Below are 144,179 nucleotides of genomic sequence, written 5' to 3'. Positions count from 1 at the left end.
GTTGTAGTGTTCTTCTCTGTGGCCCCTGGCTTGTCCAGGGCGACACATTCCCCCTTAGTTAAATGCAGACCGTCCTCGGGCTGCCCGTCCAACACCGGTTTTATTTTCACCAACTGGAAAATATTAAAAAAGGTAAGACGGTAACAGACTTACAAGTAAAATAATATCTTCCCACATCGGGAGGTACTCTTACTTAAAACGTTGCGGTAACGGTTACGGCTTCCGCTCTCACCCACCCAAGCAACCTGGCCCTGATGCTGCCCCTAAGCAAACAGGCAGCACCCCTTGACCCAAATCCTACACAAGTTGCCCGAGCGGGTTCTGTCCTTTCCAGGGGACCCACGTCCATGGGGAGCCCCTGGAACCCCCAGAGGATTGCCACCGGTTCCAGTGGTGGCTGGGCCCCAGCCTGCTCCACTGCGGGCCCTTCCTCCAATCTGCCTCTCCGGAGGCGGCAACGGTAGAAGCTGTAACAACAAACATTATTTACAGGCCACAAGTTTGTGGTTGCCTTGCAAGCTCTCAGGCATGTTCATAGAAGTTTCTATGTAAAAATGGTGGAGGGGGTCCCAACGGGGACCAGTTGCCGGCTACGACCGGTTCCAAATCACGGTAGTGAATCGGGTGACTTCATCGGTTTCATTCATTTATCATTCAATTTTAAACTTTTCAAACTTTTAACAGTGGTGGTCCCAACGGGGATGGTGACAACGGCACTCCGCTGCCCTTACTCCGACTCTTCAGTGTCTGCTGGGGGAGAGGGTGCGGCGGACACCCGGGCTTCATTGCTGCCCCTCAGCTTGGCGTCCAACGCAAACCACCCCCTCTCCCCGCAGTGCCGGGTGTACTGCACCAGATCTCCCGGCATCAGGTTACGGCCTGGGTGCTCTTCTGGCAGGTGAGCATTAACATCCCGCCGGGCTATAAAGACTTCGGCCTCCAGGCCCGGTTCATAAATTAAACCATAGCCCCGGCGGACATCATACCGCCTCACCTGCCCCTCATACAGCGGGCCCCGGACACGGATGGTTGCCTGACAGAGGTTCTCTTTCTCCCGGATTGCACGGGCTACCAACTCCGCCTTCTTCCTTTCCCTCTCCTCGATTTCTGGGCCCAACGGTACCGGCTCCCTATCCCAATATGGCGCTGCTGCGAGCTCCGGCGCACGGGTCGGGCCCCGCGAGACCTTTTGGACACTGCCCACTGCTGGTGATCTGGGCGGAAGGTCCCGCGGTGACTTGGCCTTGGACGCCGCCTTGCAGCGGCAACCCGGCGCAACCTCAGCTGAGGTGTGGGGGATGGGCACAGGGGCTTTCCTCTGCTAGGCCTTCGGCACGGAGCGGGCTGTCGGCTCCGGCTCAGGGAATCTCTCAGGGGGTGCCTCCGGTTCAGGCTTCGGGGCTTTCCACGGGAGCACCTCCGGTCGGCTACGGGCTCCGGCTACAGATCGGTCCGCCTGGGCAGACATGCTGGGTATCGCTACCGGTTGCAGGGGTAGCGGGCCTAGTGGTGGGGTCACGGCAGCTGGGACGGGTGGCGAGGGAGGTAGCAGGGCGAGGGGGTTCAGACCGGGTCCCGCAGCCACGATGACCGACCCACTAGGGGTACCGGGGCGTGGGTCACTCACCCTCCCTTCCGCAACTTCCTCCTCGCGTCTCCGCACGGTCGCTATGACCTCTGCATTTCGGTCTCCCACTCCTCCAGGAGGAGCTGCATCTTGACCTGCAGCCGTTGTTGGAGCTGCGCGGTCCGGATCTCCACCCACACCGCGGTTCCAGGCGCGGGGGCTACGGTGCTTCGGGATGGCATGTACATCTTGCTGGCGGCCTCTCCCAGGAACAAGATGGCCGCAGAGTCCTGGCGTCCCTGCTTTTATAGCCGCGGCTACATGCGACCAGCCGCCATTTCGTCCCCCTTAGTCTCTTTCCGGCCCCTCCTCTATCGGGGCGGAGTTTAGGCCTTCGCGCCTCCACTACTCGAGGAGACGCTCGAGCGGGAATTCTTCGCACCCAAGATGGCGGCTTTTCAAATTTTCTGGCCGGAAACCTCCGGCGGTAACAAGGCGCACCTCTACCAGACGGCAGAGCTGTAAGATCCTGTTCGTGACACCAAGTTGTCGTGGGCGGAGGAGGGGACGCTGCGCTCTCCCACTGCTCGGGTCCGGCTGCTGCTGCTGCTGCTGCTCGGTGGCTCGAGCGATGGGCCGGATCCCGGGGACTCGAGCGGCGCTCCTCGCCCGTAAGTGAAAGGGGGGTTGGTTTGGTTTTAGGGATATTGTCCGTGACGCCACCCACGGTTGTGGTGATTTTGGTGACACCACCACTGCTCTGGACGGGGATCCCGGGAGCGGTGACAGGGAGCAGCTTTGTTGTTAATTCTCCCCTCCGTGGGTAGGGGGTTGGTTGTCCCGGGGCCCAGTGATGGGGTAGGGATGGATGACAGGCGGCTTGCGGGGCCTGATGAGGTGCAGGGACGCGGGGGCAGCGCTGTGCCGCACGGCACGGTGGTACTCACTCAGCCCAATGATGAGGACACAGTTCACGGTAAAACAAGCGGCTGGATGGACGGGTCCCTCGGACGGCTGCAGTGTTGTTGCTCCCGGCAGGTTAGCGGTGACTGTGTTTTCCCTGCACCTACGCTGTCTGTACGTTTCCAATGGGTTCCCACCGGTAACTCGCTCCCCGACTTGGATATGGGCCGGAGGAGTCCCTTTTGCCCGCAGGCGCTAGCCCTGAGAAACGGTTGCCTTGGCGGTGGTGGTGTCTCCCTCGGTTGGTTGGACTGTTGCCTTCTGTCGGGACTTGACTGTTTGGAAACCCAGGAGGTCCCATTCACTAACGGATTCGGCAAATTCACGGCGACTCCTAGCCTTGCCGGGGTCCGAAAAGCCCCTGCCACTGGTGCTGGCTTCTCTTTGCGTACCGGTTCGGTACCGTCGGGCCGCCACCCGTCCACGGTCCTTACAGTAGACTCCAATCGGCCACTCCTGCAGACGGTCACCATCGTCTGCCAACCTTGCTGTCTCGCCCGGGCCACACACCCGGACGCTGTCAGTCAGTTGCTCTGTTACTGCACTTTCCTCCTTCCACTGTCACTGTCAAAACTGATCTGTGCTCTGCACTCAAGCTCTGCCTGAGCTAAACTGACTACAGTTTCCTGCCTCCAGGACTGTGCACTCCTCGGTGGGCGGGGCCAACCACCTGGCCCACCCCCTGGTGTGGACATCAGCCCCTGGAGGAAGGCAACAAGGGTTTTGTGTTTGACCTTGATGTGCCTGCTGGGAGTGTGGGGTGTTGTAGTGTTCTTCTCTGTGGCGCTTGGCTTGTCCAGGGCGACACATATTATGCTCACAATCACTTATAGGTAGTACATGGTGAGGGAAAGTCCACCAAAGCGAATGCTTAGACAACCTCTGGACCCTTATACAGTTTATGGACTTGAGTCAAACTCTTCCACATATAGCATTATAAAAATCACATATCACTTAGAGTGCGCAAAGAGCAATTTCCTGATCGGTTGTGTCTTTCCGGTCATGGAGAACCTCTAGAGGCACCGGTCAGAATAACAGGGAGTGGCTGTGTAACTCCAATGTGGATCGGCCTGGCAATAACACTAGGACCTACATAGGAACAGATGGAAAAACTGTAGAGAAGAAAAAAAATACAAAGTTAAGTGTAAAAGTGTCTTCTGGTTACTGCTAGATCTGTTGAAGTGCTTGCTGAGCACGAAACGGCCGTCATCTGCTGTTCCGGACGTCTGTTTGTTCCCTCCCCCCATGAAATTGATGTAACCTGTTGCTGGTTGGAGCCCAGGCCGCGCTGTATAGCGTAAAAAACATCTTTATAATACTCACCTAAGGGGCGGTCTGGTCCGATGGGTGTCGCTGCTCTCTGGTCTGGCGCCTCCTCTCTGCGGCCATCGCTGTCCTCATCCTTCTATTCAGCCCAGTATGGATGATGCGTCCTACGTCATGCACAAAGCCGGCATTGTGCTCCTGCACAGGCGCACTGGGATCTGTTCTGCTGAGGGCAGAGCAAAGATCTGTAATGCGCAGGAGCAAGGAAAGGGTAAAGATCACCCGCATATGTGCACTACAATACACTGATCTGCGCTCAGTGCGCATGTGCAGGACCGCAATGCTGGCCGGTGTGGATGACGTAGGACACATCATGCACACAGGCCTCGGAAAAAGGAGAACAGCCATCGCAGCAGAGAGGAGGCGCCGGACTGGAGAGCAGTGACACCCATCGGACCGGAGAGCAGCGACACCCATCAGACTGGAGAGCAGCGACACCCATAAGACCAGAGAGAGGAGGCCCCGGACTAGAGAGCAGCGACACCCATCAAACCGGAGAGCAGCGACACCCATCAGACTGGAGAGCAGTGACCCCCATCAGACCGGAGAGCAGCGACACCCATCAGACCGGAGAGCAGCGACATCCATCGGACCAGAGAGCAGCGACACCCATCAGACCGGAGAGCAGCGACACCCATCAGACTGGAGAGCAGCGACACCCATCAGACCGGAGAGCAGCGACACCCATCAGACTGGGGAGCAGCGACACCCATCGGACCGGAGAGCAGCGACACCCATCGGACCAGAGAGCAGCGACACCCATCGGACCAGAGAGCAGCGACACCCATCAGACCGGAGAGCAGCGACACCCATCAGACCGGAGAGCAGCGGCACCCATCAGACCGGAGAGCAGCCACACCCATCGGACCAGAGAGCAGCCACACCCATCGGACCAGAGAGCAGCCACACCCATCGGACCAGAGAGCAGCGACACCCATCAGACCGGAGAGCAGCGACACCCATCAGACCGGAGAGCAGCGACACCCATCAGACTGGAGAGCAGCGGCACCCATCAGACCGGAGAGCAGCCACAGCCATCGGACCGGAGAGCAGCGACACCCATCAGACTGGAGAGCAGCGACACCCATCAGACTGGAGAACAGCAACACCCATCAGACTGGAGAGCAGCGACACCCATCAGACCGGAGAGCAGCGACACCCATGGGACCGGAGAGCAGCGACACCCATCAGACCGGAGAGCAGCGACACCCATCGGACCAGAGAGCAGCGACACCCATCAGACCGGAGAGCAGCGACACCCATCAGACCGGAGAGCAGCGACACCCATCGGACCAGAGAGCAGCGACACCCATCGGACCAGAGAGCAGCGACACCCATCAGACCGGAGAGCAGCGGCACCCATCAGACCGGAGAGCAGCCACACCCATCGGACCAGAGAGCAGCGACATCCATCGGACCAGAGAGCAGCGACACCCATCAGACCGGAGAGCAGCCACACCCATCGGACCAGAGAGCAGCGACACCCATCGGACCGGAGAGCAGCGACACCCATCAGACTGGGGAGCAGCGACAACCATCAGACCGGAGAGCAGTGACACCCATCGGACCGGAGAGCAGCGGCACCCATCAGACCGGAGAGCAGCCACAGCCATCGGACCGGAGAGCAGCGACACCCATCAGACTGGAGAGCAGCGACACCCATCAGACTGGAGAACAGCAACACCCATCAGACTGGAGAGCAGCGACACCCATCAGACTGGAGAGCAGCGACACCCATGGGACCGGAGAGCAGCGACACCCATCAGACCGGAGAGCAGCGACACCCATCGGACCAGAGAGCAGCGACACCCATCAGACCGGAGAGCAGCGACACCCATCAGACCGGAGAGCAGCGACACCCATCGGACCAGAGAGCAGCGACACCCATCGGACCAGAGAGCAGCGACACCCATCAGACCGGAGAGCAGCGGCACCCATCAGACCGGAGAGCAGCCACACCCATCGGACCAGAGAGCAGCGACACCCATCGGACCAGAGAGCAGCGACACCCATCAGACCGGAGAGCAGCCACACCCATCGGACCAGAGAGCAGCGACACCCATCGGACCGGAGAGCAGCGACACCCATCAGACTGGGGAGCAGCGACAACCATCAGACCGGAGAGCAGTGACACCCATCGGACCGGAGAGCAGCGACACCCATCAGACTGGAGAGCAGCGACACCTATCAGACCGGAGAGCAGCGACACCCATCGGACCGGAGAGCAGCGACACCCATCAGACTGGGGAGCAGCGACAACCATCAGACCGGAGAGCAGCGACACCCATCGGACCGGAGAGCAGCGACACCCATCAGACTGGAGAGCAGCGACACCCATCGGACCGGAGAGCAGTGACACCCATCAGACTGGGGAGCAGTGACACCCATCAGACCGGAGAGCAGCGACACCCATCGGACCGGAGAGCAGCGACACCCATCAGACTGGAGAGCAGCGACACCCATCAGACTGGAGAGCAGCGACACCCATCAGACCAGAGAGCAGCGACACCCATGGGACCGGAGAGCAGCGACACCCATCAGACCCGAGAGCAGCGACACCCATCGGACCAGAGAGCAGCGACACCCATCAGACCGGAGAGCAGCGACACCCATCAGACCGGAGAGCAGCGACACCCATCGGACCAGAGAGCAGCGACACCCATCAGACCAGAGAGCAGCGACACCCATCAGACCGGAGAGCAGCGGCACCCATCAGACCGGAGAGCAGCCACACCCATCGGACCAGAGAGCAGCCACACCCATCGGACCAGAGAGCAGCCACACCCATCGGACCAGAGAGCAGCGACACCCATCAGACCGGAGAGCAGCGACACCCATCAGACCGGAGAGCAGCGACACCCATCAGACTGGAGAGCAGCGACACCCATCGGACCAGAGAGCAGCGACACCCATCGGACCAGAGAGCAGCGACACCCATCGGACCGGAGAGCAGCGACACCCATCGGACCGGAGAGCAGCGACACCCATCGGACCGGAGAGCAGCGACACCCATCGGACCAGAGAGCAGCGACACCCATCGGACCAGAGAGCAGCGACACCCATCGGACCGGAGAGCAGCCACACCCATCGGACCGGAGAGCAGCGACACCCATCGGACCAGAGAGCAGCGACACCCATCGGACCAGAGAGCAGCGACACCCATCGGACCAGACCGCCCCCTAAGTTAGTATAATAAAAGTGTTTTTGACATTCTACACAGCGGGGTCTTATATACAGTATTCTGGAATGCTGGACATAGGGGATCACTGGTGGTGGCTGCATGTTATAGTCGCCACATCTTGTGACAGGTTCCCTTTAAGTAATGTGTCTTTCAGTTTATTCTGCAGCCATTAAGCTTACAGTCTCACATATTTGCGTCTCTTGTGCTAAAAAAAACCCTTATGTTAACTTTTACTTTCCACAACGGTTCTTTAAGGGGAAATTTGTAAACGTGAAAAATGTGTCAATGGAAAATCATAAATGTCCACTCGCTGTGTATGTAATTATGAATGTGTGTCGCCCTGGGCAAGCCAGGGGACACAGGTCACACACCACCACACCCTACATCCCAGTTAGGAACACCACAGCTAACCAAAAATCCTTGTTGCCTTCCTCCAGAGGCTGATGATTCACACCAGGGGGTGGGCCAGGCGGTTGGCTCTGCCCACCGAGGAGTTCACAGCTCTGGAGGCGGGAGAAACCAGGCAGTTCAGTTTAGGAGGGAGAAGTGGAAGGAGTCAGCTCAGGGAGGAGCAGGAGTGAGGAGCTAAGTAGAGGAGTTAAGAAAGTGAAAGTTGAAGGAAGTAAAGTGGTGACAGAAAGAAAGCCTGAAGTAGTCCAGCTGTGTGCAGGACAGGTCAGCAAGGTCAGCAACGGCGGTGACTGTCTGGAGGGGGGACCGTGTGGAAGTTCCTGGAAGGACCGTGGACGGGTAGTGGCCCGGCGGTCTGGAGCAGTGGACCGAAGGACAGTCAGCACCAGGGCAGGGGCCTCTCGGACCCTGGCAAGGCTAGGAGTCGCCATAATTTGCCAAATCCGTCAGTGAAGGGGACTTAGATCCCCCAACAACCAAGTCCCGATTGAAGGCAACAGCCCAACCAGTGTAGGAGAGACACCGCCACCGCCAGGGCACCAGTCTCTCAGGGCCAGCGCCTGCGGGCAAAGAGTAGAGCTCCTCCGGCCCAGCTTGAAGCCGGGGAGCGGGTTACCGGTGGGAACCCATCGCAACCAACAAGTAAACAAAGGTGCAAGGAAGAGGGACATCACAGTCACCTACTGGGAGAGCAAGTGCAGCCGTCCGTAGGACCGTCTTACCAGCCGTTTGGTTTACCGTAAAAACTGTGTCAACGTCTCAGGCTGAGTGAGTACCACAGTGCCGCAAGGCACAGCGCTGCCCCCGCGTCCCTGCGCCCACCAGGCCCTGCACCTCACATCTCATCACCGGGCCCCGGGATCACCAACCCCTACCCACGGAGGGGCAACACAACACCTGGCTGCTCCGCATCACCATCCCCGGGATCCCCATACTGAGCAGCGGTGGTGCAATCACCACAACCGTGGGTGGCGTCACGGACAATAATCATCCCCACACCCAACAAACCCCCCTTTCACTCACGGGCGAGGAGTGCCGCTCGAGAACCCCCGGGATCCGGCCCACAGCTCGAGCCACCACTGAGCAGCAGCCGCCGGACCCGAGCAGAAGGGGTGAGCGTAGTGTGCTGACACCCTCCTCCCCGCCCGCGACAAATGAATTTCACTCTACCGGTGGCTATAAGTGCCCTAAGTGAGTCGTGAGAATTCAATATTGCTGTTTTGCATTTTGAATGTGTTTTACTTTTTAGACCTAATAATAAGCAGTATAAGGCCCTCCACACAGATCGCATGTGATGCAGGAGGATTTATGGATTGTGCTGAGAATTTACCATTTATTTCATCTTACGCCCTACAAGGTGTGAAATCTGCAATGACGAAAAGCAAGACGTCTCCACGAGAATGAGCGGGTTGGGAATCTGCAAATCTGCAGCCAGCTCTGATTTCAGATCTGATGACGCTAACGCTAAAAATGGATACCCAGAATTACATGTCATCCATTGTACATGTGCCGCCCCCGTGCCAGCAGCCGGGCTGCTCGGGTCCGGATCCGCAGTGTGGCTCGAGGGATTCTACCGGACCCGGGGGTCGCGCGGACACTTCAAATAAAAGGCGATGTATTTGTACGGGATGTGCCGTAAACTGTCTTTGACGCCACCCACGGTGTGTGGTGAGATGTGGCACCACCGCTGCTGTTGTGGGGCCCCCGGGGGTGATGGGATGGCAGCTGGATGTTGACCCCTCCCTGGGTAGGGATGGAAGCCCCGGGTCCCAGTGTCTCTATGCCGAGGATGGTGACTGCAGGGGCCGGCGCGCCCGGTCAGACCGGAGGATGTTAGTTTACTCACGATTAAATGAATCACACCAGTCCAATGGTAAATCAAGGTGCTGGTGGCCGGCCGCCGCGGTCGGGTGTATTCCGGTCCCACACCCGGGCTGATGGTCTGTGTCACTTTCCTCTGCACTCTGTGTTTTTGTGTTGTGGACTTCCCGGTGTGAAACATGGGAGTCCGCTCCCGGTCCTTTGGTTGGGAGCTGTGCCCGCTGACGCTTGCCCGTTGGATCTACTGGGCCCTGGCGGATGCCCTATCCCCCGCGGTGGGCTTTTGTCTGCTTTTGGGACTTTGGTTGGGACAGGACCTATAATCCTGCCCTCAATTGGTTAATTAGCTAGGCCGTTGGTTCCGGTCCTGGCTTCAGGGTCCAAGTACCCCCTCAGTGCACGGTTTCCGGGTCGGTTCTCCGGTGTCGGTACCGGCCGGCTCCAACCCTGTCCCAGTCCACCTCGGATCTCCGGCAGCCATCTTCCCGTCTCCTGCTAGATACGGACCACCATCTGCCACCTAGCCAGTACGCCGGGGCTCCAAACCTGACACCTTTCCTTTCTGAACCTGAGCTTAACCTCCTCTCCTCCTGAACTTCAGACTTAACTTAGGGTACTTTCACACCTCCGGTTTTTCTTCTGCGGCACAATCCGGCACTTTGCAGGAAAATCGCAACCGTTTTTTTTTTGCTGCCGGTTGCGATTTTCCTGCATAGACTTTAATTAGTGCCGCATTGTGCCGCATGGCCTTGCGTTCCATCCGGTTTTTGCCGCATGCGGCAGATTTAGCCGATGCGGCGGCCGGATGGAACGTTGCCTGGCACGTTTTTTCGTGCGGCAAAAAAAACCGCATCGCGCCGCATTCGGCCGATGCGGCGCATCTCTCAATGCATGCCTATGGCGGCCGGATGCGGCGCGATGCGGCAAATACCGCATTCGGCCGCCGCATGCGGTTTTTGCCACTGCGCATGCTCAGTAGCATGCCGCAAGCGGCAAAAACCGGGCGGGCCGCATGGGAAAAACTTATGCAAAGGATGCGGTGTTTGCACAGCCGGATTGAGCCGCAGGGCTCAAGCCGGATGTTTGAAAGTAGCCTAAGACTACTGCTTTTCCCACCCAGGGTTCTCCAGACCCCTAGGTGGGTGCTCTCCATCCGCCTGGTCCCACCCACTGGTGTGCCTTTCCTACCCTGGGGGGGGTGACTAGGATTTCAGGTCAGCTGTATGTGACCCTGTGTAGGATGGTGTTATGCGGGGGCCTATTTGTGTGACTACCTGGTTTTGCCAGGGCGTCACATTCCCCCTTGGTTAAATACAGACCGTCCGCGGGCTGTCCCACCACCAGCATTTATTTTTAGCAACTGAAATGCAAAAAGGAAAGGGATAGCAAGTATAACATTTCAACAAGTAAAAAACATTTTTCTTCCCTTTACGAGAGGCACAATTCTTAAACGTTGCAAATGGAACGGGCCACCTTCTCATTGCCCCCACCCAAAACAACCTGTTCCCTGGTGCCACGGCTAACACTGGTGCGCATCCCTTTTCCCAAGTCCAGGAACGGGTCCGGTTGTCGCCCACATGGACCGGGTAAAAAGTTCCTTACCCGGCAGTCCTTATCACGGGCCCCAAGTCCGGGGACCCCTAGCCTGGAGGTTTGTCACCGGTTGCGGTGTTGACTGGGCCTCGGCCTACTCTACCGCAGGCCCTTCCTCCAATCAGCCTCTGCAGAGACTGTGGTGAGCAACAAGAAGGTGGTTGATTTAAAACATTTAAATACCGCTGATGGGGCAGCCTCCTCCTGCAGCGTTCCCACAAGACCACCGCTTTAGCAGCCCAGGCACCAGTGCCACCTTCACTCACGGTGCTTCACTGTCCAAAGACCCCTCCTTCCTGCTGCCGACGATGTGGGTACAGCCGCTCCTCTGGTCATGGCTCCATCCTCCACTAGGGGCTCCGACCCCTGATGGCATCTTCACTTCAACAAGCAGGGGGAAGATGTTCAACAAGAATAGAGCTCCAACTGACAACTTTTTCAACTGCCCTGCCACCCTCCACCTGCTGTGCAGATGGCCTCCTCCAGGAACATGAGGACATTCAACAAGGGTGACCGGGTTTTAAACAGTCAACTTTTAACTTTTAAACTTTCATTGGTAGACTTACGGGTTCTGGTCTCTTTAAGTCCAGGCACCTCCGGGGCACGCACTGGCAAAGTGCCCGGGCACACCACAGTGCCGGCAAACTGTAATGATCACACTCCCAACGGAAGACGGGGCCTCATCCTCGGAGGTGGACTCCGCTTCCATTTCGTACACCTCCAATGCATGGTATGTCCAGAGGGGATAACTTACTGATCATGGGGGGTCTGATCACGGGGGGTCTGATCACAGGGGGTCTGATCACGGGGGTCTGATCACTGGGGGTCTGATCAATGGGGGTCTGATCATTGGGACCCTCAATGACTCAAATGGGGCTCTGGAGCCGTCTAGAATAGAGCCGAGATGAGCATGAGCTGTAATCTTTCTCAGTAGTCCCATAGACTATCAATGGAAATGTCACGCTAGGCATGGGGAAGTACTAAGCGCATGGCAAAAGGGAAGTGAAACACCTGTGTCTAGGGTAGAGGGAGATGGTGACCCCTGACCAAACCTACTGCTCATTCCTGAGGTCCCTCACCACCCTAAATAGGTTCTGCACCTAACCGTCGAGCCGGATACCTGACCCTAGGTGTCCCTAGTGCTGGGTTCTAAATAGGGAATGGATGGGATGAGCTCTTCATCAACCCAACTAAACAACTATAGACGACACAAGGGGGACACATGGGGGGAAAAGCATGAACTACTTATTTACAGATGACACAGGCAGGAGTTCAGCAACAATACCACAGAGGAGAGCAAGCCACCTGCTTGCAACCTCAGTTTGAAGAAACTGAAAATATCACCAGCACTAGTCCAAGGAAGGAAGGAACACCAAGGGAATACTGACAATCAACAGCTGGGTGGAAGGCGAGTTCCTGCTGGGTCCAAAAGGGAAAGACATTAATCCAGCAGGAAAGCTCCTATACCAATGAATACTGACAGCAGGAAGAATGGAGAGTCAGGAGCATTCTGCGCAGCTAAACGCTGTGACCTTCTATAGCCAGAAACCACAAGACTGTCTGTCACCCGAGACAGGAACGTGGCTCGAGCGGGCTCATCTGTGCTCCAATCAGAGCTCATTTCTGAATCCCAGGATTAATACCCTCAGCAATCAGTAAGTTATCCCCCTGTCTAATATAGAGGCAATACCCCTTTAACACCAGGAGCTGTTACTACAGGAGTCATGGTGTACGGAGTTAACAAACAACCCAGTTCTTCTAACCCTACTTTGTTTAAAGAACAAGGAAAGAAAACATGTTTTTCTGGGAACCTGATCTGTGCTGGATTGGGCAGCGCCGTGTTACTGGGCAGACTGGTGCTGTATACCGGACCAGCCTCAGGAGGGGGGCTCGGCCCGGCAGCAGGGGGGATCACAGCTGGGAAGGTTTATGCAGCGCTCGCTCATTCTGTTCCTAGAAATGACTGTACTTAGAAAGTAAAGACTGAAGCAAGCAGCACAGAACATTGGGAGGGTCATGGTCCGGGCGCGGGAGCGCTTATCACACTATTAATATTCGGTTACTGATTTTTCTATTGACTCATGTAAATGATGAAGAGAGTCAACATGAACGTTACTGCTTGTATCACAGTGGAGGGTAATCCTTCCCCATACATGTACAGGCTGTCGTGTGCAGCAAATGCCATACTGCACAGATGCAGTTACAGAAGCACCCGGGGCATACCGCCTATAGCAGACCAGGCCATGGTGGGGCCCCTGAGTCACGGGGGCTGGTGCCAAAAAAGATAGTACCCCATCCGGCACCACAGTTTGCGACTGTATCGGCATCAACAGGATGCAGGTGCCTTTGAATGTAACGGTGGAACATGGAACCGCCGGCTCCCTGCTCCACCATTCAGCCTGAACACATGAGTCGCAGCACAGCAGTAATGATGACATCACCAGGTGGTCACCAGTGTCTTCTGTCCTTGTGATATTTGTGACGTTTCTGGGGTATGAGTTCCACATTTACTCATGAAGCTCCATATATTAACTGTATTATTTGCTTTCTGTTGGTACAGAAAGGGTTAATGTGATTTTCCCTCCTAGTAGCTCCTGATTAATTCCCCCCTCACGAAGCAGATTTGTGAGCACTCCCATTTCCTTTAAATAGTCACATGATCCATGACCTGATGCCGGAAATAAAAAAATCATTTTGTTCTGTTCACGTTTGGGGGTGAAGCCTTTTGGAGCTGATGTAGCTTTTGCTGCAGTTGATCTGCTATTTTGAGCCATGTTGCCTGCAGCCTTGGTGCCTGACTGCAGCTGTGTAGTTTTGTTAACATCCTTTTGTCTTTGCCCCCTGTCTGTCTACCTACCCTTATGTTTTATTATTTCAGTGGTGAGACTAGTGCTCTTTCCAGCCTTCTCACTAGCCAGAGTGAGTTTAGGGCAAGCGAGAGCCTAGGTACGTGATCAGTGATGGGGTGAAAAACCTGTATAGTGGCATTAGGGGGTGCAGGGATCAGCCGTAGGTGAGTGCATGGGCTGACCCCACTCCCATCTCTCTAGCACCAGTGCCCACATTTGTATTATGTCCATGGTGTACTATGTTTGTGGCGGCACTCGTTGTGGGTTCTCTTACATCAGGCGTAACATAGGTTGTACCTGCTGCACGGAGTCTCAGGCTGCACAAACCACAGCAGCACATCTGTGGAATGGGCAAAGTGAGTATTTTACATTTTTTAATGTCAGTAGTAGTGGGTGGCTGTAGGTATACAGTGGGTTGAGGACAAGATGCTATGTGAGGGGACTTTTATGCCATCATACTGTGTACTGTGTGCAGGCCATCTGACTGAGTGAGGACCATCATACTGAGTGGGGGCCATCATACTGAGTGGGGGCCATCATACTGAGTGGGGGCCATCATACTGAGTGGGGGCCATCATAGTGAGTGGGGACCATCATACTGAGTGGGGGCCATCATACTGAGTGGGGGCCATCTTACTGAGTGGGGGCCATCATACTGAGTGGGGGCCATCTTACTGAGTGGGGGCCATCATACTGAGTGGGGGCCATCTTACTGAGTGGGGGCCATCATACTGAGTGGGGGCCATCATAGTGAGTGGAGATCATCATACTGTGTGCGGGCCATCATACTGTGTGCGGGCCATAATACTGAGTGGGGGACCATCATACTGAGAGGGGGCCATCATACTGAGTGGGGGACATCATACTGTGTGCGGGCCATCATACTGAGTGGGCGCGATCATACTGAGTGAGGGCCATCTTACTGAGTGGGGGCCATCATACTGTGTGGGGGCCATCTTACTGAGTGGGGGCCATCATACTGAGTGGGGGCCATCATACTGAGTGGGGGCCATCATAGTGAGTGGGGGCCATCATACTGTGTGGGGGCCATCATAGTGAGTGGGGGCCATCATACTGTGTGGGGGCCATCATAGTGAGTGGGGGCCATCATACTGTGTACAGGTCATCATACTGAGTGGGGGCCATCATACTGAGTGGGGGCCATCTTACTGAGTGGGGGCCATACTGAGTGGGGGCCATCATAGTGAGTGGGGGCCATCATACTGTGTACAGGTCATCATACTGAGTGGGGGCCATCATACTGTGTACAGGTCATCATACTGAGTGGGGGCCATCATACTGAGTGGGGGCCATCATACTGAGTGGGGGCCATCTTACTGAGTGGGGGCCATACTGAGTGGGGGCCATCATAGTGAGTGGGGGCCATCATACTGTGTACAGGTCATCATACTGAGTGGGGGCCATCATACTGTGTACAGGTCATCATACTGAGTGGGGGCCATCATACTGAGTGGGGGCCATCTTACTGAGTGGGGGCCATCTTACTGAGTGAGGGCCATCTTACTGAGTGGGGGCCATCATACTGTGTGGGGGCCATCATACTGAGTGGGGGCCATCATACTGAGTGGGGGCCATCTTACTGAGTGGGGGCCATCATACTGAGTGGGGGTCATCATAGTGAGTGGGGGCCATCATACTGAGTGGGGGCCATCATAGTGAGTGGGGGCCATCATACTGTGTGGGGGCCATCATAGTGAGTGGGGGTCATCATAGTGAGTGGGGGCCATCATACTGTGTGGGGGCCATCATAGTGAGTGGGGGCCATCATACTGAGTGGGGGCCATCATAGTGAGTGGGGGCCATCATAGTGAGTGGGGGCCATCATACTGTGTGGGGGCCATCATAGTGAGTGGGGGTCATCATAGTGAGTGGGGGCCATACTGTGTGGGGGCCATCATAGTGAGTGGGGGCCATCATACTGTGTGGGGGCCATCATAGTGAGTGGGGGCCATCATACTGTGTGGGGGCCATCATAGTGAGTGGGGGCCATCATACTGTGTGGGGGCCATCATAGTGAGTGGGGGCCATACTGTGTGGGGGCCATCATAGTGAGTGGGGGCCATCATACTGTGTACAGGTCATCATACTGAGTGGCACTCATAATACTATGTATGGGAGGCTGTGGGTGTCATGATACTGTGTGGGGACATCATACTCTGCAGTGTGTACATTAAGGGCATCATCTGTGGAGGTATTTTTCTGTGATGGGGTCACTGTGGCAGCATCATAATGTATTAGGGGAGCTGTGGCGGGACTTACTATAAATACAATGCCCTTCATCTGTGGTGGTACCTTACTATGTGTATGGGGGGCAGCTTTGGAGAATCAATCTATAAGGGTATTATAGTAGTAGGTGAGAACACCAAGGGGCTTCAGTAGGGGCATTACTATGTACGTTCCACAATACATGTCACCCCACCTACTCTACAAAGTATCTCATGGTAGTGATGGGGGGTCGTCAACTTGGCCGACCCAGGCACAACTTCAAAATGCGATTTCTCACTGCATCGATTTGGGCTTTTCTTTTATAGGTCTACACAGTCATTTTAATGGTTTGGTAAAAGTTTGTGACAGATTCCCTTGGAAGGGTCAGCACAGAATGACTGTGCAAACCACGTACAGGCACTTGGTGCATCATGGAGGGGCCAATCATTTAGCTGCACCTTCCCACCTGCTTGTTTTCTCTATGAAACCAGAGCTGTCAATCAAAGGAGAGAGGAAGGGGGGAGAGATATAGGTAACACAAGAAAATGGGAAATTGCACTTAAATGCTAGGCCACGGTGCACTGAGTGCCTCCGCTTGGTTTGAACAGTCATTCTGTGCTGACAGAGCCCCGGTAAAATCAGCCAATGGAATCTTCCAATTTCCGGATAATCGGCTACCCACCTAACGTGTTTGGTGAACGTCCTGACTGTCTCTGATGGCGTTGGAGAAGATAAAGATAGGGCTGATTAAATTCAGACACCCAAATCCTTTTGTCTTCCTGAAGATTAGCCACCACTAGAGCCATATAACGTGACTTACTCCCTTCTCTCCATTGAAAACGCACAAACACCGGACCTTCAGTGCTAGGGAGAAACTTGGAAAACAAAAACGGGCCAGCAGCACTCCGTAGTTTTCAGGTTTTTGATGTTTTTTTGGTCTGGTTCCTATTACACGGGTCACTGCCGTCTCCATCTCATTAGCCTAAGAGCTCTTTCACACATTCGTGCAATTTGGTTCAATGACAGATGGCAAAGCACAGACTGGCCGGTGCTCTCCCGACCTGAGCTGCATATATTTGTATAGAGCCGCCGTGCTCAGGTCACGAGAGCCACGGCCAGTCTGTGCATGGCATCCGACATTGGAATTAATTGGACAAACCTGTGATAGAGCCATAGACCGGTGTTAATTAATGCTGAATCCTACCTGCCCTATAAATCTGTAGGTTTTCAGCCTGGGAGATGCATGTTTGATAAATATTTGGTTTAGGGCCCCACCAGACATAGGGGTGCCTTGTCGTGGCTGCTGGGCACAGATGACTTGGCCAACGTGAGTGCTATTTACCTTCTTTTTTATAACTATATTCCACAGAGCAGTAATATAGACCACATTCCATATATTCAATATTTGCACACATCTTAGCGCTTACAGAGGAGAAATGTGGCCGTGGTAATAAGTGGACACGTATCGGTCTTGTCCATCCTAAAGATGAACAAATTGCTAAAACATTGATATTTATCAGTAATAATAAAATGGTGGTAAAACAAGGTGTGGTTTATAGTCTGTGTTATTATTATACACTGTTACATTGTTGTGCAATGGACTTTGAATTGCTGTTTAGCATTGATGGGAGCGGATTTACAGCGTACATCCTTTTCACGAGACACCTATCCCGAGGTGACCTTTTCCATTATATACTGGTGACCCAGATTTGCTGCAGGAAATAAAATGTGAGCTTCATTAACTTTAATATTTGAGCAAATTCAAACACATTAATTAAAACAGAGATTACAATCTAAATGCTTCAGTTTGCATTACACACTGATCATTGATTTGTATGTAACCACCATATTTTCTATGCAAAAGACTGCAAAAGTGGAAAACCCCTTTTAAGTCCATGGTTCCCCCAGGAAGAATAAAAGCCTATACTCACCTCTGCGGCCGGCATCGTTCCAGCAGTGCTACAGTTCACGCTCCCGAGACTCATGTGACGTTGTGACATCACACGAGCCCCGCATCCAATCAGCACCGGCTTCTGTCTCCCCACCAATATTAGCAATCAACAGGAAGTGAGCACAGACGCAGCGCTCACTTCCTGTTGATTAACTCGTTTGGTCCAAAGGTGGGGAGACAGAAGTCGGGGCTCATTGGACACGGGGCTCGTGTGATGTCACAACGTCCCATGAGTCTCGGGAGCGTGAACTGTGGTACTGCTGGAACCATATAAATATATAAAAAAGACTGACCCGCACATCCAACAGGTGTGAACAGGTGCCAGCTGAAAACACAATATAACCTGAAAAATACGTACAGCTGCAGCCTAAAATGCTAACATTGAATAAGTGAACTCTGGCATTGCATTACTGCTATAGGAATATTTGGAAAAAAGAGATATTTAGTTATGTATTGGCCAATGCAGGTGAGCCCAGTAACCAACAACAAGGTGATCTCTTATATATCAGGACCCTAACTTGAAATGTCTCTATCTGGATTAAAAACCTACATGTCTGGGCAGAAAGGATCCAGGTATAAAGGAGGATGGACACAGCCTGGGTATACTGCGGAGTGCTCAGTCCTATAGCAGTAATGCAATACCAGAGTTCCCTTATTCATTGCTAGCATTTTAGAGTGCAGCTGTATGTATTTTGTAGTTATTATTATTATTTATTATTATAGCGCCATTTATTCCATGGCGCTTTACAGTGAAAGAGGGTATACCTACAACAATCATTAACTGTACAAGACAGACTGGTATAGGAGGAGAGAGGACCCTGCCCGCGAGGGCTCACAGTCTACAGGAGGAGAGAGGACCCTGCCCGCGAGGGCTCACAGTCTACAGGAGGAGAAAGGATCCTGCCCCCGAGGGCTCACAGTCTACAGGAGGAGAGAGGAGCCTGCTCCCGAGGGCTCACAGTCTACAGGAGGAGAGAGGAGCCTGCCCGCGAGGGCTCACAGTCTACAGGAGGAGAGAGGTCCCTGCCCACGAGGGTTCACTGTGTACAGGAGGAGAGAGGACCCTGCTCCCGAGGGCTCACAGTCTACAGGAGGAGAGAGGACCCTGCCCGCGAGGGCTCACAGTCTACAGGGAATGGGTGATGGTACAATAGGTGAGGACAGAGCTGGTTGAGCAGTGGTCTACTGGACTGAGGGCTATTGTAGGTTGTAGGCTTGTTGGAAGAGGTAGAGCGCTCCAGAGTATGGGGGAGGCACGGGAGAAATCTTGTACGCAATTGTGGGAAGAGGAGATGAGAGAGGAGTAGAGAAGGAGATCTTGTGAGGATCTGAGGTTGCGTGCAGGTAGGTACCGGGAGACTAGGTCACAGATGTAGGGAGGAGACAGGTTGTGCATGGCTTTGTATGTCATGGTTAATGTTTTGAACTGGAGTCGTTGGGCGATGGGAAGCTAGTGAAGGGACTGGCAGAGCGGAGAGGCTGGGGAATAGCGAGGGGAGAGGTGGATTAAGCGGGCTGCAGAGTTTAGGATAGATTGGAGGGGTGCAAGAGTGTTGGAAGGGAGGCCAGAGAGCAGGAGGTTGCAGTAGTCGAGGCGGGAGATGATGAGGGCATACACTAATGTTTTTGCTGATTCTTGGTTAAGGAAAGCACAGAGTTATATTGTGTTTTCAGCTGGCACCTGTTCACACTTGTTGGATGTGCGGGTCAGTCTTTTTGATACATTTGTAGTGCATTTCTTTCTGACTGAGCACTCCGCCCTATAATCAGGCTATATGCTGGATCCTTTCTCCCCAGACATTTAGGTTTTTAACCCAGATGGAGGAATTTTAAGTTAGGGTCCCGGTATATAGAGATTACCTTGTCGTGGTTATTAGGCTCACATGCATTGGCTAATACATAAGCTAAGTATCACTTTTTTCAAATATGCCTATAGCAGTAATGCAATACCAGAGTCCCCTTATACATTGCTAGCATTCTAGAGTGCAGCTGTATGTGTTTTTGCAGAGGTGAGTATAGACTTTTTTATTGTACCTGGGTGAAACACGTGGAATCAGAAGAGGTTGTCCTAGTAGTGGATATCTCCTTTACTATCCTCTGGACGCTGCTTCACAGGAGAGGATATGACTGCTCGGTGACATCAGTGGATAATATAATATCTGCAGTGTAATGTGGATTCAATGTTGTCAATCACACTAAACAGGATTCCAGCTAAGTTGATAACACATTGAAAGGCATTATTTATGAATGGTATGTCAGGAAAACCTCCCGTATATGTTTAATGACATTCCTGACCCTCAGAATCGTGACCCTCAGATCCGTGACCCTCAGATCCGTGACCCTCAGATCCGTGACCCTCAGATCCGTGACCCATTGACTTCCATGTTAAAAAAATGTATCCATTTAATGAATTAAACTTTTTTTTTTTTCATGTTCATCATAAGTTTTTGATACATTCTTAAATCAGAGGCCATACAATAATGTATAGTTTTCTTTACACAGGAAAATACTCTCTAAAGTTGAGATCCCACGATAAGTTTTTGGAGAGTTTTTCTGCTGAGTATTTTCTCTGCACAAAAAATGCAGCGTCCTAAAGTTCCAGCAAAGTGGATGGATTTATAGACCTCTCCTGCCCCTGCGCTGCTTTTTTACTCAGTGTAAACACTGACCTGCGCTGCGGGTTTCAAATCCTCAACATGGTAATTGCTCTTGTGGGAACGCTGAGTTTTATGTGCAGATTTTCCCCCATAGACTTGCCTTATGCGGGCGTCACACGGTGCGATAAATCGGGCTATAGCGGGGTCACGTGATCGGGGTCACGTCGTAAGTGACGCACATCCGGCATCGTCTGATATATCGTAGCGTGTGACAGCTACGAGCGACGGTGAACGAGCAAAAATACTCACCTTATCGTTGCTTGTTGACACGTCGCTCATTTTCAAAAAGTCATCTTCTGCGCGCTGGATGTTCATCGTTCCCGGGACAGCACACATCGATCTGTGTGACACCCTGGGAATGATGAACTGCAGCTTACCTGCGTCCCGCGGCTCCCGCCGGCAATGTGGAAGGAAGGAGGTGGGCGGGATGTTACGTCCCGCTCATCTCCGCCCTTCCGCTTCTATTGGCCGGCCACTGTGTGACGTCACTGTGACGCCAAATGTCCCTCCCCCTTCCGGAAGAGGATGTTCGTTGCCCACAGCGAGGTCGTCCAGGAGGTAAGTATGTGTGACAGGGGTTAATGACTTTGTGCGCCACGGGCAACTAATTGCCCGTGACGCACAAACAACGGGGGCGGGTACGATCGCTCGTGCGATCGCACGATAGATCGTCCCGTGTGACGCCCGCATTAGGCCCCCTTCATACATCCATATGACAACCATTTTCAAACATACCGGAGACACAGACATACACAGACCCATGAACACATCACTATTTTCTCATGGATGTGTGTCTGTGTGGAGCACACGCGTCACTGTGTGCTCCACATGGCGACATGTCTGTTTTTTCTCCAGCAGCACTGATGTCACACAGACCATGCAATAATATGATCCATGTGACATATACCAGAGAAAATCACATGTCTGTGAAATAAAATGATTTCTATAGTCACCTGTCTCCAGCGCTGCTGTCATTTGCTTCCAGGTCCTGCTCATTATGCTCATGAATATTCACTGCACCGTGGATCCAGAAGCAGCAGCAATGGAGACAGCAGCGCCGGGGACAGGTGAGTATCACAGATAGCACATGAGAGCACACACACACATACGCACCCACACCACAGGCTGCGAGAAATATACGTTTTTATCACGGATGTGTGAAGGAGGCTTTAGACGCAGAAAATCCTCAGGCAAAAAACACTTGTGCGTTTTTAGTGCCTTTCTGTTCTTTTTTCATTGTCTTTTTGTCGTTTCATTGCATTTTTATCATGCTTTTGACACAGGTTTTTGTCTCTGTCGCGGGCGGAGGAGGGGACACTGCGCTCTCCCACTGCTCGGGTCCGGCTGCCGCTGCTGCTGCGGCTGCTGCTCGGTGGTGGCTCGAGCGGTGGGCTGGATCCCGGGGACTCGAGCGGCACTCCTCGCCCGTGAGTGAAAAGGGGATGATTGGTTGTGGGGGTTTTGATTATGGATATTGTCCGTGACGCCACCCACGGTTGTGGTGATTTTGGTGACACCACCGCTGCTCTAGACGGGGATCCCGGGAGCGGTGACTGGGAGCAGCTTTGTTGTTATTTCTCCCCTCCGTGGGTAGGGGGTTGGTTGTCCCGGGGCCGGTGATGGGGTAGGGCTGGATGGCAGGCGGGTTGCGGGGCCTGGTGAGGTGCAGGGTCGCAGGGGCAGCGCTGTGCCGTACGGCACGGGGGTACTCACTCAGCTAATGATGAGGACACAGTTCTCGGTAAAACACACGGCTGGATGGACGGGTCCCCCAGACAGCTGCGGTTGTTTCTTCCCCGTAGGTTAGTGATGACAGTCTCTCCCTGCACCTATGTTCTATGTTGATTCCGATGGGTTCCCATCGGTAACCCGCTCCCCGACTTGGATGTGGGCCGGAGGAGCCCCTTTTGCCCGCAGGCTCTGGCCCTGAGAAACGGTTGCCCTTGGCGGTGGCGGTGTCTCCCCTTCACGGTTGGACGGTTGCCTTCTGTCGGGACTTGACTGTTTGGAAACCCAGGAGGTCCCCTTCACTAACGGATTCGGCAAATTCACGGTGACTCCTAGCCTTGCCGGGGTCCGAAAAGCCCCTGCCAATGGTGCTGGCTTCTCCTTGTGTACCGGTCCGGTACCGCCAGGCCACCTCCCGTCCACGGTCCTTACGGCAAACTTCGATAGGCCACTCCTGCAGACGGTCACCACCGTCTGCCAACCTTGCGGCTCCGTCCGGGCCACACACCCGGACTCACTTCAGTCTGCTCTCTTGCCACTTCACTACTGCTCACTTTCCCTCCTTCCACTTTCACTGTCAAAACTAAAACTGCTGCTTTTCCCTCCTCCAGGACTGTGAACTCCTTGGTGGGTGGAGACCAACCGCCTGGCTCCACCCCCTGGTGTGGACATCAGCCCCTGGGGGAGGCAATAAGGGTTTTGTGTCTGGCTTAGATGTGCCTAACCGGGGTGTAGGGTGTGGTGGTGTAGTTACCTGTGGCCCCTGGCTTGTCCAGGGCGCCACATCTCTTTTTAGTGTCATGTTTTAAATAAAGCTGCTTTGTTTTTGATACTTCCTGGTATTTGAGTTTGACAAAACTTTATTGACACAGTCATGTCATGTTCGGATTCTGTGTTTTCTACCTGCTGATTTTCCGCTTTTCATGCAGTTCTATGGGGAACATCTGCACATAAAACTCAGCGTAGTGACAGGAAGAATGACCACATTGCGCATTCGATACTCGCACCGCAGGGCAGTTCACACTGGGTAAAAAGAAGCGCAGAGCACCGGAGATTTCTATAAATCCATCCACTTTACTGGAAATCAACCGCTGTGTATTGCCCAGCATCAAAAACTCACCCAAAGCTTATTGTGGGAGTGTAAGGTAAGAATGTACGGCGGGCCGCACATCCGATCACCGACATACGCTATAATCAGTGGGGCTGGCTCCTGCATTGCCAGGACACCCGCAGCATTGTTCTGCTCCTGCCGCCGCCATCTGTCCCTGCTCCACCGCACTCCCCCACCCTGTAAACTACAACCGGATTATAAGATGCACCCCCACCCCTCATTTTCCTACCAAATTTTTGGGAGGAAAAGTGTTTCTTATAATCCAAAAAGTGCGGAAATTACATTAGATGTGGAAAATCTGCAGGTACAAAATGCAAATGCTTTTTTAGCGCATTTCTGCTGTGGAAACGCACTAAAGCCGCATGACTGTGTCAATAAAATTAGGTCAAAGCCAAATACCAGGAATCATCAAAAGTAAATCCACTTTATTTAAAGAATAACACCAAAAAGAAGCATCAACAACCCGATAAAACACATGTAAAGCATACAAGTAGCCTGCTTATATCACTGCTCCATTCTTGTAGGGCGCTGGGTGTTGGATGGTCGCCTCCGCACGTCTTATGCCTTTGTACAAAATAGATTTGTTGATGATCTTTAAATAGGAGATGAATCTCAGTTACAGTAAAGTGGCCGTGCCGAAATATTCCTGGCGGAGAAGTCACCATTACCCAGTAGTAACCAGAGATCGCACAGTCCTCTGTATGAGAAGTCTGAAATCCACCGGTGACGCCGACGCGCTGCATTGTGCACACCGGAACGTCAACCTTTGTATCGCTCGCAGATGTTTGTGCGCAGTCTCTTCAGGACTTGGATGAATCATAGTTAAAATACTCCTCTTCATTTTATTATTGGAGCTCTTGAACAGTATGTGTAATGGGCTTTTCAGCATTTTTGCTTATTTTTTCTCTTTTTTTACAACCAGTTCCATCAACTTGTGTGCAAAGCAGTAATCAAAGCAAAAGGTACTTTGAAGAACCTAGAATATAAGACATATTTTCAGTTGTTTCACACTTTTTTGCTAAGTATTTCATTCCACATGTGTTAATTCATAGTTTTGATGCCTTCAATGTGAATCTACAATTTTCAGAGTCATGAAAATAAAGAAAACTCTTTGAATGAGAAGGTGTGTCCAAACTTTTGGTCTGTACTGTACTTGAGAACTTTGTTTCACCACTAACAAAAAAAAATATAAAAGGTTTACATGTTTGGTATCACTCTACGATTTGGGCTTATAGGTAAATACGTGTCTGGAAACCACATGTATTTAACTTGCTGGATATATAATATTTTCATGGAATTACAAATAAAGACTGACAAGCTTTGAAGGATATGCTGGTCCTCTTTACTTTTTTGCTAAAAAAAAAAATTATGCCTCTTGGTAGAATGATAACAAAAAAAATTAAAAAAACACCAGATCAGGAAGATGTTAATTAGTTTACAAAAAAAGCCTATCCATGTCCTCATACAACAACGTCAATGGAAAAACAAAATGTAACTGCTCCCATAATAAAGCGATGCAAAAATGACTCTTACTGAACACATGGAACTATCCAACCCCAACTATCTATAAAAAAATAAATGAAAATTAATAAATTCATCCCTTCAAATGCCACTGAAAATTACACATCATCCCTTAAAAACATAAGCCCTTATACAGGTATATTGACGGAAAAAATAAAAAGTTCTGGCTGTTGTAATGTGCAAATAAAAAATAGGCTGGAGCTTAAAGGGAACCTGTCACCAGATTTATCCCCTATAAGCTGCGGCCACCCCCAGTGGACTCTTATATAAAGCGTTCTAACATGCTGTATATAAGACCCTGGGCCGCTGTGTAGAACGTAAACATCACTTTATAATATCACCTAACGGGCGGTGCGGTGCAGACTGGTCGGATGGGTGTCTGCGTTCTCTGGTGCCGGCGCCTCCTCTTTCGGCCATCTTTGTTCTCTTTCTTCTGAAGCCTGGGTGCATGACACGTCCTACGTCATACACACTAGCCGGTATTGAGGTCCTGCGCAGGCGCACTACAATACTTTGATCTGCCCTGCTCAGGTCAGTTCAAAGTGCACCTGCACAGGACCTCAATGCCGACTCTTGTGCATGATGTAGGACGCATTATGCATCCAAGCTTCAGAAGAAGGAAGACAAAGATGGACGAAACAGGAAGCGCTGGCACCGGAGAACAGAGACACCCATCCGACCAGTTTGCACCGCACCGCCCCTTAGGTAATATTATAAAGTGATTTTTATGTTCTACACAGCGGTCTGGGCTCTTATATTTAGCATGCTAGAATGCTGTATATAAAGAGCTCACTGGTGGTGGCCGCAGCTTATAGTCACCAAATCTGGTGACAGGTTTTGTTTAAGGCTGAAAAGGCATAAGATTAGGAAGCTAAAGCTTAAAATGAGCAAGAAAACAACAGAATATGACTTTAATTAAACTCTTCATATCTGCATCTGTCAATGAAATGACATCATTTTTTTAAGAAATACAGAATATTGTGGTCTAAAAGACCTATTGTTTGTAATCACAGCCATTAATCACACATCCAGTAATCCAGCATAGAGTTCAATGACTTCACCTGAGGTGACATTATTGAATTCAATGAGTTAACCAGAGGTCACATCTGGGGCACCCTGGGAACCCCAGCTGTGACCTCAGGTTAAATCATTGAACTCAATGCCGCATTTGATGTTTTGATACAGTTTCATTGCATTTTGTTGGGCCAGGAGATGCAGATTTGGTACAGAGATGTCTTCACCCAAATACTCAATGTGCACACATTGCCTAATCCAGTATTCCGGCATTGAGTTCAATTACATCACCTGAGGTGAGGTCGCTGAGTTAAATGAGTTCACCTCAGGGCAGTTCACCTAAGGTTAAAATAAAGGCCTTTTCTGTGTGTTTTGTGTTTATTTTTTTTTACTTACAGGATTAGTGATGGGGGTCTAGTAGACCCTTCCCCATTGCTAACCTCGGGCTTGATGACCGCTATGATTTTTTTACATATTACAGCTGTCATTAACCACTTATATTACCCGACTGAAACTAGGACAATTGGGATGAACCTAGTAAAGGTCCATAATTATCACATTTACTAGATGCAATAATTCCAGGGCGGCTACAGGCTGCTATTTTTAAGCTGAGGAGGGCCCAATTACCATGGGCCTCCCCAGCCTGAGAATACTAGCCCCCAGCTGTCGGCTTTATTTTGGCTGGGTATCAAAATGGGGGGGGGGACTGCACACAGTTTTTTTAAAACTATTTACTTAAATAATTAAAAAAGTCACATGGGGTCCCTCGTATTTTGATACACAGCCAAGATAACGTGCACAGTTGGGGGCTGCAGCCTGTAGCCATCTGCTTTATCTGCGCTAGATATCAATATTTGGAGCACCCAATGCCATTTTTTCAATTATTCATTTTTTTTTCTACTCCACAATCAATCACAGATGCTGGCATGCTGGCAGTCTGACTGCAACCAATCACAGACGCTGTTATATAGGGTGAATGGGGGAAGCAGTGAATATGCATGAGAGTTAATTATTGGACCTGGAAGCAGTGTGACAGCCGCATGGGAGACAAGGTAAGTACAGTTAGGTCCAGAAATATTTGGACAGTGACACAATTTTCGCGAGTTGGGCTCTGCATGCCACCATATTGGATTTGAAATGAAACCTCTACAACAGAATTCAAGTGCAGATTGTAACGTTTAATTTGAAGGTTTGAACAAAAATATCTGATAGAAATTGTAGGAATTGTCACATTTCTTTACAAACACTCCACATTTTAGGAGGTCAAAAGTAATTGGACAAATAAACCAAACCCAAAAAAAAAAATTTTTATTTTCAATATTTTGTTGCGAATCCTTTGGAGGCAATCACTGCCTTAAGTCTGGAACCCATGGACATCACCAAACGCTGGGTTTCCTCCTTCTTAATGCTTTGCCAGGCCTTTACAGCCGCAGCCTCCAGGTCTTGCTTGTTTGTGGGTCTTTCCGTCTTAAGTCTGGATTTGAGCAAGTGAAATGCATGCTCAATTGGGTTAAGATCTGGTGATTGACTTGGCCATTGCAGAATGTTCCACTTTTTTGCACTCATGAACTCCTGGGTAGCTTTGGCTGTATGCTTGGGGTCATTGTCCATCTGTACTATGAAGCGCCGTCCGATCAACTTTGCGGCATTTGGCTGAATCTGGGCTGAAAGTATATCCCGGTACACTTCAGAATTCATCTGGCTACTCTTGTCTGCTGTTATATCATCAATAAACACAAGTGACCCAGTGCCATTGAAAGCCATGCATGCCCATGCCATCACGTTGCCTCCACCATGTTTTACAGAGGATGTGGTGTGCCTTGGATCATGTGCCATTCCCTTTCTTCTCCAAACTTTTTTCTTCCCATCATTCTGGTACAGGTTGATCTTGGTCTCATCTGTCCATAGAATACTTTTCCAGAACTGAGCTGGCTTCATGAGGTGTTTTTCAGCAAATGTAACTCTGGCCTGTCTATTTTTGGAATTGATGAATGGTTTGCATCTAGATGTGAACCCTTTGTATTTACTTTCATGGAGTCTTCTCTTTACTGTTGACTTAGAGACAGATACACCTACTTCACTGAGAGTGTTCTGGACTTCAGTTGATGTTGTGAACGGGTTCTTCTTCATCAAAGAAAGTATGCGGCGATCATCCACCACTGTTGTCATCCGTGGACGCCCAGGCCTTTTTGAGTTCCCAAGCTCACCAGTCAATTCCTTTTTTCTCAGAATGTACCCGACTGTTGATTTTGCTACTCCAAGCATGTCTGCTATCTCTCTGATGGATTTTTTCTTTTTTTTCAGCCTCAGGATGTTCTGCTTCACCTCAATTGAGAATTGCTTAGACCGCATGTTGTCTGGTCACAGCAACAGCTTCCAAATGCAAAACCACACACCTGTAATCAACCCCAGACCTTTTAACTACTTCATTGATTACAGGTTAACGAGGGAAATGCCTTCAGAGTTAATTGCAGCCCTTAGAGTCCCTTGTACAATTACTTTTGGTCCCTTGAAAAAGAGGAGGCTATGCATTACAGAGCTATGATTCCTAAACCCTTTCTCCGATTTGGATGTGAAAACTCTCATATTGCAGCTGGGAGTGTGCACTTTCAGCCCATATTATATATATATAATTGTATTTCTGAACATGTTTTTCTAAACAGCTAAAATAACAAAACTTGTGTCACTGTCCAAATATTTCTGGACCTAACTGTATATCTGTCTTGTTCTAATCCCCATTTTGCTTCCTTTTAACTTTCTTGTTAATTTTTATGCGGGTGGCCAAACCTGAACAGTAACATGGACTTGTGCCGCCCCCGTACCAGCAGTCGCCGCTGCTCTGATCCGGACCTCCTAAGTGGGTGGCTCAAGGGTCTCCGGACCCGAGGGTCTCGCGGACACGCCGAATAAAAGGGGGGGGGCGTAGATGTACGGGCTAGACTGTATTAAGTTCGTGACGCCACCCACGGTGTGTGGTGAGGTGGGACACCACCGCTGCTGTTATGGGGCACCCGGGGGAGATGTAGTGGCAGCTGTATGTTAACCCCTCCGTGGGTAGGGATGGTTGCTCCGGGGCCCAGTGTCTTTGTGCAGGGTATAGCAACAACAGGGGAGCGTTTTGGTTACTCACAGTAAATGAACCACACGAGTTGCATTCAGGTCCCCCACTCAGGCTGGTGATCTCTGTCCTTTTCTTCTGCACTGACTTTGTGTATGGTGGACTGCCTGGTCTGGAACTCAGAAGTCTGCTCCCGGCTGGATGTGGCCTAAGGAGCCGTGCCCGCAGATGCTGGCCCGTGGGATCTATGGGCCCTGGCGATGACCTCCTATCCCTATCCCTATCGGTGGGCTGTTGTCTTCTATGAGGGACTTTGGGTGGGACAGGACCTCTAGTCCTGGCCTCAATCGGTTAATTAACCAGGCCACTGGTTTCCGGTCCTGGCTTCAGGGTCCGAGTACCTCCCTTTGTGCTCCGGTTTCCGGGTCGGTTCCCGTGTCGGTACCGGCGGGCTACAACCCTGTCCCGGTCCACCTCGGTGCTGCTGAGCCGTCTTCCCGTCTCCTGCTGACGGAGACCACCGTCTGCCTGCTAGCCAAGGCACCAGGGCTCCTACCCTGGCACCGTTCAACTTGAACTTCCTCTGCTGGAGCTACCCTTAGCCCCAGCCCACACTCCTCTCAACTTGAACTACTCAACTCAACTAACTAACCACTGTTTTCCCGCCCCGGGATGTCTAAACCCCTGTGTGGGCGTGTCCAATCGCCTGGTCCCGCCCACTGGTGTGTCTATCTTTCCCTAAGGGGAGGTGACTCGGGTTTCAGGTCGGCTGTGTGTTTCCTAAGTGAGGGAAGGGTGTTATGCAGGGGCCTATCTTTGACTACCTGGTTTTGCCAGGGCATCACATGTGCATCAAGAAAGGTGAGTGCCACAATCAATGCCTCAAAAAATGAAATTTTTAGTTAGAAAAGGGGTACGGTAATAATCAATGCAGGTGCGTATAACCCTCCGAGAAAACAATGCTGGATAAATAGTGCAGTTTTGGAAGAAGTGCTAAAAAGGGCACTATAAGAGGAGGTAAAAGATGATATTTGACGATTACTGTGCCGGGTATTAATAGCACGATTGCTGGATATGCAGACGATTAATAGCACTGAATAGGAAAAGGAAGTACAATGTACAGAACCCAAAAAGGTAAGTAATAACAAAAATAACGACACAGTGATTATATGTGCAAAACTTGATGGTACTCAGTACAAAAGAATATTGGAGAGGCAATATATTGCCAAGTATAATGGCTCAGTGGCCATATGAAAAAAAATTGCAATTACAAAGTGAGACAATGAAGATAAATACTGATAGATTGAAAAAGAAAAAAAGACATTGGGAGCAGGAATAAGAGACATAGTTTCTGTATGTAAAGCAGTATGGACTGGCAAATAAAGCACGATGGCTCGATGGTGCAAACATAGTGATGCATATTGCCAGATTATAAACCAGAAAGAAGAGTATAGTAAGAGAGTAAAAAAAGGCAAAAGTGGCTCTGAGAATACAAGGGAGGTCAAATGACCAATTGTAACCAAAGTTGTACACCAAGATGTGAAGGTACCATAGTATAAAAGAGGGCGGTTCACTACCGAAGTAATGAGGACACCCCGACGCACGTTTCACGTTTAGCTTCTTCAAATTGTAGTGGCGTCTGCTCCCATTCTTTGTAAGCTGTCTTACATAGGAGTGCGTATTCTATGTAGTCTTTCTTGGTACATCTAATCATAAGCAGTAGCAAACTTTATACATAAGCCAATAGTTTGACTGTTCGCCCAAAAAATCTTCCAGGTTTGTTTAAATCTGAATCAGCAGTACTGCATTCATAAGGGTAGAGCTGATATTATAATATACATATTTTATTATTGCAGAATTTCCTAGAATATTGCACGTGTTCACCTGTATATGTTTGCCATGTTTCCATTGTTATTGTAATGGCATTCAAATGACTTTCTTGCAGTAATTGGATTAATATGAGATTATTATCTTTTCACTCCTTGCTCACGCCTTGTCAGCCAAGACTACACACCAGTGCAATGAATGAGAATAGACAAGCTGGAACAACTATGTATAAAATATAGGAGCATTTCCTCCTAACAACTGGGTGTGACGACTTGCACAACAAAGCTGGCAGAAGAAATGCCCGGCACTTATAGGTGTATTCTGACCCTGCGTCCTGTGAATTGTATAATAGAGAAACAAAGGAGTATTTATCATCCTAGTAGGCAAAGCAGCAGTTTACACAGTGTCATCGAGAGGGGAACGAAACAATAAAAGGAAAGCGAACCTGTGACTACAGTCATCCACAGAGCTGGTCTCGTAAAATGGCAAAGTGCTTGTAAAAGCAAGCAACCGTGCAACTTACATCTTATTAAAAAGCCGATCTGTTATCAAGCATGGAGGAATTCTTCATTCTGTAGATTACTGCTCGTTACCTGCCACCTGTGCAGTCGATCAGACAAGGCCCCCTTCACATCCGGGTCTCCGGTACATGTGACTTCCTTTTTCACTCATACTGGAGACACAAACACATGTAGACCCATTATAATCAATGGGTCTGTGCACACATCCGTGTTTTGACATGCACCACACGGCGACATGTCTATTTCCTGCCTGCAGCACGGGTGTCACACGGACCGCACACTGATCAGATCCATGTGACATCAATGTGACCCGTACCGGAGGAAACACAGGTGACATAAAAATAAAGAATTGTTATACTTACCTGTCTCCGGCGCTGCTGTCTCTGCCTCTGATGTTACTTCTTGGCCGCTCATTATATATTCACTGCACTCACCGTGGACCCAGAAGTAATAGCAGCACCGGAGACAGGTAAGTATACCAGCTCATGCTGTCTGTGTGCTACACACATACACACCTTTTTGCACGAACTTGTGAAGAAGGCCTAAGACTGTTTTCCTAGTCAAGGAATGCAGTGCCTGCATATTCTTTGCTTTAAAGCCTGCATGCACTGTTCTGAAGATGGCCGAATCGCTGGATCTGTTGAGCTTCAGTGCTCCTGGATTCCTCTGTTGCTGCGGAGGGAAGTTGCTTCTGTTTGCGGAATCTTAGAGTGCCCAGTTAAGACCAGTGGTACGACCATGCAACTGGTTCAAACTGTAAATCTTCGCCACTGTTAAAGGGGTTATCCGGCTTCTTTTGACTTTTTTTCATTATTACACTATTGGGCTACATTGGGGCAGGTAAGTAGATAGAGACCACTTACCTGCCCCGCTGTCAGCCCCTCTCCCCCGGCTCAGAGCGGTCATGTGACCCCTCCTGCCGCGATTTTGCTGCTTCCGGCCTTTGCACGTCTACATGGGCAGGGCCATGTTGACATGCAAATCTGGAACAGCATGTCACCTCCCTGCTGGGCTGTACAGTGTTTGGAGTAAACGCCCCCGTTCCCTGCCCCCTCCCACACATTCCCCCGCACCCCGTACTCCACCCACAACCTCCCACACACTCCGTAGTCTCCCTCCTCCGCCTCCTGTGCCCAGCTACGTGCGCCCTGAATTGCAGCCGAGTCAGTGTCCAGTTCAATAAGGCAAGGAACACTTGTTGTCCGATACACTGCCAGCGCTGTGTCCCCAGCGCTTTATTATGTGGACTGCCTGACGCCCTGGGAACTGTTCCCCCCCCCATTTCACCCCCCCCGCCCCCCCCCCTGTCAGTGTTTGCCCCCCTCTGCAGTATAAGCTGCCTCTCATTCTCAGCCTGCAGTGCGTGCATCCACGGGGATGACGAGCGCTGCTTCACTGCCCGTGCAGTCTGTGTCCCGCTCCCTGCCAGCCCCGCAGCTGCCCGCACTGCAATGTCAGTGTCTGCCCGCAGTATCTGCAGCTTCTCACGCCGCGGGGCTGGCAGGGAGCGGGACACTGACGCTCTCCCACTGTGACGCACAGATCGCTGTGTGTGACAGCGAGAGAGCGACGAAATGAAGCCAGCAGGAGCCGGCATCAGGCAGCTGCGGAAAGCTGTAACAAGGTAAACATCGGGTAACCAAGGTGGTTACCCGATATTTACCTTAGTTACCAGCCTCCGCCGCTCTCGCTGCCAGCGCCGGCTCCTGCTCTGTGCACATGTAGCTGCAGTACACATCGGGTTAATTAACCCGATGTGTACTGTAGCTAGGAGAGCAGGGAGCCAGCGCCCAGTGTGCGCGGCTCCCTGCTCTCTGCACATGTAGCTGCAGGTTAGATTAGATGACATAATTACCTGCAGTAACGATCTCCTGCCTCCTGACGTCACCGCGGTCACTGCCTTCTCTGCCAGTCTCGCGGGCGGCCCGAGACTGTCACTAGCAGTGACGTCACGGGCTCTCGCGATACTGCGTAGAACGCGGCGGGCATAGAAGTCAGTGACAGCGCTGACGTCAGGAGAGCATGAGATCGTTACTGCAGGTAATGAACTCCTCTAACCTCCTGACGGCAGCGCTCGGCATCCCCTGCAGTGACCTGGGCTGACCTATTGATGTTAGCTCAGGTCACTGCACGGCTCTCCCAGCCAATGGGGAACATTTTGTTCTTCATTGACTGGGAGTCTCATTGACTATGGTATGGATCGCCGTGCGACACCGTTATTGGATTACGCCGGACCCGGATTTGATTGTTCTTGTCAATAAATTGTTGAAAGAGGGAATGTGGGGAGTGTTTTTTCAAATAAAAATTTTTTGGTTGTCTATTTTTTATTTCTTACTGACTGGGTTGGTGATGTCGGGTATCTGATAGACGCCTGACCTCACCAACCCCAGGGCTTGATGCCAGGTGACATTACACATCTGGCATCAACCCCATATATTACCCCGTTTGCCAACGCACCAGGGCGCGGGATGAGCTGGGGCAAAGCGCCAGGATTGGCACGTCCAATGGATGCGCCACTTCTGGGGCAGCTGTAGCCTGCTATTTTTAGGCTGGGGAGTGTCCAATAACGGTGGACCTCCCTAGTCTGAGAATAACAGACCACAGCTGTCCGCTTTACCTTGGCTGGTGATCCAATTTTGGGGGGACCCCACGTTTTTTGTTTTTAATTATTTATTTAATTTTAAATAACAGCGTGGGGTGCCCTCTGTTTTGGATTACCAGCCAAGGTGAAGCTGCCAGCTGTGGTCTGCAGGCTGCAGCCGTCTGCTTTACCCTAGCTGGCTACAAAAGATAAGGGGGACCTCACGTCGTTTTTTTTTTTTTTATTAATTCTTTATTTATTGGCTAAATACAAGGCTAAGCACCCCTTAGTGCCACATGAAAGGCACTAAAGGTGGCTTTACACACTGCAACATCGCAAACGACATCGCTATAACCTCACCGGTTTTGTGACGTTACAGCGACCTCCCCAGCGACATTGCAGTGTGTGAAACACATCAGCGACCTGGCCTCTGCTGTGAAGTTGTGATCGCTAGAAATCGTTCAGGACCATTCTTTGTTCCTTTTGTTTCCCGCTGTGCAGCAAAGTCTCAGTGTGTAAAGGGGACTTTACAGCGACCACGCGGCTCTGTCTGTGTAGCGTCATGATTAGCGGTCACCTGTGAAGGATTCACCGGTGACCGCTAATCCCCCGAGTGACTGAAGTTTCCCCCCCTCTCTCATACTCACCGATCCCCGATCACCGGCGCTGCACGGCGTTCACTCTGCTCCAGCGGCTTTTCCTTTTTTGAAAAAGCCTGCCGCTCATTAAACAATCTCGTATTCCCAGCTTTTCCCCGCCCACAGGCGCCTATGATTGGTTGCAGTGAGACACGCCCCCACGCTGAGTGACAGGTGTCTCACTGCACCCAATCACAGCAGCCGGTGGGCGTGTCTATACTGTGCAGTAAAATAAATAAATAAATAATTAAAAAATCCGGCGTGAGGTCCCCCCTATTTTAATACCAGCCAGATAAAGCCATAAGGCTGAAGGCTGGTATTCTCAGGATGGGGAGCTCCACGTTATGGGGAGCCCCCCAGCCTAACAATATCAGTCAGCAGCTGCCCAGAATTGCCGCATACATTAGATGCGACAGTTCTGGGGCTGTACCCGGCTCTTCCCGATTTGCCCTGTTGCATTGGCAAATCGGGGTAATAAGGAGTTATTGGCAGCCCATAGCTGCCAATAAGTCCTAGATTAATCATGTCAGGCGTCTCCCCGAGATACCTTCCATGATTAATCTGTAAATTACAGTAAGTAAACACACACACACCCGAAAAATCCTTTATTAGAAATAAAAAACACAAACACATTCCCTCATTACCAATTTATTACCCACAACAAAGCCCTCCTTGTCCGGCGTAATCCACGGTCCTCCAGCGTCGCATCCAGCTCTGCTGCATGCAGGTGACAGGAGCTGCATAATACACCGCCGCTACGGTCACCTCCACGCAGCTAATGAAGACAGCCGCGCGATCGGCTGAGCTGTCACTGAGGTTACCTGGATCCAGCGGTGGCCGCGGGTAACCTCAGTGACAGCTCAGCTGATCACGCTACTCAGCCGCCGCTCCTGTCAGCTCCACACAGCAAATGAGGTGAGTATTGCGATCAGCTGAGCTGTCACTGAGGTTACCCACGGCCACCGCTGCATCCACCGTGTGTGTGTGTATGTCCGCTAAAGGAATCCGCTCTCATTTACAATAACTTTTTTTGCACAGATGACCCATGTGACCCAGGGAACGTCGTAGACTACGGTTTCACATGAAAATTGAACCCTGCGCTTTACAGTCACTCTCCAAAAAACATGACTCCATTAAAGTGAATGGAGCCTGGAACTACAGTTTATTAATCTCAGCTGTGATTGGTTACTATAGTATCAAAGGACAGTGTTAGTATAAGAGGTAATAAGATGTCAGTGGGGAGACGGATAGAGAGAGACAGACAGAGAGAGACGGTGAACGAGACAGACGGTGAACGAGACAGACGGTGAACGAGACAGACGGTGAACGAGACAGACGGTGAACGAGACAGACGGTGAACGAGACAGACGGTGAACGAGACAGACGGAAACAGAGAGTGCAGTACAGAGGGTGCGATATAGGGACATCATGCACACAGTGCTGACTCTCAGAGCTCACATAAACAGGGTGAAAGATGGAGCAGGGAGCTTATGATTCCTTCTTGTTTTCAACTGTATGTGCATCCACAATGTTGATGCCATTGAAAGAGTGATGCTGTGAGGGACGGGTGGCTATTACCAGTGCGGAAATGAAAGCCACCTCACAGACCTGCATCATGCTAGTAGTGACATAGGCATGCTGTGATGTATGACAGCATGACCAAAATACCATGGAGCCCAAGGAAAAAATAGTGGTCGAGATTTTTCACAAAAATCTGCAGTAACTATATTTTATTGTAGATGATGATGATTATTATTATTATCGCACTATATCTTGCTTGCTGCTACACAGTGTAGATATGTGAATCCTCACATCACATGCAGCAGACACAGTTGTCGACAGTCAGAATGAATGGTCATGTGACCACTCGTATGCAAGCTGCACACTCCACATTCTGAGCCCAATGTGTCAATTCATATAGTGACACAGAGGGATAAGCCTGGAGAATCTATGTGTGTGTATATATATATATATATATATATATATATATATATATATATATATATATATATAATGTATATGTATACACATAACTATATGACACAAGCCACGCACACACACACACATGTACCATACATACATGGCGTATATATCTACTATAGACTCACATTGGGTGCTATATATAGTCTGCCTTACACAGTATTCATTTATCTATAAGGGGTGAGGAACATCTCTTTCTGTTACCATTGTGGATGGGATGTGATTGCTGTGTCACAGATGAGAGAAGCTGGATCTCTGCTCTGTCACATGCTGAGAGGTCAGGTGCTGGGCAGAATACTGACAGCCATTGAATGTGCAGAGGGAGGGCAGGGGGCGTTCCTGGACACTGAGGCCGGGCAGGGGGCGTTCCTGTACACTGAGGCCGGGCAGGGGGCGTTTCTGGACACTGAGGCCGGGCAGGGGGCGTTTCTGGACACTGAGGCCGGGCAGGGGGCGTTTCTGGACACTGAGGCCGGGCAGGGGGCGTTTCTGGACACTGAGGCCGGGCAGGGGGCGTTTCTGGACACTGAGGCCGGGCAGGGGGCGTTCCTGGACACTGAGGCCAGGCAGGGGGCGTTCCTGTACACTGAGGCCGGGCAGGGGGCGTTTCTGGACACTGAGGCCGGGCAGGGGGCGTTTCTGGACACTGAGGCCGGGCAGGGGGCGTTTCTGGACACTGAGGCCGGGCAGGGGGCGTTCCTGGACACTGAGGCCAGGCAGGGGGCGTTCCTGTACACTGAGGCCGGGCAGGGGGCGTTCCTGTACACTGAGGCCGGGCAGGGGGCGTTCCTGGACGCTGAGGCCCGGCAGGGGGCGTTCCTGGACGCTGAGGCCCGGCAGGGGGCGTTCCTGGACGCTGAGGCCCGGCAGGGGGCGTTCCTGGACGCTGAGGCCCGGCAGGGGGCGTTCCTGGACGCTGAGGCCCGGCAGGGGGCGTTCCTGGACGCTGAGGCCCGGCAGGGGGCGTTCCTGGACACTGAGGCCGGGCAGGGGGCGTTCCTGTACACTGAGGCCAGGCAGGGGGCGTTCCTGTACACTGAGGCCGGGCAGGGGGCGTTCCTGGACACTGAGGCCGGGCAGGGGGCGTTCCTGTACACTGAGGCCGGGCAGGGGGCGTTCCTGGACGCTGAGGCCCGGCAGGGGGCGCTCCTGTACACTGAGGCCGGGCAGGGGGCGTTCCTGTACACTGAGGCCGGGCAGGGGGCGTTCCTGGACACTGAGGCCGGGCAGGGGGCGTTCCTGTACACTGAGGCCGGGCAGGGGGCGTTCCTGTACACTGAGGCCGGGCAGGGGGCGTTCCTGGACACTGAGGCCGGGCAGGGGGCGTTCCTGCACACTGAGGCCGGGCAGGGGGCGTTCCTGCACACTGAGGCCGGGCAGGGGGCGTTCCTGTACACTGAGGCCGGGCAGGGGGCGTTCCTGTACACTGAGGCCGGGCAGGGGGCGTTCCTGTACACTGAGGCCGGGCAGGGGGCGTTCCTGTACACTGAGGCCGGGCAGGGGGCGTTCCTGTACACTGAGGCCGGGCAGGGGGCGTTCCTGTACGCTGAGGCCGGGCAGGGGGCGTTCCTGTACGCTGAGGCCGGGCAGGGGGCGTTCCTGTACGCTGAGGCCGGGCAGGGGGCGTTCCTGTACACTGAGGCCGGGCAGGGGGCGTTCCTGTACACTGAGGCCGGGCAGGGGGCGTTCCTGGACACTGAGGCCGGGCAGGGGGCGTTCCTGGACACTGAGGCCGGGCAGGGGGCGTTCCTGTACGCTGAGGCCGGGCAGGGGGCGTTCCTGGACACTGAGGCCGGGCAGGGGGCGTTCCTGTACACTGAGGCCGGGCAGGGGGCGTTCCTGGACACTGAGGCCGGGCAGGGGGCGTTCCTGGACACTGAGGCCGGGCAGGGGGCGTTCCTGTACACTGAGGCCGGGCAGGGGGCGTTCCTGTACACTGAGGCCGGGCAGGGGGCGTTCCTGTACACTGAGGCCGGGCAGGGGGCGCTCCTGTACACTGAGGCCGGGCAGGGGGCGCTCCTGTACACTGAGGCCGGGCAGGGGGCGTTCCTGTACGCTGAGGCCGGGCAGGGGGCGTTCCTGTACACTGAGGCCGGGCAGGGGGCGTTCCTGTACACTGAGGCCGGGCAGGGGGCGTTCCTGGACGCTGAGGCCGGGCAGGGGGCGTTCCTGTACACTGAGGCCGGGCAGGGGGCGTTCCTGTACACTGAGGCCGGGCAGGGGGCGTTCCTGGACGCTGAGGCCGGGCAGGGGGCGTTCCTGGACGCTGAGGCCGGGCAGGGGGCGTTCCTGTACACTGAGGCCGGGCAGGGGGCGTTCCTGGACACTGAGGCCGGGCAGGGGGCGTTCCTGGACACTGAGGCCGGGCAGGGGGCGTTCCTGTACACTGAGGCCGGGCAGGGGGCGTTCCTGTACACTGAGGCCGGGCAGGGGGCGTTCCTGGACACTGAGGCCGGGCAGGGGGCGTTCCTGGACACTGAGGCCGGGCAGGGGGCGTTCCTGGACACTGAGGCCGGGCAGGGGGCGTTCCTGTACACTGAGGCCGGGCAGGGGGCGTTCCTGTACACTGAGGCCGGGCAGGGGGCGTTCCTGTACACTGAGGCCGGGCAGGGGGCGTTCCTGTACACTGAGGCCGGGCAGGGGGCGTTCCTGGACACTGAGGCCGGGCAGGGGGCGTTCCTGGACACTGAGGCCGGGCAGGGGGCGTTCCTGTACACTGAGGCCGGGCAGGGGGCGTTCCTGGACACTGAGGCCGGGCAGGGGGCGTTCCTGCACACTGAGGCCGGGCAGGGGGCGTTCCTGTACACTGAGGCCGGGCAGGGGGCGTTCCTGTACACTGAGGCCGGGCAGGGGGCGTTCCTGGACACTGAGGCCGGGCAGGGGGCGTTCCTGTACACTGAGGCCGGGCAGGGGGCGTTCCTGTACACTGAGGCCGGGCAGGGGGCGTTCCTGTACACTGAGGCCGGGCAGGGGGCGCTCCTGTACACTGAGGCCGGGCAGGGGGCGCTCCTGTACACTGAGGCCGGGCAGGGGGCGTTCCTGTACGCTGAGGCCGGGCAGGGGGCGTTCCTGTACACTGAGGCCGGGCAGGGGGCGTTCCTGTACACTGAGGCCGGGCAGGGGGCGTTCCTGGACGCTGAGGCCGGGCAGGGGGCGTTCCTGTACACTGAGGCCGGGCAGGGGGCGTTCCTGGACGCTGAGGCCGGGCAGGGGGCGTTCCTGGACGCTGAGGCCGGGCAGGGGGCGTTCCTGTACACTGAGGCCGGGCAGGGGGCGTTCCTGGACACTGAGGCCGGGCAGGGGGCGTTCCTGTACACTGAGGCCGGGCAGGGGGCGTTCCTGTACACTGAGGCCGGGCAGGGGGCGTTCCTGGACACTGAGGCCGGGCAGGGGGCGTTCCTGGACACTGAGGCCGGGCAGGGGGCGTTCCTGGACACTGAGGCCGGGCAGGGGGCGTTCCTGTACACTGAGGCCGGGCAGGGGGCGTTCCTGTACACTGAGGCCGGGCAGGGGGCGTTCCTGTACACTGAGGCCGGGCAGGGGGCGTTCCTGGACACTGAGGCCGGGCAGGGGGCGTTCCTGGACACTGAGGCCGGGCAGGGGGCGTTCCTGTACGCTGAGGCCGGGCAGGGGGCGTTCCTGTACGCTGAGGCCGGGCAGGGGGCGTTCCTGTACACTGAGGCCGGGCAGGGGGCGTTTCTGTACACTGAGGCCGGGCAGGGGGCGTTCCTGTACACTGAGGCCGGGCAGGGGGCGTTCCTGTACACTGAGGCCGGGCAGGGGGCGTTCCTGGACACTGAGGCCGGGCAGGGGGCGTTCCTGGACGCTGAGGCCGGGCAGGGGGCGTTCCTGTACGCTGAGGCCGGGCAGGGGGCGTTCCTGTACGCTGAGGCCGGGCAGGGGGCGTTCCTGTACGCTGAGGCCGGGCAGGGGGCGTTCCTGTACGCTGAGGCCGGGCAGGGGGCGTTCCTGTACGCTGAGGCCGGGCAGGGGGCGTTCCTGGACGCTGAGGCCGGGCAGGGGGCGTTCCTGTACGCTGAGGCCGGGCAGGGGGCGTTCCTGTACGCTGAGGCCGGGCAGGGGGCGTTCCTGTACGCTGAGGCCGGGCAGGGGGCGTTCCTGTACGCTGAGGCCGGGCAGGGGGCGTTCCTGTACGCTGAGGCCGGGCAGGGGGCGTTCCTGTACGCTGAGGCCGGGCAGGGGACGTTCCTGTACGCTGAGGCGGGGCAGGGGGCGTTCCTGTACGCTGAGGCGGGGCAGGGGGCGTTCCTGTACACTGAGGCCGGGCAGGGGGCGTTCCTGTACACTGAGGCCGGGCAGGGGGCGTTCCTGTACACTGAGGCCGGGCAGGGGGCGTTCCTGTACACTGAAGCCGGGCAGGGGGCGTTCCTGTACACTGAGGCCGGGCAGGGGGCGTTCCTGTACACTGAGGCCGGGCAGGGGGCGTTCCTGTACACTGAGGCCGGGCAGGGGGCGTTCCTGTACACTGAGGCCGGGCAGGGGGCGTTCCTGTACACTGAGGCCGGGCAGGGGGCGTTCCTGTACACTGAGGCCGGGCAGGGGGCGTTCCTGTACACTGAGGCCGGGCAGGGGGCGTTCCTGTACACTGAGGCCGGGCAGGGGGCGTTCCTGTACACTGAGGCCGGGCAGGGGGCGTTCCTGTACACTGAGGCCGGGCAGGGGGCGTTCCTGTACACTGAGGCCGGGCAGGGGGCGTTCCTGTACACTGAGGCCGGGCAGGGGGCGTTCCTGTACACTGAGGCCGGGTAGGGGGCGTTCCTGTACACTGAGGCCGGGCAGGGGGCGTTCCTGTACACTGAGGCCGGGCAGGGGGCGTTCCTGTACACTGAGGCCGGGCAGGGGGCGTTCCTGTACACTGAGGCCGGGCAGGGGGCGTTCCTGTACACTGAGGCCGGGCAGGGGGCGTTCCTGTACACTGAGGCCGGGCAGGGGGCGTTCCTGTACACTGAGGCCGGGCAGGGGGCGTTCCTGTACACTGAGGCCGGGCAGGGGGCGTTCCTGTACACTGAGGCCGGGCAGGGGGCGTTCCTGTACACTGAGGCCGGGCAGGGGGCGTTCCTGTACACTGAGGCCGGGCAGGGGGCGTTCCTGTACACTGAGGCCGGGCAGGGGGCGTTCCTGTGCACTGAGGCTGGGCAGGGGGCGTTCCTGTACACTGAGGCTGGGCAGGGGGCGTTCCTGTACACTGAGGCCGGGCAGGGGGCGTTCCTGTACACTGAGGCCGGGCAGGGGGCGTTCCTGGACACTGAGGCCGGGCAGGGGGCGTTCCTGTACACTGAGGCCGGGCAGGGGGCGTTCCTGTACACTGAGGCCGGGCAGGGGGCGTTCCTGTACACTGAGGCCGGGCAGGGGGCGTTCCTGTACACTGAGGCCGGGCAGGGGGCGTTCCTGGACACTGAGGCCGGGCAGGGGGCGTTCCTGTACACTGAGGCCGGGCAGGGGGCGTTCCTGTACACTGAGGCCGGGCAGGGGGCGTTCCTGTACACTGAGGCCGGGCAGGGGGCGTTCCTGTACACTGAGGCCGGGCAGGGGGCGTTCCTGTACACTGAGGCCGGGCAGGGGGCGTTCCTGTACACTGAGGCCGGGCAGGGGGCGTTCCTGTACACTGAGGCCGGGCAGGGGGCGTTCCTGTACACTGAGGCCGGGCAGGGGGCGTTCCTGTACACTGAGGCCGGGCAGGGGGCGTTCCTGTACACTGAGGCCGGGCAGGGGGCGTTCCTGTACACTGAGGCCGGGCAGGGGGCGTTCCTGTACACTGAGGCCGGGCAGGGGGCGTTCCTGTACACTGAGGCCGGGCAGGGGGCGTTCCTGTACACTGAGGCCGGGCAGGGGGCGTTCCTGTACACTGAGGCCGGGCAGGGGGCGTTCCTGTACACTGAGGCCGGGCAGGGGGCGTTCCTGTACACTGAGGCCGGGCAGGGGGCGTTCCTGTACACTGAGGCTGGGCAGGGGGCGTTCCTGTGCACTGAGGCTGGGCAGGGGGCGTTCCTGTACACTGAGGCTGGGCAGGGGGCGTTCCTGTACACTGAGGCCGGGCAGGGGGCGTTCCTGTACACTGAGGCCGGGCAGGGGGCGTTCCTGGACACTGAGGCCGGGCAGGGGGCGTTCCTGTACACTGAGGCCGGGCAGGGGGCGTTCCTGTACACTGAGGCCGGGCAGGGGGCGTTCCTGTACACTGAGGCCGGGCAGGGGGCGTTCCTGTACACTGAGGCCGGGCAGGGGGCGTTCCTGGACACTGAGGCCGGGCAGGGGGCGTTCCTGTACACTGAGGCCGGGCAGGGGGCGTTCCTGTACACTGAGGCCGGGCAGGGGGCGTTCCTGTACACTGAGGCCGGGCAGGGGGCGTTCCTGTACACTGAGGCCGGGCAGGGGGCGTTCCTGTACACTGAGGCCGGGCAGGGGGCGTTCCTGTACACTGAGGCCGGGCAGGGGGCGTTCCTGTACACTGAGGCCGGGCAGGGGGCGTTCCTGTACACTGAGGCCGGGCAGGGGGCGTTCCTGTACACTGAGGCCGGGCAGGGGGCGTTCCTGTACACTGAGGCCGGGCAGGGGGCGTTCCTGTACACTGAGGCCGGGCAGGGGGCGTTCCTGTACACTGAGGCCGGGCAGGGGGCGTTCCTGGACACTGAGGCCGGGCAGGGGGCGTTCCTGGACACTGAGGCTGGGCGGTGACAGCTCTGACTGAGGTTTGGCAACCAAGAATACAGGAAATTGTCATGTTTGTTGGAGCTAAATGTAAACAAGAGCTGCAGGGAATAAAGTGTGAATTCAAGAGAAACAAAAGTTAGAAAACAGAAAATAACAATGTAGGGGTGATTTATATGACAATACAGCACAGATTACCTTACAAATTTTTTTGGAGTGTATGTCGGATAACTCCTTTAAGCAGGAAGACTGTGCCGCCCCCGTGCCAGTGTGAAGCCCCCGCTCAGGGTCTGCACGTGCTGGGAATCTTCCGGCAACAGGTATGTCAGGTTAACTTCAATGGGAATCGTGACGCCACTCCTGATGATTGCGGTCAGGGGGTGACCCCCACTGCAGTTTAGAGAGCGTCTGGGGCTGATGGTAAATGCAGTCTGATGTTGTGGCCTCCCGAGAGTGAGGCTGGCCCCAGGGGCTCAGGTGTAAGTGTGTAGTACCACAGGTCGCAGAAGAACTCACACACAGTCCAGAAATGTCTTTCAGGGATTTTACTCACTTTTTGCTGGTAGAGTGAGACAACCCGGGCGATGCTATGATGAACCAGGTGGAACCGGGTATCCCTCTGGCTGATATAGGGGTGACTGCTGACTCGCCTTCCTGCACCTCTGTTTTGGACCACCCCTGACTTGAAGTATATCATGGGATGCGTCCAGGGAAGTCACTGCTGCCTTTCTCCCCTTTCTGACCTGTTTGCTGACAGCGTGGACCAAGGATAAGATGGCTCCAGGCTCGATCCTCCTTATAGGCCTACTCGTTGCTGTTGATGCTGCGGGTTCTGTGTTGGTTGGCGTGGAACCTCTAGTCCCCCGCCTACAGGATTTAGCTGACCACTAAATGGATGTCTGGCTCTAGGGACCTGTACCCCGTGTGTGCATTCATTACCAGGAGTCCTCGTACGCAGCTCCTTACTGCTCTCCTTCTTCGGGTGTCTTTCAGTCTGACGCAGTGGTAATGTTCTCCCCCGCCAGCAGCCACTACAGGTGCAGGGTCTGACTAGTGTCCTGCTCTTCAGCTCTACACTTCAGACACGGCTGCTCCACTCCTTCTCCTCTGACTACCACTGCACAACTCTCTGTCTCCAGTCCCACTACCCACCACTAGCTGGGATGCGAAGGCTACGCCCCCTTTCTGGGTCTGCCCAGGGGTCCCCTCTAAGCTGTGTGTGTGTGTCCTGGGTACTTCGTATCAATGTGTACACACCCTACTCAGCCTTTGGGATTACCTGTTTGTACTGACCCGGCATGAGTGCAGTACTCAGTGGTGCCTGACCAGGTCAGGGGCGCCACACCAGGGACAGAGTACCCCCTTGTGTGCACGGTTTCTGGGTCGGTTCTCCTGTGTCGGTATCGGCAGGCTACAACCCTGCCCCGGTCAACCTTGGATCTGCCGAGCCGTCTTCCCGTCTCCTGCTGGCGGTGACCACCCTCTGTCAGCTTTTCCTCCTCACTCCTCTTGACTTGAACCTCACAACTCAACTACTCATCTCCTGTTTTTCCCGCCCCGGGCTCTCCAGACCCCTAGGTGGGCGTTTCCTTTCCGCCTGGTCCCGCTCACTGGTGTGTCTGTCCTTCCCTGAAGGGGTGACTAGGGTTTCAGGTCGGCTGTTTTAACCCTGTGTGGGAGCGGTGTTGTGCGGGGGCCTAACTTGTGTGACTACCTGGCTTTGCCAGGCGTCACAAGACCGGTAGATGAGTAGCGGTAATCTCTTGAACACAAAAGTTGAGTACACCCCATTAAATACCCTGTGCATTATATTCTTTTGCCAATCCCATATAAGTTGTTACAAAGGGTATAAATAATGATTTAATGCTGAATTATATATATTTTACTGGATGGTGCCTCAATAATAGTGCCAAAAGAGGGACAATAAAAAAATACAGTAAGGAAGCAGTTCCAAGCTGTAACTTCCTAATACCACCATATAGTGCTCACATGTATACACATCTAAAGACCACAATAACTACATAAATAAAGCAATCGAACAGCAGAGCTATATTACAGCTTGCAATATTGTAATACCATTAAAAAGTTTCTTGCTGAGATCCGGTCATGTCCGAGAGTGCTGTTACCCTTCAGAAAGTACTAAAAAAGTGCGGCACCTGGGAGAAAATGAACTTTATTTTCCCTTGGAGCTGCTGGTTTTCAGTCGTGCAGGAGTGCTCGAAGCAAGCACAGACTGGCAGTGACTGATAGCCGGCTCTGTACTGATGCACTGCAGCTGTTGGGAGAAATAAAGTGCATTTTCTCCTGGGTGCCGCACTCCCAGTAGTGAGGCTAGTCACCTTCATAATGCTATTAACCTGCTGAATGGCACTATATCTGCAGGTTTATGGCATTATTGGACATGACAGCTTCCCTTAAAATTAGTTTAATATTTAAGAAAGGTCAGGAAATATTTCACCTAAACATCCCATCTCTTTTCTTCCTGGAAAGTAGTAAACACGTCATCAACCACCAAAAGGTTCATAGAGAAATAAAGATTGGTATTTTTTCCCCATTGGTTTTAGCAAAGTCTTAAAGGGGTTGCCCACTACTAGACAACCACTTCTCCGTCCCCATGTTTCCCCTTTTAAAAATAATAAAACTTACTCTAACGTCCGGTGTCATCGCCGTTCCAGCGGTGTCGGCACTGTCTCTCCTGGGATCGCGTACCGGTGTGATGTCATGTAATCCCTGCAGACAATAGGCGGTCGCTTCACAATATCCTGCATTTGGAAGTATCACATACATCTGGAGGGAGAGAGCAGGAGCACTCACTTCCAGAGATGAGCGAACCTGAGGATCGGGTTCGGAAAGTGACTACCAAAAAAACAAAGTCCGAAGGAGTTACGAGTAGAGATGAGTGAACCTGAGGTTCGATGTGCAGAGTTCGAGTTCGGAAACTGACTTCCAAAAAAACCAAAGTTTGGGTTCATAGTTTGAGTGAGTTACGAGTGCAAACCACTCAAGTGAGCAGCGCTGTGCTTGGGTATGAGTGACGCTCAGCCCCGTGCAGTGTTATAACGGCTCACACTGGAGGTAACAGCAGCGTGATCAGACGCAATGTGCGCACACACGAACAAACACAAACAAAAATGTGAAAAACCACGCCCACACTCCCCCGGAAGTGTTCTGCTTATGGCTGGCAGCATGTGGGTGGAGCCATGAACTGCCCAATTACTGACTTCCATTGAGGTCCTGATCAAGTCGGGGTCACAAACCAAACTATTTTAAGGTTCCACTATAGCTGCTGAACCAAACTTCCAAAGGTTCCCTCATCTCTACTCACTTCCTCCAGATATAAGTGACTCGTCTGAAGGAGAGGGACGCAGCCGCTGATTGGATGCAGAACTCGCATATTGTCACGCCGCTACGTGATACCAGGAGAAACAATTTAAACACCACTGGAACAGCGCCAGCACCAGAGGTTAGTATAAACAATATTATTTATAAACTAGGACACATGGGTATGGAGAAGGGGTTGTCAGAGTAGTGGACAACCACCTTAAAGTTAAAGGGTTGTTGTTAAGTTTATCTCTGAGCAGCTCAGAGCTATGCAGTCTCCTTACAGTCTCCTTACAGTCTCCTTGCAGTCTCCTTACAATCTCCTTACAGTCTCCTTGCAGTCTCCTTACAGTCTCCTTGCAGTTTCCTTAGAGTCTCCTTACAGTCTGCTTGCAGTTTCCTTACAGTCTCCTTGCAGTCTCCTTGCAGTTTCCTTACAGTCTCCTTGCAGTTTCCTTACAGTCTCCTTGCAGTCTCCTTGCAGTCTCCTTACAGTCTCCTTGCAGTCTCCTTGCAGTCTCCTTACAGTCTCCTTGCAGTTTCCTTAGAGTCTCCTTACAGTTTCCTTACAGTTTCTTTACAGTCTCCTTACAGTCTCCTTGCAGTTTCCTTACAGTCTCCTTACAGTCTCCTTGCAGTTTCCTTACAGTCTCCTTGCAGTCTCCTTGCAGTTTCCTTACAGTCGCCTTGCAGTCTCCTTGCAGTTTCCTTACAGTCTCCTTACAGTCTCCTTGCAGTCTCCTTACAGTCTCCTTGCAGTTTCCTTACAGTCTCCTTACAGTTTCCTTGCAGTCTCCTTGCAGTCTCCTTGCAGTTTCCTTACAGTCTCCTTACAGTCTCCTTACAGTCTCCTTGCAGTCTCCTTACAGTCTCCTTGCAGTTTCCTTATAGTTTCCTTACAGTTTCCTTACAGTCTCCTTACAGTTTCCTTACAGTCTCCTTGTAGTCTCCTTGCAGTTTCCTTACAGTCTCCTTACAGTCTCCTTACAGTCTCCTTGCAGTCTCCTTACAGTCTCCTTGCAGTCTCCTTACAGTCTCCTTGCAGTCTCCTTACAGTCTCCTTGCAGTCTCCTTACAGTCTCCTTGCAGTCTCCTTACAGTCTCCTTACAGTCTCCTTACTTCCTGGTTTCTGGGCAGTTCTGGCAGACAGTTCTGGTGAGTAGCAGATCTGTAGTATTAGCAGAACTATAAAGCTCTACCCAAGTTCTGCTTTAACACATTCTGGTTTCTTCTGGAGTTCACACCATTGTCATTCTATTTACATGTAGAGATAACAAGGCACTTGAAAAAGCACACATCTCAGGAAGGACAGTGGGAGCCATGATGTGACTGTGATTCTACAAGATCGAAAAGGGCAATATTTATAGCAACACCTCAGATCACGAGCTGAGAAGGCGGTGAGGAAGGTGAGCAGCTAAATGTTGTATAGAACTAAGTGGGCTGTAGAGAACGGACTGGTATGTTAAGCGTTAACCTCTCTCCTAGAATGTTACTACTGTGCACACTCAGTCAGGGTCACTGCAGGCACTAGTGGCCGAAATTCATGGAAACTTACTATACACTGTGAAAGATAAAAGCTCTCACTTCAAGAGATTAAATAATGATTAAAAAAGCAAGTCAATTGCAAACTTGCTTATTTTCATGCCATATAACTAATTGAAGCAATTTAATAACTTGAAGAAACCCATTTATTAAAAACTATGCTAATTAGATCTGCCAGTAAAGAATGTCTTACAGGGTCCCAAGATGCAGTCAGCGTTCCAGACATCGCACTTTTTCACCACTTTTGGTGTTTGGTGATCAGATGACAACTTTATTTATTTCATCCTCTCATTTCTTGAGGCAGTGTGAGTAAACAGGCAGGTCTCTTTTTGAGACATTTTTTTCCCCAGAAGATGGACATTTATGGCTTCAGGACATGGCGCGTTTAATAACTTGGAACCATAAAATAACAAGAAAGAACACACTAAATTGCAAACGTCTGCATACTGGAGCAGTCACTAATTTACCATAGCTCTTAAGGTACTTTATGGTGCAAACAATGATGTAGAATTTAGAAGAATACCAACAAATTTCAGAGACATTTCAGAGATGACGGTGTATCTTTCCTTAATGGAGGGAGCTCCTGTCAGCAGATCAGCTGTAGATGGCCATATATTAAAAAATTATGATAAGCCTCAACTATCACACTGCTGAACGAGGCCGTGTCCTCTGCTCCTAAGAGACCAGGTGTCATGAGTGTCTCTTGTCATTGAGAGATTTGTGACAGTTCTGTGATCCGAGCTTCACATATACTTGTGAGGCTCTGTATATTGGATGTTAATGTCTCATTCTTTGCTGTTAGATCCTATTTAGTTGATCTCAGCTGCAGCCGGTTTGTGACCACTCCAATCCTCCAATCCTCTTTAAATAGTCACATGATCCAACACCTGATGCCAGCAATAGATTCACTCTATTCTGACCACCCAAGGAGAGAGGAAGGCTTCGGTCGCGACTAAAGATTCTGCTATGGAGCTGTGTCGTCTGCAGTATGGTGTTGGGTGGCAACAGTTTACCGTATATCCTTTTTGCCCACATCCCCTTGTCTGTTTACCTTCACTTGTGTTGTATTATCATAGTGGTGGGACTAGCACTCTCGCCGGCCTTCTCACTAGCCAGGGTTAGTTTTGAGCAAGCAAGGGTCTAGGCATGTGATCGGTGACTGGGTGAAAGAACCCATATAGGAACATTAGGGAGTGCAGGTACAACCTCAGGTGAGTGCAGCTGGTGACCCCACTCCCCTCTCCCTAACGCCAGGGCCCACTAACGTATCATTCACCCTGTGTATTGCAGCACTCACCAGAGGTTCCCTTGTCCCTGGTGGACCCTGATAGTCACACCGAGACACAATTCTTTGCTGTTATTTTTTTCCCACCGCCTTCAAGTATTGCACTTTACTTTGTCAAATCTGCCATGCAGGTCTAGAGATATGGGCCTTTTTATCTACTGCTAAATTTTTATAGAGCATCCTACAAACATGCCCCCAGAGATTTCCGTGGGCTGGGGCCCATTCATAAAGACCAGAAAAATTAGCACTGAATAAAAAGGCCCATTTCTATGTAACTGTCTGCAGGATTTAAGAAAATAAAACAAAAACTCAAGGGAACAGTAACAATAACAAAAACGAACCATTTTAGTGCACAGGGTGGTCCTCTTTAAGTCACACAAAGCTGTAACCCAGCCTGTATGTGCTTGCCAATGGTTGCACAATTTTGACAGTAATAATTCAGTTTAACCTGCAAAACTCTGCCACAATTGGAATTTTACATGCATCTGATTGCCAGAGAATGGAGACCTAGTCTGTGGTGACCCAAAATCACAACAAACACCGAACCTCGATCATTCCACAACTTTTACAGGAAACAGAAACTAACTCAATAATCCTCTGGACTAGTCTTTTAGCAGGAGCTTTCCTGAATGCAATGAACCATGTGGTATATCATAGGTAGAGGTGAACAGATCGATCTGTGGATGATCGACTTTAAGTCAAATTCCTTCAAATTCTTGGTTTCATGCAAATTCAAATACTCGGTGACTTAATATGCGAGGTTTGCAAGAAAAGAAAATGACACAAGTGCAACCATAAATCCTATCCTAGGACACTCTGCCACTATCACATGGTCTAGCCCAGCCAATTAGGCTGCACTATTACAGCCAGTATAAAAGAGGGTGACTAGCCAAGCAGCGCCATTTTAGGCTTTTACAGTGTAGTAATAGGGATCAGATTCCACATAGAAGGAGAAAAATGCCTACTCTGATTGTGATGTACTAGTTTTAATGCTCAAACAGCTTGAAATGCGAGTGGTAGGCCCAGATTGTGAATATCCAAGGATTCAAGTGATCTATAAGGAGGTGCTGTACCTGTATAGTCACTGAGAGTGACTGTGAATTTAATGGTCTGTGATATACTGCAGTAAGGCCAGCGCATATGCGATTGCACCTGCCTCCGTCCTTTGTGCGTCCCGGGCAATTTGTTGCCCGTGTTGCACAAAGTCGGTAAACCCCCGTCACACGCACTTACCTCCCTAACGACCTCGCTGTGGGCGGCGAACATCCTCTTCCTGAAGGGGGAGGGACGTTGGCGTCACAGCGACGTCACACAGTGGTCGCTCAATAGAAGCGGAGGGGCGGAGATGAGCGGGACTTAACATCCCGCCCACCTCCTTCCTTCCTTCCTCATTGCCGGCGGGAGCCGCGGGATGCAGGTAAGTTGTTGTTCCTTGTTCCCGAGGTGTCACATGTAGCGATGTGTGCTGCCACGGGAATGAAGAACAACCAGCGCGCAGAAGGAGGAACGTCATTATGGAAATGAACGACGTGTCAACGAGCAATGATAAGGTGAGTATTTTTGCTCGTTCACAGTCGTTCGGACGTGTCACACACTACGATATCTCTAACGATGCCGGATGTGCGTCACTAACGACGTGACCCCGACGACATATCGCCCAATATATCGTACCATGTAACGCCGCAATAACAGCAGTTTTTTTATTCTTCGCACACTATAAACAAAGAGGGCAGTATTAAACTCCTCAGTGCTAATTTTGCTACTAAATGCAAATTCTGAATCCAAGTCTTGTGTGTCACAGAATGTGCCCTTCCTTCATTGTAGGATGAGCAAGCTATTTTTTTTCTGTTTAAAACCTATAAAAAACATCTTCCTATTTCAGAAATTTAAACCCAACTGTCTACCTCAGAAAGTGTATGTGTTGTCGCCCGGGGCCCATGACCTAGAGGGGCCCACCCGGAGCTACTGACACCCAGGGAAGTGTGACACCATTTTGTTTGTTGTTTTTTTTTTTTAAACTCCATATCCCCTTTGCTGGGCCAAGTAGCAAAGGAGGAGGGGGTTCAATACATGAGTGCGCTGCAGATGCAGGGAAGCTCTAATCTAAGCCCAGACGGAAGAAAATACCTGCTAGTGCTGCAGGACCTGCGATGACGCCAAAACCATGTGACCCATGGCCCATGTAAGAGAAGCCAGGAGATAAAGGAGAAGCTGTGGAAGATGATGGGACAGGTAGTGAGGGAAGAGGAGGATGTGGAGGTGGTGCAGGCTGTTACAGGGGTGCCGACTGTGACAGAGGGATGCAGGGTGTGACAGAGCAGGCTGTGACAGAGCAGGGTGTGACAGAGGGGTGCAGGGTGTGACAGAGGGGTGCAAGGTGTGACAGAGGGGTGCAAGGTGTGACAGAGGGGTGCAGGGTGTGACAGAGGGGTGCAGGGTGTGACAGAGGGGTGCAAGGTGTGACAGAGGGGTGCAAGGTGTGACAGAGGGGTGCAAGGTGTGACAGAGGGGTGCAGGCTGTGACAGAGGGGTGCAGGCTGTGACAGAGCAGGCTGTGACAGAGGGGTGCAGGGTGTGACAGAGGGGTGCAGGCTGTGACAGAGGGGTGCAGGCTGTGACAGAGGGGTGCAGGGTGTGACAGAGGGGTGCAGGCTGTGACAGAGGGGTGCAGGGTGTGACAGAGCAGGCTGTGACAGAGGGGTGCAGGGTGTGACAGAGGGGTGCAGGGTGTGACAGAGGGGTGCAGGGTGTGACAGAGGGGTGCAGGGTGTGACAGAGGGGTGCAGGGTGTGACAGAGGGGTGCAAGGTGTGACAGAGGGGTGCAAGGTGTGACAGAGGGGTGCAGGGTGTGACAGAGGGGTGCAGGGTGTGACAGAGGGGTGCAAGGTGTGACAGAGGGGTGCAAGGTGTGACAGAGGGGTGCAGGCTGTGACAGAGGGGTGCAGGCTGTGACAGAGCAGGCTGTGACAGAGGGGTGCAGGGTGTGACAGAGGGGTGCAGGCTGTTACAGAGGGGTGCAAGGTGTGACAGAGGGGTGCAGGGTGTGACAGAGGGGTGCAGGCTGTGACAGAGGGGTGCTGGCTGTGACAGAGCAGGCTGTGACAGAGGGGTGCAGGGTGTGACAGAGCAGGCTGTGACAGAGGGGTGCAGGGTGTGACAGAGGGGTGCAGGGTGTGACAGAGGGGTGCAAGGTGTGACAGAGCAGGCTGTGACAGAGGGGTGCAGGCTGTTACAGAGGGGTGCAGGGTGTGACAGAGGGGTGCAGGCTGTGACAGAGGGGTGCAAGGTGTGACAGAGCAGGCTGTGACAGAGGGGTGCAGGCTGTTACAGAGGGGTGCAGGCTGTGACAGAGGGGTGCAGGCTGTGACAGAGGGATGCAAGGTGTGACAGAGGGGTGCAGGGTGTGACAGAGGGGTGCAAGGTGTGACAGAGGGGTGCAGGGTGTGACAGAGGGGTGCAGGCTGTGACAGAGGGGTGCAGGCTGTGACAGAGGGGTGCAGGCTGTGACAGAGGGGTGCAGGCTGTGACAGAGGGGTGCAGGGTGTGACAGAATTGCAGGCTGTTACAAAGGGGTTCCAGCTGTGACGGAGGGGTGCTGGCTGTGACGTTTTCCCCAAAACAAATAGGTTCAGGTCATTATAACATTAATAAGGCTGCATTAAAAAAGCTTAACATGGGTTCCATACAGTCATAGGAGAATTTTGAATGTTTCCGGTCAATTGGAGGCTTTTCAATATTGGGATTTTCAGCAAATTTTTGGGGAAGGTTTGGTGAAAGTGGCGAATTTAAATTTGAAATGATCTGCCCAATTCTAATCCTAGTTCATTGTATATACAAGTCTTAACACTGTTGATCTCCATTTTTCCACATCTTACTAAACTATTTTTGCATTCTGTTACTTTATCCCAATGTTATCCCTACAAATTTTTAGACATTTTTGGATTGAGGATTTTTGCAGTACAGAAGGTTGTGAAAAAATAAAATTGCGCATGTTCCATCAGAAGACTTGTTATAAACTGATAAATCCTATAAGCATGGTAGCTCAGTGGTTAGCACGGTTGTTGTTAGCACTGGGGTCCTGGGCTCAAAAGACATCTGCAAGTGTTGGTGTTGCTTTGTATTTCTTCGAACACTCCAGACATACTGATAGGAAATTTAGATGATGAGCCTCAATGGGGGCAGTGATGATGACGTCTGTAAAGTGCTGTGGAATTAATAGTGCTATATAAGCAAGATACATAAATAATGCCGTGCACTATAAAGACATCATATGTTGACATACAGAGTGCTTATGACTTTGTAGATCTAAACTATAGGGACCAGCATCTTTGTGCCACTGATCGTCTGGGACTTCAAATCCCTTACAGTATGTGCTTTACTATAACAAGAAATAAAAATTGTAGTAGCTCAGGTGAAGTCAGTGAATGCTGGATTACCGGATTAGTTTCAGTATTTGGTGCAGACATTTCTGCACCAAATCTGCATCTCCTGGTCGGAAAACACACTTAATGCATGTGCCAAATCTGGGGTGGCTGGGGGCTGCTATTTTTAGGCTGGGGTGGCACAAAAATCATGGACCTCCCCAGCCTGAGAATACCAGCCCTCTTCAGTCAGCTTTATTTTGGCTGGTTATCAAAATTGTGTGGAGGGGGAAGGCTAAGCCATTTTGTTAATTTATTTAAATAATTTTTAAAAAAGCCTCATGTGATTCCTCGTATTTTAAAACACAGACAGGCAGACATCTGGGGTTTGCAGCCTCCAGCTGTCTGATTTATCTATGCTTGGTATCACTATATGGGGGACCCTACACCATTTTTTTTCCAATTATTTATTTTTACACTCCACTTTGAGGACCCAGACAGCTACTATAAGGGTAACCAATCACAGACCACGGCATGCTGGCAGTCTGACTGCAACCAATTACAGACGCTGTCACAGAGGCTGGGCGGGGGAAGCAGTGAATATTCATGAGATTTAATGAGCGGGCTCAATAAGTATAACTGTCCTGCTTTAATCCGCAATGTGGTTCCTTTTTTTTTGTCTGGGTGTCTTAACCCGAACAGTAACACGGACTTCCCTGAGAAGTGTGTTCGGAGTCCGTGCATGGACACTAGGTGTCTGGTACAGTCCCTAAACTTTACAGTTTGGGTTCACCCATCATTAATGCTGAAGCATGGCTCTGAACAGCAGAAGCAATCAGAAAATGCAGGTTTCAAGCCCCATAAAGGGACTAATAAAAAAAATCAATTAAAAATGTAAAAAAAAAAAAAATTTTTAAAAATCTGAAAAAACCCTAAAAGTTCAAATTTCCCCTCCTGAAATTGATGCAAAATAATATTTGAACCCTATTTCAGGTCTTCATCATGCAGATGTTTCACCAATCATCAGACAGAAATAGTCCTGCGGGCTGCGGCATTTGACTATTACGTACAGTACTTACCGGTAGTTCATGAAACTTCCTGAGAATCTTTCAATGACAAAACAAATACCAAGAAGCCATCAAATAAAAAAAAAAAATAGAAACTCGGGCTAAAGACTTAATAAGTATAGTATTGCTTGTCTTCTATAATGTCAACAAACTTCATTGATGCCCTGGGGTGAATGTACAGAGAGTTTCTTCAAGTGACAGAATATGGAGTCTCAATTTAAAATATATCAAAACCAATCACAGATGTCAAAAATAACAGGAATGAGTCATCTTCGGAGAAAACGTAAGAGGAATTGTCATAATATATAATATGTATAGCAAGAAGCTGCAGAAGATAAAGATCTGAACATTCTTCAGTGGTCAATATTTTTAAATTTTAATATTAAAATGAGATTATATATGTGCAAAAACCTAACACATAGTAACAAGTTTTCCTAAAAATAACTTTCCTATATGTTCCTGTTGATACAAACACCCATGAATATGCAAGCTACATTGATTCTCCTAATTAGTTGATTCAACTAACTACTGTTTCAGTTTTTTTGCTGGATTTGGTTTCAGACCTGGACCCAGACTTTGCAGGAGACCTTCTCTTCAAGTGTTTTTTAAGATTCTTCCTCTTTTCAATTTTTTTCTTTTAGGCATCATCAAAACTGTTGTACCAGTTTTGTTCTGTAGCCTCTTTGTTGCTCTGTAAGGTGTGGCTCACATTTATCCTGCGCTCTACACTAAGCACTTACACCACAGATTACATGTACATCTCTGTAAAACAGGATTCAGACAAAATTCCCAATGGAAAATTCACTGAAATGAGGCAGATGGAGTCACTTGGCCTCCTGTCTGGACTGTGGTCCGGCGGTGTCCATCTTTGTACTTGTCTTTTTAGGTGTGCCCAAAAGTACGGTCAACAAAAGTTTTGTGCCCCTTTGAAAATAAGGACACCGCTAATGTGACGCCCTGGACTAGCCAGGTAGTCATATACAAACCAACATACACACCCCCCACCCTAGACAGTTGCAACAGTCAGATAAAAACCCTTGTTGCCTCCCTCCAGGGTCTGATGTCCACACCAGGTGGGGCAGAGCCAGGCGGTTGGCCCCACCCACCGAGGAGTTCACAGGCCTGGAGGTGGGAAAAGTGTCAGTTCAGTCTTGGAGGTGGAAGTGAGAGGAGTAAGCACTTGAGGTGTCTGGGTCGGAGCCCAGGCAATGACAGCAAGGTTGGCAGATGGTGGTGGCCGTCTGCAGGAGTTGGTGGAACTCCGCAGAGCTGTAAGGACCGGGGTCGGGCGTCGGCCTGCCGGTACCGGACCGGGGAACGGAGTGAAGCTAAGCACACAGGCAGGGCCATCGGACCCCGACCAGGATTGGAGCCGCCGTCAATAGTCAAATCCGAATGTGACAGGAACCCCAGGGGTTTCCTAACAACCAAGTCCCGATTGAAGGCAACCGCTCACACGGTGAGGATATACAGCCACCGCCACAGGCTAGAGATCCAAGGGCCAGGGCCTGCAGGCAAAACTGGCTCCTACGGCACCTATACGCCGGTGAGTGGACTACCGGTGGGCAACCACAGGAGTCAGAACAACATTTCTAAAGGTGCAGGGAAAGACACCCACCATCAGCCATCCGGGAAGAGCACAACAACAACACTACAGCTGGCTGCGGGACCCGTCCATCCGGCCGTTTTGGTTTACCAGAGACTTTGTTGGTGATTGTCTGAGTGAGTACACCAGTGCCGTCCGGCACCTCGCCGCGCTGTCCCTACAACTCTGCACCTCACCGACCCTGCCTCCCCGTCACACCACCGGGCCCCGGGACCACCAACCTCTACCCACGGAGGGGGAAAACAACATCCCTACCATCGCTCCCGGGATCCCCATCACCAGCAGCGGTGGTGCCCATCTTCACCACAACCTGTGGGTGGCGTCACGGACTAAATCCCCAAACAAACCACTCCCCTTTTCACTCATGGGCGAGGAGTGCCGCTTGAGTCCCCGGATCCGGCCCACCGCTCAATCCACCGAGCAGCAGCAGCAGCGCCGGACCCGAGCGTTAGCGAGCGCAGAGCTCCGCCACCCGCGACAACTTGGCGTCACGAACAGGATAGAACCGACCTACCTATCGGTAGAAGTGCGCCTTGCAGTCTCCGCCGGCGGCGTCCGGCCGAAAAATTTGAAGCGCCGCCATCTTTGGCGCGAAGATTTCCCGCTCGAGCGTCTTCCCCGAGCAGGGAAGGCGCGAAAGCGAAGCCCCGCCCCCTGAAGAGGGAAGTGCTAAAGAGAACCAAGGGGGGACGGGAAAAAGATGTCTGCGCCCGACGGAGCCGTTGGAGGAGTGGCGGTCGCAGCCGCAGCAGCGCCCGTAGATGGAAGCGGAGTAGCCCGTGCTCCGGCCGCAAGAGCGGGGGAGGCCGCAGGTCCAGTGGTCGCCCAGGTAATGCCGTTCTCCCTGCCCTATGTGCCCGGTGCTACCTGGCTGCCGCAGTACGATGGGAAGCCTGATGCTTTGCAGGTGTTTCGGAAAAAGATTAGCCCGGTTCTCGATTTATATCCCTTGACTGACAGGCAACGAGCAGCGGTAATGCTAGAGCAGCGGTAGTGCTAGGGCAGCTAACCGGCGCGGCTGAGCAGGAGATGGAGACCTGGACCGACGCGGACCGGGCCTCAGTGACTACCATTTTTGAGAAACTCCAAATCGCTTTTGAGACCCGCACGGAAGCGGAATTGCGGATGCAGTTCTATCAGTGTCGACAGCGGCCTGCGGATAATATAAGAGACTATGCCCTGCGCCTGCAAACAGCCCTAAGTATGCTGAAGCGGGTGGACACTATTAATGATGCGGACAGCAATAAGATGCTAGTGGAACAATTCCTGCAAGGGCTGGGGTCTGCGGAAGACCGCAAGCAGCTACGGCTGTGGGCCCTGGAACACCCCAATCTGGACTTTGCAGTATTGAAGGAGCGGGCCATCAAGGCCCTGCAGGCCCCAACGCCAGACGTTCCTGAGGCGGCCCCATGGCCGGCTGAAACTGCTCCCACCACGGTGGCACCTCCTCTCCCGGCTCTACCGGCCCCTGCAGCGCCCGTCGGGATGATGGAGGAGCTAGCTGCCCAGGTCCGCCACATGGATGGAGACCTAGCCAAGATCCTCGCCGCACTCCAGCTTCTGACGAGAGTCAAGCCCCCAGGGAGGATCCAGCTCGCTGACAGCCCGGAGGACGTCCCCTGGATGCAGCGGAGAAGGACCAATGACTCACGGTATGGGCCTCCTATTTGTTACAGGTGCAGCAAGCCTGGCTACTACTCTAGGCGGTGCCCGTTAAACGAGCAACCCCTGGGGCCAAGGGCCAATCCTCAGGAGTAGACACCAACGGCCCCCCCGATTGGCGAGACCGGTACGTCGGAGCTCGCCCCATCATCCCCCTTGGAAGTGGATGGCATCCCGCTCATGGCCCTCTTGGACACAGGCTCACAGGTAACCACTATACCATATACACTGTACCAGCAGTATTGGGGTACTGACGAACTTGCCTCCTCTGATGATAGCCTGACCCTTGTTGCAGCCAATGGACTCCCTCTAACCCAAGTGGGATACAAACAAGTGACCCTGACCGTGGGATGTGCGGAGTTAAAGAACCAGGGGATGATTGTGGTGATGAATGAACCCAGTGACTGTGACGGGGTGTACAGCAGAGGAAGGAGAGACAACAGGCCGAGGATGATCCAACAGGTTTACTAACAGGAATACAGGAACAGCACACGACAAGACCAAATAAAACAGATTCGGGGGCACCTCCCGATAATCCAAAGTGCCAGATCACAACGTAATAGTCCCTTTCAGAGTCCCAGAAATCCCACACAATCCACTGGACGGCGAGATCTGTCCGTAGAATCAGATCTCGCTCCCTTCCTCTTCAAAACTCAGCTCCCAACAAGGCCAGCTCCTCCTCGTACCACACAACCCACTGACTTTTTTGGGTATTTACCTCCGGCTGCCGTCTTTCTTCCGTTTGCTGGGAGGATCCTTCCTCAGCGTCATTTTGTGAGTAAACTCCTTCCAACGCCTCAATCAGCTGCTCCTTGGAGAGTCCCTTGTAGCTGACTCCCAGTTCACGGGCCTTTGTTTGTAGGTTCACCGCAGTCCAGTTCTTGTACTCTGAGGTTCTGGTTCCAGCTGTTGATGGGCCGTTGTCCTCCATTCCTTCTGCTCTGATCTCACCGCTGCCAACCAGTTTGTGACAGGGTGTACAGGAGAGCAAGGAGGGACAACAGGCCAAGGAACAATCCAAAGGGCTTTATTGGAACCACAAAGATAAAGCACCAAACATAAATATAGATCCTTAAAGTCTGCAAGGAGTCCACAACAAAACAAAAGATCCAGGGGCACCGCCTGGTATTCCGATGCCAGGGAAAATAGGGCAATGGTCCTTATGAGTTCCTTGAGTCCAACAGGTGAACAACAAAACGCAATCCCACGTGGCCACTGATCTCCAGTCTGTAACTGTCCATACACCGGCTCTAGGATCCAGCCTCAGCTATTCCCTCCCAGAGGATTCACAGCTGAGCAACATGGACGTAAGTGAGATGGCCAGAGGTCTGTGTAGACCTCGTGGCATACTAACTTATTAAAAAGGGGGGACAGGTTGTGATGGTGGGATATGGGGGAGGTGTATCTTGCTGTACAGATTCCTATTTCAAGCTTGGTTCATTGTCTTATTTGAACTACTTCTGTGTACATTTCTATTGTTTGTAGGTAATCACCCCCTATAGTGCAAGGTTATAGCCTCTTGAGGCACTTCCATCCCTGGGAGTAGGGGGAGGTGGGCCTAGAGTCCAACTAGTGTAAACTCTCTGCTTACCTGGGAGATTCAGTCAGTCTGTGTGAAACTTGAAGAAAGAAGATTGATCCTCTGGGAGGGAATAGCTGAGGCTGGATCCTAGAGCCTGTGTATGGACAGTTACAGACTGGAGATCAGTAGCCACGTGGGATTGCGTTTTGTTGTTCACCTGTTGGACTCAAATCCAATACCGACAAGTCCAGGAGTATGTAGAGAAGAATCTCGGTCAGAGCCGAGAGAAACAAGTGCAACGCTTCAATAAGCGAGCATCAGCTGTCCCCTTTGAGCCGGGAGATGTCGTGCTGAAGCGGAAGAGGCGGACCCATAAGCTGGAGGACCAGTGGGAAAGGACCCCGTATGTCATACAGCCCACTGAATGGGAGAATGAGAAGGCTTATCTGATCAGTCACGACCAGGGGAGGACTGCCACTACGGTTTCCAGGAACTACCTGAAGAAATGTCCTCCCTCCTTGAGAGTGACAACCGAAGTTCCAGTTCCTACGCCGAGCGGGAAAAAGGAGAAGAAGAAGGTGATCCACACAGTGATGGGCGATTTCCCAGCAGACTGGCCTATGCAAAACGGTGCGGTGATTGTTCCGGTGATAATGTTCCCACAACACGTGGAAGAAATGGAGACGGAAACGCCCGCCAGTGAGCCGCTCGAACAAGCGCCCAGGGACGCACCTATACCCCCTCCCCTTGGGTCTCCACTCGCCATACCTGCCATAAGGGAAGAGAACTGACTGTCCTCTGTCCCCTCGCCCTCCACTGATGACATTGGGCCCAGAAGGTCCACACGCCCCAACCTAGGTCGACCCCCACTTAGGTACAGGGAAACTACCATCTAGGGGTGCCTTATGTTGATTGTTCCAAATGTGAGTGAATGAAAATTAATCAAACCGAAAAATCACCAGATTACCGTCCGAGAAGAGAACCGTCCCCGTTGGGACTGTAGTAGTTCTTTTTGTTAAGTTAACTCCCCATACCCACATGAGAAACTCCTCATGGACATGGCCGAGAACTTGCAGGCCACCCACGAACTTGTGGGCTTGTAAATAATGTTGTGGGATGGATACCGTTGCCGCCTCCGGAGAGGCTGATTTGGAGGATGGGCCTGGAGGAAAGTGATGGCCCAGGCCCACCACTACAGTAACCGGTGGCGATCCTCCGGGGGTCAGGGGTTCCCCCTTAAACGTGGGGTCCCCTGAAGTGACAGTCGGGTGCGAGTTACCGTACCCGTTCCCGCTCGGGCAGCCTGAACCTGGACTGGGGTAAAGGGGTGCTGCCCACTTCTTAGGGGCAGCATCAGGGCTAGGTTGCTTGGGTGGGACAGCGGAAGACATCCGTCTGTCCATTATTAAAAATGTTTATGTGTGTTGTAACATTTAAGACGACCTAAAGTATGCTTATGTTTCATGTTTTACCGTTTTTCCCATGTTATCTATATTTTTGCAGTTTGAAAAATAAAACCGGTGATGGACGGGCAGCTCGCGGACGATCTGCATTTTACCAAGGGGGACTGTGACGCCCTGGACTAGCCAGGTAGTCACATACATACCAACATACACACACCCCACCCTAGACAGTTACAACAGTCAGACAAAACCCCTTGTTGCCTCCCTCCAGGGTCTGATGTCCACACCAGGTGGGGCGGAGCCAGGCGGTTGGCCCCACCCACCGAGGAGTTCACAGGCCTGGAGGCGGGAAAAGTGTCAGTTCAGTCTTGGAGACAAAACCCCTTGTTGCCTCCCTCCAGGGTCTGATGTCCACACCAGGTGGGGCGGAGCCAGGCGGTTGGCCCCACCCACCGAGGAGTTCACAGGCCTGGAGGCGGGAAAAGTGTCAGTTCAGTCTTGGAGGTGGAAGTGAGAGGAGAAAGCACTTGAGGTGTCTGGGTCGGAGCCCAGGCACTGACAGCAAGGTTGGCAGACGGTGGTGGCCGTCTGCAGGAATTGGTGGAACTCCGCAGAGCCGTAAGGACCGGGGTCGGGCATCGGCCCGCCCATACCGGACCGGGGAACGGAGTGAAGATAAGCACACAGGCAGGGCCATCGGACCCTACCAGGCGTGGAGCCGCCGTCAATAGTCAAATCCGAATGTGACAGGAACCCCAGGGGTTTCCTAACAACCAAGTCCCGATAGAAGGCAACTGCTCACACCGTGAGGATATACAGCCACCGCCACAGGCTAGAGATCCAAGGGCCAGCGGGTGCGGGCAAAACGGGCTCCTACGGCACCTATACGCCGGGGAGCGGACTACCGGTGGGCAACCACAGGAGTCAGAACAACATTTCTAAAGGTGCAGGGAAAGACACCCACCATCAGCCGTCCAGGGAGAGCACAACAACAACACTGCAGTCGGATGCGGGACCCGTCCATCCAGCTGTTTGGGTTTACCAGAGACTTTGTCGGTGATTGTCTGAGTGAGTACACCAGTGCCGTCCGGCACCGCGCCGTCCCTGCTACCCTGCACCTCACCGACCCTGCCTCCCCGTCACACCACAGGGCCCCGGGACCACCAACCCCTACCCACGGAGAGGGAAAACAACATCCCAGCTGCTCCCTACCATCGCTCCCGGGATCCCCCGTCACTAGCAGCGGTGGTGCCCATCTTCACCACAACCCGTGGGTGGCGTCACGGACTAAATCCCCAAACAAACCACCCCCCTTTTCACTCACGGGCAAGGAACGCCGCTCGAGTCCCCGGATCCGGCCCACCGCTCGAGCCACCGAGCAGCAGCGCCGGACCCGAGCGTTAGCGAGTGCAGCGCCCCATCGCCCACGACACTAAATAGAGTTCAGAGTAACTCTGCTGCCTCATTAGTCAATAGATCTGTCTAGGGTCATATCTGAATCCAAAATTTTGTAGATGTAGATGGAAACCCTGATGTAAGTGCTCAGCATAGAGCGCAGGATACTGTAAATGTGAACTGATCCAAAATGTTCTGCACCCCAAATTGCAACTAATAACATTCAATTTAACCCATAAAAAATAAGTCCCCATTTAGGTAAATCATCTGTTAATGGACATAGAAGAGGTTTTCATGTTATTGGTAGCACAAAAGCTCTGGAAAAGTTCTATAGCTCCCCCAAAGTGAAATCCAGCAAATAAGCACTCCCAAATCCATATGCCCCCCCTTCTAGAGTTTGAAAATTGTGAAATTCCAATATTTTCATAAATAAACAAAAAAAATATCTACCCAAGGTTACCACTAAAATTAAGTATAAAGTGTCATGAAAAAATATTCTCAGAATCACTGGGATCTGTTGACACAATCCAGAGTTATTGCCGCAAAAAATGACACTGGTCAGAATTGAAAAAATTGGTTTGGTCAGGAAGATGAAAACAGGCTTCGGCGGTAAAGGGTTAAATCTGTCAGCCGGTTTTTGCTATGTAATTTGAAGGCAGCATGAGGTTGGGTGTTGAGATATTGATTTCAGTGATGTGTCACTTATTAGGCTGTGTGCAGAATATTCTCAATGCCTGGACTAGGTGCGCACGTGAGTTCTGGTCCAACAACACTCCCAGCACTGATTAGCAGCTCACTGTCACTATACAATGTACTCAGAGAGCTACATGCTACATCTAAAAACTCTGATTGTGCCAAACTACTGCACCCAGTAAAATAAGTGACACATCGCTGGAATCAGCGTCTCTTTTCATACATTATGCTTCATTCTGATGAGGAAGCAAAAGCCTGGTGACAGAGTCCCTTTAAGGTTGTCCTCAGATATAGCTTTTCCATTCACATTTTGTTGCAAATCCGCAGCAAAATTCATTTGCTCTGTGACTATTTTGCAGCAGTTTTTACACTTTACTTTGCAAACAGTGAAATTTGTGGGAAAATTCTGCAGCAATTTCATGTCACGTTCCTGAAGATTTTTTCCTTCACGTGAGAATATAAAGTGCATTATTATTTCTTTTCATTAAAATTTGCCGACAGACACTTATGTCACCCATTACTTTATTGAGTATTGGGTGTAAACGCGAGTGACGTGCCAAGTAACAAAGTGTTACAGATAATACAAATATTTAGGATGAAGAAATAATCTTATACCTCCGTCACCACCGTCCTTAAGAAAGGTGTCCAGATTATTAGCATATTTTGTAGTTCTTTAAATTAATCCCACATACAGAATGTTCCTTCATAAAACAAGGAGGTTTAGACATGTTCTGAGCTGAGAATGTTCCTCGGATGAGCGTCAGTGCGAGGCAAACCCGGGGCAGGTCCCACTGGGCTTGGTTGGTAGAGTCTGGTTACACGTGATCTATGCTTGTATAGCCAAAGATGGTGCAGACGGGGGTCACCGTGACTTGTCACTGAAGGGTCCTCATAAACTTGGAGTCAGTCATTTATAAGTGTAACTCATAGCTAAAAGTGTCACTACGAAGGAAAGTAATAGCAAACTACTGCTACAAGCATCGAGCCATCCATTAGACCATAGTATAAATCAGGGATCCCCAACCTGTGCCTCGAGATGTGCCCCAACCGGCGCCCAATGACTTGTGGCTCGCAGTACCATGAAGATTGGCTCGCGACTGTCTGCCAGCATGGTGCATTAGCACCAGGTCTAGCACACAGTTATGAAAAGCAGGTTTATTGATGCTGAGTGTTCTCCAGAAGAGCAACTCTTGACGTATCTATAGGGATAGGCGGGTCTCCAATGTAAAACTTCCCTTACCAACTGTACCTAAAATAATGACACAGACTACGACTTTATTGCACGAATGGCCACAGCTTTATTTAACAGTATATATGTACCCAAACTCGTGGCTCCACATGCCACCCATTGATAACACATAACCTGTACATATATACTTATTCTCCACAAAACACACCTGATAGATCCGTCCGAGAGGCCAAACCATCATTCCTATCCCCCGGCCGTAACCTCCAACCGGCCCAGAGGACCACCTCGGCCGTGACCAACCGACCCGAGGTGTGGGGTAATAACGTTCCATCGTTAATTACCCCTCCCCAGAACCTGCAGGACCTCCGCCCACAAGTTCCCATCCAAACCGAAGCCACTCCCCCTGAGTGGCTTCATACCAACAAACCGACTGTCGGTACTTCCAACCTCTCTGAACGGACCTATCACCCCGCCACAGACCGGCCAAGTGACACCTTACTTGGCCCGGGCCCGCCACACCCCCATTGTTTGCTTTAAGCCATCCTTCAAAACCAACATCCACAAGTCCAAACCTATGCCCGTGAGATGAACCCCATCTCGCCTCAATTAATGCTCGGTGGACTCCTCTAGCTCTCCCTGTCGGACCACCAATCGTCCATTTCGCGCTCCGACCCTGCCAATGCCCGGTTCAATTTTGTACCCGGGCCCTGTTAACATGATCCACCGACCTCGCGAAACGCCACTGCTTCCGGCTATGATACCGGACCCTACAATCAAAATACCAGGGAACGCCTTCCACAAATGCAACAAGTCAAACCTGATATCCCTCTTCAACTCTGTCGCCACCCTCACTCCAAGGTCATTCCCTCCCACATGCTGAATTAACGCATCCGGTTCCCGATCAATACAGCTAAAAACACCACCTCAAGGCGAACTCTCCCCCAGGTCATGACCAATTTCCGAGCCATTTCAGACGGGCTTCCGTCAGCGCCACTCCGAGCTGCCGACCTTCCCGGCGACCATCCGCCCACAAAGCTTCCCACCATCTCCCAATCTGCCGAAACCATTCTTCACTCAGACCTCACCTAACGGCCTCAGTCGCTGCCCCAATCCGGAAAGAGTGGGACCCTCAATCCCTTGTCTCCTCCCACACCCGTACTAAAGCCGTCTTCAGCACTGCGATAAACTGGAATCACTATAAAGCGGATCCATCCCCATGCCTAAGGAAAACAACAGGGTAACCACCCCACCTTCCAAAACTCCTTCACTTGTACCACCGGGCGTAGCTAGTGCCCTGGAAATTCAACAACACCACCAGGCATCCCCGGCCCACTTGATCTGTCATTGAAAACCATAGCCAGCATTCCGCTCTATCCATCCCAAGCATCACACCCTCCACCAACAGTCCGCCTCCTGCTTGCCCAGCCGGGCTAACCAATTCTCCGATGCGAAAGGCCCAAAGAATGCCAATACAAAGGCCACCGTGAACAAGGCTCATTCATAAGGAAACGAGCATATATCCCCACAAACACCCCACCACACGACCCAACAATGGGAACGCTATAGGCCGCCTTGTGACCCGCGACCGCGCCCCCTTTCGAACACCCCTTCATCGCCTGCCGTTCCAGAAAAAACCTTTGTCGCGTCCCGACCCCTTGCATTTCAAACAAGAAAGCCCACGCCTCCAACTTGAAACCTATGACCGAACAGACCGACCTACAGAAAAATCCCCATTAATCAACGACAAAACCCCCAACGTTCCTCCCGTGTAACCAGGCTCCATCCAATCCGCCTTCACCAACTCTACCCATTTCTGCCACACCGACTGATACCGGCAACCAGTAGCCTCGGACACTGATCTCCTAAGTCCCTCAAATGCTACACCGACACCAGGTCCCACAGCCATTAGGGCATAGCACTCCATCCTCGTCTGCTCCCGTCACAGTCACCGGAACCTGTGCTACTGCAATCGAGATAGCGCATCACCCACCTCATTTTGAACCCCGGCACATACCGCGCCACCACCCCAATGTTGAGCGCCAAGCAACGCAACAATAGCTGCCTCAAATACCCCACTACTGGAGGTGATTTAGCCGACAGTGAATTGCTAGAATGCACCACCGCCATGTTATCACCATCCATGCCAAGCTTCTTGCCTCCAAATTCGGGCCGCCACTCTAAAGCCACTAAGATGGGAAACAATCCCAGCAGCGCAAGATTCGTTACAAGCCCCCTTTTTCACTCACAGCCGTGGCCATTTTCAACGCACCAATGTGTTTGAAAAATTGCCCCAAACCCGAGGCCCCCCCGCGTCCGTAAAGAATTCCAGCTGTTTATTTGACAATGCCATTGGCCAGCCATCACATCTTTCCATTGTATTGTTCCAGAAATGCATCCCACACCAGCAGATCTCCTTTTATCCCTTCGTCACTCTGACAAAATGATCCGAAGCTGTCACCCTTGTAGCTGCGCCTGCCAATCGCCTATTAACTATTTGCCCCATCGGCATAATGCGACAAGCAAAATTCAATTTATTACGCACTGACTGCAAATGTCGCAACCGCACCTTCCCAGCCTAAGACAAAACTGCACTGACGCCTTCAAATCATGCAGCTTGCCCCACCGGCAATCGGCGTTCCATAGCCACCGTATCAATTCCGTTGCCCGAAAAAACCTTGATCCGTCCCTGGCCCTTCCGCTTTTTTTTTTTTTTTTTTGCAAACGGAATACCTAGGCTTCCTGCTAACCCCTGTAACGTTAAGATCAACAAAGGAACAAACTAAGGAGCCCACCGGGCCAACGTAAAGAAATCAACCCAATAGTGAATCACCGCATGGACTACTGCCACTTCCCTGAATACCACTTCCACAAAAGAACTAAACGCTGCAAAATAAACACATGAACTGGAACAACCCCGTGGGCAGGCACCGATCCACATAATATTCACCATCCCACATGCACCCTGAAAGCTGAAAATTCTCCGGATGCCGGAATTAACCAAATTGCTTCCACCTCCGCCTCGGCCATCAGGCCCCCCCCCTGCCGGGCTTCCCGCAGTGACTCCCATGCCGTGTCAAATGAGACATGCAGACCACAGACAACTCGGGTGAAAAAACCCATCGATCACTGACAAGTCTGCCGGATAGGATAATGATGAATGAGCCAAAAGGTGTTCGGCTCCTTCCTGGGCACCACCCCAAGTGGCGAAATCCTCAAGCTGTAGAATGGCGGGTCCTTGAACAGGCCCGCCATCATCCACAACTCCACCCCCTTCTGCAGCTTTTCCCCCTACCACCTCCAAATTTTTTTTTTTTTTTTTTTAGCGGACCTCAAATTACCGAAACACCGGCGCCTCGGATTCAAACGGAATCCGGAAACCCTCCCTAAAACCTGTCGCCAACAGCTCCACCGCCCGAACATACGGTTATCTATTTAAATAGGGGTGCATCGCCTCTACCCTCACTAGCGGCCTCCCTTTCCAGACCCCTCCCCCCAACTCTCCTTAACCTTGGTCGAAACACCTGGCCAAAGAGCGGGGGCCTCCACAACCGGAACACTCGTATTGTAACCGACACGACGCCCCCAAACTCACTTGCCCCTCATTAAATTGCCAGCCTGGCCCTTTTTCTGACCAGCCGGGGACTCGCCGCTCGCCCCCGGGCTCCCGGCACCCCCTCGAAAGGGCTGGGACGAGGCCGTCATTAACCGCATCCACAAAGAAATATCTTCGTGGTCCCACCGGATGCCAGGCCGCAGAGCCTTCCGCTGCCGGAACTGCGCATCATATCACAGCCAGCCTAAACCCCCATACCCTCAGTTAGCCTCGCCGATCGAGTCCATGTAACCGGAAAAGGGGGGAGGGGGGGGGGGGGACGCTCCGGCTCCTTTTCCCCAATCACCCCGGCTAGGGCCACAAAGTACTGTAGCCAGTTAGTAAAAGTGAGCAACCTATACTTCCTTTTCTCCTCCTCCTCCTTTCCCTTCTTGGAGTCACTCGCTTCCTTCGTCCACGTTAAACTTTTCCAAGGGGAGCAGGGAAAAATTTTTCACATACTCCCCTCTTCGTATCTTCTCCCTTACCTCCTTTTTTTTTTTTTTTAAAATGTACCCCCAACGGACTTTCAACACCCACGTATCCTGATACTGCACTCCGTGCCCTATCGCCCAAACGCGCAACCTCGTCCTTCTTTCCGTTTGTCTTTTCCATGTCCTTGCTAACCACCGGCTCAGCCGCCACGCCGTCCGCCTGACCCGCAACAACCGCCAGCCGAAGCCCCCCGTCAGACCCAGGCCCACTCTGACCTCACCGTTCCGCCAACACCCCTGCAATACCCCCCAACAGCTAAGCCCAAAAATTCCGCCCCGGGTAACACCGACTGACTGACCGCCCCCAGCATGCTACCCCCCGCAGAGGAACCCCCATCCCCGCTACCCACAACATTAAACAATAGTGGTCGTCCTCTTACCGAGCTGCCTCTGAACCGAGCAGCCGTAACACGAACGTCCTGCTGCCGCTCCATCCGTTCAGCCGCCTCCTCCAATCCTTCTTCCTCGCCGGCTTCAAAGACGCTGCTGAATTCCTCAGGGGGGACCAGCGAGGGGACAGCCTGCCTCCAGCGGCCGTCAACCCCCACGGTCACCTCACCCTGCTCCTCCGGGCGTCTCCCGCTGGGCCTCTGTCTTTTTGCTACACGGCATCCTGCCGCCGTTCTTCTTTTCTGCCTCCACTCCTGCCTGCTGCCCATCCCCCCTGCAGGCATCTGTATGGGTCTCCCTCCCTGCCGACTGCAGGGAGGCCGTGCCGCTCCGACATCCGCAGGGAACTCCCCCCAGCCTGATCCTTGCTGGGGGGGACCGTTATTACTGACCGGAGCGTCCGGCCCTGTGGACTGCAGGGCCCTGCTCCCGGTCCTCTCCGGCTGCCGCTCTGATCCGCGCCGCCCCGCACGCACCGATCGCTGCCCTGCCGCCTGCAGGAGCTCTCCGCTCCCCCTCCACAACGCTGGGCACCACCCCCAGCCAACTCCTCACTGGGGGCTGCCGTCGCTCCGGTCCGGGGCCGTGCAGGCCGCAAACCGGAAGTAGGCCTTGCCGAAGCTCCGCCCACTTCCGGCCTACGGGATCTCCGGCGAGGATTCCTCCCGGCGGCTGGTGACTCTCCAGACAGGTGAGGAGAACTCCGCTGCCCCGGAGGGTCCCCGAGGGGGGGGGCTCCCAGATCTCTTCCTCCTCCCCCCGCCAGGGGAGTAGCGCTCCGGCGGTCGCGCCCGCCGAGCGCGCAGTGCCGGCCTGGGAGCAGAAGCAGCAGGCCTAACCGCTCCAGCCCCCAGCCCGCCGCCAGCTGCTCCTGCAGCGTGTCCACTTCGCTGACTTCAGAGGCCCCACCAGCAGTGCAGCCAGGGCCGCCATCTTGCAGGTCAGCGAGGCAGCAGCACAGGTGGGACACATTGATTGTAGGACAAAGAGGCAGTGACCTATGCACATCCCCCTTTATACCCCCTGCAACACCCCACCCCTTCCAGTCTATCCCCCAATCCCCTTTGCCATTTCTCCCACCAATCCAAAAGCCCCATATACAACCTTCTAGCCATATACCTTAACCCTTTCCTACCCTGAACCCTCCCGATCGTCATGGGGCCTATTCACCCCTATGGGGTTCACTGCCCATCTGGATGCGCCCATACTGGCATTGGGGAATTTGGGTTGCAGAGATTAAGGAAGTGCTAAACTGGACATAGGGTGATAATACCAGGTAGAGGGGTTGGTTGAATCTTTATGCAATAGTCTGGTGGGAGTGCTTGATGCAAGAATTCCAAATGAGGTTGAGGTGAGAACCCATAATTTCATGTATTGTGTATTGATACAAAATAACAAAAAGGAGGCAGGTGCACTCTGTAGCACAAAGACATGTGGAACAGTAAATATGGGAATATAGACATGTGTTACGGGGGGACCAGCAGATTAGGACAAGGGGGTATATATCCCAAGCGCCAGTCGGGGCCCACCGTGCTCCAGATGGCAATGGAGCTGCTGGCACCCTGTGGGTTAGGCGGAGACAATAGAGCTGATGACTCAGAGATAACCCAGGAGACCTGGGAACCGGTCATGTGTGTAGGGACACATCAAACCGGATGACAACCCAGTTAGCATTTCGGTGGCGCGGGCGCTACTCCGACCACGTGTGTAGGGAACACGTCAGGCCGGATGGTAACCAGTTAGTGTTGACCGAGAAGACCGCTGCGACAGCGCCCTGTCGGCCACGTGAGTAAGACACGTCAGGCCGAGCGGTCCTTCGATTAGCGTTTCTGGTCACCACTCGACTGGCCACGTGTGTGAAGGACACGTCAGACCACATAGTCACACCAGTAGCATTTGACTGGGAAGCCGAGGAGAGAAATAGGGTTCACACACCCAATCCAGGAACACCCTGTTAACTCCACAGGGGTTCTGGAATACGCTGTCCGTGCGCGTAGAGAACACAATCGGACAAGTAACGCAACAGGTATGCTGTCCGTGTGCGTAGGAGGCACAAACGGACAGGTGACACAGCAGCTGCAGTCCAGTTAACGCCACTGGACTGCTATAGCACAACTGGAACGGCATGTGACCCTGATGTCACGAATCTTGGCATGACATGCACCGTTCGCCTAGCCCTACCTACTGCTTCCAACAAAGCTTATGCCACCATGCACTCTAAATGAAGACTGCGCACCTCCATGTTGTCTCCAGCCCCTTTTATAACCTGGGTCCACCCCAAACCTAGGGTGGAACCACCAAGGTCCAATAGAAGAGTGCAATGTCAGCAGCGACGTCACCAGCGGCCTATCCGGAACCGCCACGTCATTGATGATCTCATGGCAAGTCATCGTCTGACGACCAATGGTGAGGTGCCAGATCATAGGGGCGGGCCTCTGCGAGCCAGTCCGGAGTGGCCACGTCATCAGGACACCTGACACCCTCTACCCTATTAGGGCCTGCCACCTCACGGACATGCTCAGTGGCATCCTTACCGGACCTAGCCTCTGATGCACTAAGTGCCTGAGCATGCTCAATAGCCTGAACAACAGACTCAGAAATCAGACTATCTGCCTGAGCATGCTCAGTAGGAACATCCCAGAACTTAGACACAGCACGAAGTCCAAGTACTTGTGCAAAGAGGCTGTTAGGGTTAATTGTGGGAGCATGCTCAGTAGCCTGAACTGAGGACTTAGTCTCAGAAATTACACAATCAGGCTGAGCATGCTCAGTAGGCAAAACACCAGACTTAGACTCTGACTGGGGTAAATCGGCGCGCACATGCGCACTAGCCGCCTCTCCACACTTAGACGTGGTGGAAGGAGCAGCCAACTGGATGACCCGAGGCACGGCCAAGAACGACAGCCGGCGCCTGGGCGCAACAGGAACCGCAGCAGGCTGCTTGCGGCTATGGCGGTGCCGGTTCGTAACAGACATGCATTACTGCTATGAAAAACATGGAAAAATTAAGATATTTGGCACACAAAAATGGATTTTATGTGAGCCCAACAGCCAACGTCAAAGTGATATCTTTTTGTTGGGTCCTTATCAAACTAATGACTCTCTTTGGGTTAAAAAAACTACAATTCATGGACGGACAGGAACCTGCAAATGGAGAATTAAAATCACCTGAAGCTGAGGAGCAGGAGCTCAATCAGAAGGCACGACCCTGTAATGTTATTTTTGTGGGCAACCTTTGTCTGTCTGTGTGTCGCCCTGGGCAAGCCAGGGGACACAGATAACAACACACACGCACCCCACATTCCCTGCAGGTACACCAGCTAACCCACAAATCCTTGTTGCCTTCCTCCAGGAGTCTGATGATGCACACCAGGGGGTGGGCCAGGCGGTTGGCTCCGCCCACCGAGGAGCTCACAACTCTGGAGGCAGGAAGTAACCAGGCAGATGAGCTCAGGAGATAGCTCAGGGAGGAGCAGGAGTGAGGAGCTAAGAGAGAGATTAGCCCAGGCAGGGCTTGTGTGAGAAGGAAACAACAGAGTGTGGCTCAGGAGGGAGCTAGAGTGAAACAGCAGTGGAAGTGACAGAAAGCCTGAAGTTGGTCTGTGGCTGTGTGCCCAGACGGAGTCAGCAAGGTCAGCAGACAGTGGTGAAGGTCTGCAGTGGGACTGTCTGGAGGTTGCTGGAAGGGCCACGGAGGCTGTGTGTATCCGGGGGTCTGGAGCAGTATACAAAGGGCAGTCAGCACCAGAGCAGGGGCTTTTCGGATCCCAGCAAGGCTTGGAGTCGCTATACATTGCTAAATCCGTTAGTGAAGGGGACGCAGATCTCCCAACAAGCAAGTCCTGATTGACGGCAAAGGTCCAACCACAACGGGGAAACACCGCCACCGCCAAGGCACCAGTTTCCCAGGGCCGGCGCCTGCGGGCAAAGTGTGGAGCTCCTCCGGCACAGATTGTAGTCGGGGAGCGGGTAACCGGTGGGAATCCACCGCTACCAAACAGACATTTCAAAGGTGCAGGGAAGAGACCGTCACCGCTAACTGCAGGGAACCGCAGCACCGTGAACCGTCCGAGGGACCCGTCCAACCAGCCGTTTGTTTACCGAGAACTGTGTCGTGTTTACTGGCTGAGTGAGTACCTCAGTGCCGCAAGGCACAGCGCTGCCCCTGCGCCCCTGCACCCCACTGGGTCCCGGGATCACCAACCCCTACCCACGGAGGGGCAACACAACAACTGGCTGCTCCGCATCACCATCCCCGGGATCCCCATATTGAGCAGCGGTGGTGAAATCACCACAACCGTGGGTGGCGTCATGAACTATAACAATCCCCACACCCAACCACAAAACCCCCCTTTCACTCACGGGCGAGGAGTGTCGCTCGAGAAACCCCGAGATCCGGCCCACCGCTCGAGCCACCACTGAGCAGCTGCCGGACCCGAGCAGAAGGGGTGAGCGCGGTGTGCTGACACCCTCCTCCCCGCCCGCGACAACTTGGCGTCACGAACAGGATCCTACCGCTCTGCCGTCAGGTAGAGGTGCGCCTTGTTACCGCCGGAGGCATCCGGCCGAAAAAGTTCAGAAGCCGCCATCTTTGGCGCGAAAAGTTCCCGCTCGAGCGTCTTCTCGAGCAGTAGAGGCCCGAAGGCCAAAACTCCGCCCCGAGAGAGGAGGGGCCGGAAAGAGCTAAGGGGGACGGAAACAAGATGTCTGCGCCCGACGGTGCAGCTGGAGGAGCGGTGGTCGCAGCCGCAGCGGCACCCGCGGATGGGAATGGGCCTGCCCAGGTCCCGGCCGTACCGGCGGGAGGTGCCGCGGCCCCCGCGCTTGCTCAGGTCATGCCGTTTTCCTTGCCCTATGCGCCTGGAGCTGCCTGGCTACCGCGGTATGACGGGAAACCGGATGCCCTACAAGCCTTCCGGAAAAAGCTTAACCCGTTGCTAGAGCTGTACCCCCTGACTGATAAGCAACGTGCAGCGATAGTGCTAGGCCAGTTAACCGGTGCGGCGGAGCAGGAAGCGGAGACCTGGGCCGAGGGGGACCGGCTCTCTGTAGCCGCCATCTTCGAGAAGCTACAGACTGCCTTCGAGACCCGGACTGAAGCTGAGCTCAGGATGCAGTTTTACCAGTGCCGGCAACGAGCTGGGGATAGCATTCGGGTCTATGCTCTACGTCTGCAGACCGCCCTCCGCACGCTGAAGCGGGTGAACTCTATTAATGAGGCGGATAGTAACAAGATGTTAGTGGAGCAATTTGCGCAGGGGATGAGGTCCCCTGAGGATCGTAAACAACTCCAGCTGTGGGCCCTGGAACACCCTGATGTGGGCTTTGCTGTGCTAAAGGAGCGGGCTATCAAGGCACTACAGCCCCCAGCTGCTGAAGTTCTGGAATCCGTCCCGTGGCCCGTCGAGACAGCTCCCGTTGTGGCGGCCCCAGCCAAACCAACCTCCTTAATACCTGCAGCCCCGAGCAGCACAGTGAAAGAGCTGGCAGCCCAGGTCCGTCGCATGGACGGAGACCTTGCCAAGATCCTTGCTGCGCTACAACCTCTGACCAGATCTCAGCCTCCAGCACAGATACAGCTTGCTGACAGTCCTGAAGATGTTCCCTGGATGCAGCGGAGAAGTGCTAACAACCCGCGGAGCAGACCTCCAATCTGCTACAAGTGCCGTAAGCCGGGCCATTATTACCGACAGTGCCCGTTAAACGAGCAACCCCTGGGGCCCCGGGCCAATCCTCAGGAGTAGAACACCGTGGCCCCCCGGACTGGCGAGACCGATATGTCGGGGCCCGCCCTATCATCCCCGTGGCTGTGGACGGCATACCAGTGATGGCTCTCTTGGACACTGGATCACAGGTAACTACCATACCGTACATGTTGTATCAGCAGTATTGGGCCACAGACGAGCTGGCGCCCCCAGACAATAGTATAAATTTGATTGCCGCTAATGGACTTCCATTGACCCAGGTGGGGTATAAACAAGTGGCCATGACAGTGGGGCAAGCTGAACTGCAGCACCAGGGTATGATTGTGATCCTGAATGAACCCAGCGATCATAACCCGAAAATAGTGCTGGGAACCAATGTGATGGAACACTGCATGGCTGATGTGTTGAACCTATTGCAACAGCTAGCCGCCACAGCGGCAGGGAGCCGGCAGAGGGCTGTGCAGCGTGAGATCCGCGCCCTGATGTACCGCCAGCATGTAAACTCAACCGGAGGGGAGATTGGTGGAGTGAGAGTGATGGATGTTGCTCCATTGACTGTGCCCCCTAGGAGTGAGATGATGATTTGGTGTAGAGCAGCAGTAGGGCCTCAGGGGCGTGACTACCCTGCGATGATGGAGCCCATACCTTCCGAGCACTGGCCCACTGTAGTGGCCGCCCGAGGGGTGGTCGATGTGAAGATAAGGGAGAGTGCCTGTGAGAGTGTTGAACTGTGGGGAGGAAGAAGTCAGGCTCCCCCGGTATGCCACCATTGCCAAGCTGCTCACCCTGGGCCCTCACACTATCCATGAAGCCAGTCCACCCACACCCTCACCTACCACCAGCACTTCCCCACCCCAGGGGGACACAAAGGAGTGGCACCAACAGCTACATGTAGGCACTGATGATACCCCTACACATCACAGGGCCGGGGTACACAGGGTGGTGCAGGAGTACGAACAGGTTTTCAGTAAGCACCCCCTAGACTTTGGGCAGATCAAGGGGGTCCAACACCACATTCCCACGGGTGAACATCCCCCTATCAAAGAGAGGTATAGACCTATTCCCCCTGCACATTACCAGTGTGCCAAGGATATGTTGAGGAATATGAAGGAGGCAGGGGTTATTCGGGAAACTGTAGTCCCTGGGCCGCTCCGTTGGTACTGGTCAAGAAGAAGGATGGTACCATGCGGATGTGTGTGGACTACCGGAAGATCAACCAGATAACCCATAAAGATGCCTATCCCTTACCTCGTATTGAAGAGTCTTTGGCTGCACTGAGAACTGCAAACTACTTCTCGACCCTTGACCTCACCAGCGGATACTGGCAAGTGGCCGTGGCCCCAGAGGACCGGGAGAAGACCGCCTTCACCACCCCGATGGGGCTCTGCGAATTCAATAGCATGCCGTTTGGGCTGTGCAATGCCCCCGGGACCTTCCAACGGTTGATGGAGTGCTGTCTGGGACATTTAAACTTCGAAACCGTCCTGCTGTATTTGGATGATGTGATTGTTTATTCCCAGACGTATGAAGCCCATCTGGAGCACCTGGCCGAGGTGTTCGCGTCCCTTGCCAAGTTCGGGATGAAGTTGAAGCCCTCAAAATGCCACCTGCTGAAACCCAGAGTGCAGTATCTAGGGCATGTGGTGAGTGCGGATGGTGTCGCCCCCGACCCTGAGAAGATTACTGCCATCCAGAGCTGGCCGAGACCAACTACAGTGAGGGAAGTCAGGCAGTTTCTGGGTCTGGTGGGGTACTATCGGCGCTTTATAAAAGGGTACACGAAGATGGCTGCCCCCATGCAAGATCTCCTCGTGGGACAGACCAAAGGTGGTAGACCCATTGGAACCCCACTGTCGTGGGAGGACAAGCATGAGGAGTCCTTTTTCCAGTTGAAGGCGGCCTTGACCAGAGAAGAGGTCCTGGCGTACCCTGACTATGGGCGCCCGTTCATCCTCCACACGGACGCCAGTAACGTGGGGCTAGGAGCGGTCCTATCCCAGGTCCAGGATGGAAAGGAGAAGGTGATTGCCTACGCTAGCCGAAAACTCCGGCCGACCGAAAGGAATCCCGAGAATTATAGCTCCTTCAAGCTCGAGCTATTGGCGTTGGTATGGGCTATCACGGAGCGGTTCCGCCACTACTTGGTGGCAGCAACCTTCACTGCGTTTACGGACAACAATCCGCTGACCCATCTAAACACGGCCAAGTTGGGCGCGCTGGAGCAGCGGTGGGTAGCCCGGCTAGCCAACTATGATTTCACCATAAAGTACCGAGCTGGTCGTGTCAACATAAATGCTGATGCACTCTCCCGGATGCCCCATTTGTCAGAAGAGGGGTGCGAGGATGACGACCTCGAGGAGATCGAGTTGCCTGCATTTCACCAGCCGCCTACTGAGAGGGTACAAGTATGCCAGCAGAGGGTAGATCTGGACCCGCGACCCAGTCAAGAGTGGCAGAAAGCCCAGGACCAAGCGCCGGCTGTCCGCCTTGTCAAGACTCTGGTGGAACAAGGTGCTATGGGAATAGACCCTGCCACTCCAGCCGAAGCCCAACGCTTGTGGAAAGAACGAAAACGGCTTTACCTACACCAAGGGAGGCTGTACCGTGAGCTGATCAACCCGAAGACCCATGAGAAAATATGCCAGTTGATCGTTCCTCAGGCTGAGGTCGCTACTGTCCTGCGGGCATACCATGATGGTGCTGGCCACTTCGGGTGGAAGAAGCTGGAGATGCTGTTGAGGGAGCGGTTCTATTGGAGTGGGATGCGTGAATCGGTGGAAGCCTGGTGTCGAGAGTGTGGTCCTTGTACACTGAGGAGAAAGGACGAGACTAGCCAGAGGGCACCGTTACATCCCATAGTCACCCATCAGCCGCTGGAGCTGGTCGCCCTGGACCATGTCAAGCTCACCCCTAGCCGTAGTGGGTACACCTACGCATTGACCATGGTAGACCACTACTCAAGATTTATGGTGGTAGTCCCCGTTAAGGACCTAACTGGTCGAACCGCTGCTCGAGCGTTCCAGGCTTATTTCTGCCGACCCCATGGGTACCCCGAGAAGGTGCTGACTGACCAAGGCCCGGCTTTTGAAGCAGAGGTGTTTCACGAATTCTGCCAGTTGTACGGCTGCAAGAAGATCCGGACCACTCCGTACCACGCCCAAACCAACGGCATGTGCGAGAAAATGAACCACTTGGTCCTGGGGCTCCTCAAGACGCTACCACTGGAAGAACGGAACATGTGGCCGGAAAAACTACCTGACTTGGTCGACATGTACAATAATATCCCGTCTAGCTCGACGAAGTGCACCCCAGCGTATCTGATGAGGGCTCGGCCTGGCCGCCTGCCGGTGGATCTGGAAATGGGGTTGGAAGCCCCGGAAGCACTTCCTTCAACGGCGGAGTGGGAAAGTCGGAGGGCACAGTACCGGCAAATCCAGGAGTATGTGGAGAAAAACCTCAGTCGAAGTCGAGAGCAGCAGGAGCATCGGTTCAATCAGAAGGCGCCCGCAGGTCCTTTCCAGCCAGGAGATGTGGTGCTGAAACGGAAGAGAAAAGCCCACAAGCTGGATGATCAGTGGGAGCAAGTCCCTTACGTCATACAACCCACAGAATGGGGAGATGGGAAGACCTACCAGATCAGTCGTGACCAAGGGGGCACCCTAGCCACAGTTTCTCGGGACCATCTAAAAAAATGCCCCCCAGCGTTAAAGACGGAGGCTGAAGTACCGGTTCCTCCACCAGTGGAGAAGGCAGCAGAGGTAATCCACACTGTAATGGGTGACTTCCCAGCAAACTGGCCTACACAGAACGGCGCGGTGATTCTTCCAGTGATACTGTTCCCACAACCCGTGGATGAAGAAGTAGTGGAAGCGGTTACCCGTGAGCCAGAACCAGTGCCAGTGCCCAGGGATGAACCTGTACCCAGCCCCCCTACACCTCCGCCTGCCCCACACTGTAGCAGGGAGGAGGAACCGATTGTTCCCTCTACCCCACTGTCTAGCACCACTGACACCGGGCCCCGAAGGTCCACCCGTTCCAACCTAGGTAGACCCCCACTTAGGTACAGGGAGACAGTTCTATGAGTAAAAGGGGTCCGCAAATGTGAAAGAGTGTTGTTGTTTGTTTGAAAAGTTGAAAATGATAAGAAAAATGATACCGAACAGTTACCTGATTTGCTTGTGATTGAACCGGCAGGAGCCGGCACCGTTGTCCCCGTGGGGACCATTTACAAGTTGTTCTGCATGGAGGACTATCCATGGACAAGCCCGTGAACTAGCAGGGCACCACAAACGTTAAGTGGCTTGTAAATATGTTGGTTACCGTTACCGTTTCCGCAATGCCGCCTCCGGAGAGGCAGGTTGGAGGGAGGGCCCTGATCAGAGCAGGCTAGGGCCCAGCCACCAAAGGAACCGGTTGCCACCCTCTGGAGGGAAGGACAGATCCCGCTCGGGTGACTTGTGCTGGACTGTGGGTCAAGGGGTGCTGCCTGGGCTTTAGGGGCAGCATCAGGGCCAGGTTGCTTGGGTGGGAGAGAGCGGAAACCGTGACCGTATACCGTTGTAACGTTTAAGAATGTGCCTCCCGTCTTGGGAAGAGTTATGATTAAAAATGTACATAATTTACCGTTTATAATGTTATACCGTTTTACATTTTCAGAAAACAAAAAGGAAAATAAAACCGGTGTTGGACGGGCAGCCCGAGGACGGTCTGCGTTTTGCTAAGGGGGAATGTGTCGCCCTGGGCAAGCCAGGGGACACAGATAACAACACACACACACCCCACATTCCCTGTAGGTACACCAGCTAACCCACAAATCCTTGTTGCCTTCCTCCAGGAGTCTGATGATGCACACCAGGGGGTGGGCCAGGCGGTTGGCTCCGCCCACCGAGGAGCTCACAACTCTGGAGGCAGGAAGTAACCAGGCAGATGAGCTCAGGAGATAGCTCAGGGAGGAGCAGGAGTGAGGAGCTAAGAGAGAGATTAGCCCAGGCAGGGCTTGTGTGAGAAGGAAACAACAGAGTGTGGCTCAGGAGGGAGCTAGAGTGAAACAGCAGTGGAAGTGACAGAAAGCCTGAAGTTGGTCTGTGGCCGTGTGCCCAGACGGAGTCAGCAAGGTCAGCAGACAGTGGTGAAGGTCTGCAGTGGGACTGTCTGGAGGTTGCTGGAAGGGCCACGGAGGCTGTGTGTATCCGGGGGTCTGGAGCAGTATACAAAGGGCAGTCAGCACCAGAGCAGGGGCTTTTCGGATCCCAGCAAGGCTTGGAGTCGCTATACATTGCTAAATCCGTTAGTGAAGGGGACGCAGATCTCCCAACAAGCAAGTCCTGATTGACGGCAAAGGTCCAACCACAACGGGGAAACACCGCCACCGCCAAGGCACCAGTTTCCCAGGGCCGGCGCCTGCGGGCAAAGTGTGGAGCTCCTCCGGCACAGATTGCAGTCGGGGAGCGGGTAACCGGTGGGAATCCACCGCTACCAAACAGACATTTCAAAGGTGCAGGGAAGAGACCGTCACCGCTAACTGCAGGGAACCGCAGCACCGTGAACCGTCCGAGGGACCCGTCCAACCAGCCGTTTGTTTACCGAGAACTGTGTCGTGTTTACTGGCTGAGTGAGTACCTCAGTGCCGCAAGGCACAGCGCTGCCCCTGCGCCCCTGCACCCCACTGGGTCCCGGGATCACCAACCCCTACCCACGGAGGGGCAACACAACAACTGGCTGCTCCGCATCACCTTCCCCGGGATCCCCATATTGAGCAGCGGTGGTGAAATCACCACAACCGTGGGTGGCGTCACGAACTATAACAATCCCCACACCCAACCACAAAACCCCCCTTTCACTCACGGGCGAGGAGTGTCGCTCGAGAAACCCCGGGATCCGGCCCACCGCTCGAGCCACCACTGAGCAGCTGCCGGATCCGAGCAGAAGGGGTGAGCGCGGTGTGCCGACACCCTCCTCCCCGCCCGCGACATCTGTACCACCCCGCGGGCTCGGCTGCGACCGCCGAGCCGCTCGGATCTGTGCTCACAGCGGGTGGTGGCTCGAGCCTCTCATGGACCCAGGGGTCACGTCGCTCTGCAAGAGAGTTGGTGCTACACGCGGGGATGTGGGGTGTTTGGATTTGAGGTGATAGTTCGTGACGCCACCCACGGGTTGTGGTGATTGTAGACACCACCGCTGCGGTGAAGGTGTAGGGGCCCCCGGGAGCGGTGTAGTAGCGCAGCTAGGTGTTGACCCCTCCGTGGGTAGGGGATGTTGGTCCCGGAGTCCGGTGGGCCGGGGCCAGGGTGCAGGGTGTAGTGCTGCGGTGCAGCGCGGCGTGGTGCCTGATGGCACTGGTGTACTCTCTGACACAAGACACTGGAGTCGCTGGTAAACCAAACGGAGTGATGAACGGGGCCCGCAGCCAACTGCAGCTTCTTCCCAGAGTAGATTGGTAATGTCCGCTTTTCTCCTGCATCTCTGTATGTGAATCTTGACTCCTGTGCCTAGACACCGGTAGTCCGCTCCCCGTCGTGTATCTGTCGTAGGAGCCCGTTTGCCCGCAGACGCTGGTCCTTTGGATCTCTGGCCCTTGGCGGTGGCACTTATCTGGAATGGTTGGGCTGTTGCCTTCAATCGGGACTTAGGTGGGAATGAACCCCTGAGGTCCAGACCGCAATCAGTTAATTTGACTATGGTGGTGGCTTCTAGCCTAGTTCGGGGTCTGAGTACCCTGCCTGGTGCTCCGGTATTCAGTTGGCTCCCCGGTTCGGTTCCGGCGGGCCACTACCCTGTCCCGGTCTCTTACAGTTCCACCGGTCGTATTCCCGGTCTCCTGCAGGCGGCCACTACCGTCTGCCTCCTTGCAAATAGTGACTGGGCTCCAACCCAGCCACCAGAGTAGTCTTTGGCAGGCCTGAGCACAGGTCTGCTTCTGGACACAACCTCCCTCCTTCACTGTCAAAACCACTCTAACTCCTCGGTGGTTGGAGCCAACCGCCTGGCTCCACCCCCCCCTGGTGTGGACATCAAACCTGGAGGGTGGTGACAAGGCTTTTAGCTTGACTGCTGTTACCTAACTGGGAAGGGGGGTGTGTAGTGTTGTTGTGTCTACCTGGGACGACCTGGATAGTCCAGGGCGTCACATGTCATTATACCGATATTACGAAGACAGAAACTGTGGAAGGAGACGCGCAATAGGGTCTTACCACAATTAAAAAATAGAGAGTGTTGAAATTAAACTCACCTAAGAGGTTGTGAGAGTCACAACCCCTATAACAGCACTGGGTGTATAGGTGAATGGCTGCAGCCCCAAGTGGAGTAGATAAGTCGTGATAGAAGACACCGGGAGTTCAGCCACGCTGTCACAATATCAGAATGTATTAATAATTTATGTCTTTATTCTTTCATGCACAGGTCAACACGTTTCAGGAGTCACAGCTCCCTTCCTCAGGACAACAAGCAAGAAAACACAAATGAAAAAAATGATTAATACTTTCTGATGTGGTGACAGCGCGGCTGAACGCCCGGATTCTTCTATCACGATCTCTTATGCCGATATTGGGAGCTCTGGGTGTCACTCCTCTTGGGGAGGCAGGAGCTGGATATCACTATTCGGGGGTTGTTCTGGATGTGGCTCACAACACTTTCTCAGAACTGAATGTGTCTCTTTTGGTAAGAAAGGTTGGGGACCTCTGTTATAGATCATTACTAATTACTAATGATTCATTAGGTTACAAAAACAATTCATTAAATGTAACATTAATGAAACCAGTGATGGCCCCTGAGGGGAATGTATGATATGTGGCACCTGAAGTGCTTCCTATTTTTGCACTTCAAAATTTGTTTTGGCAATGAATGGATATGATATCCTCAATGTTGAACCTCCACAAATTTTGACTCTGACTGTCTCTGGAGGCCGCTTGCAGAAAGCAGACCAGGAAGAAGGTAGTGGTAGCACTGGAGGCCGCAGGTAGATAGAAAACCAGGAAGCAGGTAGTAGAAGCACCGGAGGCCGCAGGATGAAAGGAGACCAGGAAGCATGTAGTAGAAGCACCGGAGGCCACAGGACGATAGGAGACCAGGAAGCAGGTAGTAGAAGCACCGGAGGCCACAGGACGATAGGAGACCAGGAAGCGGGTAGTAGAAGCACCGGAGGCCACAGGACGATAGGAGACCAGGAAGCGGGTAGTAGAAGCACCGGAGGCCACAGATAGAAAGGAAACCAGGAAGCAGGTAGTAGAAGCAACATAGGCCGCAGGACGATAGGAGACCAGGAAGAAGGTAGTAGAAGCACCGGAGGCCGCAGGTAGATAGGAAACCAGGAAGCAGGTAGTAGAAGGACTGGAGGTCGCAGGACGATAGGAGACCAGGGAGCAGGTAGTAGAAGAACTGGAGGTCGCAGTACGATAGGAGACCAGGAAGCAGGTAGTAGAATTGGAAGTTGCAGGCAGGTAGGAGACCAGGAAGCAGGTAGTAGAAGAACTTGAGGTCGTAGGCATATAAAAGACCAGGAAGCAGACAGTAGAAGCACTGGAGGCCACAGGAAGATAGGATACTAGGAAGCAGGTAGAAGCACTGGAGGTCGCAGGCAGATAGAAGACCAGGAAGCAGACAGTAGAAGCACTGGAGGCCACAGGAAGATAGGATACTAAGAAGCAGGTAGTAGAAGCACTCGGATTGGAGAAGGAGACTGTACCCCAAAAGGGACAGTCAGGCCCCAAATGCTCCACGCTACGGGGACCCAACCAACCGAGAGTGCCGGGGACAGAGCAACCTGGGTCACTACATTGGCACTGATACTCCTGGGACCTGCACCCTGGGTCCAAGTGAGTAAAGACTATTAAAGACAACCTTATGTGGCCTCCGTTATTATCCCTGCAACATCTCCCAGGCATGGCCTAACATCACTGCTGACATCACCACCAGCCCTGGGAGTACCCACATTTAGCAGTGTCGGTTCTCCATCCTTTAACGCAACCCACAGGTGGCATCACATGACATTAACTCTTATCTCCCCTGTAAATATCCTTTCTTACAAAAGGGGCCCAGGGCACAGACCGGGCAACGGCCACCAGAGTGACAGTCCCAATTATAAGTACTGCCCGGGACCTAGTACCCCCTTCCCTGGGCGACACACAAGCAGCTGAAAATAAACTAAGGTGAGCAATCAGATTGGGTAATCAACCGGCGGACACAGACAGAAAAGGGCCGCCATGCAAGAACGATATATGGGACTTTTGCAACCCAACAGCCTCTTCTCCTCTTTCTGTTCTCCATGCTTAGCACTGTCCTGCATCAAGGTTTGAACTCCTGAGCCTGGGCTTTGTGGTCAGTTTCTGTCCTGAGCCACAGTAGATACTCCTTTTCTTCGGGAGTTTATTATCTGTTATCCTTGCTTTGGTCTGTTAGATTAGTAGGTGTTTTTCATTTACTTATTTGTCTGTCCAGTCACCTTTTGGGTGGGACTATAAACACCTTCCCCTTGCTGGTATTTAATGCTGGTCATATCGTGTTTTATGCCAGTCAGTGTAAGACTATCTGGGGTTTATCTCTCTATTATTTCTGCTCTTCACTTTGCACCTATCTTCTATTTGTAGCTCGGAAGTAAACGGCATTCTATATAGCAGTATTTACATAATTTTTTTACTTTCTTTTATGTGGTTGGTGTTAACTCACTCTGGGATCTCTTCGTATCTCAGCATCCCTTCTATATTATAAGTTAATTGCACTCTGTTCTACCGTCCGGTTCCTCAGAAGGAATGTGATGTACTCGATGGCCATTCAGGCAGCAAAGGTCCAAGGTGCCATCCTTTAGTCTGGGGTTAGGGCCATTTTAGCCTACGCAGGTTCAACTAGAGACTGCGGGGTCTGAATCTCTAGTCTGTACAGGAACCAGCTTGGTTAGTTGCATAATTTAGTGTTTTACCTATTTTTCTCTGTCGGAGTTGATATTCCAATTATAACAGACATACACAGATACACAATGCAAAGATTGAGCCAACCTCTCCCTTGTTATTTGGTTTCTGTTGGGATTTTCATATTGCCCACACCTATTACTTGCCACAGATGAGTTTGATTGAGCATCAAAGGCTTGTAACAAAGTTGTTTACCCACAATGGAAAGATGCTAACAATTTTGTGCAGCTCATTTTCGGGGTTTTGTGTGAAATTATGTCCAATTTGCCTTTTTTTCACATTTTTTTGTGTTGGTCCAATAAACACAAAGGAAATAAACATGCGAATAACAAAATATGTGTCATTGCAATAATTTTATGGGAAACATACTTGATTTTCTGGAACAATCTCAAGGGTGCCAACACTTTGAGGCTTGACTGTTTGGGAAAATAATGATACGGGAGTTGCAATTCCACTGCCACACTTTATCCTTCAGAAGATATAACCCGTATTCCTCTCTGCCCATTCAAAACAAGTAGATGCTCGGTTGAGTGTTCATGTGTATGGTGGAGGCAAAAGAGACAACTGTGAGCAACATAAAGCTTCCCGCGCTCTGAAAAGGTAACCTCTGTGGTTGGGGTATGTACGGTAGTTGTTTAAGGTATAATAGGACCAAGTCCATAGATGACTTGTTTAAGATGGCTTCAAATTTCCTACAATATCATTGCACTTATGTTCTTCAGGTAATTTTTGGAGCCTGTAACATTCCAGTAAAGTGACACAGAAGGTTCTAATGAGATTTGGCGTTGACATCCTCTTGCATATTCACAGCTTCCAATCTTACCGGCAGGGATCGATAGAATTTGGCTCAATGAAGTCACTTTTGATTTCTAAGATAGTTTTAGTGAAGAGGCCGGAGATGCAGTGTATGTGCGATGGGGGTTGACCGGACAGCCGGCAAAAGGGGGGGCAGAGAGGTGAATATTATTTTTCTCTTAACCAGCAGGGTCCGAAAAGTATTTAGAGGCCTTAACTTTACTACAGGTCAGGACTTTGCATCCACTCAGAGCTCGCTGTGCACAGTAAGTTTGCAAAGTTGAAGTTGGGTTCTGCTTATATCTGTCATGGGTGACAGACAGTCCTGTGGTGTCCGGCTATAGTAGGTCGCAGCGTTTGGCTGCACAAACTACTCCCTGACCTTCTATCATCACTGCTTGGTTTTCATCCTTCTCCCTTTAGGACCCTGGGGCATTGTTCAGCCTGTCAGCTGCTGTTCATCAGTACTTTCCTTGTCTAGATATACCTTCCCTTCCTATTACTCGGTGCTGATGATATTGGTTACATCTTTATGAAGTCTTCAGTCAAGCAGGCGGCTTGCATATGTCGCGGGCGGAGGGGCCGCGCTCGCTACGCTCGGGTCCGGGGCTGCTGCTGCTGCTCAGTGGCTCGAGCGATGGGCCGGACCCAGGGACTCGAGCAGCGCTCCTCGCCCACGAGTGAAAAGGGGGGTGGTTTGTTTGGGGAGATAGTTCGTGACGCCACCCACGGGTCGTGGTGATAATGGGCACCACCGCTGCTGGTGACGGGGATCCCGGGAGCGATGGCAGGGAGCAGCTAGGATGTTGGTTCCCCCTCCGTGGGTAGGGGTTGGTGATCCCAGGGCCCAGTGGTGGTACGGGGAGGCAGGGTAGCTGGGGTGCAGGGTTGCAGAGGCAGCGCGGCACGGTGCCGGATGACACTGTTGTACTCACTCAGGCACAGATTCACATTGGTTTACCAGAGACTAACGGCTGGATGGACGGGTCCCGCAGCCGGCTGCAGTGTCTTTGCTCTCCCCGGATAGGTTGATGGTGGCTGTCTTTCCCTGCACCGCTGTAGAATGTATTGACTCCGATGGTTTCCCAACGGTAGTCCGCTCCCCGGCGTGTATGTACCGAAGGAGCCCGTTTTGCCCGCAGACGCTGGCCCTTGGATCTCTAGCCTATGGCGGTGGCTTTTTATCCTCACTGTGTTGACGGTTGCCTTCTGTCGGGTCTTGGGTGTGAGGGAACTCCTGAGGTCCCGGTCACTATCTGATTTGACCGTTGTCGGCGGCTCCTAGCCTGGTCAGGGTCTGATGGCCCTGCCTTTGTGCTTGGTGCAGATCTGCTCCCCGGCTCGGTACCGGCGGGCCACCACCCGTCCCCGGTCCTACGGTTCCGCTGACCTGCGCCAACTCCTGCAGACGGCCACCACCGTCTGCCGAGCTTGCTGTCAGTGCCTGGGCTACGACCCAGACACTAGCAGTTTCTCCTCTCACTTTCAACTTCACTCGAAACTGAACTACTTCACTTCACTAACTGAACTACTGCTTATTCCCGCCTCCAGGCCTGTGAACTCCTCGGTGGGTGGGGCCAATGCCTGGCTCCGCCTCACCTGGTGTGGACATCAGACCCTGGAGGAGGCAACAAGGATTTTGTTTGACTGATGTTGACTATCCAGGGGAGGGGGTGTGTGTGATGTTATGTCTGTGACTACCTGGCTAGTCCAGGGCATCACACATACATCAGGAGAATGTTGGTGGTTGTTGCAGCTTCTCTCTGAGACAACTAGAGATAAGCTGTTTGTGGTTTTCCCTTGTTTGTTATCTCTGTGTGTCCTTTAGCGCCTATTAGGTTTGACAAAGAGTTCATCTCATCTTCTCCCTACCAAGGGCCCAGATCAGAGTAAGCCTAGGGTCAGGTATCCGGCTCGGTGTATAGGTGGGGAACCTATCTAGGGCGGTGAGGGAACCTAGGGCCCAGCGGTAGGTTTGGTCAGGGGTCACCATCTCCCCTAGACTCAGGGTTTCCGTCGCTTTCCTTTCGCCATTCGTTTGGTACCTTACTGAATGCCTGTCCTGGCTCGGATATTTTGTGAAACACCCTAGTATATCAGGGTTCGCATTTCACAGCATAAACCCACTCTTTGCTGTCAGGAATTTATCTTACATTGCCAGTTCACTTTATCAACGCTAAATATTAAAGCTCACAGCTCTGGTTACAAGTTATTGAACATATTCCTGTCCCCTCCAGAGATAATAAATGGGTACAGATGTTACCAGAAATAGAAGCACAATAGACTCTCGTCTTACCCGAGGGTTAATGCGTGAATATGGAATATACTATCATTAACACCCGGCTGAGCATTGTGCTGGTGATAGACGTGTTTCTGTGACTGCCTCGTGATATGGGGCTTTATTTACAACTTATCACAAACACATTACAATCTTCTTGAGAATCTGTAAAATAACAAATCAATCTTATCTCAACCGGAGAAAATCTGAACTCCTCAGAAAATACCGAGTTTTGGGCCATTCTGGTTGTGAAAGTCCAGATGGAATAAAAAGTGGATACCGCGTGATGTCGACTAAATGAGTATTTTATTGTTAAAAACTAACCCTATTTTTCAGATTATAAGAGGTACTTTTCCTCCCAAAAATTTGGGAGGAAAATGAGGGGTGCGTCTTCTAATGCAAATGTAGCTTACCGAGAGGTGAATGGACACTGTGCTGGCTGCGGTGGGAGCTGTGCTGGCTGCGGTGGGGGCTGTGCTGTCTGCGGTGGGGGCTGTGCTGTCTGCGGTGGGGGCTGTGCTGTCTGCGGTGGGGGCTGTGCTGTCTGCGGTGGGAGGCTGTGCTGGCTGCGGTGGGAGGCTGTGCTGGCTGCGGTGGGGGCTGTGCTGGCTGCGGTGGGGGCTGTGCTGGCTGTGGTGGGAGGCTGTGCTGGCTGCGGTGGGGGCTGTGCTGGCTGCGGTGGGGGCTGTGCTGTCTGTGGTGGGGGGCTGTGCTGTCTGTGGTGGGGGCCTGTGCTGGCTGCGGTGGGGGCTGTGCTGTCTGCGGTGGGGACTGTGCTGGCTGCGGTGGGGGCTGTGCTGGCTGCGGTGGGGGCTGTGCTGGCTGCGGTGGGGGCTGTGCTGGCTGCGGTGGGGGCTGTGCTGTCTGCGGTGGGGGCTGTGCTGTCTGCGGTGGGGGCTGTGCTGGCTGCGGTGGGGACTGTGCTGGCTGCGGTGGGGACTGTGCTGGCTGCGGTGGGGGCTGTGCTGGCTGCAGTGGGGGCTGTGCTGGCTGCAGTGGGGGCTGTGCTGGCTGCGGTGGGGGCTGTGCTGGCTGCAGTGGGGGCTGTGCTGGCTGCGGTGGGGGCTGTGGTCAGGGTTGTGCTGGCTGCAGTTGGGGCTGTTCTGGCTGCGGTGGGGGCTATGCTGGCTGCGGTTGGGGCTGTTCTGGCTGCAGTGGGGACTGTGCTGGCTGCGGTTGGGGCTGTGCTGGCTGCGGTGGGGGCTGTGCTGGCTGCGGTGGGGGCTGTGCTGGCTGCGGTGGGGGCTGTGCTGGCTGCGGTGGGGGCTGTGCTGGCTGCAGTGGGGGCTGTTCTGGCTGCAGTGGGGACTGTGCTGGCTGCGGTTGGGGCTGTGCTGGCTGCGGTGGGGGCTGTGCTGGCTGCGGTGGGGGCTGTGCTGGCTGCGGTGGGGGCTGTGCTGGCTGCGGTGGGGGCTGTGCTGGCTGCGGTGGGGGCTGTGCTGGCTGCGGTGGGGGCTGTGCTGGCTGCGGTGGGGGCTGTGCTGGCTGCGGTGGGGGCTGTGCTGTCTGCGGTGGGGGCTGTGCTGGCTGCGGTGGGGGCTGTGCTGGCTGCAGTGGGGGCTGTGCTGGCTGCAGTGGGGGCTGTGCTGGCTGCGGTGGGGGCTGTGCTGGCTGCAGTGGGGGCTGTGCTGGCTGCGGTGGGGGCTGTGGTCAGGGTTGTGCTGGCTGCAGTTGGGGCTGTTCTGGCTGCGGTGGGGGCTATGCTGGCTGCGGTTGGGGCTGTTCTGGCTGCAGTGGGGACTGTGCTGGCTGCGGTGGGGGGGATGTGCTGGCTGCGGTTGGGGCTGTGCTGGCTGCGGTGGGGGCTGTGCTGGCTGCGGTGGGGGCTGTGCTGGCTGCGGTGGGGGCTGTGCTGGCTGCGGTGGGGGCTGTGCTGGCTGCAGTGGGGGCTGTGCTGGCTGCGGTGGGGGCTGTGCTGGCTGCGGGACACACTGTGCTGGCTGTGGTGGGGGCTGTGTGGAGCAGGGCGGTGTGGAGGGTGACATGCTCTGTCGATGGTGCGGGCTTCAAATAATGGAACCCAGAGTCAGTGCATGTGCAGGTCAAGCTCTTGGCTCAAGATCTCATCTGCCCACGCACCGCCCATTGATCTCCCAGTAGCTGACTTAAGGAAAATGGCACCCGGAGTCGGTGCGTGATCAGATGAGATCTCGGCTTGTCATTGAGCTGAGAGCTCAATCTGCGCACGCCCCAACTCCGGGCACCATTTCTTTGAAGCCGGCACTGCTGACAGAGCATCTGGGACACTCGCCCTGCACGGGGCCCTCCTCCAGCACAGCCCTCGCCGCACCGCCCTGCATGGGTCCTCCTCCAGCACAGCCCCCACTGCAGCACCTGCAGCATTGCTCTACTCCAGCACCGCCCCTGCCTCTCGCGACCCCCGCTCCACCACCGCTGTCCCCCTAATAAGACACCACCGGAGAATAAGATGGATGCCATTTCTTTTTTTACCTTTTTTCTCTAAATTTGGGGTGCATGTTGTAACCCGGTGCATCTTATAAAACGATAAATACAGTACTTAAAAGTCTATAAAACAGGAAACAGGTGTAAAGTTGGAAGTATAAAGCCTTTGCAGTGTTTCTTTCCAGACCGGCATCGTCATCAGGTATGTGAATCTGGATCAAAGTAACAGCCAGGAATTTAATTTGGCGAGGTCTCGGAGATGGTAAGAAGTGATGCGTGTAATGGAAGGCGTGTGAAGAAAGTGATGCAAATAATCGCATTAGAACTCGCAGACCTTTTATGTTAACGTTAGACGTGGGATATGTGAGGACACGCTTTACATGTGATCTCGCTTATAACTATGATTGGCAGCTTTGGAGAGGGACATGTGAGATACTCTGCACTAAACATACATGCATGTGCATGGCGTGTCACACAAAGATTAATTCCACTAAGGCTTGCAACACACTTCCGTGCCGCCGATACGTGTTTGGGCCTTTTTGACACGTACCGGCGGCACGAGCACACATGCACCAATGTTACCCTGTGGTAACAGGCACGCACACATAAAGCCACACGGAACGTGTGTCCATGTGGATTGTACGTGTGTGCATTTTTTAACAGGGATGACATGTCCGCGTTTCTCCGGCATCACGCAGACACGGACCCGCTAAAGTCAATGGGTCCGTGCCTGCACGTGCATGACACGTAGCATGTACGTGTGCTATCCGTACCGTCCGTGTGCGCGTTAAGTAGTTAATAGTTTTGAGCTATTTTATAGGTCCCGTCAGGCACAAAACGAGATGGTTATACAGGTCTCTGATCGTTCCTGCGTCGCTGGTAAGGCCTAACTGTGTGACATCTCACCTGCGACCTCCCAGCCACTTACCAGCGATCCCTATCAGGTCGTTTTCGGGATCGCTGGTAAGTCGTTATGTGTGACTGGGCCTTTAACCCTTTTAAATGAGGTGATTATGGCAGCTGTAATCTAATTGGACACAAAAGAATCTCATGAATAGCCATCTTCATCGTCAATTTCCATCAGAAACGGATCAAGACAAACGGACTGAACACGGACATGACACGCACGTATCTCACGCATACACGGACATTCAACACGCACGTGTGGCGCCCCTGACCTGGTCAGGCACCACTGAGTACTGCACCCATGCTGGGGACAGTACAACACAGGTAATCCAGAAGGCTGACCGGGGTGTGGAACACAGGCGCATAGTGATCAGGTCTCACACATGTACCCATGAGAGGACCCCTGGGGATCCCAGGAGGGGGAAAAGCCTTCACCTTCACTGGAATAGTGGAGGGGGCCAAAAGCCTCCATCTCCTCTCAAGGGGTGTGGTAAGAGAATCTGGTTGCTAGGTGGCGTAGGCAAGAACAGGAGAGGAGGAGCAGTGAGCCAGTTCAGAGCAGAGTCCAGGGAGCTCCGAAGAGAGCTGACCCCTTCCCCTGGGCTGCTGGAGTCTGACAGCGTCCGCGCAGTCGCTACCGACGGGGGAGAACGGTCACCTAGGAGTGCTACCCGAAACCCATCTCCAGCTAGAGAGAGAGCACAGAGTGGGAAGTAAGGAGACTGCTAGGGAGAACCAGGCCCAAACGGGCGGCAGATCCCGAAGCGGAGATAGATCCAGCTTTCTTTTGCTAAACCTGCCGGTGTGGGGCTCTCAAAGCCCACGCCACAACACCACAAAAGCCGCAGCCACGTAGCCACAGTTAGGGCCCATAGCTCACAGGAGGCAAGAAGCTGGAGTGATCTGGCCCAGGCAACAAGCACACGGCAAACGAAGGGGAGTGAGGCTTCAGCAACTTCCCTGGGTGACCCCCATAGGGACTAAAAGTCGGGGTCACCCCAAACCACCAAGGGCTAAGGAAGGCGAGTTAGTAGTCACCCTCACAAGTCAGCCTGAAGGACACCTGGTTCCCGCCTGGTTCATCCCAGCTACGCCCGGGTTACTCACCCTGCCACCTGAAGTGAGTAAAAACCCTGAAAGACATTCTGCTTGTGTGGAGTTATTCTGCGCCTTGTAGTTCTACACATCTACACAGGGCCCTGGGGCTTGCCTCACTCTCAGGAGGCTACTACAACTGGCTGCACCCACCATCAGCCCCAGGCATCCCTTAACCTGCAGTGGCGGTCCCCCACTGACCGCAAATCTGAGAGTGGCGTCACGACAAACTACAAAGAAGGTTTCCTACCTGTGACCAGACAGATCCATCTACGTGGAGTCCCTGAAGGTAATGCACCGACACAGCGTCCCCGGGGCTTCACATCTGGCGTCACGAACAGGATAAGGACTAGACCTGTTCAGACAGGTGACCATGTGCCTGGGCGGTCCGCTTGGAAAATTGGAAGCGCCGCCATATTGCCACCATGAAAAGCGCGCTGAAAAACAACAGCAGCCCGCGCTGGAAGAAGTTACCGCCCACGAAGAGGTGTGGCTACCCAGAGATCCCCTGCAGAGTTCTGACCTCGCTTGTGAAGAGAGCGGAAGCGTCCAGAGACGGCGGGAAGGAAAGAGAGCCACAAGCCTGCTGCTGCAGAGAGAAGAGATGGAGTCCGGACGTGGATACCCAGAACCAGGCTCTGCTGCCTGGTGGTGCCGGGAGCTTGCTATCTTCTGCGATCAGCTGGAGGCCAGGATTATGCGACAGCTCAGTGAGGGACGCACGGAGCTTCTGGAGATGGCTGCGGCGGTTCGGACCTACGAGGAGGGAGCCGCGCGACGCCTGCCAGATCGAGCGGCGACGACTCAGATCCCGATGGTGCCACTGATGGGTGAGTCCAGAGTTGCCCCGGCCAGCGCAAGTGCTCCGACCCCTGCTGCTACGACCGCGGTCCCAGAAGAGGCGCCCGGCGCGGCGACGCTGAGCCAGGCCGCAGCCATGCCAGGTGCGGCCCGCCAAGCCCCGGCCGCCGCAGCGATGCCCTGCTCGGCCCGCCAAGCCCCGGCCGCCGCAGCGATGCCCTGCTTGGCCGGCCAAGCCCCGGCCGCCGCAGCGATGCCCTGCTCGGCCCGCCAAGCCCCGGCCGCCGCAGCGATGCCCTGCTCGGCCCACCAAGACCCGGTCCCTGCAGCAACGCCCAGTCCGGCCCGCCAAGAACTGGCCGCAACAGCGACGCAGATCCAGGCCGCCGCCACGCCAGGCTCGGCCCGCACAGACCAGGCCGCCGCCATGCCAGGCGCGGCCCGCCAAGACCAGGCCGCCGCCATACAGGGCGCGGCCTGCCAAGACCAGGCCGCCGCCATACAGGGCGCGGCCCGCCAAGAGATTGCATCACCATTTTCCCCGGCCTGCAAGGCCAGAGCAGACACCGCTCCCCAGCCTAAGGAAGTCCCTACTATTATTATTATTATTATTATTATTATTATTTATTATTATAGCGCCATTTATTCCATGGCGCTTTACAAGTGAAAGAGGGTATACGTACAACAATCATTAACAGTACAAGACAGACTGGTATAGGAGGAGAGAGGACCCTGCCCGCGAGGGCTCACAGTCTACAGGGAATGGGTGATGGTACAATAGGTGAGGACAGAGCTGGTTGCGCAGTGGTCTACTGGGCTGAGGGCTATTGTAGGTTGTAGGCTTGTTGGAAGAGGTGGTTCTTGAGGTTCCTCTTGAAGCTTTCCACGGTAGGGGAGAGTCTGATGTGCTGAGGTAGAGCGTTCCAGAGTATGGGGGATGCACGGGAGAAATCTTGTACACGATTGTGGGAAGAGGAAATAAGAGAGGAGCAGAGAAGGAGATCTTGTGAGGATCTAAGGTTGCGTGCAGGTAGGTACTGGGAGACTAGGTCACAGATGTAGGGAGGAGACAGGTTGTGCATGGCTTTGTATGTCATGGTTAATGTTTTGAACTGGAGTCGTTGGGCGATGGGAAGCCAGTGAAGGGATTGGCAGAGTGGCGAGGCTGGGGAGTAGCGAGGGGAGAGGTGGATTAAGCGGGCTGCAGAGTTTAGGATAGATTGGAGGGGTGCAAGAGTGTTGGAAGGGAGGCCAGAGAGCAGGAGGTTGCAGTAGTCGAGGCGGGAGATGATGAGGGCATGCACTAATGTTTTTGAAGATTCTTGGTTAAGAAAAGCACGGATCCGGGAGATATTTTTGAGTTGTAATCGGCATGAGTTGAAGAGGGCTTGGATGTGTGGCTTGAAGGATAGAGCAGAGTCGAGGGTTACTCCAAGGCAACGAGCTTGTGAGACTGGGGTGAGTGAGCAACCATCAAGTTTGATGGAAAGGCTTGTTGGAAGAGGTGAGTGAGGAGGAGGAAAGACAATAAACTCTGTTTTGTCCATGTTAAGTTTTAGGAATCGTGCAGAGAAGAAGGATGAAATAGCAGACAAACATTGTGGTATTTTGGTTAGTAGAGAGGTAATGTCAGGTCCAGAGAGGTAGATCTGTGTGTCATCGGCATAGAGATGATACTGGAAGCCGTGGGACTCTATGAGCTGTCCCAAGCCGAAGGTATAGATGGAGAACAGCAGGGGTCCAAGAACTGAGCCTTGAGGGACACCGACAGATAGGGGGCGAGCTGAGGAAGTGGTGTGAGAATGGGAGACGCTGAAAGTTCGGTCGGTTAGGTATGAGGAGATCCAAGATAGGGCCAAGTCTGTGATGCCCAGAGATGAGAGAATCTGTAGTAGGAGGGAATGGTCTACTGTGTCGAAGGCAGAGGACAGGTCCAGGAGGAGGAGGATAGAGTAGTGTCGCTTGGCTTTGGTGGTTAGTAGATCATTGGTGACTTTGGTTAGGGCAGTTTCGGTAGAATGATGTGGTCGGAAGCCAGATTGAAGCCGGTCAAAGAGGGAGCAGGAGGAGAGGTATGAGGACAATTCAAGATGGACATGCTGTTCCAGTAGTTTTGAGGCATAGGGGAGAAGGGATATGGGGCGATAGTTTGACACAGAGGATGGGTCAAGGGAGGGCTTTTTGAGGATGGGTGTAATAGAGGCATGTTTAAAGCATGAAGGGAATACACCACTTGCTAGTGATAGGTTGAAGAGATGGGTTAGGGCTGGGATGAGGACTGCGGTGATGTTGGGGATGAGGTGCGATGGGAGCGGGTCCAGTGCACAGGTGGTTAGATGTGATCTTGAGAGTAGAGTGGAGAGATTGTTTTCTGTCATGGTGGAGAAGCTGGATTTGGAGGAAGAGGGATGAGTAGCTATGATGAGGGGCTGTGGTGATTGTGGGCCAAAGCTTGCTCTGATGTTGTCAATCTTCCGCTTGAAGAAAGAGGCAAAGTCTTCAGCTGAGATGAGAGGAGAGGGAGGTGGTGCCAGAGGACGGAGGAGAGAATTGAAAGTGTTGAATAGCTGTTTAGGGTTGTGAGAGAGAGAAGATATGAGGGATGAGAAATAGGTTTGTACTAGGAAACTACTACTAGGAAATCCCTGATAGGTGAAGACTCCGCATACTGGCAGCTGAAGGCTGACCTGGAGGCCAAGTTCCCACAGGAGATGGTGGACAGATACATGCTCCCTCCGCACACCCCTAAGGCAACCCCTGCAGCAACCACGCTGAAGGGTCCACCGCCGGGGCCAGCTGAGGAACACTCATCCCCAGCGCTGCCACGACCAGAGTGCAGCGAAGAACTAAGGGGGAGAGGAGGGCAAGAAGCTGAGGAGTTGCCCCCGGAGCCAGCAGCAGTGCTAGTCCCAGAGCCGGAGATGCTGCCATATTCCCGCTGGGACGAGGAAGACCTGACACCTCCTGCTGAAGAAGACCTGCCCAACCGCCCTACCTGGGAGCTTGTAAGCTGCACTTCGCAGAATCCAGCCCGCAAGACACAGCGCCGCAGCAGAACTCAGTTTTCCCCTGCACCGCCATCCCCAGAGCAGAGAGATGACATCACGGCCAGAGACCTACAAGAAAAAAGGTTCCTGAGAAGAGCCAAAGCACAGGTCCGAGGATCCCTTTGCAGAGGAGTAGTGGAGGACTTCAGCCTCAAGTCAGGATACGGGTTCATCGTAGCACCTGGTATCAAAGAAGGCATTTTTGTCAATCGGAGAGACGTCAGAGCTAATCTGCCCAGAGGACACCCTGGCAGAAACTTAAAAATGGGAGACTCCGTACAGTTTACTATGCATCAAGGCGAAAGAGGCTGGTATGCCCTAGATGTAGTGCCATGTCCCAAAGAAGAAAGGAAAGACAGCCATAAAGAAAGAAAAGACCAAAGACCTAATGAAGAGACAACTACAGATGAAGAAAAAGGTCAAGAAAGCAACAGGTGCCGCAGCCCTACAGGCCCAAGCCCTGGAGAAGAGGAATCCGCCTAAGTTTAAGTAAAGTACAGCAAGTTTTGACCAGTTTGGAAAGTTTGTTTTGCAACGTTTTAAAGTTCAAGAATGTGCCCACAAAAACTATTGTGAGAAATAAACCTTAAGGCTATGAACTGGCTATAGCCACAAACTCTCGCAGTGTAAATAGTTACACCAAAAGGGCACCACCACCACCAGAGTCAGCCTGTTTAGGGGCTTGGCTCGTCTGCAACCAGGAGGAGCCCGTCCGTATATAGGGCCTTGGCTCGCCTGCGACCAGAGAGCATGCCTGTTTATGGGGCCTGGCTCTCCACCACCAAGAGGGTACCTGGTCAGCACCAACTGTGGAGGCCGCCTCTACATCCTGCCAGAAGAGGCTGAAGGCGCGGATCCACCAGGCCAGGTATACCCTGAAACCACCAGCCCATGAAAGCCGCCTCTACATCCTGCCAGAAGTGGCTGAAGTCGCGGCCAACGTGAAAGGGTTTTGGGTGGGTTAACGGACTTGTGGGTGGAGGGTGGTGATGTATGGTACCTGGTGGTTTTAAAATGTTTTACATGTTTTAATGTTTTATGCATTTTAAAATGTTGTCTTGCAGCCCGAGGACGTGCTGGTGATAACTAAGGGGGAATGTGGCGCCCCTGACCTGGTCAGGCACCACTGAGTACTGCACCCATGCTGGGGACAGTACAACACAGGTAATCCAGAAGGCTGACCGGGGTGTGGAACACAGGCGCATAGTGATCAGGTCTCACACATGTACCCATGAGAGGACCCCTGGGGATCCCAGGAGGGGGAAAAGCCTTCACCTTCACTGGAATAGTGGAGGGGGCCAAAAGCCTCCATCTCCTCTCAAGGGGTGTGGTAAGAGAATCTGGTTGCTAGGTGGCGTAGGCAAGAACAGGAGAGGAGGAGCAGTGAGCCAGTTCAGAGCAGAGTCCAGGGAGCTCCGAAGAGAGCTGACCCCTTCCCCTGGGCTGCTGGAGTCTGACAGCGTCCGCGCAGTGGCTACCGACGGGGGAGAACGGTCACCTAGGAGTGCTACCCAAAACCCATCTCCAGCTAGAGAGAGAGCACAGAGTGGGAAGTAAGGAGACTGCTAGGGAGAACCAGGCCCAAACGGGCGGCAGATCCCGAAGCGGAGATAGATCCAGCTTTCTTTTGCTAAACCTGCCGGTGTGGGGCTCTCAAAGCCCACGCCACAACACCACAAAAGCCGCAGCCACGTAGCCACAGTTAGGGCCCATAGCTCACAGGAGGCAAGAAGCTGGAGTGATCTGGCCCAGGCAACAAGCACACGGCAAACGAAGGGGAGTGAGGCTTCAGCAACTTCCCTGGGTGACCCCCATAGGGACTAAAAGTCGGGGTCACCCCAAACCACCAAGGGCTAAGGAAGGCGAGTTAGTAGTCACCCTCACAAGTCAGCCTGAAGGACACCTGGTTCCCGCCTGGTTCATCCCAGCTACGCCCGGGTTACTCACCCTGCCACCTGAAGTGAGTAAAAACCCTGAAAGACATTCTGCTTGTGTGGAGTTATTCTGCGCCTTGTAGTTCTACACATCTACACAGGGCCCTGGGGCTTGCCTCACTCTCAGGAGGCTACTACAACTGGCTGCACCCACCATCAGCCCCAGGCATCCCTTAACCTGCAGTGGCGGTCCCCCACTGACCGCAAATCTGAGAGTGGCGTCACGACAAACTACAAAGAAGGTTTCCTACCTGTGACCAGACAGATCCATCTACGTGGAGTCCCTGAAGGTAATGCACCGACACAGCGTCCCCGGGGCTTCACATCTGGCGTCACGAACAGGATAAGGACTAGACCTGTTCAGACAGGTGACCATGTGCCTGGGCGGTCCGCTTGGAAAATTGGAAGCGCCGCCATATTGCCACCATGAAAAGCGCGCTGAAAAACAACAGCAGCCCGCGCTGGAAGAAGTTACCGCCCACGAAGAGGTGTGGCTACCCAGAGATCCCCTGCAGAGTTCTGACCTCGCTTGTGAAGAGAGCGGAAGCGTCCAGAGACGGCGGGAAGGAAAGAGAGCCACAAGCCTGCTGCTGCAGAGAGAAGAGATGGAGTCCGGACGTGGATACCCAGAACCAGGCTCTGCTGCCTGGTGGTGCCGGGAGCTTGCTATCTTCTGCGATCAGCTGGAGGCCAGGATTATGCGACAGCTCAGTGAGGGACGCACGGAGCTTCTGGAGATGGCTGCGGCGGTTCGGACCTACGAGGAGGGAGCCGCGCGACGCCTGCCAGATCGAGCGGCGACGACTCAGATCCCGATGGTGCCACTGATGGGTGAGTCCAGAGTTGCCCCGGCCAGCGCAAGTGCTCCGACCCCTGCTGCTACGACCGCGGTCCCAGAAGAGGCGCCCGGCGCGGCGACGCTGAGCCAGGCCGCAGCCATGCCAGGTGCGGCCCGCCAAGCCCCGGCCGCCGCAGCGATGCCCTGCTCGGCCCGCCAAGCCCCGGCCGCCGCAGCGATGCCCTGCTCGGCCCGCCAAGCCCCGGCCGCCGCAGCGATGCCCTGCTCGGCCCGCCAAGCCCCGGCCGCCGCAGCGATGCCCTGCTCGGCCCACCAAGACCCGGTCCCTGCAGCAACGCCCAGTCCGGCCCGCCAAGAACTGGCCGCAACAGCGACGCAGATCCAGGCCGCCGCCACGCCAGGCTCGGCCCGCACAGACCAGGCCGCCGCCATGCCAGGCGCGGCCCGCCAAGACCAGGCCGCCGCCATACAGGGCGCGGCCCGCCAAGACCAGGCCGCCGCCATACAGGGCGCGGCCCGCCAAGAGATTGCATCACCATTTTCCCCGGCCTGCAAGGCCAGAGCAGACACCGCTCCCCAGCCTAAGGAAGTCCCTACTAGGAAATCCCTGATAGGTGAAGACTCCGCATACTGGCAGCTGAAGGCTGACCTGGAGGCCAAGTTCCCACAGGAGATGGTGGACAGATACATGCTCCCTCCGCACACCCCTAAGGCAACCCCTGCAGCAACCACGCTGAAGGGTCCACCGCCGGGGCCAGCTGAGGAACACTCATCCCCAGCGCTGCCACGACCAGAGTGCAGCGAAGAACTAAGGGGGAGAGGAGGGCAAGAAGCTGAGGAGTTGCCCCCGGAGCCAGCAGCAGTGCTAGTCCCAGAGCCGGAGATGCTGCCATATTCCCGCTGGGACGAGGAAGACCTGACACCTCCTGCTGAAGAAGACCTGCCCAACCGCCCTACCTGGGAGCTTGTAAGCTGCACTTCGCAGAATCCAGCCCGCAAGACACAGCGCCGCAGCAGAACTCAGTTTTCCCCTGCACCGCCATCCCCAGAGCAGAGAGATGACATCACGGCCAGAGACCTACAAGAAAAAAGGTTCCTGAGAAGAGCCAAAGCACAGGTCCGAGGACCCCTTTGCAGAGGAGTAGTGGAGGACTTCAGCCTCAAGTCAGGATACGGGTTCATCGTAGCACCTGGTATCAAAGAAGGCATTTTTGTCAATCGGAGAGACGTCAGAGCTAATCTGCCCAGAGGACACCCTGGCAGAAACTTAAAAATGGGAGACTCCGTACAGTTTACTATGCATCAAGGCGAAAGAGGCTGGTATGCCCTAGATGTAGTGCCATGTCCCAAAGAAGAAAGGAAAGACAGCCATAAAGAAAGAAAAGACCAAAGACCTAATGAAGAGACAACTACAGATGAAGAAAAAGGTCAAGAAAGCAACAGGTGCCGCAGCCCTACAGGCCCAAGCCCTGGAGAAGAGGAATCCGCCTAAGTTTAAGTAAAGTACAGCAAGTTTTGACCAGTTTGGAAAGTTTGTTTTGCAACGTTTTAAAGTTCAAGAATGTGCCCACAAAAACTATTGTGAGAAATAAACCTTAAGGCTATGAACTGGCTATAGCCACAAACTCTCGCAGTGTAAATAGTTACACCAAAAGGGCACCACCACCACCAGAGTCAGCCTGTTTAGGGGCTTGGCTCGTCTGCAACCAGGAGGAGCCCGTCCGTATATAGGGCCTTGGCTCGCCTGCGACCAGAGAGCATGCCTGTTTATGGGGCCTGGCTCTCCACCACCAAGAGGGTACCTGGTCAGCACCAACTGTGGAGGCCGCCTCTACATCCTGCCAGAAGAGGCTGAAGGCGCGGATCCACCAGGCCAGGTATACCCTGAAACCACCAGCCCATGAAAGCCGCCTCTACATCCTGCCAGAAGTGGCTGAAGTCGCGGCCAACGTGAAAGGGTTTTGGGTGGGTTAACGGACTTGTGGGTGGAGGGTGGTGATGTATGGTACCTGGTGGTTTTAAAATGTTTTACATGTTTTAATGTTTTATGCATTTTAAAATGTTGTCTTGCAGCCCGAGGACGTGCTGGTGATAACTAAGGGGGAATGTGGCGCCCCTGACCTGGTCAGGCACCACTGAGTACTGCACCCATGCTGGGGACAGTACAACACAGGTAATCCAGAAGGCTGACCGGGGTGTGGAACACAGGCGCATAGTGATCAGGTCTCACACATGTACCCATGAGAGGACCCCTGGGGATCCCAGGAGGGGGAAAAGCCTTCACCTTCACTGGAATAGTGGAGGGGGCCAAAAGCCTCCATCTCCTCTCAAGGGGTGTGGTAAGAGAATCTGGTTGCTAGGTGGCGTAGGCAAGAACAGGAGAGGAGGAGCAGTGAGCCAGTTCAGAGCAGAGTCCAGGGAGCTCCGAAGAGAGCTGACCCCTTCCCCTGGGCTGCTGGAGTCTGACAGCGTCCGCGCAGTCGCTACCGACGGGGGAGAACGGTCACCTAGGAGTGCTACCCGAAACCCATCTCCAGCTAGAGAGAGAGCACAGAGTGGGAAGTAAGGAGACTGCTAGGGAGAACCAGGCCCAAACGGGCGGCAGATCCCGAAGCGGAGATAGATCCAGCTTTCTTTTGCTAAACCTGCCGGTGTGGGGCTCTCAAAGCCCACGCCACAACACCACAAAAGCCGCAGCCACGTAGCCACAGTTAGGGCCCATAGCTCACAGGAGGCAAGAAGCTGGAGTGATCTGGCCCAGGCAACAAGCACACGGCAAACGAAGGGGAGTGAGGCTTCAGCAACTTCCCTGGGTGACCCCCATAGGGACTAAAAGTCGGGGTCACCCCAAACCACCAAGGGCTAAGGAAGGCGAGTTAGTAGTCACCCTCACAAGTCAGCCTGAAGGACACCTGGTTCCCGCCTGGTTCATCCCAGCTACGCCCGGGTTACTCACCCTGCCACCTGAAGTGAGTAAAAACCCTGAAAGACATTCTGCTTGTGTGGAGTTATTCTGCGCCTTGTAGTTCTACACATCTACACAGGGCCCTGGGGCTTGCCTCACTCTCAGGAGGCTACTACAACTGGCTGCACCCACCATCAGCCCCAGGCATCCCTTAACCTGCAGTGGCGGTCCCCCACTGACCGCAAATCTGAGAGTGGCGTCACGACAAACTACAAAGAAGGTTTCCTACCTGTGACCAGACAGATCCATCTACGTGGAGTCCCTGAAGGTAATGCACCGACACAGCGTCCCCGGGGCTTCACACACGCACGGCGAGCATATGCCATCACACGGATGTCACACATACCGGCGAAACGGACATCAAAAACGGAACAAGGACCCATAAAACGGAACGCGAAACACACACATGTTTTTTGCGGACATGTGTTTCAGGCCTTAGTGCGCAGTACACAGTGCTCAGTACGCAGTGCTCAGTACGCAGTGCGCAGTACACAGTGCGCAGTACACAGTGCGCAGTACACAGTGCGCAGTACACAGTGCTCAGTACACAGTGCTCAGTACACAGTGCGCAGTGCTCAGTACACAGTGCTCAGTACACAGTGCTCAGTACACAGTGCTCAGTACACAGTGCGCAGTACACAGTGCTCAGTACACAGTGCTCAGTACACAGTGCGCAGTACACAGTGCTCAGTACACAGTGCGCAGCCTGTGATATGTCAGTCCCACTCCTCACATTACAATAACCCTGAACAAATACAAAACATAAACTCTGGCACCAATAACTGAGCCTAATAATAAGGGATGAAATTGTGATTAATATTATGGGTGACACAGTGCGTAATAAAGGAGGGTGCTTTACAAAATAAGGGAGGACACTGTAAAAAGAATTGTACCTGGGATTCAGCACAGGGAAGGAATGAAACACGACTGGACCCCACTACAGGTTTTACACAGACCTATTTATATATATCTGCCATGTAAGTTTGAACCATGTGAACCTACCCCTCCTGGTGTAGGCTTAGGCTATGTGCCCACGCTACGGAAAACGCGTGGATTTTGCCACGGATTTCTCGCGGAAAAGCCGCGGATTTCCCGAAAATCTGCAGCAGCGGCACTTCCCAGCCATTTCTATGGCATTTTGGAAATGCTGTGCCCACGCTGCGGATTTTTCCGCAGCGGATTTCGTGCGGATTTTGATCCGGAAAAATCTGCAACATGTCAATTATTGTTGCGGATTTTCATCTGGATTTTGGCTTTAAAATTGGGAAAAAAAAATCCGCACCAAAATCCGCATCAAATCCGCGGCAAATCCGCACCTTTGAAAAGGTGCGGATTTTGCGGGAAAGCTGCGGATTTTGATGCAGAAAAATCCGCAGCTACATTCTCCCGTGGACACATAGTCTTAAAGGGAATCTGTCACCAGGTTTTTGCTCTCCCATCTGAGAGCAGCATAATGTGGAGACAGAGACCCTGATTCCAGATATGTGTCACTTACTGAGCTATCTGCTGTCATTTTGATAAAAACAATGTTTTCTCTGCTGCAGATCTAGCAGATATACAGAGCTCAAAAATATGCTGGACTACCTGGCAGTACACCAAGTAGTCCTGTAATGATAATCTCCTGCTGATTAAACAATGATTTTATCAAAACTACACTAAGCAGCCCAGTAAGTGACACATTGCTGGAATCAGGGTCTCTGCCCCTATGTTATGCTGCTCTCAGATTAGGTAGCAAAAACCTGGTGACAGATTCCCTTTAAGGATAATATGGATATGTTGGGAGTTTTTGTTTCACAAAAAAAAATGTAATCACCCATCATTACTCTGCAGACAGTACAGTGACTACAGTAATAATCAGACACAGAGTAAACATTTACTGGTGAGTATACTTTTGAGTTTTCTCATTTTTTCTTCTCTATCTGTTCCAGACATTAATGACGACTTCTCCCAGCCATGATTTGTCTCTAATAAATATCAAAAATACCTTCAGATAAAAAATTTGTTAGAATTAAATAAATAAAGGGAATGATGGTGCAAATATCATTAAAATTATTATTTTTATTCAACAATTAAAATAAATATTTTACAAATCCATATAAATATTAGGCAGGAAAAAATGTCCCATAAATTATAGCAGCAGTTTTACTAGGAAAATAAAGTGCATAATGCCAAGATCACTTAAAAAGTCAATCCCTAATATATGACAAAGTGCACAGTGCAAAATTGTATCTAAATCCTATGTCATATATAAATAAGGTTGTGGTATAATGATCCTATGTAAAAAGATTTTAACAATTATTTAAATTGCAAGGAAAATGATACCTTAAGTGATCTGTAAAAGCTCCAAAGTGAACCGCAAAGCCCCGACATGTGTTTCAGCGATCCTTTCCTCAGGGGGTGCTTTGATTTGTCTCTGCAAAATCTTAAGTGGAGATATCAGATATAAGGTGTCCCTGAAAACTACAATTTCAAATGATATATACACACATATACAGTGCTGGCCAAAAGTATTGGCACCCCTGCAATTCTGTCAGAGAATACTCAGTTTCTTCTTGAAAATGATGGCAATCACAAATTCTTTGGTATTATCTTCATTTAATTTGTCTTCAATGAAAAAAAAAAAGAATTGTCCTAAAGCCAAATTGGATATAATTCCACACCAAATATAAAAAAGGGGGTGGACATAAGTATTGGCGCTGTGTGAATAATCCTGTGCTGCTTCTGTAATTTGTGTAATAACAGCGCCTGTAACTTACCTGTGGCACCTAACAGGTGTTGGCAATAATAAATCACACTTGCAGCAGGTGACATGGAGTAAAGTTGCCTCAGCCTCTGTCCTGTGTCCTTGTGTGCACCACATTGAGCATGGAGAAAAGAAAGAAGACCAAAGAACTGTCTGAGGACTTGAGAATCCAAATTGTGAGGAAGCATGAGCAATCTCAAGGCTACAAGTCCATCTCCAAAGACCTGAAAGTTCCTGTGGCTACGGTGCGCAGTGTCATCAAGAAGTGTAAAGCCCATGGCACTGTGGCTAACCTCCCTAGATGTGGAAGGAAAAGAAAAACTGACGAGAGATTTCGACGCAAGATTGTGCGGATGGTGGATAAAGAACCTCGACTAACATCCAAACAAGTTCAAGCTGCCCTGCAGTCCGAGGGTGCAACAGTGTCAACCCGTACTATCCGTCGGCGTCTGAATGAAAAGGGACTGTATGGTAGGATACCCAGGAAGACCCCACTTCTTACCCCGAGACATAAAAAAGCCAGGCTGGAGTTTGCCAAAACATACCTGAGAAAGCCTAAAACGTTTTGAAAGAATGTTCTCTGGTCAGATGAGTCAAAAGTAGAGCTTTTTGGGAAAAGCCATCAACATAGAGTTTACAGGAAAAAAAAAAAGAGGCATTCAAAGAAAAGAACACGGTCCCTACAGTCAAACATGGTGGAGGTTATAAACCTACAACTTCCCTTAAAGGGAGGGTCTCAGTAAGAACTACTAACCAAAGAAAGTCCCAGTGGTCAAAAAACACCAGTAGATAGGATGGGAGGAAGACCACTGGTAAAAAAAGAGACCAAGAACAAGTACTTAGTGAAATACAAAATCCATTTTTAATTAAAGTGCATGTGACACAAGGACAGACAGTAATGACAAAAAGATCTAAAATTCGTCAGACACACAGAATTGCACAAACACCACCAGCAGATATAGTGAAGCTGCTAGAGCCAAAGGGTTAATATCAAAACCAGAGGCGAGGCAGATAGGGAAAGCATATAATTAAGAGTAGGCAGATAATAGTCCCCAATGTGTTTACTCTCCCTTCAAGCGCTAGGGTGACATGTCAACTAGATATACAATTTAAGGGAAATTACCTTGAGACATGATTGAAAATACTAGCAGGCAGGCAGGCTGGTGGTGGTGGGCGTGGCCTCGACGCGCGTTTCACTGGGCGTGGCTTCGTCCTGACGAAGCCACGCCCGGTGAAACGCGCGTCGAGGCCACGCCCACCGCCACCAGCCTGCCTGCCTGCTAGTATTTTCAATCATGTCTCAAGGTAATTTCCCTTAAATTGTATATCTAGTTGACATGTCACCCTAGCGCTTGAAGGGAGAGTAAACACATTGGGGACTATTATCTGCCTACTCTTAATTATATGCTTTCCCTATCTGCCTCGCCTCTGGTTTTGATATTAACCCTTTGGCTCTAGCAGCTTCACTATATCTGCTGGTGGTGTTTGTGCAATTCTGTGTGTCTGACGAATTTTAGATCTTTTTGTCATTACTGTCTGTCCTTGTGTCACATGCACTTTAATTAAAAATGGATTTTGTATTTCACTAAGTACTTGTTCTTGGTCTCTTTTTTTACCAGTGGTCTTCCTCCCATCCTATCTACTGGTGTTTTTTGACCACTGGGACTTTCTTTGGTTAGTAAACATGGTGGAGGTTCCCTGATGTTTTGGGGTTGCTTTGCTACCTCTGGCACTGGACTGCTTGACTGTGTGCATGGCATTATGAAGTCTGAAGACTACCAACCAATTTTGCAGCATAATGTAGGGCCCAGTGTGAGAAAGCTGGGTCTTCCTCAGAGGTCATGGGTCTTCCAGCAGGACAATGACCCAAAACACACTTCAAAAAGCACTAGAAAATGGTTTGATAGAAAGCACTGAAGACTACTAAAGTGGCCAGCAATGAGTCCAGACCTGAACCCCATAGAGCACCTGTGGAGAGATCTCAAAATGGCAGTTTGGAGAAGGCCCCCTTCAAATCTCAGGGACCTGGAGCAGTTTGCCAAAGAAGAATGGTCTAAAATTCCAGCAGAGCATTGTAAGAAACTCACTGGTTACCGGAAGCGGTTGCTCGCAGTTATTTTGGCTAAAGGTTGTGCAACCAAGTATTAGGCTAAAGGCCGCTTTACACGCTGCGACATCGCTCAAGCGATCTCGTTGGATTCATAGAATTTGTGACGCACATCCGGCCGCATTAGCGATGTCGTTGCGTGTGACACCTTTGAGCGATCTTGTATTGTTGAAAAAACGTGCAAAATCGCTCATCGGTGACATGGGGGTCCATTCTCGAATATCGTTGCTACAGCAGTAACAAAGTTGTTCCTCGTTCCTGCGGCAGCACACATCGCTCCGTGTGACACCGCAGGAACGAGGAACCTCTCCTTACCAGCCTCCCGGCCACAATGCGGAAGGAAGGAGGTGGGCGGGATGTTCGTCCTGCTCATCTCCACCCCTCCGCTTCTATTGGGCGGCGGTTCGCCGGTCACAGCGACGTTGCTAGGGAGGTAAGTATGTGTGACGGGTCTGGACGATGTTGTGCGCCACGGGCAGCGATTTGCCCGTGTCGCACAATCGATGGGGGCGGGTACCCACGCTAGCGATATTGGTCACGATATCGCAGCGTGTAAAGCGGCCTTAAGGGTGCCAATACTTTTGTCTGCCCATTTTTGGAGTTTTGTGTGAAATGATCAATGATTTGATTTTTGTTTCATTCTCTTGTGTTTTTTCATTGCAAGCAAAATAAATGAAGTTAATAATACCAAAGAATTTGTGATTGCAATTATTTTCAAGAATAAACTGAGTATTATCTGACAGAATTGCAGGGGTGCCAATACTTTTGGCCAGCACTGTATTCTGCCCCCAAACACAAATACATGTCTGCAAGCTGCTGGCAGTAACAGTCCTGTTTCAAATGTAGCAGAGCTGGATCTATGCAGGCGCTGGATGTTGAGTAGGCCTTAATTTATTGTTTTAAAGCCATACTTTCCACTGGAGTTTCCAGCCTCGCAGCTCGAATGGTCCGTCAGGTCCAGAAGTGATAACGTTCCCACCATCAGCCACCAAACCCCTGAGGCCACTGGTTGGCTGCAGCAGTCAAGTGACTGATGAATGGGACATTATGACTCATGAATTGGTGTTTAGACTCAATAGTCACCTGGCTGCTGAGGCCACTGGTTGGCTGCAGCGTCTCGTGACTGATGGTTGTGGCATTATCTGTACACACTGGCAGTGTCTATATACACTAGAAGGTGGCCGGATTCTAACGCATCGGGTATTCTAGAATTTATTGTGTAGGTAATGTATGATTTTTGTTATATATATCGATATTGTTGTGTGTAGCTGCCAGTGTTTGTGTAGGGCGCTGTACATGTTCTGGGTGTTGTCTGGGTGGGGGTGTGTGAGAGCGGTGTTGTATGTGTGTTGCGTTGTGTGTGTTGCGTTGTTTGTGGAGCGCTGTGTGCCTGCAGTGTTGTCTGTGTGTGGTGCTGTGTGTGTTGCGCGGTTGTGGCGCCCCAGGACCTGGTCGCCACAACAGCATTGCCCTTCCAAAGGGTTAATGCTGAGCCTGGAGGTAATGGGGAGGTCCATTGGCCAGCAAGTTTAACATCCAACGCAGTTCTCCCTCCGGCCAGCAGGGGGAGCTCTGAACCTGGAATTCCAGGGAGCCTTCCTCAAGTCTGACCTGAGGGAGGAAGTAGCAGTCAGTCTGTAGGGAGAAGTGATAGTGAGCAGACGCAGAGTGTACTGTCCTGTGGATCTGGGGCCTAGAGCTGGAGCAGCTTGGCCCAGGGAAGCAAGAGTAGCAGAGAGGCAGCGAAGAGACTCGGACATCGGAGTCTGTGGCCACCAGGGCTTAAAATACTCCCTGGTAGCCGAATCCGAAGGGCAGGAGAGCTGCAAGCACCTGGCCCATAAACAGCCCGAAGGTACAGCTGCAGCATCAGGGCCCGGTGTGGACTCCAGCAGAGAAGCACCAGAGAGGGCCTGCGCAGCCTACTACAGAGGGAAAGGGACGTACCATCGGTCCCAGCAGCAAGAGGGCCATTGCTGGATTCAGAGAAGCAGGGTCCTATCATAACAAAGAAAAGAACAGGAGTAGGCCTCATACTCAGCTGGCCAGAAAGATCACCCCAAGTACTTCCAGGCCGACCGGATCCCCTTCACCACCTGTGACGGTCTCCCAGGACTGGACTGTTCCTAAAGTAAAAGAGGAGAAGGTAAAGAGACTGTTGTTTGTGCCTGGTTCTTTCATTGCCTGTCGGCCCTGCACCGTGTTAGCCACACAACACCATAGACTTTCACGAGCACTAACAGTGTTCCCGGGGTTCCGCTCCACCTGTGGGGAGCAGTACCACCATTGCTGCCATAACATCACCCCGGAGGCCTCACACAGCAGCGGCGGCTTAATAGCCGCAGACCACAGGTGGCGTCACGAAACAAATACTTTAATTGCTCCTAAGTCACCAGCCCTATTAAAACTGACACCCACCAGGGCCACGGAGTCGGGCCCCGCCACCACTGACGTCCCCCGGACTAGTCCGGCCCGGCACCGGGTGTCCCATAGCCCTGGGGTGGGCGAGTCAACTTTGGCGTCACGAACAGGATTTCGTGCCCGGTCCCACCGGGTACTGTGTGCCTGCAGAAACTGTGCTTAAAAGACTGTGTTACTGTTTGCAAACTGCCACCGCCATTAGCCTCGCCGAGCGCAGGAAGAAGGGGGGCGTGCCCGAAAAAGAGCGCGAAGGGAGCGCACCATCAGAGCGGAGGGTCGTTAACCCCGCGCTACCCGGAAGAGATTGTAACAAGAAAGCGGAGCCTGGTAAGGTTCACTAAGGGGGAGGAAGATGTCCGACACCGAGGGAGAGCCGGTGGCTGTAGTAGTTCAAGACGCAGCAGCACCGGCCGATGTAATCCCAGTCGCCGTCGCCCCAGCCCCCGCGGTCGCGCCGGTAATGCCGATCACAATGCCGTACATCCCGGGAGCAGAATGGCTGCCGCAGTACTCCGGGGAGTCACATACCCTGAGCGACTTCAGAGAAAGGCTGCACGGCTTGTTCATAGTGTATCCGCTGACAGAGCCAGAAGGTGGGCATATTAATGGGGCAGCTAGCCAGCGCAGCCCAGCGTGAAGTGAAGTCCTGGCCTGATACAGATAAAGGGACAGCAACCCAGATACTGGCCAAGCTAAAGAGTACTTTTGACACCCGCACCGCAGCAGAAATAAAGATGAGATTCTTTGGGTGCAAGCAGCGGGCCACAGACAGCATAAGGGACTATGCCTTAAACTTGCAGGAGGCCCTGAAAGCAGTTAAACAGGTGGACCCAGAGAGTGTACGTGAAGAACACAAACTCCTAACTGAGCAGTTCATAGAGTGGCTCCTGTCAGACGCCCACAGGACCCAGCTGCGTATCATGGTCCTGCAGAACCCTGCTCTGGACTTTGCAAAGTTTAAGGACCAGGCCATCCGGGTACTGAGAGAATCTACACCGAATAACACAGTACCCCTCCGGCCTCTTGCTATCACGTACCCCGGGGTGGTGCCTGCAACACGAGCTGCTGCAGGGGCCGAGGCGCAGTCACTGGATAAGGATCCCGCTGCAGAGCTCAGACAGCAGGTCCAGGAGCTGACCAAGACTGTAGCTGCCCTTGCCAGGACCGTGCAGTCTCTACAAGTGACCCCATCGCCTGCAAGACTCGAGTTGGCCTCCAGCCCAGATGACGTCCCATGGATGCGACAGAGGAGGATTCCGCCGACCCGAGGCAGAGACACAGACCGGTATGATTCAACAGGACAACCGATCTGCCGCCGCTGCAGCCAGGCGGGCCACATTGCAAGACACTGTCTTTTAAATGGGCCGAGCCTGGGGCCAGGAGCCAACCCCCAGGTGTAAGGAAGCCCGGCTCAACCCCCAGCCGCAGCAAGTATGTGGGAGGACGCCCGGTCCTTCCTATTGTGCTGGATGGGATCCCTTTGAATGCCCTCCTGGATACGGGGTCCCAGGTAACAACCATCCCTTATAAACTGTACAAAAGATATTGGGCCGATTCAGACATTGACCATGGCCCAGATGATGATTTAACAATTGGGGCCAGTAATGGTCATCCCTTGCCTCAAATTGGGTATAAAGAAGTAACCATTAAAGTGGGGCGGGTAGAATTGCCATGTCAGGGGATGATAATTGTAGATATTGATCGCAAAGAATCTGACCCACTGCTAACCATTGGTACAAATGTGATAGAAAATTGTATTGCCGAAGTGATAATTTTGTTGCAGCAGGCGTCTGAAACCGCCAGCTCCGGGCAGCAGCGTGCCCTACAGAGGGAGATCAGAGCCCTGATGAGGAGGCAGCAGGTAGAGCTGGCCGGAGGAGAAATTGGCAGTGTGAGGGTAAGTGACCCCCTCCCCATTGCAATACCCCCAAGAAGTGAAATGTTGATATGGTGTCGGGCAGCAATAGGCCTCAAGGGTCAGGACTACCATGCCTTGGTGGAACCGGTGTATTCAGACAGTAGGCCTGGAGTCCTGATAGCCAGAGGGGTAGCAGACGTCCGCAAGGGGAGAGTGCCCGTCCGTGTCCTGAATTGTGGGGAGGAGGAAGCCAAATTGCCCCGGTACGCCACTGTAGCAAAACTGTACACTGTCAGCAACAATACCATTAAAGCAGTGGAACCCTTGATCCCGTCCGACCAGGCGGAAGACAATGGCTCCAAGGGGCAGCTGGAAGACTGGTGCCAAAAATTACATGTGGGCACCGACTCCACCCCCTCGCACCAAAAGCATGGGGTTTACCGGGTGGTACAGGAGTACGAGCGGGTCTTCAGCAAACACCCCCTAGATTTTGGGCAGGTAAAAGGGGTTAAACATCAAATCCCCACGGGTGATCATCATCCCATTAAAGAGAGATACCGCCCTGTACCCCCCGCACAGTATCAGCGTGCCAAAGAAATGTTACGGGAAATGAAGGAGGCTGGGGTTATCAGAGATAGTTGTAGCCCCTGGGCAGCTCCACTAGTGCCCGTAAAGAAAAAAGATGGTACAATGAGAATGTGTGTAGATTACAGGCAAATTAACCGCATTACACATAAAGATGCTTATCCACTACCCAGAATAGAAGAGTCACTAACAGCCTTAAAGTCAGCTAACTATTTCTCCACCTTGGATCTCACCAGTGGGTATTGGCAGGTTCCCGTGGCAGAGGCGGACAAGGAGAAGACTGCATTCACGACACCAATGGGCCTCTGTGAGTTCAACTGTATGCCATTTGGGCTCTGCAACGCCCCAGGGACATTCCAACGGTTGATGGAGTGCTGCTTGGGCCACCACAACTTTGAAACCGTGCTGTTGTACCTGGATGACGTCATAGTCTACTCCAAATAACGAATAACGTTTGGAACACCATTCTAAGCCTGAACTGGGTGCAAAAACCTAAAAAAACATCACTATGGGGAGAGAAGGTATGCACACCAGTGACTATGTAAGGGGAATACATGAAATAGCAGAAACTGCTGTGTGAATACTGACATGAAAAATTCAATAGCTATATGTAAGAGTGAAAATGTGAAAAATGGAACCTGCATTACTGCCATGAATATATGAATCAAGAGAAATTTAGCTACTGAATTGATCAATGCAATAGAGCCCCAACACTACGCCAAAGTATTTCTCTACGTTGGGGTCCCTAGCTTGTGTGTGTCCTCTCATGCAGTTAAAAAACTTACCGTGTATGGGACGCTGAGACCCAGGCTATACATACGATGTGGATTGGCAATAGGTGTGTATGGGGAGGGTTCACAAACGAAAAACTACTAACAAATAAGGAATAACGTTTGGCAATCCACATCATACGCATAAATAGCCGGGGTCTCAGCTTCCCATACACGGTAAGTTTTGTAACTGCATGAGAGGACACACACAAGCTAGGGACCCCAACGTAGAGAAATACTTTGGCGTAGTGTTAGGGCTCTATTGCATTGATCAATTCAGTAGCTAAATTTCTCTTGATTCATATGTTCATGGCAGTAATGCAGATTCCATTTTTCACATTTTCACTCTTACATATAGCTATTGGATTTTTCATGTCAGTATTCACACAGCAGTTTCTGCTATTTCATGTATTCCCCTTACATAGTCACTGGTGTGCATACCTTATCTCCCCATAGTCTACTCCAAGACTTATGAAGACCACCTGATGCACTTAGCAGAAGTGTTGGAGTCCTTGTCGAAATATGGCCTGAAGATAAAGCCGTCCAAATGTCACCTCTTGAAGCCAAAGGTACAATACCTGGGTCATGTGGTCAGCGCAGAAGGTGTGGCACCTGATCCAGAGAAAGTCACCGTAATCAAGGACTGGCCAAGACCCACCACGATAAAGGAGGTGCGGCAGTTCCTTGGGCTGGTGGGCTACTACCGAAGGTTCATTGATGGTTTCACCAAGATAGCAGCGCCTCTTCAAGATCTCCTTGTGGGCCAGCCAAAGCAGGCAAAGCCCTCCATTTGAATGGAACAGCCAAATAGAAACATCTTTTGTCCGGCTGAAAGGGGCTCTCTCACGGGAGAAGAAATTCTGGCCTACCCTGACTACAGCCAGCCGTTTGTACTGTATATGTGGCGCCCCTGACCTGGTCAGGCACCACTGAGTACTGCACCCATGCTGGGGACAGTACAATACAGGTAATCCAGAAGGCTGACAGGGGTGTGGTACACAGGCGCATAGTAATCAGCTCTCACACATGTACCCATGAGAGGACCCCTGGGGATCCCAGGAGGGGGAAAAGCCTTGACCTTCACTGGAATAGTGGAGGGGGCCAAAAGCCTCCATCTCCTCTCAAGGGGTGTGGTAAGAGAGTTTGGTTGCTAGGTGGCGTAGGCAAGAACAGGAGAGGAGGGGCAGTGAGTCAGTTAGAGCAGAGAACTCGATAGGGCTCAGTGAGGAGCAGACCTGTGGGGCTGTTGCTGTCTAACAGCGCCCGCGCAGTGGCTACTGACGGGGGAGAACGGTCAACTAGGAGGGCTACCCGAAATCCATCTTCAGCTAAAGAGAGAGCACGGAGTGGGAAGTAAGGAGACTGCTAGAGAGTACCAGGCCCAACCGGGCGGCAGATCCCGAAGCGGAGATAGATCCAGCTTTCTTTTGCTAAACCTGCCGGTGTGGGGCTCTCAAAGCCCACGCCACAACACCACAAAAGCCGCAGCCACGTAGCCACAGTTAGGGCCCATAGCTCACAGGAGGCAAGAAGCTGGAGTGATCTGGCCCAGGCAACAAGCACACGGCAAACGAAGGGGAGTGAGGCTTCAGCAACTTCCCTGGGTGACCCCCATAGGGACTCAAAGTCGGGGTCACCCCAAACCAAAAAGGGCTAAGGAAGGCGAGTTAGTAGTCACCCTCACAAGTCAGCCTGAAGGACACCTGGTTCCCGCCTGGTTCATCCCAGCTACGCCCGGGTTACTCACCCTGCCACCTGAAGTGAGTAAAAACCCTGAAAGACATTCTGCCTGTGTGGAGTTATTCTGCGCCTTGTGGTACTACGCACCTACATCGGGCCCTGGGGCTTGCCTCACTCTCAGGAGGCTATTCCAACTAACTGCACACACCATCAGCCCCAGGCGACCCTCAACCTGCAGTGGCGGTCCCTACTGGCCGCAATACTGAGAGTGGCGTCACGACAAGAAGAAGATCTCCTACCTGTGACCAGATCCAGCCGAGTGGAGTCCCTGAAGGTAATGCACCGACACAACACCTGTGGGGCTTCACATCTACAGACGCCAGCAACGTGGGACTGGGAGCAGTTCTGTCCCAGGTGCAGGGAGGCAGAGAGAGGGTGATAGCGTACGCCAGTAGGAAGCTTCGGCCCACAGAAAGGAATCCAGAAAACTACAGTTCCTTCAAGCTGGAGTTCCTCGCTATTGTTTGGGCAGTGACTGAACGCTTCAAGCACTATCTGGCATCGGCCAAGTTCACCATCTTCACAGACAACAATCCGTTGACACATCTGGCAACAGCCAAGTTAGGTGCGTTAGAACAGCGATGGATGGCCCGGCTGTCTAACTTTGACTTTACCATCAAGTCAGGGCTGTATTTTGCCTTCATGCTGCCCTAGGCACTTTAAGTGGTCGCGCCCCTTAGTGACAACGTAAAACTGAGTTTTCGCACACGACATCTGCTTAAGGCAGATCTACTCTGTAAAACACTTTAAAAAGTATCAATGAGAAACGAAGGGCACTAACCCCCCCCCCCCCAATGGGGATCACCACAGGCACATCAAAACATAGCATGAGTATAAAATATTCCCACCACACCATCCCCACTTTTAGGCTATGTGCCCACGCTGCGGATTTTGCGCGGATTTTGCGCGGATTTTGCCGCGGATTTGCCGCGGATTTCCCGAAAATCTGCAGCAGCGGCACTTCCAAGCCATTTCAATGACATTTTGGAAATGCTGTGTCCATGCTGCGGATTTTTCCGCTGCGGATTTGCCGCGGATTTTGATCCGGAAAAATCTGCAGCATGTCAATTGTTTGGTGCAGATTTGGTGCGGATTTTTGGTTTTGAATGGGGGAAAAAAAAAAAAATCCGCATCAAAATCCGCGGTAAATCCGCGGCAAATCCGCGGGTGCGGATTTGCCGCGAAAGTCGCGGATTTTCAGGCAGAAAAATCCGCAGGTACATTCTACCGTGGACACATAGCCATATACTGTGACTGTCACACTGCCCCTAATATACTACACACTGCCCTCCCTTATAAATTATACCCACCACACCTTCCTCAATTATGAAATATGATCTGCACATTGACCTCACATCATGCTGCCCCCTCCTCACAATGTCCCATGCATGCTGCCCCCTCCTCACAATGTTCCATGCATGCTGCCCCCTCCTCACAATGTCCCATGCATGCTGCCCCCTCCTCACAATGTCCCATGCATGCTGCCCCCTCCTTACAATGTCCCATGCATGCTGCCCCCTCCTCACAATGTCCCATGCTGCCCCCTCCTCACAATGTCCCATGCATGCTGCCCCCTCCTCACAATGTCCCATGCATGCTGCCCCCTCCTCACAATGTCCCATGCATGCTGCCCCCTCCTCACAATGTCCCATGCATGCTTCCCCCTCCTCACAGTGTCCCATGCATGCTGCCCTCTCCTTACAATGTCCCATGCATGCTGCCCCCTCCTCACAGTGTCCCATGCATGCTGCCCCCTCCTCACAGTGTCCCATGCATGCTGCCCCCTCCTCACAATGTCCCATGCATACTGCCCCCTCCTCACAATGTCCCATGCATGCTGCCCCCTCCTCACAATGTCCCATGCATGCTGCTCCCTCCTCACAATGTCCCATGCATGCTGCTCTCTCCTCACAATGTCCCATGCATGCTGCCCCCTCCTCACAATGTCCCATGCATGCTGCCCCCTCCTCACAATGTCCCATGCATGCTGCCCCCTCCTTACAATGTCCCATGCATGCTTCCCCCTCCTCACAATGTCCCATGCATGCTTTCCCCTCCTCACAATGTCCCATGCATGCTGCTCCCTCCTCACAGTGTCCCATGCATGCTGCCCCCTCCTCACAATGTCCCATGCATGCTGCTCCCTCCTCACAATGTCCCATGCATGCTGCCCCCTCCTCACAATGTCCCATGCATGCTTCCCCCTCCTCACAATGTCCCATGCATGCTGCCCCCTCCTCACAATGTCCCATGCATGCTGCCCCCTCCTCACAATGTCCCATGCATGCTGCCCCCTCCTCACAGTGTCCCGTGCATGCTGCCTCTCTCCATGAGCTCCTAATGCTGCCTTCCTTTTTTCCATAATGACACCTCCATGCTGCCCCACTCATCATACTAAGACCACCACACTAGCGCTTATGCGGAGACTGAGACACACACACACACACACACACACACACACTACCCCACTCTTGATATTGACTCCCCTACATTGTTCCACGCCATACTGAGCCCACACATGCTGCCACTTCTCCATAATGAGCTCCCAATGCTGCCCCCCTCTTATTCTGAGTCCTTACACTCCCCCCCATCGATAGTGTCATTGCACTATCCCTCAACCCGTGTCCTCTGTCTCTAGCATTGGCCCCTCTCTCTCATTCCCCCAGCAGCAGCCTCTCTCCCGCCGCCTCCAGCAGCAGCCTCTCCCCCAGCATCAGCCTCTCTCCCCCCAGCCTCCCCCAGCATCAGCCTCTCTCCCCCCAGCCTCCCTCAGCATCAGCCTCCCTGCTCCCAGCTTACCCCAGCATCAGCCTCTCTCCTCCCAGCCTCCCCCAGCATGAGCCTCCTCCAGCATCAGCCTCTCTCCTCCCAGCCTCCCCCAGCATCAGCCTCCCTGCTCCCAGCTTCCCCCAGCATCAGGCTCCCTCCTCCCAGCCTCCCCCAGCATCAGCCTCCCTCCTCCTAGCCTCCCCCAGCATCAGCCTCCCTCCTCCCAGCCTCCCCCAGCATCAGCCTCCCTCCTCCCAGCCTCCCCCAGCATGAGCCTCCTCCAGCATCAGCCTCTCTCCTCCCAGCCTCCCCCAGCATGAGCCTCCTCCAGCATCAGCCTCTCTCCTCCCAGCCTCCCCCAGCATCAGCCTCCCTGCTCCCAGCTTCCCCCAGCATCAGCCTCCCTCCTCCCAGCCTCCCCCAGCATCAGCCTCCCTCCTCCCAGCCTCCCCCAGCATCAGCCTCCCTCCTCCCAGCCTCCCAGCCCCCCTCCTCCAAGCCTCCCCCAGCATCAGCCTCCCAGCCTCCCTGAGCATCAGCCTCCCTCCTCCAAGCCTCCCCCTCCCCCTCCCAGCCTCCCCCAGCATCAGCCTCTCTCCTCCCAGCCTCCCCCAGCATCAGCCTACCTGCTCCCAGCTTTCCCCAGTATCAGCCTCCCTCCTCCCAGCCTCAGCCTCTCAGCGTCTCTCTCTCCCCCCAGCCTCCCCCCCAGCCTCCCTCTCCCCCCAGCCTCCACCAGCAACAGCCTCTCTTCTCTCAGCCTCTCTCTCCCCCCAGCCTCCCCCCCAACCTCAGCCTCTCTCTCCCCCCAGCCTCGCCCCCAGCTTTAGCCTCTCTCTCCCCCCAGCCTCAGCCTCTCTCTCCCCCCAGCCTCCCCCCAGCCTTAGCCTCTCTCTCCCCCCAGCCTCCCCCCCAGCCTCAGCCTCTCTCTCCCCCCAGCCTCAGCCTCTCTCTCCCCCCAGCCTCAGCGTCTCTCTCCCCCCAGCCTCCCTCTCCCTAAGCCTCAGCCTCTCTCCCCCCAGCCTCAGCTAATCACAGTTAGCACAGGCATTTCTGAGTATGCAGTGCGCCCCTCCCCCCATCACATAGAAATGCCTGTGCTTACTGCTAATTGTGAGTATGCATGCAGTGCACCCCTCCCCCCATCACATACAGTTAGCACAGGCATTTCTGAGTATGCAGTGCGCCCCTCCCCCCATCACATACAATTAGCAGTAAGCACAGGCATTTCTGAGTATGCAGTGCGCCCCTCCCCCCATCACATACAATTAGCAGTAAGCACAGGCATTTCTGAGTATGCATGCAGACTGCATGCATACTCAGAAATGCCTGTGCTTACTGCCAATTGTATGTGATGGGGGGAGGGGCGCACTGCATACCCAGAAATGCCTGTGCTAACTGTATGTGATGGGGGGAGGGGTGCACTGCATGATGCAGTGCACCCCTCCCTCCATCACATACAGTTAGCACAGGCATTTCTGAGTATGCAGTGCTCCCGTCCCCCCCATCACATACAGTTAGCAGTAAAGCCCCCCCTTCACATATAGACAGCTTATAACCTGCTCCGGACCCGGTGATTATCCTCCAGACGTCACACTGGTGCCTGCTGTGAGCTCTGCACTGGTTTGGATGTCCCAGCTCTTGGCAAGAAGCTGATTGGAGCGCGCGTGTTGTGACCCCGGAAATGCAGCTGTCGGCAGTTCCGGGTTCAATCAGCTCCCTGTGCCCGTTGCCTGCAGTGTATTTGTATCCGCTTTAAAGATGCGGATACATACAAAATCAATAGAGGGGCGCCCGTGCGCCCAACACAACACCTCCCCCCCCCCCGCGAAAAGACTGCGGATTTAGTGGGATAGGTAAAAAAAATAATTATTTTTTTTTTTTTGCTGCTAGAAGGCGCCGCCCCCCCGCATCGCGCCGCCCTAGGCACCGGACCACAGGTGCCTAGTGGTAAATACGGCCCTGCATCAAGTACCGGGCTGGCAAGAAGAATAACAATGCTGATGCGCTGTCCAGAATGCCTCACTTACCCGAGTCTTGAGAAGACCTGGATGAACTCGAAGAGATAGAGTTACCGGCTTTCCATCACCAAGGTGTTTCCCAGTGTGAGCATGCTGTAGGAGTGAAACGCTCGAGCCAGCACGAGGTCTCGGTCAACCCATTACTCCACCATAATTGGGAAGAGACACAGAACGGTGACCCGGCCGTGCGATTGGTCAAAGAAAAGCTAGCACAAGCTGAGACCCATCTTGGCCCAGATGCTCCAGAAGAAGCTCAGCAGCTGTGGAAGGAGCGGGGACGACTGTTCACGTACCAAGGCAAGCTCTGCAAGAGATATGTCAACTGGCGAACGAATGAACTCGTCTGGCAGATAGTGGTCCCACAGAGGGATGCTCCAATGGTCCTAGCAGCTTACCATGATAAAGCAGGACACTTCGGGTGGAAGAAGTTGGAGACCCTACTCCGCGATCGGTTCTACTGGGTGCACATGAGAAAGACAGTCGAGAAGTGGTGCCGAGACTGTGGTCCGTGTAACCTGAGGCGGAAGGATGATGCCAGCCAGAGGTCTCCCCTACAGCCAATTGTCACGAAGCAGCCCCTGGAGTTGGTGGCCCTAGACCACGTGAAGTTAACACCAAGCCGGTCAGGCTATGTGTACGCCCTCACCATTGTGGACCATTACTCTCGTTTCCTGGTAGTAGTGCCTGTGAAGGACCAGACAGCCAGAACAGCAGCTGGGGCATTTCAGGCATACTTTTGTCGACCTCACGGTTACCCTGAGAGGGTACTGACTGATCAAGGTCCTGCATTCGAGGCAGAAGTGTTCCAAGAGTTCTGTAACATGTACGGCTGTAAGAAAATCAGAACCACACCGTACCACCCCCAAACCAATGGATTGTGCGAGAAGATGAACCATGTGGTCATTGATATGCTCAAGACTCTACCTCTGGAAGAAAGAAACCAATGGCCGGAGAAGTTACCAGATCTGGTAGACCTGTACAACCATATCCCGGTAAATTCGACCAACTGCAGCCCTGCTTACCTGATGCGAGCAAGACCTGGCAAGTTACCTGTAGACTTTGAGATGGGGACTGTGTCACCTGAAGCGGTTCAGGAGATAGAAGATTGGAATACAGAGCGACAACAGCAGTACCGCAAGGTCCAGGAATGCGTAGAAAGGAGCCTGTCCCAAGCAAGAACGAGACAAGAGCAGCATTACAATCAAACAACCCCAGCAACTCCCTTAGCACCTGGAGAACAGGTCCTCAAGAAAAAGCGGAGGGCGCATAAATTAGATGATCAGTGGGAGAATGAACCCTACACCATTATTCCCTCCAACTTTGACAATAGTAAGGTGTGCCTCATAAGCAAAGATGAAGGTAAGACCTATCAAGCAGTTTCTCGAGACCGCCTGAAAGCGTGCCCCGAACGGTGCAGAACCCAAAAAGAAGTAGAAGAAGTACAAGAAAGACCTCAAAGTCAAGAAAAAGAGGAAGAGATGATCCAAACAATCCTTGGGAAATTCCCCAAAACTTGGACCCGAATAAACAATGCCATAGTGGTACCAGTGTTGACGTTCCCGCAGTTGGTCGAGCCAGAAACAGAAGAGGTTCCAGATCCACCTAAAGAACCGTCCGCTCCAACACGAGATGACACGCCAGCAGTGGAACAGGAGAATCAACCCCCTGCCAGTGGTGAACCTGTCATACCCTTGGCGACTCTTAGACCACATAGGCAATCATCACGCATACCTATCAGGGTTAGGCCTACCTGTAGTGCTGAGGTAGAAGACACACCAAGTAGTCAGGGACAAACACCAGAGCTACGCAGGTCTCAACGCAGCACTCGGGGACAGCCCCCTCCAAGGTATAGAGAGTAAAAAGAAAGAGTACTTATTAGAATGTAAATAGTTATGTGAAATGTCTGTAATGTTGTGTATAAAATGTTTTTCTTTTTTTGATTGAGAAAATGGACAATTGGGCCACTGGACTATGGGTGGCCAACACCTAGCTGTACATAGTTAGCACCAGTGTGCTCAGCACCCCTGAAGAAAAACCCGTCCGGCGTGCATAGAGTGGGGTCATCAATGCTCTGACGCATGCCCAGAGCCTACGTTGGGGGTTTTATCGCGGCGGGTCCCCCATGAAGCAGTGTAATGGACACCCGGCAGGGAGCCACACTGGACTCTTATAGTTGTTTAAGGTTGTAACATGTTTTGTTTTGTTTCTACAGTCCGGGAGTACTGAATTTAACTAACGGGGAGTGTGGCGCCCCAGGACCTGGTCGCCACAACAGCATTGCCCTTCTAAAGGGTTAATGCTGAGCCTGGAGGTAATGGGGAGGTCCATTGGCCAGCAAGTTTAACGTCCAACGCAGTTCTCCCTCCGGCCAGCAGGGGGAGCTCTGAACCTGGAATTCCAGGGAGCCTTCCTCAAGTCTGACCTGAGGGAGGAAGTAGTGTTCAGTCTGTAGAGAGAAGTGATAACGAGCAGACGCAGAGTGTGCTGTCCTGTGGAACTGGGGCCTAGAGCTGAAGCAGCTTGGCCCAGGGAAGCAGGAGTAGCAGAGAGGCAGCGAAGAGACTCGGACATCGGAGTCTGTGGCCACCAGGGCTTAAAATACTCCCTGGTAGCCGAATCCGAAGGGCAGGAGAGCTGCAAGCACCTGGCCCATAAACAGCCCGAAGGTACAGCTGCAGCATCAGGGCCCGGTGTGGACTCCAGCAGAGAAGCACCAGAGAGGGCCTGCGCAGCCTACTACAGAGGGAAAGGGACGTACCATCAGTCCCAGCAGCAAAGAGGGCCATTGCTGGATTCAGAGAAGCAGGGTCCTATCATAACAAAGAAAAAACAGGAGTAGGCCTCATACTCAGCTGGCCAGAAAGATCACCCCAAGTACTTCCAGGCCGACCGGATCCCCTTCACCACCTGTGACGGTCTCCCAGGACTAGACTGTTCCTAAAGTAAAAGAGGAGAAGGTAAAGAGACTGTTGTTTGTGCCTGGTTCTTTCATTGCCTGTCGGCCCTGCACCGTGTTAGCCGCACAACACCATAGACTTTCACGAGCACTAACAGTGTTCCCGGGGTTCCGCTCCACCTGTGGGGAGCAGTACCACCATTGCTGCCATAACATCACCCCGGAGGCCTCACACAGCAGCGGCGGCTTAATAGCCGCAGACCACAGGTGGCGTCACGAAACATATACTTTAATTGCTCCTAAGTCACCAGCCCTATTAAAACTGACACCCACCAGGGCCACGGAGTCGGGCCCCGCCACCACTGACGTCCCCCGGACTAGTCCGGCCCGGCACCGGGTGTCCCATAGCCCTGGGGTGGGCGAGTCACGGTTTGTGTGGGTGTGGAGTGCGTGTGTGTGTTTTGGGGGAGGTATGTTTTGTGCAATGTGTGTGTGTTGCGCGGTATGTGCGTATATTTGTGTATGCCGCGGTGTTTGTGTGTTGGGTGTGTGCGGCGTTGTCTGTGTGTGTGTGGGTGTCTGTGTGTGTGTGGGTGTCTGTAGGGCGGTGTTTGTGGTTCCCAGTGTGTTTGTGGTGTGTTGCGCGGTGCGCGTGTGGCGCTGTGTGTGTGTTTTGGGGGGAGGTGTGCACCCCCATAGTGCTCCATCCCCCATGCTGCGCACCCCCCATCATGCTCCATCCCCCATGCTGCGCACCCTCCATCGTGCTCCATCCCCCATGCTGCACAACCCCCATCGTGCTCCATCCCCCATGCTGTGCACCCCCATCGTGCTCCATTCCCCATGCTGCGCACTCCCCATCATGCTCCATCCCCCATGCTGCGCACTCCCCATCGTGCTCTATCCCCCATGCTGCGCACCCCCCATCGTGCTCCATCCCCCATGCTGCGCACCCCCTATCGTGCTCTATCCCCCATGCTGCGCACCCCCCATCGTGCTCCATCCCCCATGCTGCACACTCTCATCGTGCTCCATCCCCCATGCTGCGCACTCCCCATCGTGCTCCATCCCCCATGCTGCGCACTCCCCATCGTGCTCCATTCCCCATGCTGCGCACTCCCCATCGTGCTCCATCCCCCATGCTGTGCACCCCCCATCGTGCTCCATCCCCCATGCTGCGCACCCCCCATCGTGCTCCATCCCCCATGCTGCACACCCCCATCATGCTCCATCCCCCATGCTGCGCACTCCCCATCGTGGTCCATCCCCCATGCTGCGCACTCCCCATCGTGCTCCATCCCCCATGCTGTGCACCCCCCATCGTGCTCCATCCCCCATGCTACGCACCCCCTATCGTGCTCCATCCCCCATGCTGCGCACCCCCCATGCTGCGCACCCCCCATCATGCTCCATCCCCCATGCTGCGCACCCCCCATCGTGCTCCATCCCCCATGCTGCGCACCCCCCATCGTGCTCCATCCCCCATGCTGCGCACCCCCCATCGTGCTCCATCCCCCATGCTGCGCACCCCCCATAGTGCTCCATCCCCCATGCTGCGCACCCCCCATCGTGCTCCATCCTCCATGCTGCGCACTCCCCATCGTGCTCCACAGTCACACATCAGACAGTATACACGCACACATCTGATCGCATACACTCACATCCCACTTCTCCCTGTGCCCTCCGGTGGGCAGTCCCAGCAGCTGTGCTGCACGTCGTGCTCCTCTGCCTTCTGCCGACACTCACAGATCCGATCGCATACACTCACACATCAGAACACACGCACACATCCGATCGCATACACGCACACATCCGATCGCATACACGCACACATCCGATCACACACACGCACACATCCGATCACACACACGCACACATCCGATCACATACACGCACACATCCGATCACATACACGCACACATCCGATCACATACACGCACACATCCGATCACATACACGCACACATCCGATCACATACACGCACACATCCGATCGCATACACGCACACATCCGATCACATACACGCACACATCCGATCACATACACGCACACATCCGATCACATACACGCACACATCCGATCACATACACGCACACATCCGATCGCATACACGCACACATCCGATCGCATACACGCACACATCCGATCACATACACGCACACGCACACATCCGATCGCATACACGCACACATCCGATCGCATACACGCACACATTCGATCACATACACGCACACATCCGATCGCATACACGCACACATCCGATCGCATACACGCACACATCCGATCGCATACACGCACACATCCGATCACATACACGCACACATCCGATCGCATACACGCACAGATCCGATCGCATACACGCACACATCCGATCGCATACACGCACACATCCGATCGCATACACGCACACATCCGATCGCATACACGCACACATCCGATCGCATACACGCACACATCCGATCACATACACGCACACACACACATCCGATCGCATACACGCACACATCCGATCGCATACACGCACACATCCGATCGCATACACGCACACATCCGATCACATACACGCACACACACACATCCGATCGCATACACGCACACATCCGATCACATACACGCACACGCACACATCCGATCGCATACACGCACACATCCGATCACATACACGCACACGCACACATCCGATCGCATACATGGACACATCCGATCACATACACGCACACGCACACATCCGATCGCATACACGCACACATCCGATCACATACACGCACACGCACACATCCGATCGCATACACGCACACATCCGATCACATACACGCACACACACACATCCGATCGCATACACGCACACATCCGATCACATACACGCACACGCACACATCCGATCGCATACATGGACACATCCGATCACATACACGCACACGCACACATCCGATCGCATACACGCACACATCCGATCGCATACACGCACACATCCGATCGCATACACGCACACATCCGATCGCATACACGCACACATCCGATCGCATACACGCACACATCCGATCACATACACGCACACACACACATCCGATCGCATACACGCACACATCCGATCACATACACGCACACGCACACATCCGATCGCATACATGGACACATCCGATCACATACACGCACACATCCGATCGCATACATGGACACATCCGATCACATACACGCACACACACACATCCGATCGCATACACGCACACATCCGATCACATACACGCACACGCACACATCCGATCGCATACATGGACACATCCGATCACATACACGCACACGCACACATCCGATCGCATACACGCACACATCCGATCACATACACGCACACGCACACATCCGATCGCATACATGGACACATCCGATCGCATACAAGTACACATCCGATCGCATACACGCACACGCACACATCCGATCGCATACACTCACACACACACTGACGATATCGCACATACTCGCTCACACACTCACAACATCCGGAGATACCACATGCTTCCGGCCATGTGATCCTCCGGCAGGTCCTGGAAGGTCACTGCACGCACAGTGTCGCCGCCGAGAAGTAAGCGATATCACTGGATGTTGTGAGTGTGTGGATGCGATCTGATGTGTGTGTGAGGTGTGTGTGAGAGTGAGTGAGTGTGATCTGTTCTTATGTGTGTGTGTGTCTGTTCTTATGTGTGTGTGTGTGTGTGTGTGTGTGTGTGTGTTCCGCCGCTGCAGGACCTTGATGCGCTCACCTGCTCCCGGTCGGCGTCTGGTGAGTATGACTCCGGGGTCTTCTTTCTTCTGTCTTCTCTCTTCTGGGGGTGCCCGCTGCCTATAATGAAGTGTCTTGCAGTGTCTTTAACTCTTTCACCGCTGCATGACACTTCATTGTTGACCGCAGCGTATGCCGGCTCCCTGCACATGTGTACCGGGAGCCGGTGTTCGCTGGTAACCATGATACACATCGGGTAACTAAGGGAAGCGCTTCCTATAGTTACGCTATGTGTATCATGGCTACCAGCGTACACCGGCTCCGTCACGATCCCAGCATGGCAAGGTTATGTCCGCCGGGGGCGGGGCCGAGTGTGCCAAGTGCCAACGTGTGGCGGGGGCGAGCGGGCGAGGCGTCAGCGTATGCCGGCTCCCTGCACACGTGTACCGGGAGCCGGTGTACACTGGAGCGGGCGATGCATGCGGAGGGCCGGGACAAGCGGCTAATCTATGTGGGGGGCGGGGCCAGGCCGAGCCCAGCGGCCAATCCGACAGTTGTCACTGAAATGACACTGTCACAGTGACACAATTTTGGAGCAAGACAGACAGACAGACAGACAGACAGAATAAGGCAATTATATATATAGATTATACTGGTAAGCATGGTTCTCAGGATCCCTAGCATCTGTTAATTATCAAGATTATTTTTTGCTATAATGTTTTCCTATTAAGGAATATGCAAATTATACTATCCAAGCATGGCTACCTTTAGAAGGGTGGATACACCATCAATGCCAATGACCAGTAGACGTTGGCCCATCTCAAGACGCATCTGTCGGGAGCAGGGGAAATCGTTAACAAAGGAAGTAAAGAACTTCATCCAAACTAATTCTGTGAGAAACAAAGGATCAAATTCTGCCATAAATGTGATTTAAATAGATAGAGAAGGGGGTCAGCCGGGAAGACACTGAAATTACCGGTCACCACCATCTTTACTCTCGGAGCCGGTCCGGTGCCCAGACATGAGACATTGTCCTGTGGTGAACACAAGACCGGAAAAACAGCGATGAATGGATTTACACAATCTTTTTTTGTAATTCAATTCAAGGCTAGATATGAGTGTATTGAATTAAAAAATCAACCGGTAAGGGGTTAAAAAAATGAAAGATTAATACTCACCTGTTCTGCTATGCAGCTCTGCTCCAATACGGTTGTCTTCTTCAATCAGGTCAATGATGTGGTTGTGAGAGAATACAAGCCATATTGTATTCTATAGAAACCATCTTGTCTTATAACTGAATGTCATAGGGCTCAGCTTACACTGATGGGCGGGAAGTTTCACATTTCTATACACCCCAATGGCTCTTATTGGTGCATGGTAATTTCTTTGTGTGAGGTACTATATAAGCTGGTCACATGATGCAATAAAACAGAACCTTTCAGTACACCATAGATGGTGGGTGCTGTATTGATTTCTCCAGGCGCTTGTAAAACAAATCTTAGTAATTTGGAGTTCCAAGGGCAAAGAAGCAGAGTAATTCGCTCACATGGTCTTCACTGGGACATTTTTGGTGTCTTCCAGTGCTCAACGTCTTCAGAGACTCTTGTGCCGACTAGTGGAGGCATTGTGATGGCTGTTGTGCAATGGGATGACATTTTGGCAGTGTTAACATGGAAGATTTCAAAGATGCCGGCTGCCAGACTATGCCAAAGATGTTGGGTGCCAGAAGATGCCGAAGATGTTGGGTGCCAGAAGATGCCGGGTGCCAGCATATGCTGAAGATGTTGGGTGCCAGCATGTGCTGAAGATGTCGGGTGCCAGAAGATGCTGAAGATGTTGGGTGCCAGAAGATGCTGAAGATGCTGGGTGCCAGAAGATGCTGAAGATGTTGGGTGCCAGCATATGCTGAAGATGCCGGGTGCCAGCATATGCTGAAGATGTTGGGTGCCAGAAGATGCTGAAGATGCCGGGTGCCAGAAGATGCTGAAGATGCCGGGTGGCAGAAGATGCTGAAGATGCCAGGTGGCAGAAGATGCTGAAGATGTTTGGTGCCAGAAGATGCTGAAGATGTTGGGTGCCAAAAGATGCTGAAGATGTTGGGTGCCAGAAGATGCTGAAGATGCCGGGTGGCAGAAGATGCTGAAGATGCCGGGTGCCAGAAGATGCTGAAGATGTTTGGTGCCAGAAGATGCTGAAGATGTTGGGTGCCAGAAGATGCTGAAGATGTTGGGTGCCAGAAGATGCTGAAGATGTTTGGTGCCAGAAGATGCTGAAGATGTTGGGTGCCAGAAGATGCTGAAGATGTTGGGTGCCAGCATATGCTGAAGATGGCGGGTGGCAGAAGATGCTGAAGATGCCAGGTGGCAGAAGATGCTGAAGATGTTGGGTGCCAGAAGATGCTGAAGATGCCGGGTGGCAGAAGATGCTGAAGATGTTTGGTGCCAGAAGATGCTGAAGATGTTGGGTGCCAGAATATGCTGAAGATGCCGGGTGCCAGCATATGCTGAAGATGTTGGGTGCCAGAAGATGCTGAAGATGCCGGGTGCCAGCATATGCTGAAGATGTTGGGTGCCAGAAGATGCTGAAGATGTTGGGTGCCAGAAGATGCTGAAGATGCCGGGTGCCAGCATATGCTGAAGATGTTGGGTGCAAGAATATACCTAAGATGCCGGGTGCCAGCATATGCTGAAGATGTTGGGTGCCAGCATATGCTGAAGATGTTGGGTGCCAGAAGATGCCGAAGATGCCTGAAGCCAGAAATTGCAGAAAATGGTATAGAGAAGAAGCACCAAAGACCAAACAAAGCAAATGTCCTCATATCTTTGTTGTCAGAGAAATATAAAAGTTGTCGGTATCAGAATTTAGTTTTAGAAAAAGAAACCAATTTTTGTGTATTCATTGTATATAATAAAACTACAGAAATTCAGTTTAGCCACAATCCTGCCAACCCCCAAAATGATGATGCTAGGAATGCAAAGGCTAAAAAAATAAAGAAAAGAAGAAACAATCCTGGATGAATAAAAGCTGAGCTCGGATTACTCAGCTGCTTGCTATAATTTTGATAAAATCACTGTTTTATATACTGCAGGTCAATAGAGATAGGTGAATAGTGAAATATTTGGGTCTGGATTATGCTATCTGAATACCTAGTATTATTCCAGTATTCATCACAAATAATGAACCTAATGCAAGTCAATAGGGAACCCGAGCATTTTGGGGGGAAATTGTCCAGAAAAATGCTAGGGGTCCCAATTGACTTGACGAATACTGGAATAGTACTAGCTATTCGGATTGCATAATCCAAACTTTTCACCCATCTCTGCAGATCAACTCAATGATGAGCGTCTGCTATGTAGTCTATAGTATTGGTGTGATTTGTCTATCCCTGTCTCCTACCACTGATTGGCACCTTTCTGTCTATGCACAGTGTACACAGAAAGCTGCCAATCAGTTGTGTGGGCGGGTTTTGTCTATCCCTGTCCCCTGTCACTGATTAGCAGCTTTCTGTCTATGCAGAGTGTACACAGAAAGCTGCCAATCAGTGATATGGGTGGGGTAATACAGAGCTCCGCATTCAGAGAACTGATGGATCTGCAGCAGATTTTATCAAAACTGCAGAAAGCAGCCCAGTAAGTGACACATCACTGGAATCAGTGTCTCTTTTGCAACATAAAGCTGCCCTCAGATTGGGAAGCATAAACCTGGTGACAGAGGCCCTTTAAGACAGCAGATAAGTCAGTGTGGTGGATCTGAGCCTAGTTGGCAATAGTGTAGCAGATAACAGAGAGCAGAGGGTTATTTTGCAGCATGTGAGGCAGATAGTACAAGGTCATCCAGATCCAGCAGTCGCAGGTACAGAACAATCAGTAACAAGAGCAGGAGATGTAAAGCGCAATGATGAATATGCAGCACGTACGTACGGTATAATCACATAATCAGCCTTTATTTACAGTCTATAATGCATTTATGTAATATTGTAGCGGAGCTGCACGCACCGTGTAGACGGCAACGACTGAAGACGCACGGCAAGAAGTGCTCACCGCGCCTGACTATATACAGTGCATCGAGTCTAGGTTGTGTCAGATATCAGCCTAAAATATCTCCCCGGGGAGGAAAAAGGTTCAAGAGACTACTCAGAATGGAGAAAAAAATCAAGGCTCAGATAGACATGAGCAAATCCCCTTTTTGGGGAATCTTTTTGGGCAGATTAGCTCGATTGAGTGGTCAAATTTCATTTGGTCTGAAGAAAATGAGTCCTAATCAAGTGTCCTGATTGCAGTGATAAGACATTTATTAGGCTCTGCGATATCTTCAGAGCTGCAGCAGGGCAGGACACGGAGTCAGATGAAGGCCTAGGCGTCCCCATGTGACTGCTGGATAATGAGGGACAGGGGCTCCAAGGATGTCCCTCACACTAGGAGGCCCTATGCTATCCCTAACCTCAGGGATGCTTCTAATGGTGTAGACGCCTGAGTCACGATCCTGGTCTTGCTCCTGACGAGACCTAATCTGATTCCCCTCCACCAGAGAAGGATGGGGCAGGAGTGTGATGTTAACTACAGATAAAGACAGACAAGGGAAAACCAAAACTCTGAAACACTGCACATGCACAAAGGATTAGACAATAAGAGATTCAGGAGGAAAAGAAGAGCAGGAAGGTAGGAACCTACAAAAGACAACAAGGGTAAACTTCACAACTGCACAAAGCAATAAGTACTACTTCCACCAGATTGTTTGGAACACCACACCTCACCAGACTAACTAAGATAAACTATAGCTGTCATAGGTGAAAGGTTCAGCCTGGATAAATAGGAGGGGAGTAGATGTGATTGGCTTCCTCACAACATGTGATCAAAGGAGACTAACAAGCAGACAATCAGAAATTAACTCTTGCTAGTCTGCCTATGAATTATCACGCGGCAGGTCAACGCCTACGTCTGATCCCAGACACCAGAGAATTTCTCAGGCGGAGTGTCAGAATCTGTAATCTGAACAGAACCAGTCGGCGCGGTTTGTGAAAATCTGTGTGACAGTAGGACAGGTGCGTATCTTATTGAGCCTAAACCACCCCCTCCCCCCAGCAAAATATTGTCAAATTACCATCATTTTGCTGGATGTGAGTGAGTTAAATCTCAATGTTTTTGATTCTGCCAAATCTATAAAAATAGGGAAATTTACAACAAATTAGATTTGTTGTAAATTAATTTTAATGTTCCTGCCCCGAGGCTCCTGCTCCGATGCTCCTGCCCCGAGGCTCCTGTTCCGATGCTCCTGCCCCGAGGCTCCTGCTCCGATGCTCCTGCTCCAATGCTCCTGCCCCGAGGCTCCTGCCCCGATGCTCCTGCCCCGAGGCTCCTGCCCCGAGGCTCCTGCCCCGAGGCTCCTGCCCCAAGGCTCCTGCTCCGAGGCTCCTGCCCCGATGCTCCTGCCCCGATGCTCCTGCTCCGAGGCTCCTGCTCCGATGCTCCTGCTCCGATGCTCCTGCCCCGAGGCTCCTGCCCCGAGGCTCCTGCTCCGAGGCTCCTGCTCCGATGCTCCTGCTCCGATGCTCCTGCCCCGAGGCTCCTGCCCCGAGGCTCCTGCCCCATTTCTTGTTGTACTCTACTTTCTTTTGCAGACAAGACGCCCCATCACAGGAACACGACGGCTGCAGTTATTCTCCAGCCACAGAAGTGACCCCTTATTGCCAAACAGCTTATATAAGAACTAACCGTGTTTTGAAATTCTATCCTTAAAATAAGATATAATCTACTGTTATCAGACCCTCGAGAGGAGTAAACACGTGCTGAGTTACTCTTCTAAAACCACACTTTGTGAAAATCAGATCAAATCTCTGGAGGAACCAAAACGTCACACTGTGTCACAAATCATTTCTGTACTTCTACATACTGATATGCAGGTTCAGTCTGGCCAACAAGAGGACGGATGAATCCCCGGTTGGCCCCTACGCAGGAGTGGACCCCCAACCATCTACATGGGAAGTAGTTGGCACAATGATCCGGTAAGAGCAGGGCACCAGGGCTTCTAGACTTGCCCTCAGAATAGGGGGACTCTAATTATCTCTTTTCTCAGAGTTACTACTGAAGGTGAGGATGTCAGAGCCGCCTACCTGAACTTGCTCCTTATCAGCCCTGATCTTATATCCCCTCCCACCCTACCCCAGGGAAGGGGGGAGACAGTAGTGTGATAAAACCAAGAGATAGACTAACAGGGAAAATCAAAACTCTATATCATAACACGCTCACACAAAGTTATAAGACAATAAGAGGTAAGGAGGAAAATAAGAGCAGGGAGGAAACAACAAGACAACAAGAGAATTCCACAACAACTCCAAGAACAACACAATATAATTGCCAGCAGGACTGGGACACAGATTCAATCATCTTAAAAAGGTGGTGAGGAAATGTGATAGGTGTCACAACCATCTCTTTGCCTTTAGACTTGTGACAGGATCTGGGCCAGAGTCTCTCCTTTCTATCTGCGAGTCCTCATTTTTAATGTATTTTTCTTTCTTTTGGTGCCTTTAGGGTTAATGTCAGTTTTCCTTCCTAGTAGATTCTGATTCCTGACCTCAGGTGCTTCCGGTTGATGACCACTCCCTTCCACTGTACTATATATGCTCACATCTCCCAGTATTCTCATCCATTCTGAAGCTAGGCTTGGAGATGGAAGGAGCTGCTTAGCCCTTTGTTGTTTGAAGCAGTGTAGGTTGCAGTCCTAGTGTCTGACTGCAGACATGAAGTTGGACCTTATCCTTTGTAGTTTCCTGTGTCTGTCACACCTTCCCTTCATGTTGTTTTAGTGCAGCGGTGGGACTAGCGATCCTCACCTGCCAGCTCACTAGCCAGGGTTATTGCAAGGCTTCCTAGGGTTTCAAGTATCCTGCTTGGCAACAGGTGTGGAACCTGTATAGTGCTTGCTAGGAGTGCAGGGTGCAGCTGCAGGTTAATGCAGGAAGTGTCATATCATCCCCCTCCTTAGCGTCAGGGCCCACCATTGTTAAAGTATCCCCGGTGAACCCCTTGTTTGTTGTGGTGAACCCCTTGTTGGTTGTGTGTCTTACCGTGTACCCTTCCCCAAATCCGTGCATGACAATAGGTTTCCAACATCATGTGATCCCAGAGGTAACCAGCAGTCTAGCTGTCATGATTCATGCACGGCTCTGCCGTTCCTGAGCTGGTGCATGTGTCCTGCCTCCGGGAGGGCCCTGTTTGTTCCGGCCTCATTCTGGGGGTTATACTGCCATATCTTGGTGCTGCTGCCTTCGGGATGCCGCCAGTGATAATTCCGGATCTACTGTGTGCTCCGTTCCTGTGAGATGTTCCATGGCTCTTGTCCTGCTACACGGTACTGTTTGTCCTGACTTCCATCCCTCTTGCCTGACCTGACCCCTCCATACCTCCGTCACTCCTACCCATCCTTTCCTGCATACCTCCCTGTCCTCCGGTCTCCTGTCTTGTGTTCTCCTGTCCACGTCCTTCCCTGTCCTTCCTGTGCTTACTTGCGCTCCTGGTATCCGACTTTGGCTCTGTTCTTGGACTTTGGATAGTTTTCTCCTCGGTACTGACGTGACATCCCGGCTTAGACCCTGACTGATCGACTATCCCTGCTCTTGTTAGTGACCTCTAGTGGGCTTTTGTCTAACTACACTCAGGAGTTCTTTTCTACCTGAGTCCCTGCACCTCCTAGTGGTAGCTTCATACTAGCCTGACCATTAATGAGCACACAGCTGGTCGATGCCTGAACCTTCCTGTGTAACTCAGAAACACCAGAGAAGCCATAGTGTGAACAGCATCTAATGCTAACATGACACTTGGAGAGTTTTGAGCAAAACTACGTGTGACAAATACCCTTGATTCAGTATGTACAGACAAAGGCAAAATTTAATAAATCATTAACCAAACAACCTTGTTTATTTAAAAACATAGCTGCATTTGTGAATGGTAAATGTAATACTTGCATGTAAGACAATTAGGGCCCTTGGCTAGTTGACCCCCTTAGCATGTAAGCACGCCCATGCGGTCGAGCTAATATGCTTATGAATGCGCAGCATCAGAGGATGGTTGTGCTCACCTCTTTGCTGACACTGCGCTCGACACTGGATTTTGGCCAAGTGCGCACAATCAGAAGTCCGGACTTCAGGTCATGCATACAGTGAAGCTGGGTGTACGCGTCTCAGCCTCAAACTGGTGTAGTGCGCATGACTAGAAATCCGCGGACATTGTGATTGTGCGCACTGTGCTGAAAACCATCGGAGGCAGCAGAGGTGAGTGACCATGCCTCTGATGCTGCGCATTCATTAGCACGCCTACATGCTAAGGGGGCCAACTAGCCAATGGAACTAATGCCCTTGCGACTAGTCCCTGCGCTCTTTAGCATATAATGAAGGATCTTTAGAAATCCTTTTTCTATAGATCTCTGTATCTATGCTGGTGTATACAGGGACGGTCTGGCAGGGATATGCAGTATACACCTAGAATTGCTCATGGCTCTGGGTGCATACTGGACCTGAAATGTTCACTTTAATAAAAAATAAACAATAAACACGGCTGGCAGTTTCCTGAAGCGTCTTCCTTTTGCAAAACTAACACATGCCCTTGTAGGTGCTTTCCTGTTCTGACTACTTGTAACTCCATGAATCTCTCTAAATAACCATAAATACTCATTATCGAGCCCGGATAATTCCGGAAGTGACCGCTACGTGAGTAATTGTACAGAATACCTCCATGCACATGTAGGAACGTATTAATTTTCTATAGTAATTGTACAGAATATTTCATGCACATGGAGGAATGTTGCGGGCGAGGGCCGCTGCCGCTTCTGGGGACGCTCGGATCCGGGTTCGCTGCTGCGGCTTGAGTGGTGACTGGACCCGGGCTCACAACCATCGGAAAGGGGCTGTTTACAGGGGAAGTGTTGTGTCAGTGATGCCACCCGTGGGTTGCGGTGAGGGATGGTGACACCACCGCTGCCTGATGATGGGGAGCCCGGGGCTCATGGAGCGGGAGCAGCAAGATGGAATCCCCTCCACGGGTAGGGGAGGTGTAGTCCGTTGTTGGTACACGCGAGTAATGGCTGCTGGAGGTGGCGTTGCGGGTTGGACCGGGGATCAATGGTGTGATTCACAGTTTAGTAATCTCACACAAGTCCAGTGGTAAACCAAGTTGCCAGTGACCGGTTGCCGTTGGAGGGTGTATTCGGGTCCCACACCCGGGTGTAATAAACAGGTGTCCCTTCCTCCTGCACTCTGTGTTTGTCTCTTTGTGGGACGACTCTTCATGGAACAGAGAAGTCCACTCCCGGTTCTGTGTGTGTTTGGCAGCTGTGGCCCGCGATATCTGACCCTTGGGATTTCTGTAGGTTCTGACGGACACACTATCCCCCGTGTTGGGCTTCCGTTTCACTCTCTGGGCTTCTGGAGAACAAGGAATGAAACCTCGCCCTCTGCTGGTTGATTAACAAGGGGCTTGCAACCTTCCTCGTCCTAGGGTCCAGGCACCACGTCTGTGCACGGCCTCCGGACCGGATTCCCGCTGTCGGCACTGGCGGGCTACAACCCTGCCCTGGTCCACTTAAGGTCTCCCGCGACTGGATCTCCGTCACCTGTGGCCCTGTATACTGTCTGCCACCTAGCCGGGTAGTCCAGGGGCCCCTACCCCTGACTACACTTGAACTGACAGCTCCACTCAACTTCACTCCTCCACTGTTCAAACTCAAACTTCATCTACTGTATTCCCGCCTCTGACACCTCAGGACCCCTAGGTGGGCGTTCTCATCTGCCTGATCCCGCCCACTGGTGTGTCCTTATTATCATGAGGGGGTGGCTAGGCTTTAATGGCTGGGTGTTGTACGTGGGTGTGGGTTTTTGGTGGTGATAAGGAGGGTGGACATTTTTGTGACTACCTGGTTTTGCCAGGGCGTCACAGGAACGTATTACTCTTCTATATAAATTGTAGAGAATACTTCATGCACATGGGGAGACGTATTACTTTCTATAGTAATTGTACAGAATACTTCATGCACATGGGGAGACGTATTACTTTCTATAGTAATTGTACAGAATACTTCATGCACATGGGGGGACGTATTACTTTCTATAGTAATTGTAGAGAATACTTCATGCATATGGGGGGACGTATTACTTTCTATAATAATTGTGGAGAATGCTTCATGCACATGGGGAGACGTATTACTTTCTATAGTAATTGTAGAGAATACTTCATGCACATGGGGAGACGTATTACTTTCTATAGTAATTGTACAGAATGCTTCATGCACATGGGGAGACGTATTACTTTCTATAGTAATTGTAGAGAATACTTCATGCACATGGGGGGACGTATTACTTTCTATAGTAATTGTACAGAATGCTTCATGCACATGGGGGGACGTATTACTTTCTATAGTAATTGTACAGAATATTTCATGCACATGGGGAGACGTATTACTTTCTATAGTAATTGTACAGAATGCTTCATGCACATGGGGGGACGTATTACTTTCTATAGTAATTGTACAGAATGCTTTAGTGCACAATGGTGCTGGCTCTTTGTTGTTTCTTTGTTGAATTGGTCGGTGGTTGACCTCCACCTTGCTATGCACCCCAATTTGGGATGTATTCCATCTGTATAGATTTTGGCGTTTGGTGACTGTTCACATTGGGTCATCAGGCTTTGTCCACAGGCTATATATATACTTCATGCAGCATTTGCTTGGACCTGTCCCGCCCACAGCCATGACTCAGTCATGGGTACGGGACTGCAATAGACCAGGTGAGTGCTGCTGAGAGCAGTTCTGCTATTTATATGTGAGGCCGCATGGCACATTTTATAAAAATATTTTAGTGTAGGACTGCTTCAAATGAGATTTGCCGTGACGTGGCGAAGCAGCTCAAGAAATTGCAATTTTTTGCCAAAAATCTCAAAAATATTTTTATAATGCAGTTTGGAATATTTGATGCCTTAGTGCACATTGGTGCTGGCTCTTTGTTGTTTCTTTGTTGAATTGGTCGGTGGTTGACCTCCACCTTGCTATGCACCCCAATTTGGGATGTATTCCATCTGTATAGATTTTGGCGTTTGGTGACTGTTCACATTGGGTCATCAGGCTTTGTCCACAGGCTATATATATACTTCATGCAGCATTTGCTTGGACCTGTCCCGCCCACAGCCATGACTCAGTCATGGGTACGGGACTGCAATAGACCAGGTGAGTGCTGCTGAGAGCAGTTCTGCTATTTATATGTGAGGCCGCATGGCACATTTTATAAAAATATTTTAGTGTAGGACTGCTTCAAATGAGATTTGCCGTGACGTGGCGAAGCAGCTCAAGAAATTGCAATTTTTTGCCAAAAATCTCAAAAAAATTTTTATAATGCAGTTTGGAATATTTGATGCCTTAGTGCACATTGGTGCTGGCTCTTTGTTGTTTCTTTGTTGAATTGGTCGGTGGTTGACCTCCACCTTGCTATGCACCCCAATTTGGGATGTATTCCATCTGTATAGATTTTGGCGTTTGGTGACTGTTCACATTGGGTCATCAGGCTTTGTCCACAGGCTATATATATACTTCATGCAGCATTTGCTTGGACCTGTCCCGCCCACAGCCATGACTCAGTCATGGGTACGGGACTGCAATAGACCAGGTGAGTGCTGCTGAGAGCAGTTCTGCTATTTATATGTGAGGCCGCATGGCACATTTTATAAAAATATTTTAGTGTAGGACTGCTTCAAATGAGATTTGCCGTGACGTGGCGAAGCAGCTCAAGAAATTGCAATTTTTTGCCAAAAATCTCAAAAAAAATTTTATAATGCAGTTTGGAATATTTGATGCCTTAGTGCACATTGGTGCTGGCTCTTTGTTGTTTCTTTGTTGAATTGGTCGGTGGTTGACCTCCACCTTGCTATGCACCCCAATTTGGGATGTATTCCATCTGTATAGATTTTGGCGTTTGGTGACTGTTCACATTGGGTCATCAGGCTTTGTCCACAGGCTATATATATACTTCATGCAGCATTTGCTTGGACCTGTCCCGCCCACAGCCATGACTCAGTCATGGGTACGGGACTGCAATAGACCAGGTGAGTGCTGCTGAGAGCAGTTCTGCTATTTATATGTGAGGCCGCATGGCACATTTTATAAAAATATTTTAGTGTAGGACTGCTTCAAATGAGATTTGCCGTGACGTGGCGAAGCAGCTCAAGAAATTGCAATTTTTTGCCAAAAATCTCAAAAAAATTTTTATAATGCAGTTTGGAATATTTGATGCCTTAGTGCACATTGGTGCTGGCTCTTTGTTGTTTCTTTGTTGAATTGGTCGGTGGTTGACCTCCACCTTGCTATGCACCCCAATTTGGGATGTATTCCATCTGTATAGATTTTGGCGTTTGGTGACTGTTCACATTGGGTCATCAGGCTTTGTCCACAGGCTATATATATACTTCATGCAGCATTTGCTTGGACCTGTCCCGCCCACAGCCATGACTCAGTCATGGGTACGGGACTGCAATAGACCAGGTGAGTGCTGCTGAGAGCAGTTCTGCTATTTATATGTGAGGCCGCATGGCACATTTTATAAAAATATTTTAGTGTAGGACTGCTTCAAATGAGATTTGCCGTGACGTGGCGAAGCAGCTCAAGAAATTGCAATTTTTTGCCAAAAATCTCAAAAAAATTTTTATAATGCAGTTTGGAATATTTGATGCCTTAGTGCACATTGGTGCTGGCTCTTTGTTGTTTCTTTGTTGAATTGGTCGGTGGTTGACCTCCACCTTGCTATGCACCCCAATTTGGGATGTATTCCATCTGTATAGATTTTGGCGTTTGGTGACTGTTCACATTGGGTCATCAGGCTTTGTCCACAGGCTATATATATACTTCATGCAGCATTTGCTTGGACCTGTCCCGCCCACAGCCATGACTCAGTCATGGGTACGGGACTGCAATAGACCAGGTGAGTGCTGCTGAGAGCAGTTCTGCTATTTATATGTGAGGCCGCATGGCACATTTTATAAAAATATTTTAGTGTAGGACTGCTTCAAATGAGATTTGCCGTGACGTGGCGAAGCAGCTCAAGAAATTGCAATTTTTTGCCAAAAATCTCAAAAAAAATTTTATAATGCAGTTTGGAATATTTGATGCCTTAGTGCACATTGGTGCTGGCTCTTTGTTGTTTCTTTGTTGAATTGGTCGGTGGTTGACCTCCACCTTGCTATGCACCCCAATTTGGGATGTATTCCATCTGTATAGATTTTGGCGTTTGGTGACTGTTCACATTGGGTCATCAGGCTTTGTCCACAGGCTATATATATACTTCATGCAGCATTTGCTTGGACCTGTCCCGCCCACAGCCATGACTCAGTCATGGGTACGGGACTGCAATAGACCAGGTGAGTGCTGCTGAGAGCAGTTCTGCTATTTATATGTGAGGCCGTATGGCACATTTTATAAAAATATTTTAGTGTAGGACTGCTTCAAATGAGATTTGCCGTGACGTGGCGAAGCAGCTCAAGAAATTGCAATTTTTTGCCAAAAATCTCAAAAAAATTTTTATAATGCAGTTTGGAATATTTGATGCCTTAGTGCACATTGGTGCTGGCTCTTTGTTGTTTCTTTCTATAGTAATTGTAGAGAATACTTCATGCACATGGGGGGACGTATTACTTTCTATAGTAATTGTAGAGAATACTTCATGCACATGGGGGGACGTATTACTTTCTATAGTAATTGTAGAGAATACTTCATGCACATGGGGGGACATATTACTTTCTATAGTAATTGTAGAGAATACTTCATGCACATGAGGGGACGTATTACTTTCTATAGTAATTGTACAGAATACTTCATGCACATGGGGGGGACGTATTACTTTCTATAGTAATTGTGGAGAATACTTCATGCACATGGGGGGACGTATTACTTTCTATAGTAATTGTGGAGAATACTTCATGCACATGGAGGGACATATTACTTTCTATAGTAATTGTAGAGAATACTTCATGCACATGGAGGGACGTATTACTTTCTATAGTAATTGTGGAGAATACTTCATGCACATGGGGGGACGTATTACTTTCTATAGTAATTGTGGAGAATACTTCATGCACATGGGGGGACGTATTACTTTCTATAGTAATTGTAGAGATACTTCATGCACATGGAGGGACGTATTACTTTCTATAGTAATTGTGGAGAATACTTCATGCAAATGGGGGGACGTATTACTTTCTATAGTAATTGTACAGAATACTTCATGCACATGGGGGGACGTATTACTTTCTATAGTAATTGTAGAGAATGCTTCATGCACATGGGGAGACGTATTACTTTCTATAGTAATTGTAGAGATACTTCATGCACATGGGTGGACGTATTACTTTCTATAGTAATTGTAGAGAATACTTCATGCACATGGGTGGACGTATTACTTTCTATAGTAATTGTACAGAATACTTCATGCACATGGGGGGACGTATTACTTTCTATAGTAATTGTACAGAATGCTTCATGCACATGGGGGGACGTATTACTTTCTATAGTAATTGTACAGAATACTTCATGCACATGGGGGGACGTATTACTTTCTATAGTAATTGTACAGAATGCTTCATGCACATGGGGGGACGTATTACTTTCTATAGTAATTGTACAGAATGCTTCATGCACATGGGGGGACGTATTACTTTCTATAGTAATTGTAGAGAATACTTCATGCACATGGGGGGACGTATTACTTTCTATAGTAATTGTACAGAATACTTCATGCACATGGGGGGACGTATTACTTTCTATAGTAATTGTAGAGAATACTTCATGCACATGGGGGGACGTATTACTTTCTATAGTAATTGTACAGAATACTTCATGCACATGGGGGGACGTATTACTTTCTATAGTAATTGTAGAGAATACTTCATGCACATGGGGGGACGTATTACTTTCTATAGTAATTGTAGAGAATACTTCATGCACATGGGGGGACGTATTACTTTCTATAGTAATTGTAGAGAATACTTCATGCACATGGGGAGACGTATTACTTTCTATAGTAATTGTACAGAATACTTCATGCACATGGGGGGACGTATTACTTTCTATAGTAATTGTAGAGAATACTTCATGCACATGGGGGGACGTATTACTTTCTATAGTAATTGTAGAGATACTTCATGCACATGGGGGGACGTATTACTTTCTATAGTAATTGTAGAGAATACTTCATGCACATGGGGGGACGTATTACTTTCTATAGTAATTGTAGAGATACTTCATGCACATGGGGGGACGTATTACTTTCTATAGTAATTGTAGAGAATACTTCATGCACATGGGGGGACATATTACTTTCTATAGTAATTGTAGAGAATACTTCATGCACATGGGGGGACGTATTACTTTCTATAGTAATTGTAGAGATACTTCATGCACATGGGGGGATGTATTACTTTCTATAGTAATTGTACAGAATACTTCATGCACATGGGGGGACGTATTACTTTCTATAGTAATTGTACAGAATACTTCATGCAAATGGGGGGACGTATTACTTTCTATAGTAATTGTACAGAATACTTCATGCACATGGGGGGACGTATTACTTTCTATAGTAATTGTAGAGAATACTTCATGCACATGGGGGGACGTATTACTTTCTATAGTAATTGTAGAGAATACTTCATGCACATGGGGGGACGTATTACTTTCTATAGTAATTGTAGAGAATACTTCATGCACATGGGGGGACATATTACTTTCTATAGTAATTGTAGAGAATACTTCATGCACATGGGGGGACGTATTACTTTCTATAGTAATTGTAGAGATACTTCATGCACATGGGGGGATGTATTACTTTCTATAGTAATTGTACAGAATACTTCATGCACATGGGGGGACGTATTACTTTCTATAGTAATTGTACAGAATACTTCATGCAAATGGGGGGACGTATTACTTTCTATAGTAATTGTACAGAATACTTCATGCACATGGGGGGACGTATTACTTTCTATAGTAATTGTACAGAATACTTCATGCACATGGAGGGACGTATTACTTTCTATAGTAATTGTACAGAATACTTCATGCAAATGGGGGGACGTATTACTTTCTATAGTAATTGTACAGAATACTTCATGCACATGGGGGGACGTATTACTTTCTATAGTAATTGTACAGAATACTTCATGCACATGGGGGGACGTATTACTTTCTATAGTAATTGTAGAGAATACTTCATGCACATGAGGGGACGTATTACTTTCTATAGTAATTGTACAGAATAATTCATGCACATGGGGGGACGTATTACTTTCTATAGTAATTGTAGAGTATACTTCATGCACATGGGGGGGACGTATTACTTTCTATAGTAATTGTGGAGAATACTTCATGCACATGGGGGGATGTATTACTTTCTATAGTAATTGTAGAGAATACTTCATGCACATGGGGGGACGTATTACTTTCTATAGTAATTGTAGAGAATACTTCATGCACATGGGGGGGACGTATTACTTTCTATAGTAATTGTAGAGAATACTTCATGCACATGAGGGGACGTATTACTTTCTATAGTAATTGTACAGAATAATTCATGCACATGGGGGGACGTATTACTTTCTATAGTAATTGTAGAGTATACTTCATGCACATGGGGGGGACGTATTACTTTCTATAGTAATTGTGGAGAATACTTCATGCACATGGGGGGATGTATTACTTTCTATAGTAATTGTAGAGAATACTTCATGCACATGGGGGGACGTATTGCTTTCTATAGTAATTGTACAGAATACTTCATGCACATGGGGGGACGTATTACTTTCCATAGTAATTGTAGAGAATACTTCATGCACATGGGGGGACGTATTACTTTCTATAGTAATTGTACAGAATACTTCATGCACATGGGGGGACGTATTACTTTCTATAGTGTAACGTTGCGCCCTGCAACGTGGGGGGTTTCACTCGCTTGCAGCGGTGTGAGGTAGCTTCAGCAACACATGTACACAGTCTCTTCATAGAAATTCTGGCAGTTTATTTAAAAACACTCAGCATAAACTGCCCTTAAACATAAACGATCCACGTACCGTGGGCATCCAGTCCATTACAAGTCCATAGTGGAAGTTTAGCAACTTCCCCACTCTCTGGCTCCTGCCAGCGTACAACTCTAGCCAAGGTTCCTTCCAGCACCCAGGGCCCTCTGCAGACCCCTGTCTGTCTCTCCTCCAGGAGAGATTCGGCCCTACAGCCCTGGCCTGGCCGCACTCACCTCAGACTCAATATCAGAGCCTTGTGTTCAGCCTCCGCACAGGCTGATACACCCAGAGCTCTCGGCTCTGCTCTCACTTGTTTCCAGTCCACACACTGGAAATCTAGAGCCAGTCTCTCTCTAGACTGCCCTAGACACACTCCTCCCAGGTTCAGAGACAGGATTGCTTTAACCCCTGGAGCCACCCACAGGTGGTAAGGAGTGTGTAATCAGCATCACACACCCTTCCATGGCTCTGCATGTAATGCAATCCTGTGGAACCACAGGTCCCAGCCAGCTTCACATTGCAGAGCACCCACGCTTCTGCAAAACATACCGGCCCTTTGTAATACAGCCGGTTGATACCTCACATACCCTCCCCCTCTGTTCAAACCCGTAGGGTAGAACACTTGCCAACGACCTGGGGCCACGAGACAGGGCATCCCCGCTGCCATGCCCCACCAGTCGAGAGGGCCGTCCAAGAGCAGTAGTCCCTGAGACATCGCCCAACACTGTCACCAAACTCTGTCTTGTCAACCTAGGGTTAAAGGACGTCCCATTTCCAGACCGTTCTCTCCCTGACCCCCTCCCAGGGTCACCGCAGTAGAGAGACACGTCCCCAGTCAAACCTACAGTCTTGTCCGAACCTAGGCTTTCTCGTGTACCCCCAAGGCTACTGCCGGGAACTCTAAGCTCATAGCGGCCACTATCTACAGTACATTGTAGGTTACCTCTCTGTCGGCGAATGTTCTGTGAATCCCCCTGACTGTGTGTGTCCTGTTGGGACCCGGTCGCTCTCAGCCCTTAGCCACATTGAGGCCTATTTTAGACCCATGGTAAGGTTTTAATATTAGAGAGTGTAGGTACTATCCCAACTGGGTACACCTTGGCGTTGGTGGGATAGTTTTATGCTTTTTTTGATCAAAAACAGTGTTTACTAAGTACCCTATGTTTATATGCACTATGCTTTTATTTAGTTACAGCAGGGTATTTTTTCACAATTTTTTCCTTGGTTTCACACTGACAGCTTCTGCTGTCCCTGGACCAGGAACTGGTACAGCTCCTCCACAACGTCCGCAGGGACCATTCCCTCTTTTTGGCTTTCAGCCCCCACTGCTGTCACTGGACCTCCAGGCACATGCCGTTGGCGCTGCTGGCTCTGCAGCAGCTGGTTCAGGAGCCCCTTCATGCTGCAACGAAAAGAAGGAACAGGAGGGGCGCTCCAATGGGTAATACCCGGTGGTCAAAGACAGGGGGGGTTAGAGAACCACTAACCTTTCCGGGTTGTACCGCCCGTACAACCAGGATCTCCAGCCTGTGGTGTATCACTGCTCACCAAGCAGGGCCTTGCAATTCCGGCTGGCCTGTAACCTCCAGTCGCTGGACTCTCGCCACTGCAGCACGGGTCCCCAACGACCTGCTGATTCACCACGAGGTGCTTGAGAGCGCTGTCCCTGTTCGTGGACCCGCCGATCCACCGCCAGCTGCTTGAGTGCGCAGACAATTTTTGTGGACCCGCCGATCCACCGCCAGCTGCTTGAGTGCGCAGACAATTTTTGTGGACCCGCCGATCCACCGCAAACCGCTTCAAAAACTTTTCGTGGACCTGCCTGTCCTAGGTCGTTGCCCCTAGCAACCAGGCTGCGTTGCCCCTATCAACCAGACCGCATGCCCGCATTCGAGACACCATATGTAACGTTGCGCTCTGCAACGTGGGGGTTTCACTCGCTTGCAGCGGTGTGAGGTAGCTTCAGCAACACACGTACACAGTCTCTTCATAGAAATTCTGGCAGTTTATTTAAAAACACTCAGCATAAACTGCCCTTAAACATAAACGATCCACGTACCGTGGGCATCCAGTCCATTACAAGTCCATAGTGGAAGTTTAGCAACTTCCCCACTCTCTGGCTCCTGCCAGCGTACAACTCTAGCCAAGGTTCCTTCCAGCACCCAGGGCCC

The sequence above is a fragment of the Anomaloglossus baeobatrachus genome, chromosome 8 (assembly GCF_048569485.1).
Source record: "Anomaloglossus baeobatrachus isolate aAnoBae1 chromosome 8, aAnoBae1.hap1, whole genome shotgun sequence".
NCBI classification, from domain to species: Eukaryota; Metazoa; Chordata; class Amphibia; order Anura; family Aromobatidae; genus Anomaloglossus; species Anomaloglossus baeobatrachus.
Note: the sequence above shows the minus strand (reverse complement) of the source record.